The sequence below is a fragment of the Cuculus canorus genome, chromosome 24, assembly GCF_017976375.1.
Source record: "Cuculus canorus isolate bCucCan1 chromosome 24, bCucCan1.pri, whole genome shotgun sequence".
NCBI classification, from domain to species: Eukaryota; Metazoa; Chordata; class Aves; order Cuculiformes; family Cuculidae; genus Cuculus; species Cuculus canorus.
Genome location: NC_071424.1, coordinates 5,273,297 through 5,394,218, shown reverse-complemented (window position 1 = coordinate 5,394,218; position 120,922 = coordinate 5,273,297). Strand labels below are relative to the sequence as shown.

The 120,922-nt window shown below is 51.7% G+C and overlaps 5 protein-coding genes across 15 annotated transcripts; all 5 read left to right on the top strand.

Moving 5' to 3' along the window:
- The first annotated feature begins 3,044 nt into the window (after window positions 1-3,044).
- Window positions 3,045-10,146, top strand: SRSF3 (serine and arginine rich splicing factor 3). Its single transcript, XM_054087786.1, has 6 exons — window positions 3,045-3,156; window positions 5,045-5,252; window positions 5,967-6,101; window positions 8,238-8,276; window positions 9,025-9,111; window positions 9,313-10,146. Exons 2-6 carry the CDS (start codon window positions 5,047-5,049, stop codon window positions 9,338-9,340), a joined length of 495 nt encoding a protein of 164 aa, XP_053943761.1. The 5' UTR covers window positions 3,045-3,156; window positions 5,045-5,046; the 3' UTR covers window positions 9,341-10,146.
- A 12,846-nt stretch (window positions 10,147-22,992) lies between these two features.
- CDKN1A (cyclin dependent kinase inhibitor 1A) lies at window positions 22,993-31,323 on the top strand. 3 transcript variants are annotated; one of them, XM_054087947.1, is made up of 3 exons: window positions 22,993-23,129; window positions 29,063-29,473; window positions 30,005-31,323. In XM_054087947.1, the coding sequence occupies exons 2-3, from the start codon at window positions 29,071-29,073 to the stop codon at window positions 30,052-30,054; spliced, it is 453 nt and encodes a 150-aa protein (XP_053943922.1). In that variant the 5' UTR covers window positions 22,993-23,129; window positions 29,063-29,070; the 3' UTR covers window positions 30,055-31,323. The 3 variants fall into 3 exon arrangements, with proteins under 3 accessions (XP_053943922.1, XP_053943921.1, XP_009562616.2); XM_054087946.1 differs by lacking the exon at window positions 22,993-23,129 and adding an exon at window positions 25,067-25,143; XM_009564321.2 differs by lacking the exon at window positions 22,993-23,129 and having other exon boundaries at window positions 26,129-29,473.
- Window positions 31,324-33,881: 2,558 nt separating this feature from the next.
- On the top strand, window positions 33,882-50,923 carry RAB44 (RAB44, member RAS oncogene family). 7 transcript variants are annotated; one of them, XM_054087906.1, is made up of 18 exons: window positions 33,882-34,047; window positions 35,706-35,914; window positions 36,407-36,521; window positions 36,783-36,954; window positions 37,234-37,377; window positions 37,734-37,824; window positions 37,948-38,043; window positions 38,728-38,915; window positions 39,285-39,333; window positions 39,702-39,796; window positions 40,329-40,513; window positions 45,224-45,300; window positions 45,442-45,805; window positions 46,527-46,608; window positions 46,943-47,057; window positions 48,346-48,447; window positions 49,285-49,361; window positions 50,673-50,923. In XM_054087906.1, exons 2-18 carry the CDS (start codon window positions 35,711-35,713, stop codon window positions 50,755-50,757), a joined length of 2,241 nt encoding a protein of 746 aa, XP_053943881.1. In that variant the 5' UTR covers window positions 33,882-34,047; window positions 35,706-35,710; the 3' UTR covers window positions 50,758-50,923. The 7 variants fall into 7 exon arrangements, with proteins under 7 accessions (XP_053943881.1, XP_053943879.1, XP_053943877.1 ...); XM_054087904.1 differs by having other exon boundaries at window positions 40,329-40,711; XM_054087902.1 differs by having other exon boundaries at window positions 40,329-41,446.
- A 7,037-nt stretch (window positions 50,924-57,960) lies between these two features.
- On the top strand, window positions 57,961-85,964 carry C24H6orf89 (chromosome 24 C6orf89 homolog). Of its 3 annotated transcripts, none has more exons than XM_054087939.1 (8): window positions 57,961-58,026; window positions 63,428-63,635; window positions 64,892-65,057; window positions 78,326-78,480; window positions 78,815-78,936; window positions 80,422-80,548; window positions 81,869-81,992; window positions 82,364-85,964. In XM_054087939.1, exons 2-8 carry the CDS (start codon window positions 63,447-63,449, stop codon window positions 82,447-82,449), a joined length of 969 nt encoding a protein of 322 aa, XP_053943914.1. In that variant the 5' UTR covers window positions 57,961-58,026; window positions 63,428-63,446; the 3' UTR covers window positions 82,450-85,964. The 3 variants fall into 3 exon arrangements, with proteins under 3 accessions (XP_053943914.1, XP_053943915.1, XP_053943913.1); XM_054087940.1 differs by lacking the exon at window positions 57,961-58,026 and adding an exon at window positions 60,414-60,432; XM_054087938.1 differs by lacking the exon at window positions 57,961-58,026 and adding an exon at window positions 62,935-63,085.
- A 2,231-nt stretch (window positions 85,965-88,195) lies between these two features.
- Window positions 88,196-94,678, top strand: PI16 (peptidase inhibitor 16). The gene is given in 6 exon segments (XM_054087915.1): window positions 88,196-88,594; window positions 90,969-91,187; window positions 91,812-91,921; window positions 92,962-93,050; window positions 93,516-94,490; window positions 94,493-94,678. Coding segments are annotated over 6 exon segments (1,635 nt in total). The 5' UTR covers window positions 88,196-88,441; the 3' UTR covers window positions 94,582-94,678.
- The last annotated feature ends 26,244 nt before the right edge of the window (window positions 94,679-120,922 follow it).

Here is a 120,922-nt window from a genome sequence, read left to right as displayed (position 1 = left end):
TCCTAGTGTCCTGGCTTTGAGGGACGTGGAACCTCAGTGCCACCCTGAAGGTCCTGGGGCTTCTAGCATAGGAGCAAGGGCTGTGACCAACACCATGCCCACAAGGCTCTGGGAGGGGCACCCCACCAGTGGCAGGAGACCTGGGAAGATGTGGATGAAGGCTGAGGAACTGAGTCTTCAAATGGCATTTTATTGAAGTAAACCGACTTCTTGATAAATAATACCAAAGTGCTTTAGTCCTGGGCATGCTGTGTCCCTGCAGTGGATGCTGAGCGTGTCTCAGTTCAGGTCTCTGATGTATAAATCACAGTCTCTTGTTTTGCTTTCTTAAGGTCTGAGGCACAGCTAAAAGCTTTCACAGTGCATAAATTTATACATTTTAAACACGTAGGAATAAAATACAAGGATTCGTACCTTGTAAACAGAAGAGCAGTCATGGCAGGAATAAGCTTATGCAGGCTGGTTGTAACCTATCTAAAGATCAGCAAAGTGTAAGTCTCTTTCTTCAGAAAATAGCCTTCATTGAGATTAGTCTCCTGGCAGGACATGAAAATGGGTTGAATCCACCAGAAGTTCACAAGCCGCTGGCTGAGGTTTGACTGCAGTCAACTTTCCAACTGAAGGAAATGCTGTACCTGCAGATCAGTCCCTATCAAAAGACCTTTCTGTAGATGGAATCGTGCCAGGAAAGAATTCTTTTTGCTAGTGTTGTCTAGATTTGCTTGAGGAGCAGCTCTAAGAGATCCTATTGCTGATAGTATTGTTCAGTAAATATTGTCTCCCAAAGTATCCCTCATATCTGGCTCACATGGCTGAGGTTTCTTCCAAACCATAATGGCTAGAATATGAGTTGGGGTTGTTCAGCCTGGAGAAGAGAAGGCTCCAAGGAGACCTTATAGCGACGTTCCAGTACCTGAAAAGGGCTACAGGAAAGCTGGGGAGGGGCTGTTCACAAAGGCTTGTGGGGATGGGACGAGGGGGAATGGGTATAAACTGGAGAGGGGCAGATTTAGACTGGACATAAGGAGGAATTTCTTCACCATGAGAGTGGTGAGACACTGAAACAGGTTGCCCAGGGAAGTCGTGGCTGCCCCATCCCTGGAGGTGTTCAAGGCCAGGCTGGATGGGCTTTGGGCAGCCTGATCCAGTGGGAGGTGTCCCTGCCCATGGCAGAGGGGTTGGAACTGGATGATCTTTAAGGTCCCTTCCAACCCAAACCGTTCCATGATTCTATGGTTTTCTTATATGGGATGTAAATCTCAGGAACTTATAAAACACCAGCTTACACCACTTCACTGATGTTGCTGTCATCGTGGATTCTGGTCTGGCCACGTTATAAAACAGATAACTGTGCTCCACTGCAAAGTGCAGGTGTGGGAGCCTTTGAATCCAGTCTTGGCCCACCTGTTTGAAGTAGATCTGCTCGTTTGTAATGTCAGTGTCTCCTTCCTTTTATGAAGATCTGATAAAGTTCTGTAAATCTTGTAAACATTGGACACGAATGGCATTTTCCCACTGCAAGAGAGCTGCAATGCAGCAGGGTTTTTCATATACCACCTTATACACTTGGAACAAGGAAATTGGGGGGGGTCACAAGAGGCAGCTTTCCTGTATGCACCGATGTATACACACGTGGTGAAGCTCAGAGCTGGTTTAGGGTGTCATCTTCTGGAGGACAATCAAAATGCTAACTTCTGAATAACCTAAGTGCTGTGTGGCTGCATTGGGGCATCCCATAAACCAGCTGTGGAGTTAGGCTGGGATTTTGGCAGAACGTAGGCACCTCTGTTCTGACTTCTGCCTTTTGTCACAGTTATATGGGCTATGGAGCACCTCTGCTATGAGAACAGGCTGAGAGAGTTGGGGTGGTTCAGCCTGGAGAACAGAAGGTTCCGAGGAGAGCTTAGAGCAACCTTCCAGTACCTTGAAGGGGCTACAAGAAAGGGGAGGAACGTTTTAAAAGGGCATGGAGTGATAGGAGATGGGGGAATGGCTTTAAATTAGAAGGGGGAAGATTTAGATTAGATGTTAGGAAGAAATTCTTCATGATGAGGGTGGGGAGGCCCTGGCCCGGGTTGCCCAGAGCAGTGGTGGCTGCCCCATCCCTGGAGGGGTTCAAGGCCAGGGTGGATGGGGCTTGGAGCCCCTGATCCAGTGGGAGGTGTCCCTGCCCATGGCAGGGGGTGGAACTGGATGGGCTTTGAGGTCCCTTCCAACCCAAACCAGTCCATGATTCTATGATGCCACGGACACTTTCTTTATAACACAAAAAGCAAACTGAAAAAGGATTATGATCGGATGATTATACAGCTACAAAGATGATCCGAGGGCTGAAGCACCTCCCATACAAGGACAGGCTGAGAGAGTTGGGCTTGTTCAGCCTGGAGAAGGCTCCAAGGAGATCTTTTAGTGACTTTCCAGTACCTGAAGGGGCTACAGGAAAGTTGGGGAGGGACTGTTCACAATAGCTTGTCGTGATAGGAGGAGGGGCAATGGGTATAAACTGGAGAGGGGCAGATTTAGACTGGACATAAGAAAAGAATTTCTTCACTATGAGAGTGGGGAGGCCCTGGCCCAGACTGCCCAGGGAAATGGTAGGTTCCTCATCCCTGGAGAGGTTCCAGGCCAGGTTGGATGGCCCTTGGAGCCCCTGATCCATTGGGAGGTGTCCCTGCCCATGGCAGGGGGTGGGACTGGATGGGCTTTGAGATCCCTTCAGCAAAGCCAAGTGCAAGGTCCTTGTATTTTCCTTGGCTGCATTAAGACTGCGGGTCCTGCGGGTGCCATTTCTAAAGCGCAGCAGAACACCGCCGTGGCGAGGCAGGAACCAGATCGAACACAGCCCTGACAGAGCCGGCCCCGCCGGCCCCGCCGTTCCCGCCATCCGGGGAAGGCAGCAGGAAGCGCGCGCGCGCGCGCCGCTAGCGGGGAAAGAGGCAGGACTAGGCGAGCTGTCAATCATCGGAACAGAGCGTTCTGATTGGCCGCCGCGCAGTGTCACGTGGGCTCCGCTGCCCCTATATAAAGGCGGGCGGGGTAGGCGGCGTCCGCCATTTTGTCCAGTGAGGAAAAGCGGCGACGGAGTCTCTTTGGAGGGTCGGCTCGGCTACGAATTTAGCGCGGGCGCCCTTCGCGCACCCTCCCTTTTTAGCATCGGTGAGGATGTTCACTTCGGAGGGCGCGGGGAGGCGGCGGGAGCCCGGCGGGGCGGGTGGAAGCGGCGGGGCCCGGGGGCGGCGAACAAAGAGCGGCCGCCATTTTGTAGCGCTGAGGCCGCAGAGGCCGAGGGACCCCGTGGGGGGGCACGGGCGGGGACACGAGGGGCCTGAGAAGCCCGCTGGCCGCTGTTTCTTGGCGGGGTGGCGGGGCCCTATCCCCACCCGCCTTAGGGCAGCGCCGGGCACTCGTGCAGAGCCGCTCTCGAGCGTTCCCGAGCGTGCCCGGCCGGAGATGGCGCTGCTTCTCTCCCCTCCCCGAGAACAATGGGCAGCGCGGGGAGAGGCCCCTGCAATCCTTGGGCCTTGCAAGTAACCCAAACTACCTGAAATAGTGAAGAATTTCTTCCTGATGGCTAATCTAAATCTTCGCTTTTCCAGTTCAAAGCCGTTCCCCTGATACAAAAAGCAGTCGCTATTTTGGATAATACTATTTTCACTTAAGCTTAAGTTCATCAGAGTAACTCTTTTTTTTGAAAGTTGGACAGAATGTTCCTCTAATAGCACGTCTTTTTACAGAATATTTTTTTAAATGGTGTTTTTTCTAGACGCTCTGTTAGGCATGATCTTCAGCAAGTATTCTTGACAACTAAAATATTAAAAAGAAACTATTTCATTAGAACAGGAAGAAATATTTTTATAAAACCCAAATAAACAGCATCAGATTTTATCTGACAACATTGTGAGTGAAATAAACAGCTTTCAGGTAGAGAGGAAAGTAGAAAAGCAAAACATTTCAAGGCTAGGTTGGATGGGCCTTGGGCAGCCTGATCTAGTGGGATGTCTCTGCCAGCGGCAGGAGGTTGGAACTAGATGATCTTTGAGGTCCCTTCCAACTCTTAACTGTTCTATGATCCTCTAATCACCTCTGTTAGTAGTCTCTCTCCATCTCAGAAGCAAGGTCAGGCAGCGAGCTGGAGCTAGCTCCAAATTAGGAAGAGATTTGACTGTTGTGAAGTTCGTAATAACATTAAAATTAGTCCTTGGAAGGTGATAGAATACGCATAACGTTATTGGAAAAATTTATACATACGTTTTATGCGTGGGAAATATGTCCTGTCCCCAGCTCTTGTCTACCTGCACACGATTGATGGAGATCACTCCCTCATGTTGCCACGGCCTGATAAAAAGGTGTCTGCTTTCTAAAAACTCGAAAACGAGTCTTGGAAAGTTTATTTTTCGGCATTTTCGATTTCAGCGGGGCGCCAATTTCGGCCGGAGGTGGCGCTGCTTCTCCCCCCGCATCCCGCCCCGAGAACAATGGAGACTGGGGCGCCGAGAAACGCACCCCTTCAAAGCCGTGGGACGTAAAAGTAACCCAAACTCCCTGAAATAGTGAGGAATTTCTTCCTAATGTCTAATCTAAATCTTCCCCCTTACAATTTAAAGCCGTTCCCCCTTGTCCAATCGCTTCTGTTTCTTGCGTGTTTGGTGGAAATAAGAGAAATAATGGGTAGTCATACAATTTAAATTGGAAAGTTTTAACTGGCAAAAGGAAGGACTTGATGTATTTGTTAGGCAGTTTTTACTTGTACGGTGGTATAAAGTCTTTCTTAGTGCAGGAATAGCATTGGGGCAGTTAATTTTCCATTTCAGGCCTAGACTCCCAGGCTAGCAAATTTTAATTGTGATAACAATATAGCAACTAGCTTTTGTGTTGGGTTTTGAACGCTCCCTTGACCTATTCCACACAGGTTGATATTTCTGTCATGCCAGATTGTATCACTGTGGGGGCTTCTGGGAAAACCATCCAACCAAGTACTTCCTTGTAAGTGAATGAACATTTGAAGTGTGGTAAATATACATTAGCTTTTAATTTTTTGTTCTAGCAATGCATCGTGACTCTTGTCCACTGGACTGCAAGGTTTACGTGGGTAACCTTGGAAACAATGGCAACAAAACTGAATTAGAGCGAGCTTTTGGCTACTATGGACCACTGCGCAGCGTGTGGGTGGCAAGGAATCCTCCTGGTTTTGCCTTCGTAGAGTTTGAAGATCCACGAGATGCAGCTGATGCAGTGAGAGAACTAGATGGAAGGTAAAATCATAGAATTGTGGAGTGTTTGGGTTGGAAGGGGATGTAAAGTCCATCCAGTTCAAAGCCCCTGCTGTGGTCAGGAGACACCTCCCACTGGATCAGGGGCTCCAAGGCCCATCCAACATGGCCCTGAACCCCTCCAGGGATGGGGCAGCCACCACTGCTCTGGGCAACCTGGGCCAGGGCCTCCCCACCCTCATTGTGAAGAATTTCTTCCTAATGTCTAATCTAAATCTTCCCCCTTCCAATTTAAAGCCATTCCGCCTTGTCCTATCACTTCTGCTGCCTGAGTGTTTGGTGAAAATAAGAGAAGTTGTGGGTGGCAATACAGTTTAAATTTGGAAGCTTCAACTGGCAAAAGCAAAGACTTGATGTATTTGTTAGGCAATTCTTATTGGTGCAGTGGTATAAGAGTAGTCTTAATAGTGTGGGAATAGCATTGGGTCAGTTAATTTTCAATTTTAGGCTTGGACTCCCAAATTAGACATGATTTGGGTTTCCTGGTGTGTGTTAGTTAAATTCAGTCCAGACCTTCTGCCTGTCATGCTGGAGTCTGATATCCTGACTCTTGATACTGTATACTTTGACTAATGTGTGCGTGGAACACTTTTTCCCTTTGTTTATTCCTTTTTCCTCTCTTTGTTCTGTAGGTTTTCCTCTGTGTGCAGGCTTGTCCCCCTGGACATGTTAACTGGTGTCCGTCTCTTTTCCCAGAACCCTCTGTGGGTGTCGTGTCAGAGTGGAGCTCTCCAATGGTGAGAAACGGAGTCGGAACCGTGGCCCACCTCCGTCCTGGGGCAGGCGTCCTCGAGATGACTATCGCAGGAGAAGTCCTCCTCCTCGTCGCAGGTACCTGAGGTCGAAGTACACTTGTAGAGCTGTTGACACTGTTACCATTTAGCGTCCTAGAAGCAGGCTTTTTAAAAGCATGTTGATGGATAACATTCATCTATCTGACCACAATTTGGAGATGGCAAATGCTAAAAAAGACCCCAAACCCCACAAAACCGAGGTGAAGTTGTGTTGAATGTTGGCTTTTGTCCTTAGGTCACTGTGCAAGTTGGTAGTCAGTGCCCTCTGCCCTGGACTTCCCCTCCTTCCTTCTAAAATCTGCTCATCTTCTAGTCACACTTTCCCTCTCTTCCCCATACTACTTCGACATAGGCTGTTCCTTTCCTTTGTTCCATAATGGCAAAACATGACATACAGCAGCTTAGCATTTCCATACAGATGTGTTTCTCCGCTCTGTTTAAATACTTTCTGAGTAGGCAGTTGTTTAATGATAGATCGAGTAACAGTTGCTCTGAACATCTAGAATCTCTGCACCTTAGTCTTAATTTGGAATTAAGACATCGTGTGACGATCCTGTCACTTGAGATGTGAACCCAGCTCTAAGATGTAGCAGGATTTTTGGTAACTGACTCGTTCTTGCACCCAGACTAGCTAGTCTGGCGGTTTAAGTCTGCAGCGTGGTTTTTGCAGGACTGAATTTACCTGTTGCAGGTGAGTGAAGTCCTCCCAGGTCAGGGGTTCGAGCTTACCCTTTTGCTGTTGAGAAATAACACGTTAGGAGTATTTGTTAGCTAATAGATGGTTGTACTGATGGCTTGTTTTTCATTTTTTTTATGCTTTTTGGTCCATCTATTAATAAAAATGAACCCGTTGCAGAGTCACCATCATGTCTCTTCTCACCACCCTCTGAGTCTGCATTAGCCAGCCAACTAGCCCTTTCAGCGTCATGTGACCAGCGCGCCCCATGCAGCTTGGCTGGTGTCGTTTCACATGACCCAGGCATGGCCACTCGTCAGGTTGCACCGCCCTTTGGTTCCCGAGCATGCTGTTTTCTCTCAGCCTTCTCTCCAACCTTAACCAAATCGGCAGCAGCCACCTCGACCGCCCACACATTCCCGGCCAATCAGCTCAGCTGTTTATTTACCAAATGTCTTCACAACAACTACAGCAGCAGCCTTCGGCTAACAAAAAAGCAGGAAAAATCCACAACACCCCCTTCGCCAACCAACTAAATACAACGCAACATCTGGCAAAACCTTTTCAGCAAATTCTTCTTGGCAGTCAGTCCGGCAGCCTCACCTCACCATTTCTAGCTTGTTGAAACCAAAAACTAGTAAGTTTTTCCTGCTTATACAGTTTACTGCTGGTTAAAATAAGGAGTAAGCGGCTTATAAGTAATTACTTTTCTCAATCAAAGGCTGGCTGTGCATAATTGAGTGGTAACGTACATATGTTGCTTGAGAAAACTTTTAAGGGTGATACGGAAGCTCTTACACTCAATAACGTAGAAAACAGTGTATTTGCATGTGAGATGCCAAACTAAATTGTTAATAAAGCTCTAACAAACTTAGCTTTTCATTGCCAGAAAAATCCTATCACCTTTAAATGGTTTTACTAACAGTTTTCAAAACTTAAAACAATTACTTTTTGGGATGAACTGGGCCGAGCTAAGGTTATTTTTTTTATTTTTTAAGAAAATAGTCTAAACACACTCTGGCATTAAAAATGACAATCACAAGTATTCAGTTCTAATGTAGCACTTAATGGCATTATCAATATTTACACTGAGCGCATTTTCACTTTTTTCCACTTGGTATCTCTTACTCTTGTCATGGACTTTTTTGGCTTGCATGGGTTCCAAAACATTTGGTCTGTGCTATTCTTTTTTTTTTTTTTTTTTGGAACCACTTGTGGGACTTTGGTGTGGTGTTCTGGGCAGTGGATTTAGTTGAAATGGAAAGTGTTGCATTGGACAACTCTGCTATGAAGCATTCTTAGTTAAAGTGAATTCGTGGTTGGAAACGTGCTGTTCACAGAGCTTTGTTTTACTGCCTAATCTTTCCATGCCTTTTACTGGATGATGGATGCCAGTTATTCTTGGCCCAACAGTGAGTTTGACAAGTTGGGAAATGCCTCACCCCATTAATGCTAAAAGAATTGATAAAAAGCCTCACATTCTTTTTCTGGTTCTAGATCACCGCGAAGGAGAAGCTTTTCTCGCAGCCGCAGCAGGTATGCATGGATTAATGACAGCCTGGGCTGCTTTGTTCACGATGGAGTTAAAAAGAAATGAACTATTGGGGCTGTTTGAGTTAATTGACTCCAGGGTATGCATTTTAATTGGGTAAAGGGGAGAAAGGGGGTTGCTTCTGTCATAGTTTTCCTGGAGTGAATATATTTACACAGCTCTTGGAAATTGCAGGGTTGTCAGTTGAAGGTTAATCCAAATGGAAGCAATTACTTTTCCTGTTGAGCTGTCCAAGGCTCCTGCCAGTTTTTCAGCTTGTGTCAGTGTGCTGCTCTCCTCCACGTGCTGAGAGTTGCAAGTACAGATGATGGAACGCAGCGAACATCTGCTGTCGCACACTGCACTGTTAGTTGATGACGCAGTGGTGATGGGCCGCATTGTGTATGGGGCTGTGAAGCTTCCAGAGTTCATAGGTGATTTTTGTGTTCTTGCGGCATAGGGCCCTGCATTCCTGTACGGGGTGCGTGAGTATACGTGCAAATGCTGTGTTAGCAGAGACAGGTTTAAACTGCTGCAAGGGAATGGATGCCCGTTCACAACACAACGTAAGCTGTGTTGTATAGCTCAAGCTGATTATCTTTACCTGAAGGAGGGGCAAATCCCATAATCTTCAGCAGGTTTCCCCTGGTCGAATAGCTAAAAACCTTAGCTTACTATGCAGACAGCTTTGTAACCTAATGAGGTAAGCTTTGCTTTGCTGCTGTAATCATCTTGCATTGTAATCTTTAACAGGTCCCTCTCCAGAGACAGAAGAAGAGAGAGATCACTCTCACGGGATAGGAATCACAAGCCTTCTCGTTCCTTTTCCAGGTCTCGCAGGTAGGATGAGTTTTGAGTAAATCTGTAAATAAAGTCTATGGCAGAGAGTCATCTCTTGTGCCTTACAAGGTTCTTTACCTCAAAGAACCAAATACTCAGTCTTGCTAAATACAGGTCATCTGCTGGTTTGGGCTGGGGGTTTAAGCTAAATCTGCTGCTCTTGGCACCTGGGAACTAACATCTTTTTTTTTTTTTCTTCAGTCGCTCTAGGTCAAATGAGCGGAAATAGTACTGTGAGGAGGAGCTGTGTACAGGAAGTCCTTAGAGCTGAGGACAGGAGGAGTATGTACAGGACATTGTTTTGTTTTGAAACTTCATAAAGCTTGGTGCATTTTTAAAATGTTTTAGCTGTTGAACTCGCTTTGTTCCTTGTATCTTGTAACAGGTTGCAAATGTAAAGATCTGAATCTGTATATGGTTCTAAGCAGATCATGATTTGTAATGTTAATGACTTTACAATGTACCATCACACAGAACTCTGAACAGTAAGCTGTGTGTCTTGCATAGATAGAATGTTTCTGGGTTTGTGCTGGGGTGTGTTTTGCTGGGATTCAGCCTTTGGAAGGAAGCATGCAGTGGAGACGTGCTCATTGCAGAAACATGGCTGTGAGAGGTGTTTGTGCAGAACAGGACATAGATGCTTCTTAGTGCAGTTCTCCAAAATAGTCAAGAACGTGGAGCCAGTGGCATGCAAAGGGGATGACTGAGCTGCTGTTTTATGCAGAGCTCGTTCTGAATTCCATTACTTGGAACTGAGCTGCTTTATGTGAAATAATGTTTAGCCGTAGGGTCAGTTAATTTTGTACCTCATGTGACTAGAGTGCTTCTTCAGGACCTGATTGTTTGCATGACCATCTATTCCAGAGCCTCTGAATAGACCAAATACGGCAGAACTGACACTGGAGTGGGTGGGTTATGTGTGTGATGGTACATTGTAACAGTTCTGAATTAAACATTTCTTTACTGTACAAGACTTTTCATGTCACTTGTAAAATGTCTTTTGTGAGATCCTTGGGATTAAAGTTTTGGTTACAACTTGTTGTTTGGTATTTACCTTGAGTACCTGCTATGTACATTGCTTTGGAGAATGTGTACTTGGGTCTTGTGGTACAACTGTTAACCCTAAAGGCACTGCGGTGTGGGGCATGAGGACACTTGCCACATTCCACTGACACTGGTGAGCGGCTCAAACACTGGGGAGAGTTGCGGGTCACTGCCTGCAACTGCTCCATCAAACCTTGTGAGGGGGAAGGCCTTGCATTCTGTCACTGGTATCTGATACTGGGGTCACAAATGCAGCCTGGGTAAGCTCAGGGAAGCTTGTCTGCTTGCCTAATGGTGAACTCCATCATGCTTGGAAAAATGAGCTGGAGAGTCAAAGGTGCACAGAGTTTTGAATATTGGGTGTGGGTTGGTAGCAACACCTATGGTGTGCTTCATATCTGTTAGTTGCTGATGTGTAACAAACTTTGCATGAAGGTTCCCCTTGGAATGTAAAACCGTGGTGTGGCTCAAATGCATTTTAAGCCCACAAACTGCTAAAGGGTCCTTTTTTCCTCCCCACCCTGTATACCAGAGAAGATGAGAGCTATATCATTTTCAGTTGTGTGTGTGTTCAGATTAAACCCATCGTTCTGAACAACCTCATCGTTTTAGTTTCCTTCACTTGTGGGGACAAGGTGATGGCAAAGCTGTAATGGAAGGAAATTCTACTACTTCCAGGCTGTCTGGAGGTGGGGATGGAGCGGGGAGGGGACGTGTTGCCACCCTGGCTGCTGGGATGTTTTAGCTGATGGATTTTAACTGCTTTTTGTACTATCGAGTAGGAGTTCAACAGCTCTGGCCCGAGGTGTGCCCTGTCGTGTGAGTGTAGCCAGCCTCGTGTCTATGCAGTAGCTGGAAGGCTGCAGATGGTGCAAAAGGCACACGCAGCCCTAAATGATCTTAAACTGGGTGCGTTCTGAGCTTAAAAAGGAACAAAAATGCGTGGTCTCTGCTCCTGATTGGGCTCGGCTTGATGCAGTGGTTGATGGCGCTGCGCAGGGGGTTGCTGCTGGAGCGTGCAGTTGAGCTGGAGCCCTTGGCGCAGAGCTGGCGCTTCGGTCTGCTTTTACGCGTTGAGCTGCTTTCTCTCCCGGGAAAGCCAGGCTGGTGCCGCACTGTCGCAGCTGCCCGGCAGGGGTCAGGGCAGCTCTGTCAGCTGGGTGGGGCTCCTGTCTTCCCGCAATCGGGCTTGGTCTGGAGATGTTTGTACTCAGCTAAGGGCTGAGATCATACCGTGTGCTGCATGCAGCTCTGTTCCTTTTTTTTTTTTCATACGTACTTCTGCCCGGGTTTGATTTGTGGAAGGATTGCAGCCCTGGTTGCCTGGGAGCCAGCCGCTCTGCTGGCACAGTGGTTCTGCTTGTGGTTCCACAGTGGGGATGGAGTAGCAGAGAAGTAGCCCTCAGTAGGGTCACCTGCCAAGGGGAGGGAGATAAATCTGAAGTGCTAGAGGTGGATGCTGCAGGAAAGCAGGTTGTGATTTTTCACATACAGGAGAGTCTGCAGAACTGGGAATATTTCTTAGTGTTAGGGTTCAGACTTCATCTCACTCACCTGCATGAAGAAGTTGGCCCTTAAGCTGGATCAGATCTGCTGCTGCACAGCAGAGTGTGGGCTAAGCAGGTGAGCTTTGATGGGGCATAAAATTAACAACTTGTAGAGAAAGATGGGAAATGTATAAATACTGGCAGTATACAGCCCCTCTCCCAGCTTGCAACTATTTTTAATAACATGTTCTTGGATTTAAGTTTTTCACTTTGCTTCTCTGAGAGGGTGACCAGGCTGGGAGCGCTACTGGCAGGGAGAGCACTGGAACAGAGGAGGAGAGAGGAGTGTTCCTCTCCAGTGTTGCTTGGCAGAAGGAGGAGGCTTGCACTTCTTGGGGGTGGTCCTGCTTTTAAGAGGCTCAAGTGAGGGGCGATATGTTCTGGCGGCTGCTTTGAAAGCTATTCCAAGACCCGATCTTGTACTCATGCTAAGGTGTGCAGCTGCCTCCACCTTTGCCCACCAGAAGCATCCTGAGGTTAACACAGAGTTCCTCAGATGATCATCCCAGAAGCGCATGATATGCTCTCCTTCCCTTCTGTGTGGTTTGGTCTTTTCTCGCACCCTGAAGGGCAGCATTGTGTGCAAATGGTTTTGTGAAGAAAGGGATCCTTTTGTTCTTTTTATGCATGTGCTGTTCTTTGTTGGTGGCAGAGATCATTTTAAGAATGTGCTTTGCTCTCAAAGCAGAAAATGGAGAGGTTAAATACAGTCTTTCTCCCAATGGGACATGTTCCAACGGATTCAGCAAACCAGGGCCTCGCCTGGGTTAACGGTTGCAGCCTTACAGAGCAGTGGGGGCCTACAAAGCCATGCAGGAACCCCTGCACTTCCCCTCTGCAGGGATGTGTTGCTGGAGGGGGCTGTTCTTGTGCTCCTTTCACACCAAGAGCTCAAATGGATTCTTGTTAGAAAATCAGTTGTGTGCTTCGTGCTCTTTCTTCCCATTTCTCTTGCTTTGGAGTCAAAGGAGACAGGTGGGACACTGGGCTTTTCCTGGGGGCAGTGGCATTGCCTCGTAGCGTGGGTTACACTCTGACCTTTGAACGTCTCCCTGCTTCCAAGGGTACCCATCAGCAGAATTCACCTTGCTTCAGATTCCAGTTTGGCTTTATTTTAGTTGTGATCGTATCACTATGAGATGTCACAATGTTTCCTGATATAAAGATCCACAAAGCATCTGACAAACTCCCATTTCTGCTGGTTTTAGTCCTTGTCCCCACGCTCATGTTCAAATCCTACCCTGCAAATCCAATCACCCTCCTGAATTCTCTTGCTCTGGTGCTGATGTAGCTCAGCATCGCTCAGCTAGGAAAAAAAAAACAAACTAGAGCATCAACCCCTTTGGCAAACAGAAGGCCAAAGGGCAGGAGTGCAACTCCCAACAGCTCTGGTTCGACCTTGGATCCTGCACAGCAAGGCGATAGCACAGCACCGAGACCTGCCGTATAGAGGTGGATGTCTGTGTCCCCGGTGCGGAGGCGGCTCTGGTTCAACACTTCAACCTGCTGAGAACAGGGAAAATGCAGCTGGGCTTTGCTTGGCAACCCTCGCAGTCGTTCAGCAAAACTGTTGCTGAAGCCAGAGCTGCATCCCTGCTTGCAGCCCACGCAAGAAGCATTCTGACTTCCTAGAAATACCATCACTATCTTCATTTTCTGTTTCACTTCTGAAGTTGCACTGCCATAATTTCCTTCTGTTGCTGCCCTTCTAACAAACAGGGATGTGGACTAAAATAAACACGAGATCCAGACAAATACAAAATAGCCTGGGCAATGGGAACGCTATGTTCCCAAGTGATTCACTCATCCATTATTTAATAATTTGGGAGCTGGCATAAGTCTTATTTAAACAGATCTTCACATTGATGCGAGTGGTGGTTCTGCTCTGTTCTCAAAGCCATGTCAGCTGTCAGATTTTCTGTACGAAGTCACCCGAGTCAAAAGAGGGAAATGTATGTCCTTTCCAGCAGCCACTGATTTCAGTGGCGTTACCCCACAGCCTCCCCGTGGCACAGCAGGATTCATCCCGCTATGGCCAGAGCTGGCCTGTCCCATCCTTGGCCACTTCTCTGGACAACACGTGGATACACCGGCTGGTTGGGATGGACCCACCAGCAAAGAAGCCCAGCGCCGCAGTGTGAAAGGCCCTTGGCAAACTGCAGCTCTCCGTCGGGAGCCGGTTGGGAGCCACGGTGTCAGGGTGCGGCCGTGGTATCAGGGTGGGGCACCCTGTCACCTGGGGTGTCACTGTGGAGCCAGCTGGAAGATCGCTTCTGCCAGCTGTGAGGACCAGCGTTATCTCCCCCGAGGCTGCTTTCTCCATGAATATTCAGCAATATTCAGCAGCGTCTGTGAGGACGCCCCAACGCTCCGCCCAGCCTTTCCCCCGCCGCTGCCGGTGGAGGGCTCGCTGTTCGTGTTTGCTATACAATGTTTTCAGTCCCTCATTTCTAACTAACACCAACATTATTTGCTGTTACATTAAAATGCGGTCGATCACTGCAGAACACCCACCAGCTGGCCAGGGTGCCGTGCTTCCTGAGGCTGGTGAATGGGATCAATGAGCTTTCCATCCGTTACCATTATAAGCTTTTTGGGAGGAGGTTTCCCCAGCTGGAACGATAGGCTTCAGGTGTGGTGTGCTTTTGCTCCTGCCAGCAGTAATTCTTCTAGCTGTCTGGTTGACATCTGCTCAGGAACTCAAGGCTGCTCGCCAGATTTGGTGACAGGAGGTGGTTTGACAGGGACTGGTGGGATCTTTTCGGGTGTGTTGCATGGGCATTTCCAGGTTTTCAAGTTCCCTGTTTCACAATTTCCCTCTTCATCTCCTTCCTGCTCTCTTTGGGGCACATTCCAGTTGGTCATCTAAAAGCCTAGATTTGTTACAGGAGGATGAGGAGGGCTCTGGTGCAGCATCCCTGCTGGCAGGTGACATTTGCAACCTGTTCCCAGCCTCTGTTGCACAGCAGCTCTGAGATTCAGTGGAATTCCTTTCTCTGGTGCAACCTGGATTCTCACAAGTGAGACAGAGAAACCAGCAAGGGAAGCTGAAACAAAAGAAAAAGGGTTTTCTCTTGGCAGCTGGAACTCCCTGACTGACAGTCCTGGAATCCCCAACGTAAGAAGGATGTGGAAATGTTGGAATGGGTCCAGAGGAGACTACAAGGATGATGTGAGGGCTGGAGCACCTTCCATCTGAGGACAGGCTGAGAGAGTTGGGGTTGTTCAGCCTGGAGAAGAGAAGGCTCCGAGGAGATCTTACAGCGACATTCCAGTACCTGAAGGGGCTACAGGAAAGCTGGAGAGGGGCTGTTCACAAAGGCTGTGGGGATAGGATGAGGGGGAACGGGTATAAACTGGAGAAGGGCAGATTTAGACTGGATGTAAGGAGGAATTTCTTCACCATGAGAGTGGTGAGGCCCTGGAACAGGTTACTCAGGGAAGTTGTGGCTGCCCCATCCCTGGAGGTGTTCAAGGCCAGGTTGGATGGGCCTTGGGCAGCCTGATCCAGTGGGAGGTGTCCCTGCCCATGGCAGGGGGGTTGGAACTGGATGATCTTTAAGGTCCCTTCCAACCCAAACTATTCTATGATTCTATTCTATGATTCTATTGTATGGTTCTATTCTATGATTCTATTCTATGATCCTATGACTCCGATCCCTGTTTGGTGGAGCTGAGCAGAGCTCCACCACAGTGCATGGACTGTGTCCATCCCCATCCCCAGGCGTGGCACCGCTCTGTGTCAGGTGCCAAGGCCATAGGTTCAGTGTGGGACAAGAGCTGCTCCTTCACCCCAGCTCCAGGAAATCCTGCTGTGCGTGGCCAACGAGTAGGAAGGAAAGAGCCATCGACCCTTGCCCTGGCGTCTGGCTGACGGCTGTCCTATCATCCCCGATGGCTTTATTGGAAGTTGTACCTGCCTGTCCCCTCCCAGCACCTCTACTCCACGCAAGACTTTGCACCAGCGTGAGTGGCTGTGCAAGACAGCATCCGTCCATCTGTCTGTGGTTCCTGGTCTGGCTGCTGCCATTTCAAGCAGCCCTTTAGTCATGGTGCCCTGGGGCTGATCTGCCCCTTCCTCTGCCCCACACCCAGCCCCACTCCTCGCCCCCCAGCACAGCAACAAAGTGAATCACACACCCCTGCCCGCCCTCACCCAGGATCCAGGATTCCCAAAACGAGTGCTGTGAGCGGGGAGATCCCGGGTGGTGCTGACACACAGTGAGCCAGCGCCTGGCGGGGATGGGCTGGCACGTGGCTCCCAGAGCCGTGGGTTTGGAGATGGATGTCTCTGCCTCCATGAGTGGGAGCAAAAGGATTTGCCTTACAGACGCCCCATCCTTGGGTCTGGCTGCTCTGGGTGGAGTGCACTCCATGGAATCAGTGGACTATTTTTACAGTACACACAGTGAGCAAGTATTAGTCAACAGCTCTCTGTAATCACCTCCTTCTCACCCGTGGCTATAAAGGGCCGGATTGTACTCCCGGTGGATTTCAAGCAAAGCCACAGCTTGAGGAGCAGCAAATCCCTTGCCAGCAGCTCTGTGCCACACGTGTCACTCGTTGGGAAGATGTTACACCGTTGACAGCTTCCCAGCTACACCAAGTGCTGGAAACCCGCGTGGACAGGAGCAATTCCGCCACACGCTCCTCTCGCTTATTCTCACCCATGCTGTGAATCCGGTCCTGATGGGCCCGGAGCAGCCTTTGTCCCCCCTGTGCCCACTGCCATCCCAACGGGAAGCTTCCCCTGTCCTCACTGAGGTCCCTGAGGGGAAGAACCACCTGCAAAAATAACCCCCTGTGGACAGTTTAGACGGACCTTACACCCTGCAAGGAGCTTTGCAGAAGGCTGGAGCCGTTGTTCCCGGTTCCCAGCGGGTTATCCGTGCCCCCTCCGTGGGTGCCAGCCAGCTGCACGGTCCCGCTTCGCTCTTGGGTCGTAGTCAATGAGGTGAATCAGCGAGCGAAGGGGGCGAGGTTCGAAGCCAGGTACTCCCTGCTGCCCACTCCGGGCTCCGAACAATGAAGTCCTGTGCTGCCAGCAAAACAAAAACCCCACAAAGCTTTCCAAGCTCATGGAAAGTCAGTGAAGCAATTACGTTAATGACTATGAATGGGGCTAAAAACAATCTTGGATGAAAATGAGTGAGGGGCCGAATGAAGTGACCAATTCATAGCCTGCGCTCTCGCATCCAGGAATATTTCCAGTAAGCAAAGGCCTTGTTTTATGGAACCGTCTCATCCCCCATTTGTGCTTAGTGGGACTCTATTTCCACTCTGCTGGGTCCGTGTCTCATCAAAATGCCTTCATAAATGGAGCAAACAAGGGCTGTATATGGCAGGGAAACAGTCAATTAACACGATCTGAGTTCTTTTAGGGGCAGAGTTAATCAAGCATTCAGCGTTTTGTCATTCTTGTCTTTCTTTCCTGGGAAAATCCTATTAGTATAAAATCACTTAATTGGGCACTTCAAAGAGTTGATGGGAAAACAGCCTTCGCTGGGATATAAATGCCATTCAGCTGAACACTGGGCTCATTTAGGCTTTTGCTGGAGCGTGAGTGTTCCATTAAGAGCCTTCACGTTTCCTACTTAAAAGAAAAAAGCTTGTTAGTAGAGATAATAAAAAAAAGGCAAAAAGAAATTCTCGGCGATTCCAATCTTGCAGAGGAGGGAGGGGTTTTACTGACCAAGAGTGTGGGGCTTTGTCTTGGGGCTCCGTCCCCAGCAGAGCCTCTTACACCTCCAGTGAGCGTCCGCCGCCCTCAGCCAAGTGGTTTCACACCTGCCTGCGCTGCTCCTGCCACCAAAGGCTGCTCCAGGAGGAGGAGAGAGTCCCTGTGGTGCTCCTTTGGGAGCTCGGCCACAGCTCTGGCTCTGCCCCGTGGCGCGTAGGATGGTGCCTTTTGCAGGATGAACCCCAAGCCCCGGGTGCTCAGCCCCACTCTCCATGCCAGGATGGGGGTCCTGTGGTTGATCCCCCACTCTCCACTTGTTCCCCTGGGCAGAAATCCAGGTTTTTTCAGAGCCTGCGTTTATCCCACCTTAAAAAATAACCCATTGCCAACTCCATCCCTGAAGATCCAAAGGGTGCCCATCTGCCCGACTCTTTGCTGATTCTACCCCCTACATTGCTTGATCTAACAGGAATATTAAGTTTTCTCCTCCAAAACCCACTTCATATACACCTCCAACCACCAAATTTCCAACCCTCCCTCACTTTTGGGTGAGGATCCACATGGATCTCATCTTCTTTGTGGTTGGTGCTGGAAGATTGATGTCTGGGAAAACGTTTCCTGGTTAATTATATGCTTATATATTAATGACTTCTACTCAGCCCTTCTAAAATCCTTACATGTAGGTGTTCACGTACATTTAAAGCAGTTGTTAGGAGCACAGGTTGGACCTCAGACTGTGATTCCCACCAGATGTGTCAAGAACATAGAATGATCATAGAATCATGGAATGGTTTGGGTTGGAAGGGGCCTCAAAGCCCATACAGTCCCACCCCCTGCCATGGGCAGGGACACCTCCCACTGGATCAGGGGCTCCAAGCCCCATCCAGCCTGGCCTGGAACCCCTCCAGGGATGGGGCAGCCACTGCTGCTCTTGGCAACCTGGGCCAGGGCCTCCCCACCCTCACAGCAAAACATTTCTTCCTAAAATCTCATCTCAGTCTCTCCTCTTTCAGCTCAAAACCATTCCCCTTCAACCTATCCCTGCACTCCCTGATCCAGAGCCCCTCCCCAGCTTTCCTGGAGCCCCTTTCAGCACTGGAAGCTGCTCTAAGGTCTCCCTGCAGCCTTCTCTTCTCCAGGCTGAACAACGCCGACTCTCTCAGCCTGTCAATCCTTCCTCAGCACGTTTGGTTCCTCGCTGTAGGGTCAAGGTTTCCTTACCCGGCTCCACAATTCTGCCATTCCACTTCCTCCACCTTCTCACTCAAGGCTGGGACACCCGCACCCTGGATTCTTCACCCAACTCAAGCCATTCTCCCATTCCATGCTGAAGTTTCCACCCATTTCCCCTTGTCTTTTGTGTGTCCCTGGAGAGGATGAGACTTGGTGTCAGCAGCGATGTGCCTGGGCAAGTTCCCCTGATGAAATCCCGGCCTCGCTGGTGCTGAGGATGGGCTGAGTCACGCACCCAATAATGTATTTGCCGTGAATAATGTATTTGCATTTGTGTCTGCAGTGGCTTCCTCTCCCATCAGCATCTGTAGGACCCACCTGGGAAGATATTCCAGGAAGGAGACACTCCTGAGGGCTCCCTGGATGAGATGGAGACCACTGCTTGGTATCTAAGTGCCTCTGGGCCTGGGAAGATGTTCCTTGGAAGGCTATGGAATGCACATTTATTTAATATATTCCTTTTGCTTACAGGTTTAGGACGGGTTTTTCACATGAACCGTAAGGACGTAACCATAAGTTATGGGTATAAACTGGAGAGGGGCAGATTTAGACTGGACATTAGGAAGAATTTCTTCACCATGAGGGTTGGGAGGCACTGGAACAACCAGGGAAGCTGTGGCTGCCCCATTCCTGGAGATGTTCCAGGCCAGGTTGGACGGGCCTTGGAGCCCCTGAGCCAGTGGGAGGTGTCCCTGCCCATGGCAGGGGGTGGGACTGGATGGGCTTTCAGATCCCTTCCAACCCAAACTATTCTATCATTCTCTCACAGTCACACCCCTCCCAGGAAGGAGTTTGGGTCACCTGGAAAGGTGAGCTCCGATGGGATGACTGAGAACGGTGAGAAGGAAACCCCCCATCTACCCTGGTCCCTGGTCCTGGTCCCCAGCCTCTGACCTCCTCCTCGGTGTCGTTGGGGCTGAGTGTCGTGAGTCACCTTTAGGATTATTTTGTTTCTTCAAGTTCCTGTACCGCCTTGTGCATTAATCACCCTTTTTTTCCCCAGTGCTGCCACTGCAGACCCGACCATGGACTCGCTGACCCATCCCCTGACGCCACTCCTCTCCCTACTTCCCATTTCCAGTAACCCACTTTGCTGAGGTCTCCCCCGATGCCGGAGCAAACTGCCTCCTGGTGTGGGGAGCACAGACAAGAGAAGCAAGAGCTGAGGCTACAACAATCTGCCCTCCCCATCCCGGGGCACACAGAGGACCACAAAATCCCAGGAGGTGTTGGAATGTGTCCAGAGAAGGTTACAAGGATGATGCGAGGACTGGAGCATCTCCTGTATCAGGACAGGCTGAGAGAGTTTGGGTTGTCCAGCCTGGAGAAGAGAAGGCTCTTAGGAGAACTTATAGCGACCTTCCAGTGGCTGAAGAGGCTACAAGAAAGATGGGAAGGGAGTGGTCACAAATGCTTGTGGGGATAGGACAAGGGGGAATGGGTATAAACTGGAGAGGGGCAGATTTAGACTGGACATAAGGAGGAATTTCTTCACTATGAGGGTGGGGAGGCCCTGGAACAGGTTGTCCAGGGAAGTTGTGGCTGCCCCATCCCTGGAGGTGTTCAAGGCCAGGTTGGATGGGCTTTGATCACCCTGATCCAGTGGGAGGTGTCCCTGCCCATGGCAGAGGGGTTGGAACTGGATGGGCTTTAAGGTCCCTTCCAACCCAAACTATTCTATGATTCCATGATTCCATGATTCCACGATTCTATGAATTAGTTTTCCAAGAGAAAATCTACATCTGATTTATTTTCTGGCTGGTTTTGCCCTGGAACTTATCCCCGATGTGTTTGGGGATATTCGCATCAGCCGGGCTGCTCTGTTATCTCCCATCACTCTGCTTTTTCAGTCCCTCAGTCTTGCATCACTGCTGGCTGGGTTCGCTGTGCTTGCACAAGTGAGGCCACTCCTTCCTCTCCACATCAGGCGCTAATTTGAAAAGCTGACGGTTTATGTCATTTCCATTCCCCTTTGCGTATTCAGAGGGCTTTTATGCCTAAGGAAAAAAAAAAAGGCTGATTTAAGCAGAGAGTGCTGGAGGACGTATCAAGAGGGGAGGATGCCTCCAGCGCTGAGGCTGGGGCGGTGGTGGGCTTCCTTGTGCTGATGATCCCTTTGGGCTCCCCTGCAGTGCCGATTGTGTTGGGTTTCCCATGCAGTGCTGATCCCTTTGGGTTTCCCATGTGGTGCTGATCACGTTGGGTTTCTCTGAGGTGCTGAATGTGTTGGGTTTCCCTGCGGTGCCAATCATGTTGGGTTTCCCATGCAGTGCTGATCACTTCAGGCTTCCCTGCAGTGCAAATCGTGTTGTGTTTCTCTACGGTGCTGATCTCTTTGGGTTTCTTTGCGGTGCTGATCCTGTTGGATCAGCAATGCCAATCGTGTTGTGTTTCCCATGCAATCCTGATCCCTTTGGGCTTCCCTGTGATGCTGATCATGTTGGGTTTCCATGTGGTGCTGATCATTTTGGGTTTCCCGGCGGTGCCGATTGTGTTGTATTTCCCATGTGGTCCTGATCCCATTGGGCTTCCCTGCGGTCCTGATCCCTTTGGGTTTCCATGTGGCGCCGACTGTGTTGGGTTTCCCTGCGGTGCTGATCACTTTGGGTTTCTTTGCAGTGTTGATCATGTTGGGTTTCCCATGCAATGCCAATCACTTTGGGTTTCCCATGCAGTGCTGATTGTGTTGGGTTTCTTTACGGTGCTGATCCTGTTGGATCAGCAATGCCAATCGTGTTGTGTTTCCCATGCAATCCTGATCCCTTTGGGCTTCCCTGTGGTCCTCATCCCTTTGGGTTTCCATGTGGTGCCGACTGTGTTGGGTTTCCCTGCGGTGCCGATGACTTTGGGTTTCTTTGCAGTGTTGATCCTGTTGGGTTTCCCTATGGTGCCATCTTCCTTGGATCCAGAGGGAGCAAACCAGCCAATGGGAGCTGGAACAGACCTGGCGCTGGGCAAGGAGAGGATCCACCAGCACCCAGCGACGCACCCAGCCCTCCGCAGTGTGGCTCTGAAAGCTGCTCTGTGCAACCAGGAGCTGAAATCATTCCCATGTGGAAACATCAACAACAGCTTCTCTGCGAGGAACGGCTGTTCCCTCTCCTGTGTGTTATAGACAGACTGAATTTGGGAGCGTTGGAGTCCAAACTGCAGCTTTACCAGGACGGGTTCATAGTGTGTAATAATAATTTAAGGTGCTTTCACATTCCTTGTCGTTCTTTCACCTCCCCACCCCATTTTAGGAAAAAAATCTTCGCTGAAAGGATTCTCGGGCACTGTCAGAGGCTGCCCAGGAGGTGGTGGAGTCCCCATCCCTGGAGGGGTTTGGAAGATGGGTGGATGAGGTGCTCAGGGATCTGGTTTAGTGGTGGACAGGTACAGTTGGGCTCGGCGATGTCAAAGGTCTTTTCCAACCTAGCAATTCTCTGATCCCACCACGCCCATCCAGAGGCAACCGAGGGGACGAGCAGCCACAAACACGACCCCTTGGCCCAGCCCGGGGCCTGGAGGGGCGATCGGCGATGGCAAATGCTGCTGCAGCGCGTGGTGACCTCCAGCCAGACATGCCCGGACATATTCTCCAGATGGAAAACTTCTGGTCCAGCACAATTGTTTTGCCCACCGAGGGTCCTGCTCAGCACCGGAGCACCCACCACCTCCAGAGGCTTTCGAGGGGACCTTTCTTTTCTAAGGGATGGTGATAACTTGGTCTTTATCACTCAGAAGCGCGCTGTTACCTCCTTGTGCCTCATGAGATCATGGAATGGTTTGGGTTGGAAAGGACCTCAACACCCATCCAGTTCCACCCCTGCCATGAGCAGGGACACCTCCCGCTGGATCAGGGGCTCCAAGCCCCATCCAACCTGGCCTTGAACACCTCCAGGGATGGGGCAGCCACAATTTTCTTGGGGACCTGCGCCTCCCCACCCTCACCATGAAGTATTTCTTCCTGATGTCTAATCTAAATCTTCCCCCTTCCAGTTTAAAGCCATTCAAAGCCATCACAGCCCGTTCACACCTGTGCTGTCCAAGCCGTGGTGTCCGAGGGGCCTGGGCAGCTTACACCATGCAGAATACGGCCCCCGTGCTCCAGGATAAGGTGACTTTGTGGGCATCAACTCTTGCTCTATAGGGCAGGGAAGGACCCACCAAGTAGGCAGAGGGGTAGGAGCCTTCCAGCTGTCCACGTCCACCCTGGCAGAAGGCGTCCTGCCTTCAGACCTCTCCTGCCCATGGACTCGGATGCCTTTTCCAGACGATTATCCATATAAATCCTCTCCGTAAGTTCCTGTAGGACATGCACAGACTTGTTCCTCCTTCTTCAGCCCTGCCTGGGTGGCTGCTGGACTCAGACCAGCAGATCTTCCCCCAAACGCTTTTGCCAGGGGTTCAGCAGCAGAGCCAAGCTGGGGAGAAAATCCCACCGGGAGAGGCCGAGGACATCTTGCACAGCCCAGGACGGGGTCAGTGAGTGCCTGAGGACCGCGAGAGCATCATCCTGACCTGGTTCTGAGGTGGGCACCGAGCGGGAGAGAACGTCACCCCTTCCTTAATCCATATCCCCTTTGCCCGCTGGAATCTGAGGTGGGATGTGGAGCCCTCCCCTACTCCTGGTCTCAATGGGGAGAGGGCTGCCCTGTGTCCCCCGAGTGGGGGGTGTCCCTGTACCCCGGGATGGGGAGGTCCCTACACCCCCTGGGAAAGGGATCCCTCTACTCCATGATGGAGAGGTCTCTGCATCCCCTGGAGGGGCGCTGGGGGTGTCCCTGCACCCCTCTTGGGGGAGGTCCCTACACCCCATACAGCCCTCCGGGGGGGGGGATGATCCCTGTATTCCCTTCTGGAGGAGGGGTCTCAGCATCCCCTGAGGAGGTCCGGAGGAGTCCCTGCACCCCTAGGAAGGGGGTCCCATATCCCTGATGGAGGGTCCCTCCCCCCCCAGGGGGGTCCCTGTATCCCTGATGAGGGGGTCCCCATATCCCTGATGGGGGGTCCCTGCACTCGTTGGAAGGGGGTCCCTGTATCCCTGTAATCCTGTATCCCTGATGGGGGAAGGGGGGGTCTCTGCACCCCTAGAAAGGGGTCCGTATCCATGATAGGGGGGTCCCTGCACCCCTAGGAAGGGGGTCCCGTATCCCCAGGGAGAGGGGTTCCTGCACCTCTAGGAAGAAGGGTCCTATATCCCCGATGGGGGAGTCCCTGTCCCCCCGAGGGGGTCTTGTGTCCCTGATGAGGGGGTCTCATATCCCTGATTGGGGGCTCTCTGCACCCATCAGAATGGGGTCCCCATATCCCAGATGGGGGTCCCCCCGCATCCCTAAGAAAGGGTCCCCATATCCCTGATGGGGGGATCCCTGCACCCCTAGGAAGGGGGTCCCCATATCTCTCATGGGGAGGTCCCTGCACTCATTGGAGGGGGGTCCCTGTATCTCTGTAATCCAGTATTCCTGGTGGGGGGGTGTCCCGTATTCCCATTGGGCGGTTCCCTGCATCCCTAAAAATGGGGTCCCTTATCCCTGAGTGGGGAGTACCTGCACCCATCAGAAGGGGGTCCTGTATCCCTGAGGGGGGGTTCCTGTACCCATTGGAAGGGGGTCCTGTATCCCTGAGGGGGGGTTCCTGTACCCATCAGAAGGGGGTCCTCTATCCCTGAGGGGGGGTCCCTGTACCCATCAGAAGGGGGTCCTGTATCCCTGAGGGGGGGTCCCTGTACCCATTGGAAGGGGTTCCCATATCCCTGAGGGGGGGTCCCTGTACCCATCAGAAGGGGGTCCTGTATCCCTCAGGGGGGGTCCCTGTACCCATTGGAAGAGGGTCCTGTATCCCTCAGGGGGGGTTCCCTGTACCCATCGGAAGGGGGTCCTGTATCCCTCAGGGGGGGGTCCCTGTACCCATCAGAAGGGGGTCCTGTATCCCTCAGGGGGGGGTCCCTGTACCCATCAGAAGGGGGTCCTGTATCCCTCAGGGGGGGGTCCCTGTACCCATCGGAAGGGGGTCCTGTATCCCTCAGGGGGGGGTCCCTGTACCCATCAGAAGGGGGTCCTGTATCCCTCAGGGGGGGGGTCCCTGTACCCATCGGAAGGGGGTCCTGTATCCCTCAGGGGGGGATCCCTGTATCCCTGGGAGGGGGTTGTCCCTGTACCCATCAGAAGGGGTTCCCATATCCCTGAGGGGGGGGGGTCCCTGTATCCCTGAGGGGGGGTCCCTGCACCCATTGGAAGGGGTTCCCGTATCCCTGAGGGGGAGTCCCTGGATCCCTAAGGGGGGGTTCCCTGTACCCATCGGGAAGGGGTATCCCTATATCCCTATATCCCTGATGGGGGGGGTCTCTGCACCCCTAGAAAGGAGATTCCATAACCCTGATGCTGGGGGGGGGGGGGGGCGGGGCGGGGCGGGGAGGGAAATCCCGGGCGACGCCGTTTGCGAGGCTCCGCCCCCCCCTCCCCCGGCATAAAACCCGCGGCGAGCGGCGACCGCTACCGTCTGTGCGAGAGCGGAGCGGCGGGCGGGGGCCGAGCGGGGACAGCGGTGCGTGGGGCTCGGGGCTGTGGATGCGGAGCTTTGGGGGGCGGAGAGGGATGAGAGGCTGGAGGGGGGGGGGTGAGAGATTTGGGGGGGTGAGAAATGTGGGGTTGGGGCTTTGGGTGGGGAGGGAGAGGAGGGATGCGGGGATTGGGGTGGGGGAGAGATGAGGGGCTTCAGAGGGGGATAAGGGATGCGGGGCTTTGGGTGGGGGAGCGAGGGGTGGGGGAGTGAGGGATGCGGGGCTTTGGGGGGGCAGTGAGGGATGGGGGAGTGAGGGATGCGGGGCTTTGGGGGGGCGGTTAGGGATGCGGGGCTTTGGGGGGGAGTGAGGGATGCGAGGCTTAGTGGGGGCAGTTAGGGATGCGGGGCTTTCAGGGGGGCAGTGAGGGATGCGGGGCTTTGGGGGAGCAGTGAGGGATGCGGGGCTTTGGGGGGGCAGTGAGGGATGCGAGGCTTTCAGGGGGGCAGTTAGGGATGCGGGGCTTTGGGGGGGCAGTGAGGGATGCGAGGCTTTCAGGGGGGCAGTGAGGGATGCGAGGCTTTCAGGGGGGCAGTGAGGGATGCGGGGCTTTCAGGGGGGCAGTTAGGGATGCGGGGCTTTGGGGGGGCGGTGAGGGATGCGGGGCTTTCGAGGGGGGAGTGAGGGATGCGGGGCTTTCGAGGGGGCAGTTAGGGATGCGGGGCTTTCGAGGGGGCGGTGAGGGATGCGGGGCTTTGGGGGGGCGGTTAGGGATGCAGGGCTTTGGAGGGGAGGTTAGGGATGCGGGGCTCCGGGGTGGGGTGAGCGATGCGGGGCTTTCTGGGGGGGGCAGTGAGGGATGCAGTGTCGGTGCCCAGCTCGGGGCGGGGGGGGGTGTTGTTGCACGCGGTGCCCGGTTCCCACCTCGGGAGGGAGAAGGACTGTGCCGGTTCTCGGGGGGGGGTTGGGGGTATGGGATGCGGTGACCCCTTCTCGGGGTGTGGGGGGGACAGAACAATGCCGTTATCGGTGGGGTTGGAGCTGGGGCAGCCCCGAACCCCCCCCCGGTGCGGGCGGCGCTCGCCCCCCGGTGGCGCTGCGGAGCATCGCGGGGCGCCCGTGGGTGTGATGAGCTGCGCGTTCTCTGCCGCCCGCGCTCCATCCAGCCCGGGAGCGGCTGCTCTCAGCCCCTCCTGCTCCCCGGGCCGCCTCCCAACTGGTGTAACTGGTCTGGGGTGTCGCAGGTGCCTGTGAGGCTGGGGAGGGGCGGGGGTGTGAGTCCCTGGGAGTGTTTTCATCTCCCAGCTCGGTTGGGTGAGGCTTTGATGCACCTGCATCGCCTCTTTGCCCATTTCTTGGGGTTCTCCTGGGTTGGTTGCAAGGAAGGCTTGCAGCTCTTGCTTTGGAGAAGGGGCTCAGAGCAATGCCAACCCCATGGAAGGGGCTCCCTCAGCCCTATTTGAGGCTCTTAACAATTTGCAATGGATTTCAATGCACCCACAGCACCTCTTGGGCATCTCCTGCTGGGTTGTAGGAAGCTTTTTTTCTTTGGAGAGGGTGCCAAGAGCAACACCACCCCCATGGAAGGGGTGACCCAACTCTTGTCCTCCCCTATTTGAAGCTCTGATAATTTGCAATCAATTTTAATGCACTCACAGCACCTCTTTGCCCACCTCTTGGGCTTCTCCTGCTGGGTTGTAGGAAAGGTAGGGTGAAGGGTAGATGAGGTGCTCAGGGACACGGTTTATTGGCAGATAGGAACGGTTGATGATCCAAGAGGTCTTTTCCAGCTTGGCCATTCTATGATCTTGTTTTGGGCAGGCTGCTAAGAGCAACGCCACGGGAAGAGACGGTCACCCAACCCTTGTCCTTCCCTCTTTGGTGGCTCAGGCACTTTGCAATCAGGACTCGGGGTGAAGCCGTTCTCTTGAAGCTCCGGGATGGCACCTGGGCTGTGGTGGTGGCCTGAGGATGAGGTGATGGGCGTCTGGCACAGACGGGGCAAGGCTGGAGGGTGTTGAAATGCATTCCCTGCCCGTTACCTGCCAGGGCTTGTCTGGACATGCTGGGACTTGCACCACGATGAGGTCACGCCGGTTATGTGCTCAGGCGATAGGAAGCTGGAGTTCTATTTTTACTCAGGGATGCTCAGCCTGGCTCGGGACTGGAGCCAGGGGGGAAGCGTTGGAGATGGAGCGTGGACCCCCCCCGACACCTGCCGGCATGTTGGGGTGTGCTGTGCCTGGAGATGTGGCGCGGGTGATCTGCAGAGGTTGAATTGGAGCAGAAGCTTTCCCTGTAGGAGGATGAACACCCCATCCTTGAGGAGCTTTGAGTGGGGGGTGCAAGTCTGGGGGTCTGTTTTGGCCCTGACTTTGGGTGTTGGGGTCCCAGATGAGGTGGCTGAGGAGAAGCTGTTTTGCACACAGGGATTTTACTTCTGTGAAGCTGTTTTTAAAGCAGATTTACAGCTATCCAAGCAGGGACAAACCTTTGCTCTGAGAGCTGCCAAATCCCAGAGCGTTGTTTGCTTTGCTCTGATAATGAGGTTCCTCATAACCGTGGGTGGTGTGAAGGATCCATGACCTCCACAAGAGGTTCCTCGTAACCATGGGTGGTGTGAGAGATCTGTGAGCCCCACATGAGGTTCCTCACAATCATGGGTGGTGTGAGGGATCTGTGAGCCCCACATGAGGTTCCTCACAACCATGGGTGGTGTGAGAGCTCTGTGACCTCCACATGAGGTTCTTCATAATCATGGGTAGTGTGAGGGATCTGTGAGCCCCACATGAGGTTCCTCATAACCATGGGTGGTGTGAGAGATCTGTGAGCTCCACAAGAGGTTCCTCATAACCATGGGTGGTGAGGGATCTGTGAGCCCCACATGAGGTTCTTCATAATTATGGGTGGTGTGAGGGATCTGTGAGCCCCACATGAGGTTCCTCACAACCATGGGTGGTGTGAGAGCTCTGTGACCTCCACATGAGGTTCCTCATAACCATGGGTGGTGTGAGGGATCTGTGAGCCCCACAAGAGGTTCCTCATAACCATGGGTGGTGTGAGGGATCTGTGAGCCCTACATGAGGTTCCTCATAACCATGGGTGGTGTGAGAGCTCTGTGACCTCCACATGAGGTTCCTCATAACCATGGGTGGTGTGAGAGATCTGTTGAGCCCCACATAACCATGGGTGGTGAGAGAGTTCTATGAGCCCCACATGAGGTTCCTCATAACCATGGGTGGTGTGAGGGATCTGTGAGCTCCACACAAGGTTGTTCATAACCACAGGTGGTACGAGGGATCCATGAGCCCCAACAAGTGTTTAAGGTGGAGGACTGGTCAAAAGGGAAGACTTTGCCACTTTACTGCGAAGGCCAAGGCTTTTGGCACCGATTTGCAAACAAACAAACAGGGTCTTGTTTCTGGTTACCCAACAGCTTCTTGCAGATAAGGAGGGTGGGTAACACGGTGGTCAAGCTTGTGGCATGCTTTTGCAGTTGCTTAAAAGGCTTCCTGGCCACTGGACCCAGCTTCTTGAGATGAAGAAACCAGCCAGAAAAACATCCTGTTGCTTCACTTGCCCGTGTGCCAACTTGCCTTATGCCTGTGTGGAAGTAGGAAGGCAGTGGGGTGGTGGCAGTGGGACCTGGTGGCAACATCAAAGCGCTGAATGCTCTGCCCCAGCAGCGTTATAACAGCTGGAGGTGGAATGGGGAACGTCAACGCTTGTACCTTCCCCATCTTCTGCGCTGCACCAGGCTTTTTGACCTCAGTCATGTTCAAGTCTCTGCCCGACACCATGAAAATCCCAAGTGGCTCATCCTGGCCCCTCTCTGGGTTGCCCTGTTGTAAAGCCTAGCTCAGCTTGTCCCACCTTGGCTACCATGTGCTTTGCCTTGGTAGCAAATGTGCTGGCTCTCGGTCTTGCTCAACACCCCAGTAACTTGCTCTGCTTTCCTCCCAGTTGCTACGATGCCCCTGTCTCAGAGCAGGACCGAGCAGATACCGTGCAGCAGCAAGGTGTGCAGGAACCTCTTTGGCCCTGTGGACCACCACCAGCTCCAGAATGACTTTGAAGACCTGTTGAGGCAACAGCTGGAAGAAGCTCAGCAACGCTGGAACTTTGACTTTGAGACAGAGACTCCCTTGGAAGGACACTTCAAGTGGGAAAGGGTCTTCCTGGCTGAGCAGCCACCCCAGGAGGTCCACAGCCTGGTCAAGGCCACCGGCAGCAAGAGCAGGAGCTCCTTGGTTCACAAGGTCTCCCCCAAGGACTGTCCTGGCAGGATTTGCCCTGAGGAATCTCAACAGAGCTCAGAGGTCTACAGGGCTGGTTCCCCGCGGAGCTTGAAACGTGGGCAGACCACCATCAAAGGTGAGTGCTGGAGACTTGGTGTCCCTCCATGTGTGCTTGGTGGCATTGCTGGTGTCACAGCTCTCCTGGTAGGGACAGGTGGAGGGGAACCGGGTGCAAGAGTCCTGCCTGGCTCCTGAGCATGGGGAGGGGACCACCCTCCAGGCATCTCTCTCCTGAAGGAGCAGAGCGTGGCTTCCAAGGGGAAAAGACCACAAACTGGGTGCCTTTTGGTTGCTGGGGGCTGGTCGGGGGCCTCACATGGGGCTTGTGGGTCTTACAGCTGAAGATGCCCAAAAGAGATGCCCAATGGCCTGAGCCTGGCATCTAAGATCAAGGCCTGGGGTGGAAGTGCAAGTGAAATGAAACAGAAGCGATGGTGGAGACCTACAGGCTCTTTTCTCCAGGAATGCGTGGCTTTGGGTGGGTGGCTCTAAAATGAAGTCCGCCTGGACTGGGTTTTTGGGAAGCTTCCCTGGGGATGCCTTCTTCCTGCCCCTCTGCTCCCGACAGGCTGGAGGCACTTTCCAATCCTCCTTTTCTGCCTTCCAGACTTCTACAGCTCCAAGCGGAGGATTGTCCCTGACAAACCCAAGCCGTGACCTGGTGGTGCTCGGCTCCTCTGCCATCAGGGACAGCTGCTGATGTTGACCTGCCCTGGGGTGTCCGTGGCTCTTTTCCCCCTTCCTTGTACTGTGTAAACTGTCTGTATGAAGCAACGTAGAGTCTGTAGTTCCCTATTTATGAGTAGCTCTGAGGTCCTGAGGGACCATCACTGTGTGCAATGTTTAGGAGTAGCTCGTGTTGAGGCTTGTAGCCCCACAGAGGGGTTGCAGGAGGACTGAAGAGGGCCTGATGGGACTAAGGCGTTGCCCTGCCTGCGGAGAAGAGTGCCTTCTGCCTTCTCTTGGTGGGGCCAGGCACCATCCTTGCACAATCCTGCTGTCCATCTGATGGCTGCCCTTTGAAGACACTTGTCCCAGCCACCTGGTGGCACCAGATATCCTTAAAGAATCGCTGGTGTGGATGGTAGAGCTCTGGGACAGCCTGACCCTGAGGTCACACCTGTTGCTGGCACATGGTGGTGGCCTTCTTCTGGTCAGGATGGACCCAGTGGTGGCAAGCCCTTGTCTATGCGTGGAAATGAAGTGACGCAGGGGCTGCTCCTTCCCATGGCTGTTTGGGAGAGGAAATGCTGTTCTCCAGAAAACCCTCCCTTTGGGTGACTCACTGGTGCTGTCACCTACCAGAGATGAGCTGCAGATGGTGACAAACCCACTGGAGGTCCCCAGTGCTGAGGTCACTGTGGGACCAGTGCAGGGTTGGGAGGCTTTGGGGTACCCTGGTGACCCAAATCCCCACTTTCTCACCTTGTTGTTGGCTTGAGTGGTACTGTGTGTCCCCACGTTCCTGCCTTCTTCAATGCTACTGCCTGCTCTGGCCGTGTTGGATTGTCCTAGGAGCAGTCCTGCTCACCAGCAAGGATGATGCTGGAAGATGAAATGGTAGCTTTTTTTTCTTCCGGAGGGGCTGGTGGGGGAGAGGACCCTCTCACCTGGCTCTGCATGGCAACAAGCTCCGATCGCCTTTGGGACCAAGGGATGTCCTGGAGCAAAGGCCACTTTGTTCCAGCGCTGAAGGACAAGTCCCTGGTCTTGAAGGACTCGACACTGTCAGATCTCAGCACTTTGATGGACTTCATCTCCTGCTCTGCTGGATTTGGACTCTAGAAACTGGTGCAAGATGGTCCCGGACAGAAAAGGGATGGGGTCGACTTCCCGCCTTGCACCGCGATGCACTTTGCTGTCGGTGAAGCTGGCAAGCTCCCAGCATTTAATGTTTATTTATATATATCTATAAAAAAAAGAAAATACTATTAAGTCTATGTGAGGGGGGAGGGAAGGGGAAATACCTGTTTGCCTATAAATATTAACTCTGAATAAACACTTGTGTCAAGGAATTGGTGTTTCTGGGTTAATGGATAAAACTGTGCTGGGAGCCGGGGCTGGTTTGGAGGGAGGAGGATGCTCTGCGCTGGTGTTTGGGCGTTCAGGGGTCACTTCAGAGGTGCAGCCTGGAGCTGGGAGCTGCCTTTGGCTTGGTTGGGAGCACAAATCCAGCTGTGCTTCCCACCCGCTGTGGTTGCCACCACCCTGGGTGACTGCTTTGCAGCAGGAACCATCGGAGCAGGGGGATGGGGAGCTGCCCAAGGGCTGAGAGAGGGGACATCACGAGCCCTGTGCTTAACTCCACTCCCTGGACAGCATCTCCTGGGGTTCTTGGTGCACGATTGGTGCTGTTACCATTCCCCTTTTCCCCACTGTGACCCCAGTTCCCTTCTCCCATCCCTCAGTGTGCTGTTGTGGGGTGGGTGGCCGTTAGCCATGGGCAAACTGGTCATGTCTCCCAACGGGTAGGACAAGAGGGAATGGCCTCAAGCTTCATCAGAAGAAGTTTAGATGGGACATCAGGAAAAATTCTTTCACAGAAAAGGTTCTCAAGCACTGGCAGAGGCTGCCCAGGGAGGCAGCGGAGTCCTTATCCCTGGAGGTGTTTAAAAGGTGGGTAGATGAGGTGCTTGGGGACATAGTTTAGTAGTGGACACATATGATTGGAGTTGATGATCTCCAAGGTCTCTTCCAACCTTATGATTCTACGTCCCCACTCCTTCAAGGAGATTCCAGGTGTCCAGGAATCAAGGAGATTCCTGGAAGGTGTTTGAGGCAGGAGGAAACTATCAGAGAAAGAGCAAATGTTATTTTCAGCATCCAAATAACCAGAACATGAGATTATTATAGAATCATAGAATCACCAGGTTGGAAAGGACCCACTGGATCATCGAGTCCAACCATTCCAGAACCGTTATGCAGAACCCACAGGTTATAACATCCGAGCAAAGATAGAACACACCTGCAAAGCCCCTTACAGGGGCTCTTTGGGTCCAGGATTTGGAGAACTTCCCCGCTGTGGTGCTTACATAGAAGGTTTTTTCAAGGCTCCTGCCTGACTGATTAACTCAGCTTCAGAACCGGCACCAAACCCATTGGCTGCCCACGGTCTGGTTTGCAGGAGAGCAGAGGACCCGGGCAGGTTACGTACGAAGATGATCAGATGCAAGGGCTGGAGCACCTCCCGTACGAGGACAGGCTGAGAGAGTTGGGGTTGTTCAGCCTGGAGAAGGCTCCAAGGAGATCTTAGAGCAGCTTCCAGTACCTGAAAGGGCTCCAGGAAAGCTGGGAAGGGACTGTTTACAAAGGCATGGAGTGAAGGAAGAGGGGGAATGGCTTTAAATTGGAGAGGGGAAGGATTTAGACCAGACATAAAGAGAAAATTCTTCACAAGGAGTGTGGGGAGGCCCTGGCCCAGGGTGCCCAGAGCAGTGGTGGCTGCCCCATCCCTGGAGGGGTTCCAGGCCAGGTTGGATGGGGCTTGGAGCCCCTGAGCCAGTGGGAGGTACCCCTGCCCATGGCAGGGGGGTTGGAACTGGATGAGCTTTGAAGACCCATCCAACCCAAACTATTCTATGATTCTATGATTTTTTCCTCCTCTTCAACAGCACAGTGGGAAAAGATCCCAAGCAAAACATTAAAATAATAATAAAGGGAAGCACTAGGTATCATCTTGACATTATAACTAGAATTAACACACATTATCACAGCACGGCTCTGGGCTCAGGCCCCCAGGGAAGGAGCATTGGGGTGGAGGCTGCTGCCCTGCTGGCTTCTCCACATCCGAGCTGGTGAAATCATTGGCAGGGAACCGGCCGTGCAGGTGCCCAGCCCCATCACACCCAGCCAGCCCAGCCCTGCTCCTCTGCTGCCTAACCTAAGGAAGCAGCAGCTTGCTCAGGTGCAACTGCTCCACTTGGACATTTGTAGACCAAGTCAGGGCTCAGCTGTTTCTCCTCTGCTCTCCGAGCAAAGCTGGTGCTGTTACCCCAGCTTGAAGCAACCTCACAGCCAGGCTGGAGTGCTCAGCTTGCAAAAACTACCTTTGCCACCACTTCTCACGAGCCCCGGGGGCTGTTTGCTGCTGCACAGAGAATCGTGGAGTGGTCTGGGTTGGAAGCGACCTTAAAGATCATCCAGTTCCAACCCCCTGCCATGGGCAGGGACACCTCCCACTGGCTCAGGGGCTCCAAGCCCCATCCAACCTGGCCTTGAACACCTCCAGGGATGGGGCAGCCACACCTTCTTCGGGCAACCTGGGCCAGGGCCTCACCACCCTCATGGTGAAGAAATTCTTCCTTGTGTGTAGTGTAAATCTGCCCCTCTCCAGTTTATGCCCGTTCCCCCTCGTCCTGATGATGCTGGTGGTGCCTTTGCTTTGGGACCTGAGGGGGTGGTGGCCCTCCAAACAGGTCCTTCCCACACCTCCCTTGCAATGTGGCAAACAGGAAGCGTGTGAGCACCGGCGGTTGAGTGTAACCCGAAAACGGAAAGCCGCCTTGAGTAAGAGAGAGAAAATGAGAGCTCGGGGCAGGTCGGTGGGCGGCAGCATCACCCTTGGTGCAGGACCAGCATCCCTCCTGGCCCGGGGAGCCTCGCTGCCCTCTGCGCCCTGAAACGGAGCGTACCTCTGGGTACGTGGGGAAGGTAAGCTTTGGGGGTAGCTTGGGCTTCACCTTCTAGTGGGAGGCGTCCCTGCCCATGGCGAGGGGATGGAATTAGACCATCTTTAAGGTCCCTTCCAACTCAAACTATTCCATGATCACCTTAAAACACAGAAAAGTAAGGAAAAGAAAGGAGTTTTCTGGCTGTTGGGTGAGCTGGAGAGGCTTTTTCGCACTGTCGGGGAGGGATGGTGGTCAGAGACCCTCTGCGAGTGGCTGGGGGCAGCGTGAGATGCTTGGGAGGGGAGGCAGCTCACCAGGAGTCGGTGGTGTCATGGGGTCCCTGCTTGGCCAGCACTGGGGGGTACGCAGTTGCCATCCTGGGCCCATTCCTTATTCTGTGTCTCCGTTGCGTGGGGCCTCAGCTCAACCCAGGGACCAGGACAGGTAACTGGGGGCTTCTCAACGTCTTAAACAACCCCACTTGCCCCCCAGAGCTCCTGCTTCTTCTGTCTTAGAAGCTGGGACCACTGTAAAGCTACCCAGGTTCTATTCCTGGCTTGCTGGCTGTCCTGTAGGGCTCCAGAAACTCCTCATGACCCTCTTGTGTCCACATATTGCTACCAGATAGTGCTTGTGCGTTGGGCTTGAAGGACAAGGAGATGTTTTGGGGCCTATTCCCATGCTTCTGGTGCACCACATTTGCAGAATTGCTGTTCACGTTGCGAAAGGGGCAGAGGGATGGAGAAGCCAAAAGGGGGTCCCCGGGGTGGGAGCAGAAAGGCTGAGGCCATCAGACAGCTCAAGCACGGCCCTGGTTCTGCACCACCCGCTCTCTGTGGCCGTGGTTTCCTCCGCTCATTATTTTTTGGCTTTTCCAGACAGAGGACAGCCCCTCAGGGCGATGGTGAGGCGGCTGCTGCTGGTGTCGCCACACGTCCCAGACAGGGAGGGAGGAGCGCGAGGGTCCTGAGCTCCCCACAAACCAGGGCGAGCACGCAGATGTGATGAGAACCTCCTCGAGGTCTCTCACAGCTCTCGCCGGAGGTGACTCATGGCAGTGAGAGCTGGGGGAGGAATTATAAAAGCTGCTGCTGAGCTCTGAGAAAGTAGGTAGGACCATGACGTTTTCTCCCCAGCATCGTCTTGGCTTGTCCTTAGCTGGTGTCACCTCCTGGCTGTGTCACCTCCTGGGTGGCCCTTGAGCCGTACTGGTACCCCATGCATCCTCCATAGGCAGGGAAGAGCATGGGGAGATACGGGATGGGCTGGTGGAAGGAAAAGCGGCTCACCCAGAGGGTGCTCAGCTCACAGCCGGTGGCGACGAGGTCAAGGCTTCGTTTGCGCTGTGCAATCAGAGATAAGCATCTCTCTTCCTATTGCCACACACCGAGGCACTTCACAACAGCCCAAATGAATTTGCAGCTCAGTCCCCCTCCACCATCTCCCACTTCACCAAAGATCTCCAGCAAGGAGAGAGCCAGCTGAGGCTCAACACCTCCGAGTTTCCCCCTTGGCAGGAGCAAAGGATCATCGGGCACCGGCAGAGGCTGCACAGGGAGGAGGTGGCGTCACCATCCCTGGAGGTGTTTAAAAGACGGGTGGACGAGGTGCTCAGGGCCATGGTTTGGTGGCAGATGGGAATGGTTGGACTCAATGATCCAAGAGGTCTTTTCCAACCTGGTGATTCTATGAAACCAGGAGCCATGGCCGAGCACCGGAGAGGCACCAAGGGCCGGCGCATGGGCTCCAGCCGGCGCAGGCAGCTACGTGAGGGCTCCGGAGAGGCACCGACAGCAGCCCCTGGCGAGGAGCCACTGTGGGCATCAGAAACAGTGCAGACAGTGCAGGACTTCTTCAGGGAGCAGGACAAGGACCAGGCAGGGTTTGTCACCCGCTCGGACATGAAGGTAAGATTGGAATGGGTCCAGAGGAGGCCGCGAAGAAGATCTGAGGGCTGAAGCACCTCTGCTGTGAGGACAGGAGGAGAGAGGTGGGGTTGTTCAGCCTGGAGAAGAGAAAGGTCCGAGGAGACCTTAGAGCAGCTTCCAGTATCTGAAGAGGGCCTACAAGAAAGCTGGGGAAGGACTTCTGACAAGGGCCTGGAGTGATAGGATGAGGGGGGAATGGCTTTAAACTGCAAGGGGGGAAATTTAGATAAGACATGGGAGGAAATTCATGATGAAGGTGGGGAGGCCCTGGCCCAGGGTGCCCAGAGCAGTGGTGGCTGCCCCATCCCTGGAGGGGTTCCAGGCCAGGTTGGATGGGGCTTGGAGCCCCTGATCCAGTGGGAGGTGTCCCTGTCCATAGCAGGGGGTGGGACAGGATGGGCTTTGGGGTCCCTTCCAACCCAACCCATTCTATGAGGGGTAGGAATTTCCTCTGATTTTCTTTGTTCTTAGAAATTGCAGGAGGAGAATTTCCCATGCAGCGCGGAGGAGCTGGAGCTCGTCTTTGATGGCCTGGATGCTGCTGGCACTGGGAGATTAAGGACCGAGGAGTTCTCTGCCGGGCTCTGTGAGTGCTGGCACGCAGCCTCCAAGCACCTGGGCTGATGCTGGATGCAGTCCGAGTGCTTTCCTACGGGGAACCTGAAACGTCCCCCTTGCTGGGTGGCCCAGAAACTGTCCCCATGCCCAGCTTCCAGCCCATGGCTCACCTGATGATGGGTCCTATTGCACCAAAGGGTCTTCTCAAAGCCATGGGGTGGGAAGCGTCAGGCCTCGTGCTTTGCCATCATTGTGGCGCTGAGGGTTTGGGTTTTTTTTTTCTTGCCAGGCCAGTTCCTGAGCTCCCAAAAAGCTGCCAGGGATCATCGCTGGCGGAAAACAACATCACGGAGGGTCCACTTGGTCTTCCCCAGCACGATGGTGGAGGGGGCAGACAGCGAGGAGCAGAGACACTTTGCTGCCTTCATGGAGCAGCTGGGCACGGATCACATCTCTGAGGAGTAAGCCACCCTGTTTTAGCACCCATGGGTGTCCTGCAGGACGGGGCAGAGCTGCCCAAGGGGCAGGAAGTCCCCAAGCAGGCAATGGGCTCAGAAAGGGCTTGGAGGTGTCTTTGCCCCAAGTGCATGAGCAGAGGGACAGGACCATGGCCACCCCAATCTGTCCCCCAGGGCCACACCTCTCCAACGATGTGAGATAATGACCCGGAACCCCATAGCAGGATTGGCTTTGGGGGATTTTAGGGAGATGCTCACCACAAAACACCTCTGTCCCTGCAGAAAGGAGATCTGGCAGCTCTGGGTGAAGCTCCGTCAGGAGGAACCCCAGCTCCTGGGCAACCTGGAGGACTTTCTGGCCAAGATGAGGCACCGCATCCAAGAAACCAGGAGCAAGAAGGAGGCTTTGGAGGTGACCCTGAATAAGTGAGTGACGCAAGGGCACAGGAGGAAGGTGGGAGAGGAAGGATGAGGACAGGGATGGGCTTCTCACCCCAGTTGTGGAGACGCATCCGAGGAGGGAGAAACCTGGGTGCTTTCTGCATTTCCATCAGTGTCTGGAGCAGAGGTTTCACTGGGAGCTAAGTTTGTGGTGGGGCTCCCTCTACAGTCACGCGTGGGACATCCGAAGTGCCAGCCTTGGACTGCTGGACGCATCCTTGCTGGCTGAAATCCTCTGGCAGCAGCCTGCAGGGTCTCATGGGTCTCAATTTGGGGTCCCAGGGACCTGCACCCAGTGCAGGAGGATCTGAGCACCCTCACGGCCTTGCTGTCCCCGGCAGGTGTATTGCTGAGCATGACAAGGAGGTGCAGCAGCTCTGTGGGGCTCTGGAACAGCAGATCCGTCAGGAGAAGCAGCGGCTGGAGCAGGAGGTGGGTCACCAGCTGCTCCTCTCCCCTTGCCACCCACCTTTGGATGGACTCCAGCACCCTCATCCCCGTGTGACATCTCCCAGGTGGGTTGAGTGGGTGCTAACATCCTTGTTGCCATCCCAGAGCATGGCCCGGAGCCACCAGCATGGTGTGGAGCTGCAGCGAGCGCTGGATGCCAGCGAAAGGGAGGTGCAACGCTTGGTCACGGTGCAAATGGAGGTGAGATGGCCCCAACCTCTGCTCCCCTGTCTTGCGTATGGGTTTCCTGGGCCGTGCCTGTAGAAACAACACAGTGTTGTACAGCTGATCCCAGTCTGTCCCCACCAGCCCTTGATGCAACCTCTCCTTTGCCATCCATATCCTCATGCTTTCCTCCATCCTCAGTGCATCCAACTTGAGTTCCCTACCCACCACTCTCGAGGGGGGTCAGAAATACAGCAGCTGGTCAGGAGGAGGTGGTAATCCATAATAATCCATAATAATGTTCAGCCTGGAGAAGAGAAGGCTCCGAAGAGACCTTATAGCCACCTTCCAGTACCTGAAGGGGCTACAGGAAAGCTGGAGAGGGGCTGTTCGCAAAGGCTGTGGGGATAGGATGAGGGGGGATGGCTTTAGATTGGAGAGGGGCAGATTTAGACTGGACATTAGGAATCATTTCTTCACGATGAGGGTGGTGAAACACTGGCCCAGGTTGCCCAGGGAAGCTGTGGCTGCCCCATCCCTGGAAGGGTTCAAGGTCAGGTTGGATGGAGCCTTGGGCAGCCTGAGCCAGTGGGAGGTGTCCATGCCCATGGCAGGGGGTGGAACTGGATGATCTTTAAGGTCCTTTCCAACCCAAACTATTCTATGATTTTTACACTGGGGTCCTGGTGGGGTACGAGTGTCCTGGTTGCCGTCCCGCAGCTGGAGACGCGGTGCCGCAGCCTCCGTGGTGTGCAGCAAGCCACCAGCACTGAAAACCGGCAGCTGGAGGAGAACAACCGCGAGCTGGAGAACCGTCTGCAGCACCTCCACCAGCAGCTCCAGCAGACCCGTGGGCACCTGCAGACCGCGAGAGCTGCAGTGGCTTGGGAGCACATGGGAGAACTCAGGTGAGTAGCTGAGTGATGGGCATCTGCACCTGCTTGGTTCTATCTGGGGACTGTGGTGGAAGGGGAATGAGTTTGATGGCTCTCAGCCATCACGGTGCTTGAGTGGTCTCCATGGGGCAGATTAATCATCGTTTGGTGTGAAAAGCACTAGAAAACAAGCCAGGGCTACCAGCACCCGGCACTGATCCTGTCCCTGCAGAGATAGGAATGTCCTTTGCCTGGAAGAACCCAACGAGGACTGATCCAAGGGCTGTGGGTTTTGCTGTCCTGCTCCAGCTGCCTCCAAGGCTGTGGACAACCCTGGGGCAGGGATGGATGTAGTGAAGAGGATGCACTTGCCTTTTTGACCCCTGTGCTCTGTGTTTGCAGGGACAGAGCGGTGGCAGAGCTGCCTGAGGAGGCACCAGTGTCCCCACAGGTACTTCAGCTGGGTGTGTGGGGATGGGACGAGATGTCCAAGCTCCAGAGTCTTGCACTCTTCGTTTCGTGACTGCTGGGGAGCCCCAGAGAGTGGGTTGGGTTGGAAGGGACTTTAAAGACCATCTAATAAAAAGCACAAGGTGCTTCTGCAGTGCCTCCTCTAGAAGCTTTCTCAAACTGGGTTGGCGCAGTGTCCTGCAGGTTCTTGGGAAGAGTTCTGAGTTCTGAGTTCCTCCTCAGTTCTGGTACCCCCCAAGATTTTGGGTGGTTACATCCGGATACTTGTCCAAGGTCAGCATTGTTTCAGGGCGATAGGCTCCTTCACCAAGTGTTTCTCACTTTTTTTTCCCACCCTGTTTACTGCAGATGAGTCCAACGAAGAGTGAAAAGTACCGCTCCGAGATGCGGATCAGGCTGGGGTCCCAGGGCGGCGAGCCCAAAGCCAAGAGCACCCACCAAGTGTAAGGGATCCTCGGCAACAGCTTCTGCTTTAGCTTGTGCCCCTGAGGGACACCACGAGCTGGTGCTGAGCACCCAAGTCCTTCCCCCTCCCCAGGCAAAACATGAGATTTAGTACTTTTAACCCTCCTTTCCCACCCATTCATCTCTCATCCCAGACATCAGATCCCTTTCCCCACCTCTTCACCCCTCATCGCTGCCTCTGCTCAGGCACTTGCTATATCTAATCCAAGGGTTGAGGGTTGTCTTTCCATCTCCGATGATGGGAAGGCAGAGCCTGGGAAGAGGCACGCTCACCTGCTGGGCAGGATACGGCCCTGGCTCCCTGGGGGTTCATCCCCCTTTTTCCCTGTCCCCATCGCTGCTTGTGTGAACCTCCAGTACATCCGGAGGGTGAATAAAATCAGGTCTGGAGAGGGATGGGGGTGAAGTGGTGACCAGAGAGCCCCCTGGTAGTGGTCCAGGTGGGAGGGAGGAAGCTGGAGCCCAGCTTAGGGCACTGGGATGACTCTCCCCGTTTTCTGCCCTTTCCAGGGTTTGGGAAATGCCGCTAGCAGTAAGTAGCCGTTTGGGAGCCGTGCCCAGAGCAAGCTCCACAGAAGACGACCCCTTCCCAGAATTTCTGAAAGAGGAACGCTTTTCCGACCAAAGCACTTTGCTAAGAGAGATGAATGATGCAATAACAGCTCTGAGCAAACAGCTGAAGACCGAGGCACCAGGTGCAGCCCTTGTGCCGGCGGACGCTGCTCCTCACCGCCGCAGTGATGATGATGAGCCCCAAACCGGGCTGGGGGCAGCCACAGCCTTTGGCCCAACTCCTGGGGTCCTGCAAAAGGTCCTTCTTGGCCACATCACTCCTGAGCTGAAAGAAGGACCAGCCAGAGCTCAGCTTGGTGCTCCAGACATGCCGCGGGCTGGTGCGTCTGCAGGAGCTGAGCACCACAGGGGTCAGGAGCCGGGAGCAGAGCAGGGACAGAGCCCAGAGAAGGCATGGAGGATGTTATTCCTGCAAGGCGAGGGCGCTGATGTGGAGGAGCTGGTGTTGAAGGCAGCTGAGCATCCACAAAGAGCACCAGGAGAGAGAGTGGAGGCAGGAGAGGTGATGGAGATGAAGGGAGTAGGATGGATGCAGGAAAGAACGGGATGGGAAAAGGCACGGCTCCTGGGAGGTGTTGAGGAAGTGGCATTAAGCCAAGGAGAAAATTCAGAGGCAGGTTTGGGGTCTCTTGAGGCGAGGGAGGCAGGTCTAGCAGCAGGATGGCATCTGGTCACAGGTGAGCTTGGCCCAGCTGTGGCTCGGGAAGAGCGTGCAAAGCCCCAGAGCACAGGGCTGGGGAAAGAGGCTGATCCACCATCAGAACATTCCAAGAAACTTGAAATGAAGCCTGGAGAGCACCCGGAGCCAGAGCCACCAACCTGGGGGCAGGCGGGAACGGGAGCAGCCCAGGGGGACTGTGCCCTGGCCAAGGTGACAGTGGATCCTGGTCCCGGGACGCCGGAGGAAGAGCACATCGGGGCGGAGGTGCAGCCCTGGGCAGAGACCTTAGATGCCATGGTGCCACCAGCTCAGCACAGAGGGAGCAGCAGAGCTGGGGCCGAGGACGGGAAAGTGGAGGTAACGCAGCCCATGGAGGCAGAGCCGCAGGCGCAGGGTGAGTTTGCGATGGGAGACGCAGAGTGGGGAGGGAGCATTGGTGCGGAGGCGCTGTCTGTGCCACCCACTGATGTGCAGGAAGGTGGAACGGGAACAGAGGAGCAACTGCTGGAGGCCCAGAGCTGCGATGTCAATGTGCGGCTGCTGGCAGAGGTGGAGGCGGCTCTGCAGCCCCCGAGGCAGCCTGGTGGCAGCGGGGCTCCAGGGGTGCAAGCCCTAGAGGAGGATGACAAAGCAGAGTTAGCGCTGGGGGAAGAAAGGGGTGCTGCTGCTGTGCCTGGGGAGGGTCCTTCCCGAGCAGAAACACCTGCGGGGCGGGTGGGTGGGCTGCTCCCAGTTAATGCTCAGGCTCTGGAGTTGGTGGGGACAGAGGAATCTTGGGCACACATGCATCTGTGTGAGCATCCCAGTCCAGACGCCCCTCTAGGAGGGGGGATCCATGCAGCCATACAGCGCGAGGATGGGGGTGAGGATGGGGGACGAAGGCAGGGTGAGCAAGAGCTGCCACGTGAGCCCTTGGTGGATCTGCACGAGGCAGGATTCGGGCAGGGAGACGGGGCTGGAGCTGAGGCTGATAAACGCAGCGCTGGCAGGGGGGACACTGCTCCTCTGCCCGGGGTGTCATTTAGGGGGCAGAGGGCAGGAGTGCAGGAGGATGGAGATGTATGTTATCCAGGGGAAGAGTGGGAGCTGGAACTGGTAGAGGGAGAGGGCATCAACAAGGACAGACTGTTCCTGGTTAAGGCTCAGACCCTGGAACTGGAGAAGGCAGAGGCCGCCTGGGTAGATGCACAGCTGTGTAGGGATCTCAGCCCAGGAACCCCAAGAGGAGAGGAAAGTGGAGCAGAGGAGGCTGAGGAGAGGGCACAAGGGCAGGGTGAGCATGAGCTGCCACGTGAGCTCGATCCACAGGGAGCAGGAGTCGGGCAGGGAGAGGGGGATGCTGCAGGCGTGCAGCCTCAGGATGGAGCTGTAATCCCGGACTCACAGGAGGATCAGAGCTGTGATGCCAACATGCAGCTGCTTGCAGAGACTGTTGAGCTCAAATTGACCCCAGGAGGGAGCACGGAGGAAGATGTACAGCCTTTGAGTGAAGCGGGTTACCTGGATAGAGAACAGAGAAGGACCATGGCTGCAGATGTGCAGCTCCAGGGTCAGACGGATAAAGCAGATTTCATGAAAATGGTGAAGGCAGAGGACCTTCATCATGCAGGCATGCAGCTGCTTGGGGGTCACAGCACAGAAACCCTCCAGGAATGGGGGGACTGTGCAGCCGTATGTCTTGTGGAAGAGTCTGAGGAGGGGGAACAAGTGCAGGGTGAGCGTGAGCCACCACAGGAGCTTGTGCTTCACCCCCATGGAGTGGCCATCAGGCAGGGAGGGGGGACTCCTGAAGATGTGCAGCCCTGGCAGGCCGGAATCCTGGACTCACAGGAGGATCAGAGCACTGATGCCAACATGCAGCTGCTTGCAGAGGCCGTTGAGCTCAAATTAACCTCAGGAAGGAGCACAGAGGAAAATCCGCAGGCTCTGAGCGAGGCTGGCTCCCTGGATACTGAGCAGGGAAGGAGAGTGGCTGCAGAAGTGCAGCTCCAGGATCAGGCTGAGAAACCAGAGTTAATGGATATGGAGACAGAGGATGCCTGGCCAGACACGCAGCTGTGTAGGGATCTCAGCCCAGAAACCCGAAAGGCAGAGGAAATTGGAGCAGCCGTGCAGCTCGCAGAGGAGACTGAGAAGGGGGCACAAGGGCAGGGTGAGCGTGAGCTGCCACAGGAGCTCGATCCACAGGGAGCAGGAGTCGGGCAGGGAGAGGGAGATGGTGCAGACCTGCAGCCTCAGGATGGAGCTGTAATCCCGGACTCACAGGAGGATCAGAGCTGTGATGCCAACATGCAGCTGCTTGCAGAGGCTGTTGAGCTCAAATTGACCCCAGGAGGGAGCACGGAGGAACATCTGCAGCCTTTGAGTGAAGTGGGTTACCTGGGGACAGAGCAGGGAGGGAGCGTGGCTGCAGACGCGCAACCCTTGGAGCGGGTTGATGAACCAGAATTAGTGGAACTGATGGAGGCAGAGGACCTTCAGGCAGACAGGCAGCCGTGTAGGGGTCTCAGCCCAGAAACCCTGCACGGAGGGGTTGGTGGAGCAGCCATCGAGCTCAAGGAGGAGGCTGAGGATGGGGCACAAGGACAGGACAAGCATGGGATGCCACAGGAGCCTGTACTTCATCCCCATGGAATGGCCATCAGGCAGGGAGAGGGAGCTCCTCAAGGTGTGCAGCCATGGGATGATGCTGAGAGCCTGGACACTCTGGAGGACCGGAGCACTGATGCCAATGTGCAGCCACTTGTAGAGGCAAATGACCTCAAAATGACCCAAGGATGGGGGACAGAAGCAGATCTGCAGCCCCTGAGCAAGGCTGGCTCCCTGGACACCGGGCAGGGCGGGAGCATGGCTCCAGATGTGCAGCTCCAGGGTCAGGTTGATAAAGCAGAGCTAGTGGAACTTGTACAGGCAGAGGGCTTCTGTGCCGATACAAAGCTCCATGGGGTTTCCAGCCCAGAAATCCTGCCTGGATGGGGCAACCATGCAGCCGTTCATCACCTGGAAGAGACTGAGGATGGGGCAGAAGGTCAGGGTGAATGGGAGCTGTGGCACCAGCCCGTGCTTGATCTCCAGGGAGCAGGAGTCAGGCAGGGAGAGGGAGGTAGTGCAGATGCGCAACCTCAGGAAGAGGCTGTGATCCTGGACACACCAGTGGACCAGAGCTCTGATGCAGATGTGCAGCCACTTTCAGTGGTGTATGAGCTCCAAACAGCCCCAGGAGAGGGCATGGAGGCAGATGTGGGCACCCTGAGCAAGGCTGGCCCCATGGGTACAGAGCAGGGAGAGATCACCGCTCCGGATGTGCTGCCCCTGCATCAGATCCACGAACCACAGTTAGTGGAGGTGGAGGCTGAGGATTCCTGGGTTTCCACACAGCTGCGGGGGGGTCTCAGCCCAGAAACCCTCCAGGGATTGGAGCGTCCAGCAGCTGCTGAGCTTGTGGAGGAGGCTGAGAATGGGGTAGAAGGGCAGGGTGAGGGTGAGCTGCCACAGGAGCCTGTGCTTGATGCACAGGGAACCAGAGCCGGGCAGGGAGATGGGACTGGTGCAGGTGTGCAGCCTTGGGTGGAGGCTGTAATCCCGGACACGCTGGAGAACCAGAGCTCTGATGCAAATATGCAGCCACTTACAGAGGTGGAGGAGCTCAAACCAACTTTGGGAGGGAGCACAGAAGCAGATCTGTCAAGTCTGGCTGCAGTTGGGATGCAGAAAGGGGAAGAAAGCCAGACTCCCTGTTCAGAGGCAGGGCTGTGCGCGGCTCACACTGCAGATGCATTGGAGGGAGCTGCTGGTGCACCTGTGTCCTCTCCACCTGAGACTGTTTCATATCCCGAGTGTGCTGCTGCTCCTGAGGGTCCCGGGCTGGCCACAAAGCTGGGACCACTCACTGGTCCTGATAGGCAGGTGGAAACCCAGACACTGGAATTACATCAGAGGGAAAGGGCTGCTGCAGAGAGGAGACCCTCGGATGGAGCTCAAGGTCTGGAAGTGGTACAGGGAGAGAGATTGGAGGAAAGGGTGAGGAGTTTCTTGGAAACTCAGGGTCTAGGGCTAAAGCAGGGCCATGATGATATTGCACCTGCGTTGTCCTGCCCAGACTCTGAGATGCCACCAGAAATCAGCACGCTAAAGCTGGAAACGATGATGCAGGAGGATGTTCTCGTTCCAGATGCGTGGCGGCTAGGCTCTTCAGGACAGGCAGCCCACAGCGAGCTTCAGGAGCAGGTCTCGGCAAAGGCAGATAAGGTGAGGCTTGGCATTGCTTCTCAGCAGCCAGAGGAGAAGCCACCACATGTGACGGAAACAGAGCAGGTCACTGTCAGACCTGCTGAGCCTCCAAAACAAGAGGTGCCGCCAACGTCAACCCTTCACACGGTGGTCCAACAGGAGGAAGGTGCTGGGAATGATCAGCTGCGGATGGTCCTTGGAGACAGCTCACTGGGGGATGCAGCAAACAGCAGCACGCAGCCTCAAAGGCAGCTCCTGGGAGGAGAGACAAAAGACCTCAGTGCTGGTCAACAGGAGAAGAAGCAAGAGGTTGGGCAGAAAATGAGCCAGGAAGGCAAGGCCAGCCCAGGGGCTGCGACTGCAGACAGGGCAGGACCTGCCCCAAGGGGTTCTCCTGAAGCCTCCCCAGAACCAGACCACCTCTACAACGTGCTGTTTGTTGGGGACTCCCACGTGGGCAAAACATCATTCCTGTACCGGTTGCATGCTGACACCTTCAACCCGCACCTCACCGCCACAGTAGGTGGGTCTCCTCCAGCTCCTCTCCATCACTGCTCTGCACCCACTTGGGTCACCACTGCAATTCTCCTTCCTCCTCCCTGCGAGCTCCTGGTGATCATTGTACCCACCTTACAGCTCACTCCAAACGTGCTGTACAGCTTGTCGCCAAGGTCCAAATAGGACCACCAACTTCACATACCTGGATGCTCCTGAACAGGCAATGCTGGTCCTCCTCGCCCTCTCAAGGGCATCAGTGCCAATGAATTTCATGCTTTTAAGTCTTCTTGCAGCTCTGTTCTCCCCTCTTAAGCAATCTGGTTTTATGCATTATAAAATTAGAGACCTTGCCAAAATCCATTAAAGATCTAAAAGCCAGAGGTTCACAGGATCATAGACTCGCTAGGTTGGGAAAGACCTTTGAGAGTGTCAAGTCCAACCGTCCCTGTCCACTGCTAAACCAAATCCCTATGCACTTCATCTACTCATCTTTTAAACCCCTCCAGGGATGGGAACTCCACCCCCTCCCTGGGCAGCCCCTGCTAGAGCCTAAGAACCCTTTCGATGAAGAAATTTTCCCTGATGTCCAATCTGAACCTGCCCCGGTGCAACTTGCGGCCATTGAGTTCACTTTGCACCTTGAGCTGCAGCCTCAGACCACACCTGCACCACGTGCCCTCCTTATCCCTCCTCTGTCACAAGGATGAGCTCTACAGTGTCAAAATATCCCTTTTTGTGTCTCCTAGGGCTGGATTATCAAGTGAAAAACCTCATTGTGGACAACAAACGCTTTGCTCTCCGCCTGTGGGACTCAGCTGGTCAAGAAAGGTGAGGTGCCGTGCTGCTGCTGAAGGGGAGGAGACGGTGGGTTTCTGGGTTCTGGTAGGTTAGTGGGAATGGTTTTGGCTTTGCTAAGGAAAAGAGGGGTTGTTTAAGGAGAGACTGTACAGTATGTGATCTGATAAAGAATAAAAATGAAGTAATTGAGATAAAAATAATCACACAGGCTGTTTGTACGGCTTCTGTGATCAGAATAGGAACGAAATCTGGGATTTGCCTTTTTTTTGTAGACATGTAATCCCAGTTTTCCCACCGGGATTTCAGCTCCCTCCTAGGCAAAATCTTCTTAGACTGTACTGGTGACCATTTCAACTGCACGCAGGTACCACAGCATCACCAAGCAGTTCTTCCGGAAGGCAGATGGGGTCGTGCTGATGTACGATATCACGTCAGAGTACTCCTTCTCGGATGTGCGTTACTGGCTGAGCTGCATCCAGGTGGGTGAAGGAGGAAAACCCTCGTTCTGTCCTTGAGGCTTGGGAACTGGCGGTGACTCCCACATCAGTATTTCTTCATCTGATCTCTGCCACTGGTTTGGGATGGACATCTAGGGTTGGCCAAGCACTTTGAGAAAGGGTATTCTACTTTGCTTTCATAGAATCATAAAATCATAGAGTCATTAGGTTGGAAAAGACCTTTGAGATCATCAACTCCAACCATACCTGTCCACTACTAAATCATGTCTCCAAGCACCACATCTACCCATCTTTGAAAGCCCTCCAGGGATGGGGACTCCACCAGCTCCCTGGGCAGCCTTGTTCCAGTGCTTGAGAAGCCTTTCTGTGAAGAAATTTTTCCTAATGTCCAGTCTGAACCTCCCCTGATGCAACTTAAGGCCATTCCCTGTCATCCTATCAGCTATCGCTTGGGAGAAGAGACCAACACCCACCTCTCTACAACCTCCTTTCAGGCAGTTGTAGAGAGCAATAAGGTCTCCCGTCAGCGGCCTCTTCTAAAGCTCCCTCGGCCGCTCCTTGTAAGACTTTGGTTAGAAAAGAATTTTTCTTGGAGGATTTAAATTCAAGTACTGACAATTCTCACACTTTTGCAGTGTTTCCTGGAGTAACGTCTTGGGAGGATCATTATGGCATTTATCAACCTTTTAAAAATTAACAGCTGGCGTAGGGCAATGGAAAAGGTTGAAAGTGAATTTGATAACACTCAAATCAAGAATCACTTTGAGCCCCGGGAAAGAGGAGGTGACTTGTGTCTTATTGAAAACATCAGAGATTTTCTGTACAACATCAGTGTTGAAAAACATGAGAAGCAAATGAGATGTCACCTTGTTCAGTGTCTGTAAATCCCAACCAGAGCTTCTTCTGGAGGGTTCGTGAAGTCGAACACAAGGTGAATGCACTCCAAGTGTGACGGGAGCAGCGCTCTGCCCTGTTAATAGAATCATAGAATAGTTTGGGTTGGAAGGGATCTTAAAGATCATCCAGTTCCACCCCCTGCCATGGGCAGGGACACCTCCCACTGGATCAGGGGCTCCAAGCCCCATCCAACCTGGCCTGGAACCCCTCCAGGGATGGGGCAGCCACCACTTCCCTGGGCAATCCATTCCAGTGCCTCTCCACTCTCATGGGGAAGAGATAACGTCTTGTTATCAGCGCAAATCCTTGGGCGTTCTTCATGGTGCCCCAGGATGTGTGTAGACAGTGTGGCTGGCTATGAGTCGAAGGAGATTCGGAGCCATTCCTGATCTTCCCCTCTTTCATTGCCCAGGAAGGAGCAGAAGATGGAGTCGCCATTCTGCTTCTTGGGAACAAAACCGACTGCGCTGCAGAGAGACGGGTCCCTACGAAGGAGGGGGAACGTTTGGCCAAGGTATGTGCCCGGCCCCACTAAGGCGTGCTGGCCACCCACGTCAGGTGAGGGCAGGGAAGGATGGATGCCACCAGCCTGAGGACCAGGAGAAAGCTGAAACCCCTTCACCTCCCTTTTGTGCATCGGTGGGAGGTAGTGACCTCTGAACCCATCTTTCCCCATTCCTTGCCTTGATTTCCCCTTGCCATTCTAGTTTTGACTCAGCATCATGTCCTGGTAAAACTGTTGATGGATCTGGATCTATAAATCAAAACATTTTTAGTTCTGCTTATCTTTCCTGTAAAGGAATGCACCTTCCCAGCATCGTATAAACAACAAAACCACTAAGCCCCGTGTTTTAAAAAGACTAAAATGCTTGAAGTACAGTTAATATCTTCAAGCATAGATGGATAATACAAATTAAGCAAGAAGAATTTCACCTTTACGGATTTAGTTTCAAAGTTTAGGGCGTTTAGGCCAGTATCCTTTGACCAGTTTTATGAACGGAGGCAACAGGACAAGGATTTTGATGCCTTTTCTCACAAACCAGTCACTGTAGGCACAGAAGGCCCAGGAACATCTCGTTATGTCTCTGTATTCACTCTGCTAACCAGAGGGCATCGCATCTTGTTCTGTCTGCAGTGTCAACCCTTTTCTTGATACTAAATATTGGCATTGTAGCTACCAGAAAAGCTGGATTTCACCCTCACATTCCAGTAAATAAGCTATTGAGTTATTTGTTTCCTTGAGTCCTTCTGTTTCCCCTTGACCGTGACTTGACCCTTGGCTATTTACTCCCATATTAGGCTATTCCAATGCAAGGATATTCCATTTCTATTTGGGCTTTGTGTCTTCCAGGAGCATCAACTCTTGTTCTACGAATGCAGCGCTGCCTCGGGCCACAACGTCTCTGAGTCCATCGTCAGCTTAATCAGGTAAGGCATGTGCTTAGGTTTGGACAGCTGTCCTGCAGTTAATAGATTCTCTCTCTGCTTTTTAAACTCCAAATACTCATATTTGCACCTCCCATCTGAGGACAGGCTGAGAGAGTTGGGGTTGTTCAGCCTGGAGAAGAGAAGGCTCTGAGGAGACCTTACAGTGACCTTCCAGAACCTGAAGGGGCTACAGGAAAGCTGGAGAGGGGCTGTTCATAAAGGCTGTGGGGATAGGACGAGGGGGAATGGGTATAAACTGGAGAGGGGCAGATTTAGACTGGATGTAAGGAAGAATTTCTTCACTACGAGGGTGGGGAGGCCCTGGAACAGGTTGTCCAGGGAAGCTGTGGCTGTCCCATCCCTGGAGGTGTTCAAGGCCAGGTTGGATGGGCTTTGGGCAGCCTGAGCCAGTGGGAGGTGTCCCTGCCCATGGCAGAGGGTGGAACTGGATGATCTTTAAAGTCCCTTTCAACTCGAACTATTCTATGATTCTATATTGCTCTCACCAGAGACTCCGTGTGCCCAAATACCAGGGAAAACTCAGAGCAGCAGCTGGGATGAGCTGGAGACAAGTGCTAGATGTCATCTCCTGAATAGTCAGCATTGCAAGGAGATTAATAAAACCTTTCTCAGGATGCTGCTGATATCTCCCTGGGTTGGCTGAAAGAAATTGTCTGTGATTTGATTTAAGCTGGCATTTTTAGCAGAGCCTGCAATTCTCAAATCATGCTGAGCTGGAAGGTTCCTAACTCCTTTCAGCTCTGCTGAGCTGCCTTTTTGACAATGTTTGTCAAGACAAATAGCTCAGCAATACAAAATATCATAGAATCATAGAATAGTTTGGGTTGGAAGGGACCTTAAAGATCCTCTGGTTCCAACCTTCCCTGCCATGGGCAGGGACACCTCCCACTGGATCAGGGGCTCCAAGAACCATCCAACCTGGCCTTGAACACCTCCAAGGATGGGGCAGCCACAACTTCCCTGGGTAACCTCTTCCAGTGTCTCACCACTCTCATGGTGAAGAAATTCCTCCTTATGTCCAGTCTAAATCTGCCCCTCTCCAGTTTATACCCATTCCCCCTCATCCTATCCCCACAGCCTTTGTGAACAGCCCCTCTCCAGCTTTCCTGTAGCCCTTTCAGGTACTGAAAGGTCACTATAAGGTGTCCTCAGAGCCTTCTCTTCTCCAGGTTAAACAACCCCAACTTTCTCAGCCTGTCCTCATGTGGGAGGTGCTCCAGCACTCGGATCATCTTTGTAGCCCATATATATGGGGGAAATACTCTACTAATTTGCTTCCTTTTCTCACAGGATGCTCAAAGTTCACGAAGATGAATTGAAAAAGAAGGCAGAAGAGGTACCAAAGCCACCCCAGAAGAAAAAAGGCTGCTGTTAGTGATGGGCAGACACCCCCTGCTGTGATCTGGAACTGGAGTGGCAGCCAGGAAAGCATAAAACCAGCCTTCAGACATCATTGCTGCTCCCCATGGGTCTGCCTTGCCTGGTCTTCCTTGGAAGCTGAGAGCAAAAGCCATTGCGGAGGAGTTGGCTGTCACTCATCTCCTTCCTAAAGACTTGTTGGGAGACTTCACCACTTTCTTTTGGAGACAAAGACCAGGCTGAGGAAAGAGGCAGAAAGGAACCCAGCTGAGATGCTGGAACAATACTGGGAGCAGCAGGGAGCAAAATCAAACCTTGGGATACAAGAAATGACTAGCAGGAGTCACCGAGGGGTTGAAACAAGGGAGGTTTGGTGCCGCTGTGCCCTTTGCTCTGGCTTTGCAATCCGATCAGATTTGATCTGCAACAGTGAAACATGCACTATATCCTAAATGCACTTGATAAGCCTCTCCAATACGGCAACGTAAAGCTATTTTTTCTCCTTCCTGGCTCATTGTGCCAGTGAGCAGTGACGGGTCTGGATAGAAAACTGCTAAAAAACTTGGCTCGAAAGATTCCAAAGCCCCAAGTGCACATTTAGGACAGCAGAAGGAGCACTGGGGTGAGGGGATGTGTGAGCAGATAAATGCTTCCAAGAGCTCTTTCCATCGCAGATTCTTGCCCCGTTGAAGCAAATCCGAGGATGCAGTGCGGTGCTTTATAAAGTACTGAATGGTCTCGAAAAGCCAGAGTGAAGAATCTAAAAAAGTACGTATTACAGTTTCAAGGGCTTTTTCTTTTTGCAGCTTGATGCCGAGAACTATTTTTTTTTTGCAGAGAAAGACATGCCGAGTGAATAAATAGCAATACAAGTGTTATATTTTGTTATTTTTCTCTATTAGATGTCTTGCCTCATCCCCAAGCAGTTCAGCAGATGTATTTAAAGAGGGTGCTTCCATGAGATTTGGGGGAAATAATTCTCCTCAGATGGGTTTGCTTTTTGTTGTCGTTATTATTTATATTAGGGCAAAGCACTACAGTCACCAGTTTCTACTTTGCAAAAGTATAGTGACAGCAAGAGTTGGATTTCTAACAACACTATATATTAAAACCCGAAGGTTCTGCATGTTTCTGGCTCAGCTTTACAAGGAAACAAGGCTAAAGGGCTCCTGCTGCCCATATGTATGGATCTATTTTCTCCTACCCTGGTCGGAAAATCCAGCTTTAGAGTCCAGAAGCTGCTTTTAGCAGCTCCTGATGGGCAGCTATGGCCAAGCTCTGAGCCCTTGCAACTTCTCTGTGAATAAAGACCTGAGTAACTGAGACTAATTAACATTTCCACTGATGGAAAAGTTGCAGTTTAAGCTTAGTCTTCATCAGACAATGAGAAATTTCCATGGAAGAGACATACAACGTACAGAGCCAGGCAGGAGCAGACTTTATGGTTCTCCTGCTCACGGAATTACCCTTTCAAACGGGGGCAGCTCTGTGTGATGTCCGAAAGCAAAGGGTGCAAATGATGTCCGTTTGCAGATGGAGATGAAAAGTGACCACTGATGGATCACACTCATGCTCAGAAAACTCAGGGTTTTAAGCTTCATTAGTAAGTTACACTAAAAGTCCTGTAGGAATTTCCGAGGCTTTTAGAGCCATTATCTCCTTGGCACATCCCACCTCAGTGCTCCAGCACCTCTGTGCAACCAAAGCTCCCATCGCCGATGGGTCTTCCCCCAGCCTGTCCTCAGCCACAAGCTGTCCTCCCTCCACTCTATCATTACAAGACTTTCTTTTCTTAATGCAATATATTCATATATTGTAGTTGACAGGAGCCAACGAGCTCACAGCCCAGAAACCAACCGTATCCTGGTTTGCACCCAAAGCAGTGGGACCAGCAGGGAGGGATGGAGGGTATTCTGCTCCTCTGGTCCACTCTCATGAGACCTTACTTGGCATCCTGTGTCCAGCTCTGGAGTCCTCAGCATAGGAAGGACATTGATCTGTAGGAGCGAGTCCAGAGGAGCCCACGGAGATGATCCAAGGACTGGAGCAGCTCCCATCTGAGGACAGGCTGAGAGAGTTGGGTTTGTTCATCCTGAAGAAGAGAAGGCTCCGAGGAGATCTTAGAGCAGCTTCCAGTGCTGAAAGGGGCTGCAGGAAAGCTGGGGACAGACATTTAGCAGGGCCTGTTGTGACAGGACAAGGAGCAATGGTTTTAAACTAAGCAGAGGTAGGTTTAGATTAGATTTTAGGATTAAATTTTCTCCTGTGAGGGTGGTGAGGCACTGGCAGGGGTTGCCCAGGGAGCTAATGGAGGCCCCATCTCTAGAAACATTCAAGGTTAGGTTGGATAAGACTCTGAGCAACCTGGTCTGGTTAAAGATGTCCCTGCCCGTGGCAGGACTGTGCCTGGATTTGGTATTGGGATATCTTGCTATGGTTTATCGTTTGGGATATCTTTGCTATTTCTGCTTTTTTCTTTTATCTTAAAATAATATAAATCAAAACACGCTTTGCAAGTCCGGCCCTTTAAAAGAGAAACACCATTTCAGCCTGATCAACCCCGAAAGGTTCTTTTTACTGGATCCACAATCATTCCCAGCTGTGTGACCCCGCACAGAGCTGCCCGGCCTCACCCAGGCTGGAGCCATCCATCAGATCAGCTTTTTCCTTCAACTAAATTTGCAGCAATTACGTGTGGATGATGTTGCTCTGCCTGACGGCAGCAGGATTGTGCAGGGACACGTTCTTATTTGCTTGGAAAAAAAGAAGTGTTGATGTCCCCAAGGCTAAATCCTCCCATTAGATGGCAGCAAATGCAGCAATACCTTCAAACTGGGCAATATTTGTGCTGCAAAGAAAGATCAGGGAGCTTGGACGGGGCCCAGAAGAGGGATCTGCAGAAGAAAAGGCTTCACAGAGCAGAAAAGGAATGTCTCAGTCCACTGGACATCGGGACTAGAAAAAGGATTGAGTTCATGCCCAAAGGTGTTGCATAAAATGAGTGCTACTCCACTCCAAACCTCCTCTCCAAACATGGGAATGAATATTTCATTGCCAGGTTGAGAGAAACACCACACTGGAAAACATGATCAGCACATTGCATTTCAAAGTATCTTTCACCTTTGATAATTCATGATCTCAGCAAACCTTCCCACTCCAGAATCACAGAATCATTGAATGCTAGAATTGTTTGGGCTGGAAGGGACCTCAAAGCTCATCCAGTCCCACCCTCTGCCATGGGCAGGGACACCTCCCACTGGATCAGGGGCTCCAAGCCCCATCCAACCTGGCCTGGAACCCCTCCAGGGATGGGGCAGCCACAGCTCCCCTGGGAAACGCGTTACAGGGCCTCCCCACCCTCATGGTGAAGAAATTATTCTCAATGTCTAATCTAAATGTTTAATTAAGCTGCAGAATTCATCGCTGCAGGAAGTTGTTGAAGCCAAGAACTTAAACAAGGCTGAAAAGGAATGGGGGAGAGACCAAAAATGCTTGTCATAGCCATAACCAATGGCTGACTCTGAAAATGCATTTAATTGCAATTAAGGACTGAAGCCCATGTCTGAGAGCTGCATAAAGCTGAGCCCCGTTGCTCCCGTTTTCTTTTCACGCCAGGGGTGGCAGTAGGCAGCTCCACTTGCGCTGTCTCCCAGTCTTTTCCTTCTGGAAGGCCACAATTTTTAGGGGGTTCACAGAATCGTTGAGGTCGTATCTTGTGCGTGCTGTGTGATAGCACTCAAGATGACCTTCCCCAGCACTGAGGTTCCCTGGATCCTCTCTCTGGCCCTTCTTGTACATGGGCCACTCTGTCATATCTCAAATGACTTCCCCAAGTCAATCATAGAATAATAGAATCACCAGGTTGGAAAGGACCCACTGGATCATCGAGTCCAACCATTCCTAACACTCCCTAAACCATGTCCCTCAGCACTTCATCCACCCGTTCCTTAAACACCTCCAGGGAAGGTGACTCGACCCCCTCCCTGGGCAGCTGTTCCAGTGCCCGAGGACTCTTTCCGTGAAGAATTTTTTCTGATATCCAATCTGAACCTCCCCTGACGGAGCTTCAGGCCATTCCCCCTTGTCCTGTCCCCTGTCACTGGGGAGAAGAGCCCAGCTCCCTCCTCTCCACAACCTCCTTTCAGGCAGTTGTAGAGAGCAATAAGGTCTCCCCTCAGCCTCCTCTTCTCAAGGCTCTCTCAGCCGCTCCTCGTAACCCTTGTTCTCCAGCCCCTCACCAGCTTCGTTGCTCTTCTCTGGACACGCTCCAGAGCCTCAACATCCTTCTTGTGGTGAGGGGCCCAGAACTGAACACAGTACTCAAGGTGCGGTCTCACCAGTGCCGAGTACAGAGGGAGAATCCCCTCCCTGGCCCTGCTGGTCACACCGTTTCTGATACAAACCAAGATGCCATTGGCCTTCTTGGCCACCTGGGCCACCGCTGGCTCATGTTCAGTCCCTGTCAACCATTACCCCCAGGTCCTTCTCTTCCGTGCAGCTCTCCAGCCACTCTTCCCCCAGTCTGTAGCACTGCATAGGGTTGTTGTGCCCCAAGTGCAGGACCCGGCATTTGGCCTTGTTAAACCTCATCCCATTGGTCTCGGCCCAGCAGTCCAGCCTGTTCAGATCCCTTTGGAGCCTCCCTACCCTCCAGCAGATCCACACTTCCTCCCAGCTTAGTGTCATCTGCAAACTTGCTAAGGGTGCACTCAATGCCTTCATCCAGGTCATTGATAAAGACATTGAACAGGGCTGGACCAGCACTGAGCCCTGAGGAACTCCACTTGTGACTGACCTCCAGCTGGAGTTAACTCCATTGACCACCACTCTCTGGGCCATCCAACCAGTTTTTCACCCAGGAGAGTGTGCGCCCATCCATCAGAGGCTGACAGTTTCTGAAGCAGAATGCTGTGAGAAACTCTGTCAAAGGCTTTACCTATTCAAAGGAGCAAACAAAAAGGACTTCCGCTTAAGCCAACTCTTAATTACTGTAGCTTCGATCTGCAGGAGAGCGCAGGCGGCTGCAGATGTCACCCTTCTCCTGGCAGAGGCAGAAGTTCAAGAAACACTCAGGCTAAAACAAGTTTTCATAAACACTGCCTGCCTGTTCTTTTGGCTTCCATCGCTGCTCAGCCTAAGAAGCCAGAAACACTTGGTTTGCAGAGATACAATACTAACTTCATAAGTAAAAAAAAAAAGAGATAACATCGGATACATCCAATTTAACAGTAACACGGTACTGGTATAAGATTCCCTCCTGGAGTTCTAACTGGAGTGACTGCGTGGGGCAGTCACCACATCAGAAGGACGGGATGTCATGCAGAGAGACCTGGACAGACAGTGAGACCCTCATGAGGTTCAACAAGGCCAACTGTAAGGTCCTACACGTGGGTTGGGGCAATCCGTGATTCCAGTGCAGGAAGGGGGATGATGTGATTGAGAGCAGCCCTAAGGAGGACTTGAGGTGTTGGGGGATGAGAAGCTCGATAGGAGCCGGCAACGTGAGCTCACAGCCCAGAAACCAACCATGTCCTGGGCTGCATCCAAAGCAGCGTGGCCAGCAGGGAGGGAGGGGATTCTGCCCCTCTGTTCCTCTCTTGGGAGACCTCACCTGGAGTGTTGTGTCCACTTCTGGAATCACCAACATAAGAAGGAGATGGAAGTGTTGGAACTGGTCCAGAGGAGGCTTCTGATTGGTGCTGTGAGGTGGAATTGGGGGGGATAGAGGGCTGCCTTCTGGATGCTGGTGGGGGTCTTGGGGACATTGGGGGTGCTTTGGGCTTTTGTGGGTGCTGTAAGGCTACAGGGGGGCTGCGTTGCAGATGCTGGTGGGGTCTCAGAGACAACATGGGGCTGCGTTCTGGATGCTGTTGGGGTCTCGGGAACCCCAGGAAGGCTGCAGGCGAGGTCCCCCCAGCCCTGGTGTCCCCCCCATCCCCCAGTGTCCCCTCCATCTCCCAGTGCCCTCCCTGCCCCTGGTGTCCCCTCCACTGTCATCCTTCCCCCATCCTCAGTGTCCCCTCACCCTCTATGGCCCCCTCATCCCCCAGTGTCCCCCGCAGTGTCCTCCCTCCACCCCCAGTGTCACCCCCCATTCCCAGGTGTCGCCCCCCTATCCCCCATCCCCCCGTACATCCCCCATCCCGTGTACCCCCCATCCCCCATGTCCTTCCATCCCTCCTTGTCCCCCCATCCTCGCTGTGTGTCCCCCATGCCCCGTGTCCTCCCATCCCTCCTTCTCCCCCATCCTTCCTTGTCCTCCCCATCCCTCCTTGTCCCCCCCACCCCCGGTATTCCCCCATCCTTGCTGTCCCCCCATCCCTCCTTGTCCCCATCCCCACTTTTCCCCCTCATCCCCCGTGTCCCCCCATCCTTGCTGTCCCCCCATCCCTCGCCCTCTCCATCCCTCCTTGTCCCCCTCATCCCCTATATCCCCCATCCCTCCTTGTCCCTCCCATGCCCGTGTCCCATCCCCCATGTACCCCCCATCCCTCCTTGTCCCCCATCCCCCTTCTCCCCCCATCCCCCATGTCCTCCCATCCCTCCTTGTCCCCCATCCCTCATGTCCCCCCATCCCCCCGTGTCCCCCCATCCCTCCTTGTCCTCTCCATCCCTCCTCGTCTCCCCCATTCCTTCTTGTCTCCCACATCCCCCTCCTCCCCCATCCTTCCTTGTCCCCCATCCCTCCTTCTCCCCTATTCCTCCTCATCTCCCACATCCCTCCTTGTCCCCCCATCCCCCTGTGTCGATCCATCCCCCTTCTACCCCCATCCCTCCATGTCCCCCCATCCCTCCCTGTCCCCTCATGCCCCGTGTCCCCCATTCCTCCTTGTCCCCCCAATCCCTCCTTGTCTCCCCCATCCCCCCGTGTCCCCCCAATCCCTCCTTGTTCCCCCATCCCCCATTCTCCCCCCGTGTCCCCCCATCCCCCACGTACCCCCCATCCCTCCTTGTCCCCTCCATCCCCCGTGCCCCCCCCCATCCCCTGGTGTGTCCCCCATCCCTCCTTGTCCCCCCCATTCTTCATGTCCCCCCCATCCCTCGGTGTCCCCCCATCCCCCTGTCCTCTCCCCATCCCCCTGTGTCCTCCCATCCCCACTATCCCCCCCATCCCCCGTGTCCCCCCATGCCTCGTGTCCCCCCACCCCTCCGCTGCCCCCCCCTCCCCCCGGTGTCCCCCCCCCCCCATCCCGGTGTCCCCGCTCGGTGGCGGAAGAGGAAGCGGCGGGCCCGGGCGGTGCCGCCTCCATCGCGGGCGGAGCCGCAGCCGGGGCGGCGGAGCGGGGTGAGCCCGGGGGGGGGACCCGGGGAGGGGGCCCGGGGGGGCGCCGCCGCCCGCTGACCTGTGGGGATGGGGCGTTAATGGCCGAAGGGCTGAGCTGGGGCTTCTCTGCCTCGGGGGGGAATAAAGGCGATGCCCGGGGTGGGGGGCAGCGGGAGGGGATGGGGGTTCGAAGGGGTCCAGGGGGGGTCTGAAGGTGTTCGTGGGCTCCGGTAGGTGATGAGAGGGAGGTTTTAGCTTTGCCAGGGGCGTCTGAGGGTGCTGAGGGCTTCGAGCAGGTCCTGGAGGGGTCTCAAGGTGTTCATGGGCTCTGGTGGGTGATGAGAAGGAGGTTTAAGTGTTGCCAAGGGGGTCTGAGGGTGCTGAGGGCTTCAGGCAGGTCCTGGGGTGTTCCCAAGGTGAGGTTTTAGCGTTGCCAGAGGGGTCTGAGGGTGCTGAGGGCTTCAGGCAGGTCCTGGGGTGTTCCCAAGGTGAGGTTTTAGTGTTGCCAGAGGGGTCTGAGGGTGCTGAGGGCTTCAAGCAGATGCTGGAGGGGTCTCAAGGTGTTCATGGGCTCAGGTGGGTGATGAGAAGGAGGTTTTAGTGTTCTCAGGGGGGTCTGAGGGCTTTGAGCAGGTCCTGGGGGGGTCTCAAGGTGAAGTTTTAGCGTTGCCAGGGGGATCTGAGGGTGCTGAGGGCTTCAAGCAGGTCCTGGGGCGGGGTCTCGAGGTGTTCATGGTCTCATGTGGGTGATGAAAGGGAGGTTTTAGCGTTCCCAGGGAGTTCTGAGGGTGCTGAGGGCTTCAAGCAGGTCCTGGAGGGGTCTCAAGGTGTTCATGGGCTCTGGTGGGTGATGAAAAGGAGGTTTTAGCGTTGCCAGAGGGGTCTGAGGGTGCTGAGGGCTTCAAGCAGGTCCTGGGGGGGGGTCCCAAGGTGAGGTTTTAGCGTTGCCAGGGGGATCTGAGGGTGCTGAGGGCTTCAAGCAGGTTCTGGAGGGGTCTCAAGGTGTTCATGGGCTCAGGTGGGTGATGCAGGGGGAAGGTGATGGGAGTTCGAATGGGTCTTGGGGGAGTTTGAAGGTATTCATGGGCAATGGGAGGGTTTAGGCAGGTGCTGGAGGGGTGTCAAGGTGTTCGTGGGCTCAGGTGGGTGATAGAAGGTATATCTTATCATTCCCAGAGGTTCTGAGGGTGCTGGGGGATCAGGTGGTTGTTGGGGGCTCTGTGAGTAATAGGAGGGTTTAGGCAGGTGTTTGAGGGGGGGGGGTTGTCTCAAGGTGTTCATGGGCTCAGGTAGGTGATAGAAAGGAGGTCTTATCATTTCCAGGGGTTCTGAGGGTGCTGAGGGCTTCAGGTAGGTCCTGGAGGGGTCTGAATGTGTTCATGGGTGCTGGGAGGGAGGTTTTAACGTTTCCAGGGTGTTCTGAGGGTGCTGGAGGTTCAGGTGTTTCTTGGGGGCTCTGTGAGTAATGAGGTGTTTAGGCAGGGGCTTTGGAGCGTCTCAAGGTGTTCATGGGCTCAGGTGGGTGGTGGAAGGAATGTCTTGTCATTCCCAGGAGTTCTGAAGGTGCTGGGGGGTCTAGTGGTGCTGGGGGTTAAGTTGATTTTTTGGGGCTGTGTGGGTAATAGGGGGGTTTAGGCAGGTGCTGGGGTGGGGGTCTGAAGGTGTTCATGGGCTCAGGTGGGTGATGAGAGGGAGGTTTTAGCGTTCCCAGGGGGGTCTGAGGGTGCTGAGGGCTTTGAGCAGGTCCTGGAGGGGTCTCAAGGTGTTCATGGGCTCCAGTGGGTGATGAGATGGAGGTTTTAGTGTTCCCAGGGGGCTCTGAGGATGCTGAGGGCTTCAAGCAGGTCCGGGGGGTCCCCCAAGGTGAGTTTTAGCATTCCCAGGGGAGTCTGAGGGTGCTGAGGGCTTCAGGCAGGTCCTGGGGGGGGTCTCAAGGTGTTCATGGGCTCAGGTGGGTGCTGGGATGGAGGTTTTAGCATTCCCAGGGGGGTTCTGAGGGTGCTGAGGGCTCCAAGCAGGTCCTGAAGGGGGCTGAAAGTGTTCATGGGCTCAGGTGGTTGTCTGGGGGAGAGTTCTTAGAGGTCCTGGGGGCATCCGAGGGCATCGGAGGGCAGACCCCTGAGCAGGGGAGGCAGCTCTATTGGTGCTAGAGCAGAGAGTGTAGGTTTGTTTATATCTCTGTGTCGGGTACCAGCAAGGTGAGCAAGCTTTCCCTTCGACAGAATCCTCTAAGAGTGATTCTCTCTCAATGTTGACCCCTAAGCAGGGTATGGGCAGCGCAGTCAGGGTTAGAGCAGAGAGCGTAGGTTTATTTCTATCTCTGTGTCAGGTTCACTAGCGAGGCAAACAAGCCTTTAAAGAGTCTTCTGACAGCGCTTCTCTCTAAACACTGAGCTTTCGGAGTCCCACCACTCGGACATGCCTCAGGTTTGTGGGTAGGACTGGATGCTTGGCTGGAAAACCGGCAAGCCGGGATCTATTGCTGTCTAGATTTGCGGAGAGGATTGTTCAGTCCTCCTTGGGCAGTGGAATCATCAAAAATAGCACTTAACATCTGGGTTTCCTCGTCACAAAGCTGATCTCTGAGGGGCTGCTGTGACTCCTTCACTCCTTCCCGCCTGTTGTGATTGCTTTATTGGTTGTATTGTGATAGGAAGGGAAATAATGTTGTTATTTGGGTTTTATTTAAGGCCTCATCTGTTCTCAAAGCAATATGGGAGCCTGCTGCCTTGTTTCCCAGCTGAGGACATGGGTTACTGTTGAGTTTGTCAGCGAGCAGCGTCGGTTCGGTTTTGGTGTCGGTGACTCTCAGGGGTTGTCAACAAAGGCGTTTGCTAAGGGTTTGAATACAGATCTCCAGAACTGAGATCTTTAAAGGTCCCTTCCAACCCATTCTATGTTTCTATGATTTTATCATAGTGAGATACTTCTGCTCTTTGGAAAGGGGGAAACTGCTGTGTTTGACAGCATTTCTATAAGGGTAATTGTTTCAAGTGGTTCCAGGCAGATCCTGTGAACAGGGGAAGCTCTCTGAATCTGCTGGAATTGAGCTTGGGAGAGCTTTACAGGTGAAAGCTTTGGCATACAGGGCCAGGGGAGGCTACATAACCTTTCAGACTATTTAGCCCACCAGTTGCAGCGTTGAGGCAACTAAAGTAATCATAAAAGCTGGGAGGAAAAAAGGCATTTGATATCCTGCAGATGTGCTGGCTCTTGCTCATTATATGAATCAGGGTATTACATAAATGAAAGAGTTAGTAAAGCAGTTTATTTTTTTTTTTATAGAGCCAAGTGTGTGCCAGGTGTTTTACAGACAAGAAGAAAAGGTCCCTGCCTTGGAGAGCTTAGGATCTGTAATGAGATATTATTGATTAAACCTGCTTTGGGGCAGCTTTGCGAGCCCATGGGGCTGCTCAGGTGGTAAGATCTGGGACAAATATTTGCATGGAACACAAGGAATGGCTGTAGAACAGGGCCAGGAGCTAATTAACCTGGCAATGTAGTGCAGCGTGTTCTCATCGCGTGCTTGGGGTTAGGTTTTAATTTGGTATTTTACTCTTCTGATGTTTCTAAGGCTGTGGCTAGATATTTGACACTAATATTAATGTAACATCTGACATGAACTGCTTGAGTTGGATGCTTAGGCAGCTGCTGACCAAACAAATAGGAGTTACTTTTCAGCCAGATCATTTTCCTGATCTGATTCACCATGTGACCGCATAAACAAATGTGCAAGAGCAGAACAGGGAGCTGAGCCTGGGGGTAGAGGAGCGACTGCTGAAGCTGGTAGTCCTGTTGAAAAGTGTTTTTTTACTGAAACTACACCTTGCGCTGCAGAAAAGAGATATTAAAAATGCCACTTCTTGAGTTCTAGCTGCTTGTAGAAGCCCATAGTTTAGGGGGAGAGTTGTCTGCCAGTTCTTTAAAAGCAAATAATAATTTAAAGTTTGGTTGCCTAAGAAGAGAATGTTATTTCTCGATCCATGCTTACGTATAGAGCTGATCTGTCCAGTGGGAGCAGCCAGAACAAGTTATGCCGTGCTTGTCAGCTTGTTATTGAGTGAGCAAAACAGAGTTGTGCTTTTAAAAGGCAGGCTGTGCTCTAGGTGTGTGCAGAGAGGACCTGTGTGAAGTTCTACAAATCTTGCAGTGCAGCAACAGACTTTGCAGAGCGAGGTGGGTGAAGCAGCATGCAGGATCCAGGAGCTGGTTCCTGCTCTCAGACAGAACCTGGAGCTAAAGGGCACAGGGGTCCGATTCCCATTGCCACTTGTTTTCACGTGACGGTCCTCTGTCTGTGCTTTCCAGGGCAATGCATTGCTAAACTCTGTCTCTCCAGAAAGACTTTCAGTTGTTGCACTTTGATCTAGGTTAGCATTTTCTCAGCTCGGAAACAAAGCAAGACCTCACAGATGCTTCCTTTCCCCAAACAGTGTTTTTCCAAGCCTACAACAGCTCTCTGACAATGGGATTCTCAAGTTGGCAGCTATTCGCTTGTCCAGCAATTTCTTTGCATCTTTTCTTCAGCCCATCTGCCGCTCTTGAGTATCGCGAGGCTCTGCCTTTGTGGCAGGCAGGGGGAGTGGGAGAGGAACACATTTCTTTTTTTGGCATCTTAACGTTGATCGCTTCTAGGTGTGTTCTTACAAGCTTCCTTGTTGAAATTTCACGGTGGGAAATAATTTGCTGTCAAATGCCATTTTGTCTCTGTCTGGCGTTCACAATGCAATTCTTGCTGCGGTATTTAGTTCTGCGGCATTTCTGCCTGCGAATGACCTGCAGGCAAACTTTCCAAGGAACACAGGAGCTTTTGTTGCCCGCAGAGCATGCTGCTATCACGTTACTATTACTCAATTATCAGTTGGCCTGGACATTGGGTTGCGAAAATTTAAACAAATTGTAAGCTGTTGAACTTTGCCCCACGCATGCTGCTTATTGCTCTGTCCTGTTCTCGTTGCTGACAGGGGATTTGATGAAAACAAATCTACCCTGAAATAAGTGACTGAAATTATAGCGCAGGAGAGCTCAGCTTGGCTGCCGTGTGTGATGATCAGCTTTGTATTGCTGACTCTGGTACTGGGTGAGCAATCACTTTATGGGACGGATTCATTTGGAATAGATGAATAAATGGAGTTTCATTGATTGCTGGGAAGCTTTGTTCATTTACACAAGCTGCGAATCTCGGCTGGTTCTTCTCTTGTCAGGAATTTCATGGCTTCTTTCAGTCCCCAGGAGATATTGAACCCGCAGAGACTGTTAGGACGCAGGGAAGTGTTGAGACTTCGGCTGCAAACAGGTTTGCTTAGGGAAGCCTTCCTCCTTGTGTAGACATCGTGGTGCTCCCGTGATCTCTCTGCAGGCGCTGGTGTTGAGCTGTGTGGCTGGAGTGTGTTTTCTGTTAACGTACTGAATCTCTCCACAGGGATTTTTCATCAGAGGCCATGGAGCTTTCGGCCAATGAGCTCAGCATTTATGACAAGCTGTCGGAGACGATTGATCTGGTGAGGCAGACTGGCCACCAGTGTGGAATGTCGGAAAAAGCCATTGAGAAATTCATCAAGCAGCTCTTGGAAAGAAATGAACCCCAAAGAGAACCTCCGCGGTACCCTATCTTAGTAGCTCTCTACAAGGTAAGATGTCTTTTGTGTGTGCATGGACCGTCTGAGGGTCAGAAGTTCTCCTTTTGCACCTGAGCCTTTTATTTCCCATTGCATTTTCTTGATGAATTTTTCTGAGTCCTTTATTTAGAAAGCTGTGAAACGTAGCTTCCTTCGTCACACGCACTGGTTTGAAAACAGAAAACAACTGACCAAGATTTGAAATTGCTCCTGTATGTTGAAAGTTTAACATGTCAGCACCTTTTTTTCCTTAAATTAGTAAAAAGTGAGGCTTTTGGATTGATTCTCTAGGCAAAGATTCCCAGTGTCAGCAGTCTCAGTGGAAACGTGAAGAAGGAAGGAGATCCTTGAAGTTTAGAGATGAATAATGAGGTGTTCCACGTTCTGTTTCTGACACTGTCACGAGCTTCTACCTGTGTTTATTCTCCATCTAGTCTATAAAGTAAACCTCTTGCCATGATGCTTGATACAAAAAAATGAGAGCCTTAACTAAATAACACTGTAAAACGCTTTGCAAAGCAACTGAAAGGATGCTGTTGTTAGGTAGGTTTGAAATGTTTGGTACAGGGATGAAAGCCTTCCCACTGGCATAATATTCAGTAATATTTTGGGATTATCTTTACAAAATCATCACAGTGGTTTCTATTTAGAAAGAAATCCAAGCTTTCTTCCTCTTGTTCTATAAAAAACTGTAAGATGAGGCAGCAGAACAGGAATCTAGAAGTTTGAACTTTCAGCTTCTGTTTTTGCTTTTGCTGTTGATTCACTTTGACTTTGGCCGGGGAGAGAAACGCGTCACGTCGTCTCTTTAAGGCTTATTTGGGATTCTGCTCTGGAGGAGGGAGCTGGTGCCAACTCTGCCAGAGTGTTTCGAGGCTTGACGGATGTTTGCAAAAAGCCTTGAAAACCTTGTGTAAGAGGTATGGCAGAAGCACAAGCTTTTGTTTGGTTAGGTAGGAGGAATCGGAAGTAGGTGATCCTCATTGCTCTGCTGCTGGATTATTTGCGGTGCTAAGGTATAAAGACAGAGTTGTGTGGCTTGGGTTTGAAGGCTGCTTAATTTGTCCTTGGATAGCCCTAACAATCAAACTGAGTAAGAATTCCCTGTACGTAAATAGCATCGCAATTAAACACGGAGCCACAGCAAGAGTGTTCTTCTTGCAGCACCCAGACACAGCCCTTTGATACCGGCCAGAAGGTGTGTCCTGTTCTGGAGACATATCGGCTCCCTGCAGTATAATTAATTATGTCTCTGTTGTCTGTCACAGGGTCTGCTGACACTGGGACTGGTCTTGCTGACTGTTTACTTCGTGATCCAGCCGTACAGCCCACTGCCGCCTGAAGCTCCGCTCTCCAGAGCCCATGCCTGGGGCTCCCTCATCGGTCACATCCGCCTTCTCTCTCTGCCTATTGCCAAGAAGTACATGCTGGAGAGTAAGGAAATGCTTTCTCTGCCTAGCAAGAAATACCAATTTAAATACCAGCCATGCGAATCATTTGAGTGTCTTGCTGGGCACTGAATAACAATTGTGTTACTGACATGGCACCATGGTTTTCTCTTTTTCCTACCACTGTACTTAAAAGTAGCATCCCAAATTCTAAGTAGGGCACTTTTCCTTCCATTCACTGAGGCTGAAGCACATTTTATCTCTAACGTCATCGTTTTGTTCTCACACATTTTCTATTCCTTGCTTTTAACACCTTGGGTTTTCTCTTCCACAAGAGTTCCCTTTCCTCTCAGAGTCTCTGCAGTTCTGAGGATCACACTGAGATAGCTGTGCTGGGTAAATGTCACCTTTTTTATCTTTTCTGAGCAAGCAGGCAAAACCAGTTTGTCAACCGAATCTTTATCTGTGAGTAAAGTGTAGAAACCTCAATATGTGACCCTACTTAAGGAAAACTACTTTTTACCAACTGGAGTACTGGGAAAGGACTGTGGACTTGAGAGCTAGGGTGTTTATAGCAGTTAACGTAACACTAAGGGCAACTTATGTGCGTGAGGAAGCTAGATAAGTGGCTCCCAAATGAGGTGGTCCCATCACAGGAGGGGAACGTAATAGATTTTCCGAGACTGGCATAATAGAAATGGAAAAGTTTGAACATTTCTCCTTCCCAGTTAATCATTTCCACTGATGTAGACTGGCAAATGGGTGTAAGCATGGCCTCTGCCTCTTTGATAAAACACAAAGACTGTCAGGAATGATAAAGCTATGAATTATTTTGGACACGGATGTGGCACAATGTTGATCGTCTGTTCGTTCACCGTAAAAACAAACTCCCGTATCCATGCCCTCGACGGGTTTATATTTAGCTTCAGCAGTTCATTGTCTCGAGGTTGTCTGTTCTGGCTCTGACCTCCCTGCCGTAGCTAAAAAGGGTGCCCTGAAATGCCAGCGCCGTTCTGCGTGTTCTCTGTGTGTCTCCCTCTCTTCCGCTGACACATGGGATTGCTGTTGATTGGGTTGGTAGGGGTGGGACGGGGTATCCCCCATTGTTCCTCTCCTTCCTTAAACACTGGAATCCCTCCCAGAGAGGAAAAAACAAAGGCGAGAAGATGGCTTTGATAGCCGCTTGGCAACAGTAGCCTGCTTATCTACCGTTGACGTGGGTTTGTGTGCACCCCTTTGCTTCTGTATGGATATGGAAACCAACGAGAACTTTAATACTCATATCTGTTCAATGAAATTCTGTTCAGAAAGTTGAAAGGTTCTTCCTTCAGATGCTGCAGGACCCCTTGGACAGGGAGAGCAAGGTTCCTAGGGAGAGGAGAAGCTTTGCAGGACAGAGGCTGCCTGAAATCATGAGTGTCTTGCTCTGAAGATAAGAGAAGGGGTGAGTCTGGGCTACTGATGAAGGGGGAGGAGATAGGGAACATCCAAAGGAGCAAGGGAAAGGGGACGGGAAGGGTGGATGGAGAGGAAGGACGTGAGGTTGTTGTTTCAATGCGTATAAAACCTCTCATGCCTCCATAAGTCTCGGAAATGTTCTGAAGCGATGAGCAATAGGGTGGGCAGCAAGCCAGCTCTGGTAAAAGGGTGGTAAGGAGGGAATGCGGCAGTTCCTGTGCTGTTTTTCCAACAGTATTAGGCTGTGGTGCAACCAAAGCGAGTCCCAGTTAACAGAGGTGCTGTGGATGGTTGGGGTAACTTTGATCTTGCTGCAGCAAAAGGAACTGGACTGGGCCCTGGGTATTTGAATGTGAGAGTGCAGCATCCAGCCTGAACCTTGGCTGAATTCCTTTGGGAATCCCTCGTGTCCTGGCGTCCTGGCAGGCAGCTGTGGCCCCTGGGACTGTCCAAGCAGCGCTGGTGTCACCTTCACGGCTTGCTGCTGACTGGACTGCGGTAAAGCCATCCAGCAGGGATCTGAAGAGGGAGTTTGGTGTGTTCTCCCAAGCTCTCTTTCAGCCCTGCCTTGTGCATGATGTAAAGTTTTGCCCTTAATTTTGGACTTATGGTCTGCTGAAGAGAAGGGGTAAAGATACAAGAAAGTTGGGCAGGGGCTGTTTATCACAGAGTGCAGGGATAGGACAAGGGGGAACGGTTTTTATATTTCAGAGGAAATTGAGATGAGATCTTAGGAAGAAACGTTTTCCTCTGAGGGTGGGGAGGCCCTGGCCCAGGTTGCTCAGAGAAGCAGTGACTGCCCCACCCCTGGAGGTGTTCAAGGCCAGCTTGGATGGGGCTTGGAGCAATCAGATCCGGTGCGAGGTGTCCCTGCCCATGACAGAAGGTGGAACTGGCTGGGCTTTGAGGTCCCTTCCCACCCAAACCATTCTGTTGTTCTATGATACAAATTGCTGTCCTGTTTGCTGATGTGAGCGCAAGGCTGGGATATCCTACAAGCAACTTCTCTGGTGCGTGCTGGCATAGAAGAAGCCTCATCCATGGAGACTGAGCAGCAGAGAAAAACCCTAACCAAGGGATTCAATGTACAGACTCCTTTTCCCTCTGCAGATCCTGGTAGATGAAAATTTTGAGGGGGCTGAGGATGAAACTTGGAGCTCTCTGTGCTCAGGCACCGGTTCAAACCCAGCTCGGGCTGTTCTTGTTGAAAGCCACCTGTTAGCAGTTTGGAGGCTGCCTTGGCCCACCGGCCGTGCTGGCAGCCTTCCCTCATCCACGCCGCCAAACTTGGTGCAGACAGAGCCCGGCCGTGGTGAGTGTGGGTGCATGGGTGGTCTGGTTTGCTTCCTCTGAGCCTGAAACCGCCTGGGCAGGCGGGAGCAGCCTGCCCGCGTGAGGATGCGGTCTGAGGCTATGCTCTTCCTCCTGAGCCTGCTTAGGGAGTTGTGGGCTTGAGGCAGTTTTCGTGTCTCCGGGATTGGAGGTTGGAGCCCAGTCTCCTGGTGGATGTGGGCTGAGCAGCCAGGTTTGTGTTGTAGAACAAGGGGAGCTCGGGTGCTTGGTTTCTGCTGAAAGCCAGAGCCCCATATTAGAGTGGTGGTGAGGTTTGGGGAGGAGCAGGAGTGCAGGATACTGCTCCCTCTGATTCAGTGTGACCTGCCTTCACCCTCACCTTCCTCTTTGTCCATTCTACCCCAAGAGCCGTGCCATAGATGACAAGGGCTGCCTGTCTGTTGATGGCTGTGGGTGGACTTTGGAGCGGCCGAGGTGAGGAACAGTGTCCGCAAAGCTCTCTTGCGTTAAGTTTGTAGGATGAGGTCCAAAGTAAATTTCCTTTTCCCCTGTCTCTCTGCTCTGTTGTTTGCCGGCTTTCTCCCCCAGATCAATTCCCATATTAAAACTGATGTTCCCACTCTTTGTTTCTTCAAAGCTGATTCTTAGACCCTTAGGTTTGGCATCTGTGCCTCTTTTTCAGCTGTTTTCCCAGGGCTAGGAACCAGGGTCTCTTCAGTTGGGGAAAAGCTCTGTGGAAATGTGGTTTGCATTTGCTCTTCCTGAGCTTGTGTTTATGCAGAGCTTGTGAAAGCCCCAGTGCTGGGTCACGCTGCTTGCTCCGGGCTGGGGGAAACGCCTCTCACCACCACGGCGTGCAGCTCTTGGCCAGGCAGATCAGCGCTTGCTGTAGCCCCAGGGAGGCAGTGGGTTTGCAGTTCTCCAGGCTTTACCTGCCGTGAGGAACACAGTGGATTTTGGGTGGGCATGTGGGTTAACTTGAGGGTTTGTAGCGTGGTTTGAAGGAGAAAGTAAGTCCTGCGTAACACGGATCGGTTTATCCTCTCTGACATAGACTGGGATGGACAAGTCCTCAGCAGAGTGAGTCGGTCAGTGCTGAACCGGCGCTTATCCAACAACGTGACAGTTTGCACCTTGTATTGATAAACAGGCATTTTTAATGACCTCAAAGAACTTTACTTCTAATAACGAGGCCCGGTCCTGACTGCCTGCACCCTACACAGTTGAAAATCGACTCATTCAGTACCTACTCGGCACCTAAAATCAGTCACAAGCCCACACGTAGCTCGGAAGAGGGATCCTGTGCAACTTACTCCCAGCTTGGAGAATATTCCTTGTGTTAAATAATCCTTTTTGCCTAGACTAGTAGGGCTGAAATCATGATTGTGGGGTTTATACATAATCTACTTTAGAGAAAGGAACCAGGAGCTTGGTTTAGGGAGCACCTGTCCCTGCCAGGTGCCAGAGCTGTTTGTTGGGACGGGTCACAGCAGGCTGGGTTAGTGGGAGAAGAGCGCAGCCTCTGGTTCTTGGATGGCCACCTTCAACTGAGCTGGAGCCTTGCCTTGGCACCTGGCCAGGGCCTGGCTTCTTCTACTCTTAACCCTTCACAGGCAGCCCACGATGGGCCAGCCGCATTTCTCTGCGTTCCTCACACTCCTCTCTTCCTCTCTTATTGTAGCCCTGAAGTGTGTTTTTATCCTTGGTGCAGCTCTGCGCAGAAGAGGAGCGTCCAGTGCACCTGCCTTACGCTAGGGTGGACTTTTTGCTTCTTGAGTACAACGTGAGCTGAGCACCTAAGTATTCAGGAGCCTTTCTCCATGGGTTTTGCAGCCCTGACCTGCTGGGTTTTTAACAACCTTCCAGTACCTGAAGGGGGCCACAAGAAAGCTGGGGAGAGACTGTTTCCAAGGGCATGTAGTGATAGGTCGAGAGGGAATGGCTTTAAATTGGACAGGGGCAGATTTAGGCTTGATATATGGAGGAATTTCTTCACTATGAGAGTGGTGAGGCCCTAGATCATGTTGCCCAGGGAAGTTGTGGCTGCCCCATCCCTGGAGGTGTTCAAGGCCAGGTTGGATGGGCCTTGGGCAGCCTGAGCCAGTGGGAGGTGTCCCTGCCCATGGCAGGGGGTTGGAACTGGATGATCTTTAAGGTCCCTTCCAACCTAAACCATCCTATGATGCAGGAGCCCAAGGAACACGGGCCTGCTCTGAGTGGAAAGCTTGCACAACAAGGCTGCTTGGGAGATAAAGCAGGATCTGATTTCTAACTTCTTGCTGCCTTCAGCGTGGCTTTCTCCTCTTGATCACAAAAGATCTCACTTTTTTTTACCCCTTAAGCAAAGTCAAACTAGTTTGCTCTTGTGTTTATGATATTGTCACGCAATCTCTCCAGAGACTGGAACGTTCTGAGGTAGATGTGAGCATGATGTGGGTTGCGGCACTGTGCCGGGCTCCTTCCTCTCGCCACGCAGCCGCCGGTTTATCTGATCTTTTTTGTGTGTGTATATAAACAACCTCTTTATAATATAACCTGAGAGTGACCAACAGACACGTGCATGGGCTCATTCAAAGGCAGAAAAAAAGGCTGACTGTGCAGTGCAAGGTGGTGCCAAGCTGGTTTCATGTACTACTTTGGCCTCTGCTCAGCCAGTGGACTGTTTATTTGGTTTTGCTGACAGTAAATTAAATCCCAATTGTTGTGGTAATCCAGAACATGAAAATCTCTTCCTTTTGCTTATATGTTTTGATGCCTCCAGAATTTCTTATTTCCTCATTTGCAGAGCAAATGAATTCTTGCTTTGGGTTTGCTCCCCTGAAAGAGTGTGGTTGTGCCCTTTGTGGCCTGTGCAGAGGCATTTAGCAGCCTAGCAGAACACTGCCGGCCCTGGGGACACAGGCACGTCAAACCTTTTACAGGCTGAAGCCACTGTCGGGCAAGTGGCAGCAACTGGGAGGGATTTGTTTTGAAAGTACTTTGTTCCTGCAAACCAGAGCACCACAAGTTGCCTTCTAGGACAAATAACCAGAGGTGCAGGCTGGGGTGGACTATCATAGAATGGTTTGAGCTGGAAGGGACCTCAAAGCCCACCTAGTTCCACTCCCTGCCATGGGCAGGGACACCTCCCACTGGATCAGGGGCTCCAAGACCCATCCAACCTGGCCTGGAACCCCTCCAGGGATGGGGCAGCCACCACTGCTCTGGGCAACCACGGCCTCCTCACCCTCACAGGAAAACATTTCTTCCCAAGATCTCATCTCAATCTCCCCTCTTGCAGCTGAAAATCATCCCCAACTCATCCTATCCCTGCACTCCTTGATCCAGCGCCCCTCCCCAGCTTTCCTGGAGCCCCTTTCAGCACTGGAAGCTGCTCTAAGGTCACCCCAGAGCCTTCTTTTCTCCAGGCTGAACACCCCCAACTCTCTCAGCCTGTCCTCATACAGGAGGTTCTCCAGCCCTCAGATCATCTCCATGGCCTCCTCTGGACTCGCTCCAACAGGTCCATGTCCTTCCTGTGCTGAGGGCTTCAGAATTGAACACAGGGCTGCAGGACTTTGAAGCCTTTCTTGACAGTGTGGTCCCTGCCTTCAGTTTCCCAGATTATAGGTGCACATTTCTCCTGGAAATAATGCTCTTTTACCCCAGCGGACTGTGAGTTCCTCTTGGGGCAGGCTGAGCAGACTTGATTTCACAATGTCTCGTTGGATCAAAATCATTGTTGTGCTTTGCTAGAGATTGACTAATCCTTTTTCGGTCGTTTGACCAGCCGTTACCCATTAGCGAAATGAATGAGTAGTTCTTAGAGCTGTTGACTTCTTACCCAGAACAAAAATAAGTGTTTCTTGATGGTTTTATTTGTAGCTGCTATTTTGTTGCTCGCTGTTCCTCAAAATGCTATGAACCAAACTGGGAGGTATTTTCTTCTCCTGGAATCGTACGTTCAGTATACTTGGAGCTACAAAAAAGTTTAGTGTAAGGAAGAGGTGAGGATCTTGTGCTGAACAGGGACCCTCTTCGTAGTACGTATTTAAACCCCCACTATGATGCCTTCCTCAATCAGGGCTTCCACACTGCAATTAATAAACACTCCTTATGATTCCTCTCTGACTTGAAAAACCATCCGTTTAGCCTGACTTTGATGTGACTTTATAAATGCTGAAATTAATTTTTATCCTGGTGAAAAATTTCAGCAAGGTTGGAGCTTGGGAAACGCTGCTTTTGCAACACAACGCTCTGAATGTCTCCTCTGAACTGTGCCCCACAGAGCTCTGAATTTCTGTGTAAAGTAAGAATGGTTTTACTCGTGTCATAGGCAGTGATTATGAATTGACATCTGTAAATTGCTTTGAGTTTTTAAATCTGGTTTTATCTTTCTGTAAGGGCTGGGAAAGGGGGCATGGTGACAAGCACATAGTCCATCCTGCTGCAGTGACATAGTACAAGTAAGATGCTATTGACTTGAGGAGGCTGGTACCTATCACTCTGCCGTGGTCCCAGCGCGACAAGGCGTGTCTCGGGAGCAAGAACAGCCTGGCCTGTGTGTTCTTTGGCTGTCAAAGCAATAACAGGACGTTATGAGCTGCAATTTTACTTTGAATTTAAGGGCTAGACCTCGCAAATCCCTGTCCTTAAAATAATAGGAAACAGCGCTGTAAAATCCAGCATCTGGAAACTTGGTATTTCCAACTGGAGGGAGAACTGTAGCCCTTCTGTGGTGGTAGTAGTTGGACTTCAGAGCATTGAGGATCTCATGGCCCCTTCATCCCTGGGAATCTTACAGGTGGGATGGACTGCCTCTTAAGAAACTCAGCCCTGTGTCAGCCATAAGAACGAGCTTGTAGTGGGCTTTTGCTGTGAAAATGAACAGAGGAGGTGAATATCGCATAGGGGGGTTGCAAGGGGTCCCTTTGGCCGAGGGGAAGGTATGGTTGCGGACAGCAGATGGGAGGCTGAGGTCTCAGTCTTTTCCTTTGAAGGGTCTCTTCAGATCCACCTTGAAAAACTCCCCAGCTTTTACAAATGTGCAGCTGTGGGGAGACCTTGTAAAAGTGGAGATCAGCAGCTTCTCGGTGTAGCACACAGGAACAAGGCTGAAGCTGTCAGTGCAGTGCCATAAATGAGTCACTGCCTTGGGCCTGGGTGAGTCCACCCTCATCCCAAGCTGACGTTTGAATTGGCCAGCGCAGAGTTGGTCATGCTGTTTGAGAGCCCTGAGGTTTACCTGCTCAACCTGAAAGTATTTGTATAGTTCTTGATGGTGTGTTGGGTCCTGTGAGGGACAGTCCAAAAATGTTGTGGGTGTTCATAGAATCATAGAATCACCAGGTTGGAAAAAACGTCTTGGATCATTGAGTCCAACTGTTCCTCTCTGCCACTAAACCATGTCCCTGAGCACCTCGTCTACCCGACTTTTAAACACCTCCTGGGATGGGGACTCCACCCCCTCCCTGGGCAGCCTCTGACAGTGCCGAATGACACTTTCTGTGAAAAATTTCTTTCTGATATCCAGTCTGACCCTCCTCCGGCACAGCTTGAGGCCATTCCCCCTTGTCCTGTCCCCTGTCACTGGGGAGAAGAGCCCAGCTCCCTCCTCTCTCCAACCTCCTTTCCGGTAGTTGTAGAGAGCAATAAGGTCTCCCCTCAGCCTCCTCTTCTCCAGGCTAAACAACCCCAGGTCCCTCAGCTGCTCCTCATCAGTCTTGTTCTCCAGTCCCTTCTGCAGCTTTGTTGCTCTTCTCTGGACACACTCCAGAGCCTCAACATCCTTCTTGGAGTGAGGGGCCCGGAACTGAACACAGGATTCCAGGTGTGGTCTCCCCACAGTGCTGAGTCCAGGGGCAGAATCCGCGCCCTGGCCCTGCTGGCTACGCCGGGTCTGACACAAGCCAGGATGCCATTGGCCTTCTTGGCCACCTGGGCACACCGCTGGCTCATGTTCAGTTGCTGTCAATCAACACCTCCAGGTCCTTCTCCTCCGTGCAGCTCTCCAGCCACTCTTCCCCTAGTCTGTAAAATGTGTTCATGAGCATTTGCAGTTAGGTTTGTGCAAGGGGCCTATGAAAGGACAGAGCGATGTCTAGTGAATATTGAGTGCGCAGGACAGTCTTTCTGGAGAGCCCCGAGTTCATCCAAGGCTTGCCAAAGCTCCTTGACCACTCCTAGCACTGCTCCCTAGTGAGGTGTGTGGTGGGACTGGGCAATAGTGACATCCTCAGGAAAGAGGGCTTGGGCATTTGGAACCAACTTTTGCTGATTGCTAATGCTTGGTGCATGAGACAGTCATCTGGGGAGCTTGCGTCTAGTTATCATGGGTGACAGCAGCAACAAATTGTAAGGACACAAGTCCTGGAGGGGACTGTGAAGTCTTGGAGGTGTCTCTCTTCCCCGGGACCAGACTTTTCTGGGCAGACCTGGCTGTCGCTTGCCTCCTAGAGACTTATTCAACCTTGCAGTGCTCGGTACTGGGGAGGAAACCAGCTTGGTGCAACTCTACATGCAGGAGATTTTACGTTTTCAACACTTCATTAGGGTCGGGAGCAGCCCTTGGCTCTTTGTCTTGCTAGAGCAAAAGGTCCCCCTGCTGCAGGGCTTCCCTTCGAACCTGCTGCAGGAGCAGACTGATATTTCGCTCTCCATATGGTCCCTAAAGAGACTGGAGCTGTTGCTGAGATCCTGCTCTCAGATCTATGTGGGCAAGTTTCCATACGTTTTATTGCTTCGCTGCAATGGGCAGAAGCAGAGCCAGGTCTTCTCAGTAACCTCTGATCGTCCCCACCCAGCATCTCTGGGGCTGTGCACACACACCCCTCCGTAGTGCTGGGGACGGCCAAAAAATTTGGGAGATCCTCTGGGAAAATGGCCAAGGAGGGCGGAGTGCTCATCTTAAATTGATGATAAGTTGAAAATTATTTTTCTGCATAGTGGAACGTACAGTCATAAACTCCTAGCATTAATCATAGATGTGGTTTAAGGAGAATTGTTCTCTCTTTGTACTGCATTAGCAGCTGGAAGTCCCCAGCCCTGGAGTTATCCTGACCCAGAGGTGGAGACAGCTCTTGTTCAGGAGAGCTAATAAAGCATAAAAGCAAATGTTAGCTGGATGTGACTGATGGGCAACTGAGGTTCTGCTTAATCATAGAATCATAGAATAGTTAGTGTTGGAAGGGACCTTAAAGATCATCCAGTTCCAAACCCCTGCCATGGGCAGGGACACCTCCCACTGGCTCAGGGGCTCCAAGGCCCATCCAACCTGGCCTGGAACACCTCCAGGGATGGGGCAGCCACAGCTTCCCTGGGCAACCTGGGCCAGGGCCTCACCACCCTCATGGTGAAGAAATTCCTCCTTATGTCTAGTGTAAATCTGCCCCTCTCCAGTTTATACCCGTTCCCCCACGTCCTGTCACCCCAAGCCTTTATGAACAGCTCCTCTCCGGCTTTCTTGAAGGCCACTTTCAGGTACTGGCAGTTCACTCTAAAATCTCCTCTGAGCCTTCTCTCCTCCAGGCTGAACAAGTCCAACTCTCTCAGCCTGTCCTCCTATGGAAGGTGCTCCAGCCCTCTGATCGTTGTTGTAGCCTCCTCTGGACCCGTTCCAACAGCTCCATAACCTTCTTACGTTGAGGTTTCCAGAACTGGACACAACACTCCAGATGAGGTCTCACAAGAGAGGAATAGGGGGGTAGAAATACTTCCCTCGCCCCGCTGGCCACGCTGCTTTGGATGCAGCTCAGGATACAGTTAATGAACTGGAGGCTGCTCCTCAGAGAGTGGTGAGAAGGCACAAGTGCAGAGGAGAGGTTGGTTGGGACTGGCCCGCTCTTCTGTGGTGTAATGGATGGTTGTACGTGTCAGCACTACAGCTGCTTTCCTGCGCTCAGATCCGCAGGGATAGCTGCACACGCCCAGCACTTTAACGTCTGGCTGTGAGTGGATGGGACCATCGTGTGACGGTTGCGCTGGGATGAGGAGTGCATCTTTCTTTTCGATCTCCGAGCAGACTGTGTGTGCGCGCAGACAGCGTGCTTGACTTAAACCAAAATAATCCCCCAGGGTGTCTGGGCAGGGTGATAATGTAAAAGGAATGCAGGGAGGGTAATCGAAGAGAGAATAAGCATCCTCGGTAAAACTCCCGCTGTGATCCCCAGTGTGCCGTTGCATGCCCTCTCCGCTGCTCGAGATCTCTTCTTCCTCCCTCCCTGGGAAGGGCAGGCGCTGCTCGCTGCCCGTACTTGTCATGCCAGTCACACGTGTGCTGGTGCACAGCCTAACACCCTCAACAATAAATCTGAAAGATTAATTACCCCCCAAAAAAAAAAAAAAAAAGCCTCACAACCACACTTGCAGCATTTCAAATGCCTCTCAACCGCTTGCGTTATTCATGGCGAAAAGAAATAAACCCCTGAATCCCGCAATTGAGAATGCAAATAGCCCAGCCCAGCTCAAAGAAGGACTCAAGCTCTGTACTGTCAAGCTGATTAGCATCTGGTTAAGGGGGGCACTGCCCTGGGCCCAGAGAGAAAATTTGGGGACCTCTGTGCTTAACTCTTTGGGATGAGGTTTCTAAGTTTTGGCCCAGAAAGAAATTATAACATTGCTGCTCCCTGCATGATGAGAGACAGCACGATAGGTTTTCTTCTTCTCTTCATGGTGACTGCCCTTCCTCTGGTGAGATCTGTCAGCCTTTTGTTTTCTGTCACTGACCAGCTGGTTTTTGTGAGTTGAGGGGTTTTTTTGTTGTTGTTGTAAACCTGGAGCTTTCTACAGGCAGCGAAACAAAGATTTTCTTTTTTCTCTCTTGTGAGCAGGGAGGGAAAGTGCGTTGGAGCAGTTTCTCATGGGAGCAGGACTTCTGCTTGCAATAAGGATTTTACACTTTGTTTTGCCTTTCTACCCCTTTCCCTGAAAGCGGCGTAGATGCGTCTTCCAGAAAGACTAGGAATTATATCCTGGTCCCTTTCAGTTCATATCCCAGCAGTAGGGGGGGAAGTGCAGCATTTGAGAGTTAACTGGAGAAACTTAAAGAGGAAAAAGGCAAAATTAATCCCAATCTGCTCCTAGATGTTATGTCCCAATGAACCCAAATCCTCTATAACGTTCCTGTCTGTCTGTTGCAGATGTCGGAGGGAAAAATAGAGCAAGAGCTTTCCTACTAAGTGCTGTTCATCAGTCATGATCCGTGTGCAGGAGGGTGTGCATGGTTGGAAATGGTGATGGCAGTTGCAGGCAGCCTACGCGTGGCTTTTTTTCCCCCTGAAAAACTGCTCTGCATCCTTGTTTCCTAACTTTATTTTTCGGACAGACTTCACTCTCTCTTCTTTCTCCTCTTTCCCATCCACTCCATCTCCCGACTGGGTGACCCACAGCAATGTCCAGGAGACAGGCGCTGGTTTGACACGTGCTGACACCAAACAGGACGGGTGGGTCTGTCCTGGGATCAGATCTCTGGGCATTTTGTGTAAGGTGTGTTCCAGGCCGTGGGTTTTTCCTAACCTACCCCAACAGATCAGGTGTTTGAGTGTGTTTGCTGCTATTACCCGAGTTCAACAGCTCCTCGTTGCATTAAAGCTGCAGAACCAGCGCTGTCACCGCCACTGTGTCCTTTTAGTGTGGCAGCTGCTGCTGCAGATCCTTTAGCTTAGAAATACGTGGGGTATTTAGCACTATCAGCTCTTGTCCTGTTCATTCAGTGCTGCAACAGATCTTTTCTGTTAATACTTACTTTTTTGTGCTGGAAGGGCTGTTAAGTTGGAGAAGGGAAGCAGGATATAGGCATCAAGTAATGCTTTGCTGTAAAAACTGAGTTTTTGAAGATGTAAACATGCAGTGTTCATTTTAGATCAGTTCAGCCGGTCGTGGTGTAACTAGAATTTAAAATGGATGCAGCTGTGGTCCAGGGCTTCCTCGTGCTGGGACTTCCCTCATTTCATCTTCAAGTCAATGTACAGGATGAAACGGCAGCAGCGTGGCTTGGTGAAATCCCATGTTTCCCAGCACCTTCTGCACATCAGAGACTGCGCAAACTTTGCCTGGGACAGAGTATTTCTTAATTAACACAGAGATAAAGGGTAAGGAAGTCATTTCAGGGATATCTTAGCAGGACTCACAGCACCAGTGTTAACCATATTAGAGTTTCTCTTTTCAACCTGCGTGTTTTTTGTCATCTTCTGTGTGTCTCCTTGATAACGTGTGGATTGCTCTTTCGCTTGCGGACTTGTTTCAGTTAATCGCACTGTATAATAGTGATTGTTGTCCTTCTGTTGATACGAAAGGGTAGCTCAGCCTGTGTGCTTCATACACACAGAGAAGTGGAATTTCCATAAAGCTCTCCCATTTCTCACAACCCTGAGCCATGTCACCAAATTCTTCAGCCTGTGCTGGAAACGTCCTGTGATGAGTTCTCTGCCCTTGAGAAAGCTGCTCTTTTTCAGTATCTTACAGTGGTTGGAAGCTATAAGAAATCTCAGCGTTTCATGCTAGGGATAATGAGTTTGTCATCCAATCTGTCTCCTTTCCATTTCATTTTCGGTCCTATTAAACACATTTCTGTTGTTTCTTCCCAAGAATGCCAGGACTGGTGGGCAGCAGGTTGCAGACAGAACGCTTCTACACTTCCCACAAACTGCACAGTCTGTTCTGCTGTGAAAAGCCTTCCGATAGTGACAGACTTCAGAGAACTATCAGAAAAGCTCCAGAGGTCTCAGCCTTTTCTAGTCAAGGTAACACATGGATTTCTGAGGCTGGATGATGAGTCCAAACTTTTGAATTGCACCAGCCAAAGACCTTGCTCAGTTTTTTTAACCACAAACCGCTGATTGAGGTAGAACATGCATCTAAGATGCCATTTAGCCCCAGTTTAAAGATTTCAGGGACTGAGGAGCTCACTGTGTCCTTAGCAAGTCGTTCCTCTGACTGACTATCATTATGGTTGGAAACTTAGCAATCTAGGTGGCTACTACTGTTGCATGTTCTTTGGAAGGGTGGAAATAGGAGAGGGGGAAAACCCTGACCCCCCAGTTGCACAGCTTTGATCTTTGTTTTGTGTCGTTTAAGACAGGGCAGCATCTCTCCTATGAAGAACTGAAGCATTTTCAGTCCCAGGATCCAGATCTAGCAGAGGTTATAATAGAAGAAAACTCAGCTGAAGTGTGGAGCTGCCCGTTTTTCTTCCCCTGGTGAGTCACAGACAAAACATGGTAGGTGTATACAGCCCTTCATCGGGGTGCCCAGGCGTTTTGCTGATTTGAATTACCGGGAGCTTACAAATAGCCCTTTAAATGGAGGGAAGGGGAACAGGAGTGGATTACAGGCTTCTCTTTGCCTGCTGGCACTGATTTAATCCAAGCAGGAGACTTCTACACTAAAAATGAGGCGTTGTGGCTGTTGCTCCTCTTACAAGACAAAAATACCCCAGTGATTGCTCAGTCTTGTTCTTCAGGCTATACATCAGTCCTCTGCGCTATGGTCTGATCACCTGAGGAGACCTATTTACAATTGTAATCACCTCTGTCTGTTCGGTGGAAATCCTCCACCGTTCGTGTGGACTGAGAAGAGGTGCCATGACTTTTGCAAAACGCTGAGAGTTAACGAAACACTAAGGGATCCTGCAATTTGTCTGGTCTCATGCAGGAAGAGTGGCCTACGCTAATCCTGGCCCTTTGTCGGCTGTGCTAAAGCCTTTAGCGTGGCTACAAGACATTGGAACCATTCAGAGGTCTCTAAGGCTGCAGAGCAGCCCAGTGTGTTGGCCAAGTCTTTTCGCGTGGGAGTAACGTGGGAAGGTGCCACCTGGCATGGGACAGGTTCCCTGGCACCTTTGTGTGAGCGAAGAAGCAGTGTCCAGGCAACTTGGAGAAGGGCATGGTTGAATCTGTGCTTTGGCTGATGCTTAGGTGGGCTCTTATTCAATAGCTATAAATTGGAGAGGGGCACATTTAGACATAAGGAGGAATTTCTTCACCATGAGAGTGATGAGGCCTTGTAACAGGTTGTCCAGAGCAGTGGTGGCTGCCCCATCCCTGGAGGTGTTCAAGGCCAGGTTGGATGGACCTTGAAGCAACCAGATCCAGTGGGAGGTGTCCCTGCCCATGGCAGGGGATGGAACTGGGTGATCTTTAAGGTCCCTCCCAACCCAAACTATTCTATGATTCTTGACCGCAACACTGGTAGAGAGGTGACCAGGGTACGAAAGTATTAATCATGTCACGCTCCTAGACAGAGATGTAAAAATAAGCCCCACCCTGCGTTTTCCAGTTTAATTCCCTGGCCTAGAGAATAGACTTGGATTCCCCCTGCCTTGCCATGTGGTTTCAGTTATTGCAGACAATACCATCTCTCTGCATCTTTTGTAATTAACGGAGATGATCAATGACTCAGATCGTTTTGACGGAAGAAGGGGGGAAAATTAAGTTTAGACACCCACAACGACCTGTTTGTTCCCTGTTTACATGGTCCTGCTGCAGGTGCTACGAGGAAGATATGAAGGAGCAGAGGTTTAGAAGCTGGGAGATCAAATTTTGCTGCTAGGGGCTCGTCTATCGGCAGCCTGTTTATCAGGCATGCATGTTTGTGAAGAATGTTGATCTTGGAATTCATTTAAAATACAAGCATGTTAGCATTGTGTGATGTCTTTTTAATGTGAGTTGTGTTGTTTCGTTTAGGAACAAATCTGTGAATAAAACTCGGATTCTGCAGGAATTCTTCCCGGCTTTCTCTTTGCTATCCTTCCCCAAGACAGTGTCTTTGGAGAGCTGCTTCCTCATCCGCCATCCACATTTGGGGAATAAGGTGAGAAAGTCATCCTAGACACATTACCTCCTTGTCTGTGAGGTGTCCACCAGAAGCTCCACATCTTGGGGGAGTTTGCAGGACTTCTCCAGCTGATTCCATCCTGACAGAAGGGTTTAGGGTTGTATCAGACCCGTGTAACGTGACATCTCAAGGTTGCTGTACCGCCCAGCAGCTGTGTCAAGCTCTGTGCAGGCGATGCCGTAACCCTGTCCCTCGGCAGGTAGAGATGTCGTGTGGTGTCTCAGCTGCTTTCACATTTATGCCCTGGCCGTGCTCTTGGGTGAGGGGATGGTCTTTTTGTTGCACAACTGAGCAAAATTCATTTAGGAGTCACCTTTTAGGAGCTGTTCCTGGCAGTGTTACCCCTTCTGAGATCCCTGCCAGGGGAATGTTGCACTGAAGACAGTGACAATTCAGGCTCCTACCCTGATCTCCTCCTCTGTTTTCATGCGGGCTTTGTGGGTGTGGAGGGCCCGCGTTGTCTTGAACAGAAGAAGGGAAGGGCTGGTGAATGAGGAGCTCAATGTGAGCCACCAATGTGCGCTCACAGCCCAGAAAGCCAACTGTGTCCTGAGCTGCATCTAAAGCAGTGGGACCAGCAGGGAGGGGGGGGATTCTGCCCCTCTGCTCCAGTCTGGGGAGACCCCACCTGGAGTCTTGTGTCCAGCTCTGGAGTCCTCAGCACAGGAAGAACATGGAGCTGTTGGAGCGAGTCCAGAGGAGGCCACAGAGATGATCCGAGGGCTGGAGCAGCTCCTGTACAAGGCCAGACTGAGAGACCTGGGGTTTGTTCAGCCTGGAGAAGACAAGGCTGCAGGGAGACCTTAGAGGAGCTTCCAGGGCTGAAAGGGGCCCCAGGAAAGTTGGGGAGGGGCTCTTGGTCAGAGAATGCAGGGGGAGGACAAAGGGGAATGGTTTTGAGCTGCAAGAGGGGAGATTGTGATGAGATCTTAGGAAGAAATGTTTTGCTGTGAGGGTGGGGAGGCCCTGGCTCAGGTTGCCCAGAGCAGTGGTGGCTGCCCCATCCCTGGAGGGTTTCAAGGCCAGGTTGGATGGGGCTTGAAGAAACCTGATCCAGTGGGAGGTGTCCGTGCCCGTGGCAGGGGGTGGAACTGGATGGGCTTTGAGGTCCCTTCCAACCCAAACTATTCCATGCGGTTGACCTCAGCTGTGATCTATGGGTAACTGAGGCGAGCAGCCAACCTGAGGTTTGCGCTGTGACACCTTGCTGCAGGCTGGTGACTTGCTCCTTGTTTGATCGGGCAAACCCAAGAAAAGCTAGCAAGGCTTTTGAAATATATTCTCTTCTCGTCCTAGAGCTACAGTTTGCACAGCCTCTTTGCTGTTGGAAGTGGACAGCTCACCCTAACTGTTGTACCTCTGGACAAGTGCAAAGGACACTGTGAGATGTTCAAGGTGGAACTCGAAGCTGGAGATTTAGGTGAGTACCGATGCTGTAGCATGCGGGGTCTGGGAGATCCCTTGGAGTCAGGAGACTGCTTCCAGCTGGATTTAATCTGCCTGACAGTTGAGATGGTGGTGTGTGCTATTACCTCCTCCAGACTGGTGTGTGCCTGCTTGTAGCAGAGGAGAGATCATTCGGGCATGGGAGTTTGTGTCCTGGAAAACAAAACAGTAGGGTATCATGAGATGCTCAGTGTGAAAACCGCGCAATATAGGCTACACAAGACACAATGCTCCTCAGCGTGTCATTGAGGGCACTGTCTTTCCAAAGAGCTTCGCTTCATGGGAGGTGTGAGCAGTCATTAAACATGGTTTCATCTAATATTACCTCTATTGCATCTTCTGAAGGTTATGCCAGTGCAGATTACTGGACGATGAGCTTCGTGGCCAAAGGGACAGAGCCAGCGGTTGTTTGTGACGGAGCTGCCAGCTAAGGACAGTGGGGTGGGAAAACAGCTGTTTCCAGGACAAGAAGACTTTCAGCTTTGAAGCCAAGGTGTCTCGAAAGTGATAGAGCTGGGGCAACTGGGGCCGGCAGCTGTGCCACCCTGCATGTTTACAGTGTTTAAAAATGACTGTTTTCTGACCCTTGAGGTAATTCTTTGCCTTTCCTCAAATGTATTTTGGGAGAAGCGCAAGCTATTTATGACCTTCCCTGTCCCCTCAGGTAAGCCCCAGGTTTTGCAGCAAAGGATTTTTTTCTTTCCAGGAGCAACAGAGGGATTTCTCAGGATGAGATTCACTTTGTGTCCTTTGTGGATTATAGCACTTGTGAAACGCCCTGGGGGGGGGGGTTGGGAGTGGAGGGGTGCTGTGGCATTTCTGTGTACATTCCTCCTGAGGAGGAGGCGTTGAGCCTGTCTTGTCAGGCCAGTTCTATAAAGGGAATGAATTGGTGATGTGTCCCACTCCACCCCATCTCTCCATCACGTACATAGCCGTGTGCCTCGTAGCGTGCCTCGCAAAGCTGATCGCAGCTCCGCGCTCCAGGGCTGAGATGAGCCTTGCAGCCTCAGGGCAGAGACTCTTACCCACTGCGTCCATCTTGTACCAAAACAATCTATTCGGGCCTCTTCTTTGTCTCTTGTGATCACTCTTCTGCCGTTCTCTATTAGCAGGTTGTGAGTCAAATCTTAACTGTGCTTTTTTTATTTCCTCCACCTCCTTTACTACAAAAACACCGGTGTGAGTTTTAATGGTGATGGTGCTGAGAGTACAGGAGTTCTGGCTGGAGATGGAGCTGCGCGCAGAGCTCTGCCCAGGTTTCACCTGATTGTGCACCTGAGACACCAGAGCTGCACAACTGTTTTCTTAAACTCCTTTCTTTGAGAGGTGCTGCCCTGCGTTTCCTGCCCGGGTACCTTTGGGAGCACCTGAAAGCTTCCTCATCCCTGGCATTTTTTTGCATCAACTCCTTCCAGATCTGGAACTCTGTCTTCGGGATGAATGTTGGTTTTTCCTGGGTCCTATCCAAGCTGCCTTCGCATGCTTCCTGTTGCTTGAGCACTGCTTTATCCAATGCCCTGAGAGAGGCTCAGTTTCAGTGTTTGCAGGCTGCGGATGCTGCGGTCCCTTCCAAGTCTGATCCTTTGGGTCTGATCCTGCTGTTGAAGATCATTTACAGATGTGTTAGGCTGAACTCATGGGCCAGGGCTGTGGTTCAGGACGTACTCTCACAGTTGTTAATATGGAATTGGGAGGGGGTTTGTTTGAAAGTTGACTCTGTTCTCAGGAGTGAGAACCTTTTCCTCTCTAAATAGTTGTGGTTCGTGTAAAATGACAGTTTGGAAGAATGTCTATCTAGCCTTTGTTTTTGAGCAAGACCAGGGGAAGGGGAGCAGATATCTTACTAATCTTATTAGGGTCTGACAAAAGCTGTCAAGTGGGGTGACCACATCTGGCTCCCATACAAGGATAAGGCGGAGGACAGTTCCTGCTCCACAGAATATAGTCTGAGGCCTTGACCCTACGAACATTTCTATGCATAACCCTTGTTTTTCTCCTGTAAATGAAATAAGAACAATCCCAGCGTCATTCTATGTGCGTGGCCCTCGACACTGCACAAACACACACCAGATCCAGGAAAACTGTGGGGAAGAGCCTGACTTTCTCAGGACAGAAAAGGACTCGCTTAATTTGTAGCAAAGTATTAAAGGGAATTGGATTAACAGGACTTCTGTTAGTATTGTTAATGCCTGGGGTGTCTTTTACGCTTATGACGCTACATGCAATCTTGTTCATGCCAAGACACACACACACTACCCCGCTCTTTCCTCTTAGTTCATGGAAATTTGGGAGTTTGGTGATGGCAGAATTAGGGCCTTGTTAGTGACTGTTGCTGTTTACGCTTTGGCAGCCTCTAAAGTCAAAGCTGACGAGGTTACTTCACCTCTTACTGGTTTTGCACCTGATCTGTTTCTGTAAAGCATTTGGTCAGAGAAGCACAGGGAGAGAACCTTCTGGACCCATCATCGCTGGGGTTGCGGGTGGTTCAGTGATGCTGATTTTTCTAAGTGTCCTTGAATGTAACTTGTAAAAGAGCTGCGGAGACAATTCTCGAGCGTCTGTGAAATGCTTTTATTTTGTGAGCTGTGCCGAAGCCATTGGGGCTGTCTGGCTCCCTTGGGAAGAGGCAGAGAAAATGGATCTGTTTACAGTTCCTGTTTAGATTGGGGGGAGGAAAGGAGAAGCTCGGAGGCAGGTTTGTGCCTGTTTAGCAAAAGCGCTCTCACGCTTTGCTTCTCCATTCTGCAAAGGCTTGCAGCTGGTTGCACAGAAGATGGTGAATCTGGACTGTTTGCAGATCAGCTTTCCAAGTGCACTTTATAGTCTCTGCATAAGTTTCCAGATCTGTGTCTAGGCGATACATTGCATATGTCCCAACCTCGCTCCCTTTGGAGTTTACATCATTTGTTTTTAAACTTCCAGTATATTTTCTCTTCCTCATCCAAAAGCTGTAAGGAATTAGCTGCTAAACTAAAACAGGAGGGCAATTCTCCTGCTGATAAAGAGCCAATTTTGGCCCTCACTGCTGTTGAGTGCAGATCCCCAGTCTGTAGCACGGCTTCTAGAGCAGCTCCTGTCTTCAGCTGCCAGAGAAGCAGTGCTAACACCTTCTGCATCTCAGCACAGGAAAGGAGCTGGGATGGAAAACTCAGAGGTGAAGCCAAAGTGGCAAAATTAGGATGGCCAAGAGGAGGTGTTGACACTTTGGCCAAATGGCTGCAAGCAAACCCTGGTGATCTTCCTCATCGGGAGCTCCAGCTTCGCAGAGCCTTTGCAAGGGCTGCAGGAGGTTGTGACTTCCCTAGAGAGCCTGGCAGCTCCCAGTTATCTGCTGAGGCTGAACTGGGGGGAACGGGGCTGTTTTCTCAGCAAGGGAGGAGGCATTGTGGTGACAGACCTGATAGGATGAGTTGCAGAGGGTGTGTATCCTATCGTGGTCTCCCTCCCCTCTAGCTTGACTTTGGCACTTGTGCGTATCTAAGCATACGCACTGGCTTGGACAATCCCCCGCCGCCCCACCTTGGCCGGCTCGGAGGAGCTTCGAGTCATTTTGTGTGCTTCCAAGCTCTTTCCCTGTGAGCTGAGAGGCGGACTCCGACTCGCCCGACATCCCAGAGGCTGCAAAGCTGCTCTGCAGTCACAACAGTACATTGGTACTGCCTGAAAGCCCAGCGGGCAGAGGCGCAAAGGGGTCGTTTCTCTCCTTATCAGGCCAGAACGATGGGCTGTCACCTATCAGCCGGGCGGGGGGATTGTGGTTTAACGCTGGTTTCCAAAAGCAGAGGTCATTGACCGTTGCTCTCAGTCAGTCCTGAACTCAGGGTAACTGTAAGGAGGAGAAAGGAGCTTTGTTCCTTACTTCAGTACCAGGAAATCAGCATCCCCCGCGGGAGCTAAGCTGCTGGTTTGTATTAATTCCTTTTCTCTTTTTCCTCCCCACTGGCATCGCCACTGGCATCCCCACACCCAGTTCCCCCGAGGCAGCTCCGCAGATTCCAGCCTCAAACTCCCTTTGCAACAACACCCTGGGGAGCTTCCTTGGGACGGGTTTCCCGGGTGCCTCAGGCCTTTAGCTTCTCCCATCAGTCCTCTTGCTGTCATGGTCTGGCAGAGAAGCTGGATTTACTGGATCAAAGCACCTCCCTTGTCTCGTGGCTGCCCTCCCAGCTTTCTAGCAGCAAGTCCCGCTTGCAGCACGAGAACACCCCGAGCGAGGGGAGGTGGGGAGCACGAGAGCATCTCGGTCGTAGCGACGCAAGCTCTACAAACCCCAGCATCTCGACAAGGTGATCCTCCTGCCTTTAAACCCCCATATTCACATTAGGGAGCGGAGTTGGTAGATCCACCCAACCCCAGGTCCACATTTAGCCTTGTGGTCTCTAAGAAGCGAACGCTTTCTGGGCTGAGGCCCTTGCGGTGGGTACACAAAGAGCTTTGACTTCCTCCAAACCAAACTATCTCCTCTTTGGAAATTTTGTATGTTGAGCTATACGTTCTCCTCTTCAGGAAACTCCTTGTCAAGGATAGATTTACTGTCCTGCTGAGTTAAACCAGGGAGATGCTGGACTTCCCCTTTGCTTTGGAGATTCAAACGAAGGACAGGTGATTTATTTTTAGCGTTATCTCTTTGTCTACGGGAGGGGAGGCTTGTTCTAAAGGCTCAGGGGTGCTAGGGGGTAAAGCTATATATGCATAAAGACTGTTTCAATGCTGAACACTAAATTCAATGGTGGATAAAAAAAAGAATGTAAATATGCACTTAATGCAGAATTTTATGGATGGTCATAATTTAATATATTGCGAACTTTGTAAATACTTGGGAAAAGCCTGTAAAGTGTGTAAATAAATGAGATTTGTATGTAAGGAGAATAAAAATGTTTTTACTTTTTGAAATTAAATGCAAGTGTTAATGCACCTTTTCCCCTTTCTTGATTTATTTGGGCTATTGAGAACTGGCAGATCCTGGACCTAATGAAGGAGAAGGTAATTATATAACTATAGAATCATTAAGGTTGGAAAATACCTCTAAACCCACTCAATCCAACCGTCAGCCCAACCCCACCGTGCTGGCTAAACCATGTCCCCAGGTGCCACGGCCACACGCTTTTTGAAGTCCTCCAGGGATGGAGACTCCCCCACCGCCCCGGGCAGCCTCTGCCAGGGCTTCACCGCTCTGTCAGTAAAGAAATTTTTCCTAACATCGAGTCTAAATCTGCCCTGGTGCAACTTGAGGCCATTTCCTCCCTTCCCATCCTTTGGCACTTGGGAGAGGAGCGCAGCACTTCGCTGAGCAGCCTGTTCCAACGCGTGACCAAAGCGGAGGTCGAGAGACTTAGTGGGGCAGGAGGAGGGCTGTTGTGGCAAGAGAGGGGATCAGCGTGGTCCAAAGCCAAAGGGGAAATGGCAAAGCATTGGCTGGAGGTTGGGGAAGAGAGATGAGGCGGCAGAGCTGCCAGCCTGTTATTCATTTGGCTCTGCTAGCCAGAGGTGGCCACCTGCTGAGCCTTTCTAGTAGCCTGCACTCCCCAAAGGCAGCAGCACCTGGAGCAGAGCTGGGGCGGTTGTACAATCGCAGATGGGGATGAAGAGGCTGCCGGGTCTGTGCCAGAGCAGCCTCTGTGCTGGGGCAACTGAGACCCCTGATGTCGAGCTCTCCAAGCGAGAGCTGGAGCACAGCCTGGCCCTGCAGCCATTCCAGCGCTTCCAGGCAGCCCCGAAGGCAATTACAGACCCTCGCCTCCCCTTTCTGGGGCACTTTCAGCTCTACATCCCATTCTTCCTCTCCTGCTCACCCTTCTCCTGGGGGTGCAGGGCAGAGGCATTGAGCCCCTGCTTACCCCTCCTCATCCCAGGGGTTGGGGGAGCCTCGGGCTGCTCCTCGGCTGCTTTTCCCCCCAACACAGCCGTTCCTCCGACTCCCGACTGGGGAGTTCCTACGCTGCAAATTGTTCTCAGCGGTTGCATTGTGTTGCCTTCATTTCTGGATGCAGCTGCGTTCCAGGGACAGGGGAGGACCCTTCTATAAAACAGGGCTTTGCCGGTTGCTTAGGGATTATTATTATTATAGTTTAGAAGAAAAGGGATGAGGGGTAGAGGAGAGGACCCATAACTGAGGGCTGAGGTTTGGAGCGGCAGAGAAGTGGATGAAAATTGCCAATCCAGGGATTACGAGTCAGGCACAGGGTCTGTCTCGGGGAGTGGACCTTGCACGCTCATTGGCACCAGCCGTGCTGCTGCTTCTCCATCAAGGCCGATATCTGAGATGGGTGTGTACCTCGTGGCTCCGAAACTCTGCTCTAATAAAGAAATACATTTCCTCCCCAATCTTCGAGCTGTTGGGTGTTCCTTTTTGCCTTTGGGAGGTGCTTTAAATCTGACTGCCAGAGCCGTGGGCTACTAAGAGCAGAAGCTGGCTGCGCGATGCTGAGCTCAGGTCTCCCTCCTGCTCTCCTGTTGCTCACAGCGCTGGAGCTGAGTTGGTCCCTCAGCGATGAGGAGAAGAAGATCATCTTGGATGGGCACAATAAATACCGCTCCCAGGTCTCTCCTCCTGCCATGGATATGCTGAAGATGGTAAGTGGCTTTGTGGCAGGGGAATGTCAGAGGGTGGTTGTGTGGTGCAAGCCTCGGTCTTAACGCTAAGCAGGATCGGTGTTTTCTTTACGGGAGGCAGAGCGGTTCGTCTACCAGGTGACAGCCTGGTAGGGATGGAGGTTCTCTGAATTGCTCCTAAAGAGATGTTTCCTTTCACCTATTGACTTGTCTGTGATTGTTTGTGGAAGTTCCCAAGTGGGATCTGGATGCTGTGATGCTCCGTAGAGAGCAGAGCAGCTCACCCCCACTGGAGGTCCTGGTGATGGAGAGGAAAGGCAGGTGAAACGTTGCCATAGGCAATTGGAGGGGAATCCTGCTTCCTTGGGGCGTTGTATTTGCCTTTGCAGGTAAAAGGACTTTTACTTATCAGAGGGAATATCAACTTCAAACACGACCACCAGGGCATTTAGATGTTTAGGCTTTTCATCGTGGTCTTAATCCCCACCACAATTTAGCCACGGTCAGCTTGGAGGTGAGAGATCCCCCATTTCTCTTGGGGAAACTGAGTCAGGTGTCCACCACCACACGTGGCTGCAGTGGCTGCAAAAAACGAACTCTTGAGCTGGTGCTGCTTTTTGACTTGTTCAGACCCTTGATGTGATTACATTTTGGCTGTCCCCTTTGATCTTGCACCACATGTGATTTTCCTCTGCTTCCAACACGGGAGGAGGAGGAGGAAGGCAACTGTTTCTCACAGACAGTTGGAGCCCTTTGCTCTTTTGGTCACTTGGAGGAGAACTCTCTGCCTGTCCCTAAAGCTTCCCAGGCTGAATTAAACCTCTGCGGGCTGGAAAATAGTGAGTAAATGAAGCAAAAAGCTGTGTGGAGGTGTAGGGGTGTGACCGGTGCCTCCAGATTCGAAAGGGAACAGAACCCTGATTCCGTGGACGTTCACCAAAGCAAAGCATGGAGAATACGCAGAATGAGGGCTTTGGAGCCAAAATCTTGGAGAAATACTTGAGGAAAACAATTTCTTAAGGTCCTTAAGTCAGTGGTGATTCTGAAGCAGTGACTGCAGCTCGCGGCTGAAGCTTTGGTCGCAGGCGGCGTGCTGCGAGATGCTCCCGTCTGTCGCTTTGCGTCTGCTCAAACACAAGACCCTCTCCCAGCCTGGAGACAGAAGCTGGATTTTGGGAAGCGCTGCGAGTGTTTAGCTCCCAGCAGCCCTGCACGATTTCTTGGTAGAGGTTTTCCATGAGAAACCTGACCTCACCTCCCTCCAGGGACGTTTGCTTGGGCTGCCTTTGCCTCCGAGCTCACCTGCCGCTGTGGCACCGAGCCCGGCTGAGGTCACCCCACGCTTCTGTTTGGGACACGGAGACGGTTGCTGTGGAAATCATTGGGCAATGGGGAGGATCCGTCACCTAAAGCTACTTTTCCTTTTTAACGAGGCAAATCCTGCAGGTGCGACTCCCTGTTTATGGAGCCCAGCTCCGTGCCAGAGGGGGAGAGGGGTGTGCGCCAAACTGGGTTTGCAGCCACCGCGCTCAGCTTGGCCACGGTGGGAGATCAACCGATGTTTCGTGTCCCCATCCGGATGTTTTGGTGTTCCTTTCCCCCCACAGGGCCCATCCACACCCCCTCAGCACCCCGATGGTGACGTGTCCCACGCCGGGGCCGTGTTCTGCCCCTCTTTGGAACCGGCCCTTGGCTCCATCCGCGAAGGTCCCCCTTAGGACCTGCGATTTGCCGGGCTGTCTTCCAGCTCACTGCGGAGCTGCCGTCTCCATCAAATGGTGCAAAACCGGTCCAAACAGCTGTGGTGTGGGGTTCGCTGTGCCTCCTGACAAGAAAATTTCTCCTGCGTATCACACGGGAGGGGAACCGCGGGCTGGTGGCTCAGCTGGTGGTGGGGCCACTGCTGCTCCAGAGGAGGCTCCTGGCAGGCAGCTGCTCCTCGGATCCAGGCAACCTGATGTTTCCCAGGAGCGTGTGCTCCCAGGCTCTGTGCAGTTGCTAGGAGAGATATGTCCTGCTCTCCTCCCATTCCCACCCTGGTCAAAGAGGGATGTCCCCAAGCCCTCTCCTGTGGGACTCAGGGTGAGTCTCCTTCCTCCATCAGATTTCACAATGTCTCCGTGCTGAAGCTGAGGGTGCTCCGCGATGATGTTAGATACACTTTGGGCAAGGCTGCCAGAGTCGTGCTGCTGCACTGACCTTCTCGTTGACCTCTACGTGAAGGTTTGGTTCCTGCTGGGACTGACTGTGGAGCTCCCCTCCTTCGAGGACTCTGAATTTTATTCATGGATGGGGATATTGTGGTCAGAGAGGTCAGGGGTCCTTGGTACGTGTCCTCGTGTGCGTCGGAGAGCCCCGTGTCCTTGTCTGTACGGTGACACCAAGCTCCTTTCAGAGCTGGGACACAGAGCTGGAGGCCTTCGCTCAAGCCTACGCAGAGAAGTGCATCTGGGACCACAACAAGGAGAGGGGACGACGCGGGGAAAACCTCTTTGCTATGGCCCCGACCCTGGACCTGGAATTTGCCGTGGAAGACTGGAATGGGGAGGAGAAATACTACAACCTGACAACTTCCACGTGTGTCCCCGGGCAGATGTGTGGCCACTACACCCAGGTACCAAGGTGGTGGGGCAGAGCGATGGGGTTGTCAGGAAAGGAGATCTATCAGAGCCATAGGTCCTCCCAGAGTCTTTGCAAAGGGATGAAGAAACATGTAGGGATCAGAATGATACAGGGGGTCCTGGGCATGGTGCCAGTCATGACCAGACTTCTTGGAGAAGACCTCTTTTAAGCAAGGTCTGCAACACTTTATGGCAGAGCTGGATGCCAGCTTGGCTTAGGCAGAGATATGAAGTCTCGGTGATTCTTCACAGCTTGGTGGGAGTGAGGAGGAACAGTGACAGTGGTAGTAAACATGAGGATGGATGGATGGATGGATGGATGGACGGATGGATGGATGGATGGAAGGATGGTTCCAATATGAAATCAGAGATGGTGATGCTCTACCTGAGTAGTCTATATGGTAGCAAACCACTTGGATACGTGGGCTGCAGTCCTGGGTTGGGAAGGTGGTCCGGGCAGGAGCAAGGGGCAGGATCCTGACTGCTAAAACCACGTTGGGATGTGGGATCTGGAGCACACACTGAGGAGGAGCAGCCTTCGAGGCCAGGCAACAGGTTGCTAACAGGGTGTCCACCTTCCCCCAGTCACCTCAGCTTCCCCCCTGGTCTTGCCTTAGGTTGTCTGGGCAAGCACACATCAGATCGGCTGTGGGGCGAAGTTTTGTGAGAAGATCGACGGAATCGAAACAGAGGGCATGTACCTGCTTGTTTGCAACTATTATCCCCCGTAAGTGTCACGTCTCGTGTGGGTTGGTGCACCTTGATGGGATTCCTGTGCTGGAAATGTCCTTCCTTCAGTCCTAAGAGCAGAGCAGGATTTGGCCTTGTTCAGAAATGAAAGGCTATAAAGTGGAGAGGGGTAGATTTAGACTGGACGTAAGGAGGAAATGCTTCACGATGAGGGTGGGGAGGCACTGGAAGAGGTTGCCCAGGGAAGTTGTGGCTTCCCCATTCCTGGAGGGGTTCAGGGCCAGGTTGGATGGGCCTTGGAGCCCCTGAGCCAGCGGGAGGTGTCCCTGCCCATGGCAGGGGTGGGTTGGAATTAGATGATCTTTAAGGTCCCTTCCAGCTCAAACCATTCTATGATTCTATGAAAAGCAACTCCAAGAATGGCCTCTGTTATCTTGGGTTGGCCACAAAGGAAGGAAGGGTTGTCTGGTGATCTTTGCCCATGATTGTGGCTCCTGAGATCTGGTCCAGCTCCCGGCACAGACCTGAGGAGAGAGCTCCCCTGAGAGCTGCCCAAGGCCGATGCCGCAGTAGCTGAGGGTACAAACAGCAGCTCCCTGCTCTCTGCCTTGCTCTTCCCTGCCGTCGCCTGGGGTGGAGAAACCTGCTTGCACCAGGGTTGGACACGGGAGGAGGGGTGAGCGGCCACTTGTGAAGCCCTGGGACTCACCTTGGGGACCACTTGATTGAAGCTGGTGAGACCAACAGGCACAGTCACCTGCAGCCGACGACCTTCTTAGGGGTCTTGAGTAGAAAGGAGACAAAATCATCTGTCCAAATGCCCATTGACCACTCTATTCTAAGTGGTGGTGAAGGATCTGGCCCATGGAGCTGTCTCCGTGGGTTTTAGGAGCCCTGGGGCCAGGCTCTTGAGAGTTGAGGCACCAACAGTCTGTGGCAGGAGACCAAGACCTGCTTTTGACATTAATCCTGAGTTTTGCATGGCTGGGATGTTCCCACGGAATCAGGACCCCTCTTTGGGGTGGGTGCTTCCCCCTCTCCTCATGCTTGCTTTTTCTTGGTGTCTTCTGCTCCCAGGGGCAACATGAAAGGCCGAAAGCCGTACAAGGAAGGACCTTCATGTTCACAGTGTCCTGAGGGTAGAGTCTGTGTCAACTCTTTGTGCGGTGAGTGAAGCAAAGCGTCGCGTGTCCCTTGACAGAACGTTGGGACTCAGACCCCTGGGTTAGGGTCCAAGCTCTGAACTTCCCTGGAGGTCTCAGGAAGCCCTGGACAAGCCGTTCCAGGGCTGGATCATGAGACACCAGGTGTGATGGCAGCCCCTAAGATGGATCAGCTGCCTCAGCATGAGAAGGATCGGACAAGGACCTCGCATCCTCTCAGCCACAATTTTTTCCCTGTGAGGATGACCCTTGAGGGGCCGGAGGTTGGTTGAGGGCGATGAGATGTCTCCAGTTTGGGAACACCAGAGCATGGGATGTCCTAGAGTGATCTGAGAGGGATCAGCTGCTGCTTCACCCCACTGCTGGTTCCTGCTGGCCCTGCTCGGTGCAGGGGTTCCGTTGAGGTACCCAAAGGGACCCCTCAGCTGACCCCAGCCCTAACCCGTGGCACTTTTCATCTCTTACCAGAACCCACTGTAGAGGAGACCACTCCAGCCTCTGTGACAACAAAGGCAAGCCCTTCCACCCCAGCCACAGCCACGCCAAAACCCACAGCCAAACCAGAGCCCACAACACCAGTGCCCACCACGGCCAAACCAGAACCCTCAACACCAGTGCCCACCACGGCCAAACCAGAGCCCTCAACACCAGTGCCCACCACGGCCAAACCAGAACCCACAACACCAGTGCCCACCACGGCCAGACCAGAGCCCTCAACACCAGTGCCCACCACGGCCAGACCAGAGCCCTCAACACCAGTGCCCACCACGGCCAGACCAGAGCCCTCAACACCAGTGCCCACCACGGCCAGACCAGAGCCCTCAACACCAGTGCCCACCACGGCCAGACCAGAGCCCTCAACACCAGTGCCCACCACGGCCAAACCAGAGCCCTCAACACCAGTGCCCACCACGGCCAAACCAGAGCCCACAACACCAGTGCCCACCACGGCCAAACCAGAGCCCTCAACACCAGTGCCCACCACGGCCAAACCAGAGCCCTCAACACCAGTGCCCACCACGGCCAAACCAGAGCCCACAACACCAGTGCCCACCACGGCCAAACCAGAGCCCTCAACACCAGTGCCCACCACGGCCAAACCAGAGCCCTCAACACCAGTGCCCACCACGGCCAAGCCAAGACTTCCAGCCACACCCAAACCACCCGCAACAACCACACTCCCAGCCACAACCAAGCCAAAAGCCACAACCACACTCCCAACCACAACCACGGCCGAGCCAAAATCCATAACCATGCTCCCAACTGCAGCCAAGCCACCACCCACGGCCGTGTTCCCAACCACAGCCAAACCCAAACCTGCAACATTAGCACCCATTACAACACCAGCCAAGACAAAACCTGTCACCACGCTCCCAACAAGAACTCCAACCAAGCCAAAACCCACAACACCAGTAGCCAGCACCACCATGGCCAAGCCAAAACCCACCATGCCAGCACTCACCACCACTACTGCCAAGCCAAAGCCCACCATGCCACCCACCACACCAAAACCAAACACAACCGCTACCACTAAGCCAACACCCACCACACCAAAACCCACCACAACCACCACCACGGCCAAGCCAACACCCACCACGCCAAAACCCACCACAATGGCCAAGCCAACACCCACCACACCAAAACCCACCACAACCACCACCATGGCCAAGACAACACCTACCACAACAAAACCGACCACAACGACCACCACGGCCAAGCCAACACCTACCACAACAAAACCCACCACAATGACCACCACAGCCAAGCCAACACCCACCACAACGACCACCACGGCCAAGCCAACACCTACCACAACAAAACCCACCACAATGACCACCACCGCCAAGCCAACACCCACCACAACGACCACCATGGCCAAGCCAACACCTACCACACCAAAACCCACCACAACCACCACCATGGCCAAACCAACACCTACCACAACAAAACCCACCACAACCACCACCATGACGGCCAAGCCAACACCCACCACACCAAAACCCACCACTGTCACCACTATGGCCAAGCCAACACCTGCTACTACAACACCAGCAAAGCCAAAACTCACCACCACAACACCAGCCCCTGTCACGACAGCAAAGACCCAACCAAAGCCTGCCACAACCACTAAGCCAGAACCTACTGAAAGAGAAAGAACCAATCCTACTGAGGCAACTGGCCTAATGGTTTCTTTTGAGCCCATGTTAGACCTGGATTATAAAGGATCTGCAGAAGCAGAGGTAGACACTGGAGAGCCCATTAGCCCCTCACCTACAGAGGATCCAACCTTGTTAGAAAGCATGGGCACAGCCTTTAGCCCCAAATCAGTCCCAGAAACAAATAAAGAGGATGGGAAAGAGGCATCAGCCTCTTCCAGTCCCCCTCCATCCCTCAGCCACGTTGCTCCAGATATCAAGTTAGTTTTCAATAAAGCTGAGCTCATAACCCCCTCAAAGTCAGGGGTCTTCAGCCCCGAAGAACCCACCTTCTTGCGCTTAACATCATCTGCCAAAGAAAAAAAAGGGCAGAGCCCCGCTTTCCAGACCTCCCTCTCAGGTAAGGTAATCATGGAGTCTGTCCTGGCATGGACACTCAGTGATCCCCAAGCAGCATGGAGAGCGCTTGGGAGGAACCAGTATCGGACTGGTCCTTTGGATCCTCTTCTTGTATGTGACGCCAACGTTTTTCCTCACTCTTTCCCCTAACACTGAAAGCGGCTGGTTGGACGACTGCTTTGTGAAGCATGGTTTTGTTGATAGCTTGCTCCTCACTAACCCACCAGCTGTGTCACACCTTCTTTGGATCCGTGCACCGTTGCCCCACAGTGTCTTGGCGCACATCACCAATGAACTTGCATGACTGGGAGTTCCTTTTTTTGTCCAGATCTTCCCCTCCAACTCCATGTTTTCATCTCTTCTGCCAGCAGGTGCCCTGGATGCTGAAGAACTGGAGACAAACTCAGACCAGACCAGCATGCATCAGCCCACAGCTGGAGCCCCTGGTACCTGCTTGGGGCTTTCGTTCTTCCTCCTACCCAGTATCATTCTGGTGGGCTTTCTGCTTTGAGTTGCCTTTCTCAGCTGTCCCTGCACCAAGGCTTTCTTCAGCATTGGTTGCTCCACAACCCTGGTAGGCTTGGGACACACCACGGACAATTTCGGTTGACACGCTCTCTTCTTACGCTGCCTTATCTGCTCCAGCCCTGATGAGCCAAGGGCAGCTGGCAGTCCCGTGGGAACTTGATACCCTCCCTGAGAAGATCCAAGGGCAGGAGGGTGTCTACCATAATGCTGGTGACCTTGGACGCTTCTCCTTTCTTCCCAGCCAGCCTGGACTTTTGGTCTGTTTCCAAACTGGAAGTGATGAGCTCTCCCACCCACCAGTGTGGCTGGCAGGCCCTGCCACACCGTGTCCCCAGGGAAAGCAGAATGACTTGGAAACCTGAGTGGCAGTGAGACATGGTCGTTGGTTTGGGTGTTTTTCTGTAAATTAGACACGCTGGTTGGGTTTGATGTTTGTCAGGATGAGTTTCCAACAAAAACGCTCTTTTCCCCTCCTGTTGTGTCTGTCTGTCTCAGGTTTGGAGAAGTTTCATCTCTTCCCTTCTCATCCAATACCAGAATGGGGTTTTTCCTTTCACCATAAGAGAGGATTTCCATTTCCTCCTGATTCTGGTAGAGCTATGGCCAGTACTACCCCTACGTACGCCCTTTTCCTCCTCACACTTCTACAGCCCTGACCTCCTTCCTCTCTTCTGCTCTCTACTGCATGTACCCATCCCACAGTTAGACCACTGCCAGAACTTTATTTTACGCCTGTGCCTTCACTTGTGTGCGTGCACAGAAGAAAAACCTTCAGCGCTAAAGAGGAGTTGCCGAGTCCTCCATAGAGCTTTCCTCTGCATGGCTCCTTCCTTCTTTGCATAACTTAAGTGTATTTGAATTTAGATACGGATCCCGGTTCACATATATTTTGTGCGTGGTGGAACGTGGTCCAGGAGAAACAAGTCATGACGTGTGCAGGTGAAATTTGAGCTCGAGAGAGCCAAGTGAATGATGTTAGAGGTTACCAGTGGTTCCAGGACTTGTTGAAGGACCACTTTCCTTGTCTGGGATGCTGTGTTTTATTCCCCCGTGTCTCTGCTCCCTTCACCTGAGGATTCCCAGTGCATTAAACACGTGATAAGCTTTGAAGACCTATGGAAGGGACTAGGAGATACAACCCCTTCTCTGGTCGTTGTATCCTTTGAGTTCTTAAAGACAATGAGGTGGAGAATGACTTGAAGACCATTATTGGCATCCTCCCCCATGATGCTGTGTCCTGTGCATCCTCAGAGCGTGCACTGAATAAATCCTGTTGTGAAATTCTCTTGTGGGGCGTGCAGTGTCTCGCTGGAGAACCTGGAGGCTGTGGGCTTGCTTGTTAGAACTCTAAAAGGCTCTTGGTTGCGTGCCAAGGTAGAATCGCTGAAAGACAAAGCAGTTCCTGAGGGCGCTGAAGGGCCTTTTGGCTTTCCAAAAGCATCTCCGCGCGGGTTTTTGCAAGGTTGCAACTTAACGTTTTTAAGCCTGTGTGAAAGCAGCTGAGAGAGGAGATGGAGGATGATGGAGGATGAATATTCCCTAAGCGCCCAGCTGAGCGCAAAGCAAAACTGTGTCCCCACCAGGAGTTTTTGGGCAAGGAAAGCAAGAAGAAGAGAGCTCAGAGCATAAAGAGACCAAAACTGAGCCTGGAGAGCTTCTGGTTCTCTGTTTCAAGAGGTCTAATAGCCAGCCCCTTCCTGCCCCTAAACTCATGCTTTTTCATCTTTGCAGCAAAGAAAGAAGTTCAATGCAAGTGTGCGTGTCCAGATCCTGTTTTTCTGCAGCATTTTCCCTGCAGAAGTCCCCCAGCAGCGAGCAGCCCGTGGGGAAAGGGCTTTGTGAGGCATAACCTCGCAGGGTAGGAGCGATGCTGCGGTGAGACCTTTGCTTTTCCCCATCCTTCTGCCCCTGCTTTGCCCGGCAAGGCTCCTTGCAGCTCTGTGTTTCCTTTCTCCTTGAAATCCTGTGGCTGGAGGCCAGCAGCACCAACTCTTTTGCAGGAAACCAGCTGCCAGCGGGGTTTTTTTAGGTCACGGTCAGTGCTGGCCCAGCTAAAGGGTGACCGGCAGATGGCAGTGGGTGAGACACTGCAGAGAACTGGGCAGCTCTGAACTCACTACGCAGAACCCTACAGAGAGTTTCATGCTTTATTTAATCCCGAGCATCAGATGTAGTTAAGAAACAGATTAAAAATAACCTCCTGCCCAGGTGCCGTGGCTGCTGCGCTCTCTCGTTTCAGGCTGAGCTCCTGCTGCTGAGCTGCTTTCGGGGGGAAAAAAAAAGCCTTGGAATATAGAGAGATGATGGAAACAGAGCCAGAGCAGCTGCTGTTCTGCTGTTGTAAGGGGCGAGGGTTCAGGCAGGGATGGAGCTGGGAGAGCCTTTCAGGACCGTGACCGTTTTTCCATCTGAGTGAAGGAGAACATAGCAATAATTCCCTAGAAACACTAATAAAAGACAAAATAAATAAAATCTTTCTTCTTCCAGCAAAATCAGGGCGTTTGGTCAACCCTTGATTTTTTGCAGTGCTGGAGATGGAAGCACTGGTGCTGCTGATCACCACCATTAGCAGAAACCTGTCGAAATAAGTCCAGAATTTAAATATATCATAATTTTGAGGCTAGTGATCGTTGCAAAAAAAATGTTAAGTTTTGTTTCCTTAAGGTTTTGACTTGTGGAGTCATGCAGTTGTGCAAGGACCTATTTATAGAGATCCTTATAACCGAAAATTCAAAACCAGAAGGAAAACCCCTTTTCCTTTTCCCCGTGCACCTCAGGACTGCGAGGCTGAGCCCTGCCAGCACAGGCACGTGCAGTGGTTTGGTTTAATCCTAAACTAGGAGGGTTTAGGGAAGGAGAGAAGGTGATCGCATTGCAGGAGCAGGCGTGGTACGTAGGGGAGGGCACAAAACATTCAAAGCAGACTCGTGTGGCTTTTCCACTCCATTTCTGGGGTTGGCATAAAAGGATGCTCTGATGTCAGGGTGTCTCCAAGGGGGGAAAAAGCAGCCAAGACCCTAACAACAAAAAAACCCCACAATGTCACTAGGTCCTAACTGCCCCATGGCCATATGCGGTGGGAGGAGGAGGCATTTAACCATCACCTGCAGTCAGTTAAAAGCACAAAACTGCATCAACCCCACCTGCTTGGTTCTCATCTCTGGGACCCGTTTCTCAGCAGAGAGAAGGACGTGCCTGCTGCAGGCTGAGCGTGAGGACGTTGCTTGGTTTCAGCTCCTGAAGCTCCTCTGAATGCAGTGAGTCAGAAGGATTGGAGCAAGCGTGTTCACCATCCCTGGGCGATTTGCAGCTGGGGCTGTGATGCTGGTAGGTCCACTCAGCTGCTCAGTATCCCCCATATTGGGGGACCCACCTTTTTCCTCTTGCTTCTTGGCTGCTTTTTGCTAAAAGAAGGCACCTGCCCCTCATTGCCACAGTGGCCAGCGATGGCGTGGCTGCCACACTGAGATGTGCCTGCGCATCCTGGCCAGCGAGCTAGCTGGATGTCCCCAATATCCATCTTTACAAACTTGGACAGCCTGCTGACCTTCTTGCTGGGCAGAGTTTGCCTTCTTCCATACTCCAGGACGCATTAGAGAAAGCAAATATTGTCTCAGCTGCCTTCTGAGCCTCAGCTGTGTTTGATCAGAGACAAGAGGATGGGTTAGTAGTGCCTGGAAGTCTAGGACTGGGGCAATGGGTATAAACTGGAGAGGGGCAGGGTTAGGCTGGACATAAGGAAGAATTTATTCACCATGAGAGCGGAGAGGCACTGGCCCAGGTTGCCCAGGGAAGCTGTGGCTGCCCCATCCCTGGAGGGGTTCCAGGCCAGGTTGGATGGGCTTTGGGCAGCCTGAGCCAGTGGGAGGTGTCCCTGCCCATGGCAGAGGGGTTGGAACTAGATGACCATGAAGGTCCCTTCCAACCCAAACTATTCTATGATTCTATGACTGTCCAAGGCAGAGAGAAGCCCAGCCTGCAGCCCTTGAGCTGACTGAGGGTGAGGGAACAGCTTAGGGTTTCATAGCAAGACTCAGGCTGGCCCAGGAAAGCACCCACTGACAGCCAAAATGAATAGTCTCGGCTGCTCGGCCAACCTGATCTGCTCCATATCCTCATTGTGTCCTGGCTGTGTCTTCCCTGTCATGCTCAGGATTTTCATCAGAGCACTTGGTCAGTGACACACAGGAATGCTGGTCACCCCTCTAAAGCTCCCAATTCACCAGCCAAGGTCACTTCAAGACAGTAAAAAGACAATTTTTCAAAAGTCAAAACAAGTTTATTCTCACAAGAGAGTATCTCCAGCAATGTTTTATTGATGGCTTCCAGCTCACACAGTTTCACTGCTTGAGTTTCTCTGCATTAACATCAATGCAACGGAGGGGGAACTGAACTGAATCCATTGGGACACACAGGATTAGTTCTTTTCTAGGGAATACCGGTTAAATACGAAGTGGCTATGCCGCCCTCTTCCCATGCTCGTGGTGCTATTTTGGTACCTTCCAAACAATTTGCGTGTAGGAGCCCTGCCTCTTTGCAAGCAGCTAGAAGATAATAATGCATCTAGGAGGACCAAGCTGTATTTTTGCACAGCAAGACGCCAGGACTGCTGAAGAGCCAGATTTATGGAGCGAGGACTGCATTCCTTCGCTGTGAGATGCTGTGGCATCCCCACCCACCAGCTGTTGCCCAGCCTGAGGAAGTCACATCCCAGCCTTGTTGCAGCAACGCCCCATCCGAAGAAGCAGAGGAGCCTTAAACAAGTTACTTCGTTCTGGGGAGTCCTATGGCCCAAGCAGTGAGGTCTGGGTCCCCACCTGAGTTTATTCAGGGTGAAATTTGAGGGCTACAGTTCCTTTTTGCAATACATCTGAGAAGGTGTCCTCTGCTTGCCCTCACTCCCCAACGTCTCAGATCTCACGCGTTTCCCTGACAGTGAGATGGAAGTGATAATGGCCTGAGATGTCGTTCACTCTTGAAGAGCTGATGCAGCCCTGATTGTGTTACAGCTCCACTCATAGTCTTGATCCTACTTACTTTGGAATACGGCAGAGGGGTAGTCCCTTCTGCTCCCAAGAAAGAGAAGAAATAATGTTTCCCTGCCCCTTGTCAAGTGCCAGAGCTTCTCATGCGTCTACAGTGCTGCCTACCTGGGAGAACCCAGAAGGATGAGGACTTGTCCCTTTGGCTCACATCTCTTACACCCTGTCCTAGAGAGGAGACAGGGTAGTCTGAATTGTTATTCTACATAATAATTGCTTATTCTACATAAATCCACAGGAGCCCTAATCTCCTCACCAGGGTTTGCATATAAGTGAGTTATGTTCACATGGATTATCAAATTAGAAAGAACCACCCTCTATACCATGGGAGAGGTGGGAACTTGTCCAAAATGGAATGCACTTCCTGAGCAGGGGCTAACCACCCAAATCTGATCAGCTCCCAGGGCTTTGAGTCCACAGGCAAAACTTCCTCTTGGATGTAGTTCTTAACCCAAACTCCAGAACTGGGTGCGAGTAACTTAGATCACAACCTCAGATCTGTCCTCTTTGCACTAAAATACCCACTCTTCTCCAGACTTAGAAACGTGGTTTAGTGGTGGAGTTGGCAGCACGAGGTTTGCGGTCAGGCTTGATGATCTTAAAGGTCTTTTCCAATCTAAAGGATTCTGTCACTTGAGGATAGACAGAAAAAAACCCACACTTAAACTCTTTACAACTTGAGCCCATCTCCTGCAAAGAAAAAAACCATAGAACAGAATACCAGGAGCTGACGCACCAATTTATTTCATTGTTTCTCTTGCACCCAGTAAACAGAGAGAGAGATTTTCTGTAAGTGGCTCCGTGCTCGTGTGAGGCACGGAGTAGTCCCTGGAAGAAGGCAGTCCTGGATGCTGTAAGGGAAGGCCCACTGAGTTGTTCAACAATGCTCTGCCGTGTTTTGGGATCCTGAACAGAAAGGTGGGATGCTGCAGGAGCTCTGTGGCTGAGCCAGTTCTCCTGTGGTTTTGCCGCTCTTTAAGGAAGGCAATAGACTGTATAGTTATCACCTGAAATGGGATAAAATCCCTCCCACCAAACTATACAACCTACTACCTCACCTCCACAGAGCAGTACAGAGGTCTCGCCTGGTTGACGGCCGTATCACCAGCTTTGCATTGCTTGCCCCACCTGCCTCCATGCTTGGAGAAGAAGTAGGTGATGAGAACTGAGGACCTGACTGTCTCCTTAGGAAAGACAGTAGATTGTATAGTTAGCTCAAAGGGAGGATCAGACTCCACAACTATTCAATCTACTACCTCAGCCTCAAGGACAGCTTGAGACCACGGCAGTCTAAGGCAATGAGATGGTCCTTATTCAGGCATCATCAGCTGCTCTGTGGCTCCTGTGAAGAGAAATGCATGAGAATTTATCAGACTTCATGATGTTAGGGAAAGGGGTCTCATACCCCACCTTGTCCTGGAGCTCCTTTGCTTTCACTTGGACTATACTTTATCCTTGACAGTCACGTTGGCTGCAAACTTTATGTACCCAAGGGGAGCAGCAGCCCTCTCCTTTGAACCCAGGGCCAGACATGCAGATAGCACAGCTTTCCTGAAACTACAATAATGCCAATAAGGTTGACCTCAACTCTTGAGCACACAGCATATGTAGAACAAACCTGCCAGCCCAGATAAGAGAGTCCATCAATTTAGCTGCCTTGCACTCTAGGGAATCGAGCAGATTAGAAATAACTGAGTACAAGGAAGCTTTTAAGCTGCAAATGTAATGGTATCGAGTACATCAAGGCAGATCTCATTTCCTAAACAAATGAGAGCAACATGCAGGCTCGGTGTCCCTTTAATGCTATAGCACATCCCGGCAATATTAGCATGGATCTGAGACAGACCGGCTTCCCCCCAAGCCCTTGGCTCACCTTCTGAGACTTTTTCATTCTCTGTACACCCAAATACAGATGCAAGGTATTAAGTTGGTAGTTTGAAAGAAACGTGTGAGGCTCTTTTGCAATGGGAAAGAATTCCCCTGGAAGATTAAAGCATAGTCGTAACGAAAAGGGAACCACCAGTAGCTCAGGAGGAGCATGTGCAGCACACCAGAGACTCAAAGGGGGTCTTCCCATGACAGGTCAGCCAAAGAGGTCCCTCACCTTCCCAACCATCTGTGGAGTGTTGTGGTGGGCGCGACAGGGGCTAAAGCAAAAGTCCCCAAAGGGACAAAGGCTGCCTAATGCTCTGGGCTTCCACATCTGACAGGCAACAGCCTAAATAACTGGGATTCCCAAAGGTTTGGTGAACTACTGCAGCTGGGATCCTTGAGGTGGGATTTTAGGATATATCTTTGCAGAGAAGCTTGGAAAGTGCCCCTGTTCCTTTGCAGAGCTGTCCAGAAGTCCTTCTCACTGGCGTTCAACACAGTCCAGGTAATATTCTTTATTTCCCTTGACCAGTGCCAAGCCACCTGGCTCAGGACTCTCCCAGTGTGACAGGGTATAAACAACATTAAAAAAATCAGTTTGCAGGACTGATTCCTATAATGTTTAATTACCCAGTCCATCCACAGTGCCGAGTAGCTTGCATCCCAAACAACCTTCCGATGGGAAATATTCTTCTTCCTGGTTTATTGGCATAGCAAGTGATGCACAGAGGTTGCACATCTCTCCTTAGCATCTCACCAGCCAGAGCTTCACTGAGGGCTCAAAGGTCCACCCAGTCTGTCACAGGCCACTCTGCCTCCTCAGAGAGAGATGTATTTGTTTAGAATAAAGGATTTCAGCTTCCCAAAAATTAAGCTAGTGCCACAGGCATCAACCAGAAGGGATCGTGGTAGCAAGTGAGGTGGTGGTTGCTGCAGGCGTAGAGGACTATGGAGGTGCGTGTCCCGGATGGTCACATGGAGTGATGCATATAGCGGAGGATGCTCATATTCTCCAAAGAGATTCTTGGCAACTGACCTGGAGGAACAATTTTTCCTGATGCCCAGTCTAGTGGCTTATATTATTTTAAGCATATAAGCAAGATATATAGTCCAAGTATTTAAAAGTTCACTCTTGATACCATTGCAGAGAAAAGGCGTTTGGGCCAAACTCAAACTGTGGGTGGGAAATTGCACTAAATAACTTCTAGTTCACATAGATCTAATTATGCGTGGAGAGCAAATAAAAAAATCCCTTCTGACTTCTAGAAGTAATCCTGAAAACAGGAGGTTTAATTATAATAATTGTCTTAATGAGTATAGGTTTTGGGAATATCCAGCTGCTGACTCTGCAATCCTGTTCTTGCCAGGATCTGCGAAGAAAGGAGTCAAACAGGAGGATTTAGAAACACTCTGCCTGGTAAGGATTACTATGGCCACCCTTTACCGTCAGTATCACTGTCACACTAGTTTGTGCCAGGTGCTCTACAAACGTCAGAAAAGACCCTGTCCTGCATGGCTCAGGGTTGAACCCACCAAGACGAAAGATGGGGAAAGAAAGAGATGCAGAGAGGTCACCAAATTTGCCAAAGTTCATGCAGTACATCCATAGCCACGTTGGGAAGTCCCACTCTTCACCTGAGCCAGCCTAACCGGGTTAGGACAAGATGATATCCACCTCTCCCTCTTTGACAAAGAGGGGAAAAGTGATGTTGTGTTGCGATATCTGCGGGAGAACCATAGATCCTGCGAGAGAGACCATCACACACAGAGTGGATAACAGCTCAAAGTAAAGCCCCGCTGGGGTTTCACGAAGAGGCATTATGAATTAATCATATATCTGTGCAGCCACAAGATCTGTGCAAATTCTATATCTACTGAGTTTCTTGCCAAAAATCCCCTGGCAATCACCAAAGTGAGCTGCATTCCAGCTCTGCCCTGCTTTCCAGACACAAAGCTTTCCATTCTACGTATCGCTGCTGCAGGATCAGGTTTACAAGCACCTGAATGTGATGGAGCTATGAAAATTCTGGATAAAACAGCCAACAGGGTCTGTAGGAGTCAAGAGCTTATACACCAAAGTCTCCCACTGCCTTCTAAGTCATTTAAGCTCAGTTTTGGAAGGTTTCTGGATACTTGACTGGTAAAAATGGGACCTCTTTGGGAAAGACGTTTCCTTTTGAGATTCATATGAGTCCTTCAAAACTAGATTGTTGTGAACGAGCTCCATCAGTCTCTGCAAGAGGCTGTAGGAAGGTCCCCATGCACAGTCCTGCTGTCTAGCGGTGCTTGAAAGGCTGAGAGAAATTGGCTGATACAGCATTAATATGTTTCTTCACAGGAAGATCCTCCAGGCTGGCAAAAAGTCTGGCATTTCCAGTCCAGCATTCAGATGCATTTTTTGGAAGGAGTGATCTACAACTGTTCTTCAGTTCAGGGCTGGAACACCTCCCATCCGAGGACAGGCTGAGAGAGTTGGGGTTGTTCAGTCTGGAGAAGAGAAGGCTCCAAGGAGATCTTGTAGTGACCTTCTGGTACCTGAAGGGGCTACAGGAAAGCTGGAGAGGGGCTGTTCACAAAGCCTTGTGGGGATAGGATGAGGGGCAATGGGTATAAACTGGAGAGGAGCGAATTTAGACTGGACATAAGGAAGAATTTCTTCACAATGAGAGTGGTGAGACACTGGAAGAGGTTGTCCAGGAAAGTTGTGGCTGCCGCATCCTGGAGGTGTTCAAGGCCAGGTTGGATGGGCCTTGGGCAGCCTGATCCAGTGGGAGGTGTCCCTGCCCATGGCAGTGGTTGGAAATAGATGATCTTTAAGGTCCCTTCCAACCCAAACTATTCTATGATTCGATTCTATGACTCTATGATTCAATTCTATGATTCTGTGATTCAGTTAGGAGGCTCAGGGCAGTTCATGATGACCACGATGCCGTGAAAAGCCAGACTCAATAATCAATGCCAATTTGATTACTAAGCCGATCAGATGCCCAGCAGACAACCCAAGCTGATGCCCCCCAAATTTCAAAGGCCCTACAGACCAAAGATGCTCTTAGAGGCCAAGTCTCTGCCTTTAAAACAGAGAAGCACGGAGCCCGCCTCGGAGAGTGGCTGGAAAGGCTTCTGAGCTTTGAGAAGCCGATCTGGTTTATTAAGGAGCACTGAAAGGACTGGAGGAGGGGGGAGGAGGAAACCATAAAACAACAAAGTCGCTCCTTTAAACGCAGACATTGCTTTCAGCCTTTGTATAGCCAGTCCCACGCGTCTGTGCCAAAACGTGCTGGGGGACAAGCAGGGCTTCTCAGTGGGAAATCAAGGCCCTGCATCCCAGAGAGGGTTTTGAGTCTTGTGAAGGGCAGGGGCAGGATTGGCCCTGACCAACACAAAGGCTGCTTTGGCACAAAATGGCTGACCGGCAGCCATTTTGTTTCCTTAGCTTTGCCCATGGGGATGCTGATGGTGGCTTCACGTACTCGTCGCGTGGCTGGGGTGGAGAAAAACAGCAAAAGGACCGAAAACATAAGAAAACCCACAAAATAAACAAAACCCATAAGAGATGGGGAAGGTTTTCGGTAGGTCCCTAGTGCCGTTGAGGCGTGCCATCCATGCACTGCGCCGTTCAGAGCCACGCGACTCTACCAGCCGGCAGCCGCTCGCCGAAAACACAGCGGACGGCCCCAAAAAAACATCTTGAACACACCCTGTGCCGCTGGAAAGCAAAAAAATTCCATTTGCCAAGCTAGCCACAAAGACAAGTAGCTGTTAACATCTCAAACTCCAGCAGAACCTGTCGGAAAAGCAAGGAGAACCATCCTCCTGGAGACCCAATTCCTGATCCAATAGTAAAATGTCGTACTTTGAAAGAGTTAATCAAAATTGCCGGGGACAGGGAAAGGGAAATTGAAGCAAAAATATTTATAAATCATTCCTGCAACAGCCCGAATCTCTCAGCACTGATTTTCCTCCATGCTTTTTTAATGACGTAGATAGCATTTCAAATCGACGTTGTCGTAGCGTTTATTGTTAAACGATTAGCAGGTACCTTAATAAATAGCTGCTCATCTGCTACGGGTTGTCTCGTGTCCTGTCAGTTGTTTATAAACATCTGGATTCCTGAATCTGGAATTGTTATCTCTATCACCGGCATCTGTAACCTGCTCGTTACGTGATTTATCTTTTATTAACACTTCATAAATCTTGTTAAAGGTGGCCATAAAGGTAAAGCTTTTTCTAAATGTTTACGTATTTTCCTTGTAAATTAGCATATAATTTACACTCTCCCAAAGGAAAATAAAAATCCCTGATTTTTTTGTCGTGAAACAGGCACTATTGATATTTCATGGAGTTCTTTCTCAAAAATACTAAAAATCGAGAGATATAAGAGAAAAAAAATATCTTTCTTGTTTATTTTTACCTGCTCCATACTCAATTCTGTAGGTTAACTTGAAAATCCAAAGAGAGAACACCCATCCCTATAATACTTTATAAAATTCTTCCGATAATACTGTTTTCCTTCTTGATGTTCGGCTCAAAAGGTGTGCAGGTGATGTCCAACCTTAATGTAGATTTGGACCACCAAAACATTTCTTTTGCAATGCAAACCGCCCGCTCAGCACCCACACACACAGCCCCGGCTCCGGGACCACCTTCGTCAGTGCAATTCTCTACATTGTCCATTTGTAAGCAATCTAGCCAGATATTGAGGCAAATACCTTTCCGGGCAAGAAAAGCGAATTCACCTCTTTCTGTTCTCCTTCTCAGCTCCATTTGAAAGTGTCTGCTTCTCTCCAGATGTCCAGGCAGCCCCTCAAGGAAAGGCAGGACGATCACCCCAACACCGATGCCTTATCCAAGCCCAATCCCCCCATGCCACCGGACAGAGATCTGTTCCTCCGAGCATCCGTGAACAGAGACGTGGCTACTAACTCCAAGACATCCCGGCTACTGAAGGAAAGGCAGAATCACTCAAAAAAAAAAAAAAAAAAGAAAGGAAAAAAAAAAAGGTGCTTTTATTTGGCGCATATTCTGGTATTTTTGCCATGATTCTGCGCAAAATTGTACGGTAATGCCACCAAGTTCCCTTAAACTTTCAAGGCATGTTTTCTGTTGATGGCGTCTCTGTTGTGTATGGCACCTTAACGTGTGTGGGATACACACTCTGGTGCAGTAAACAGCTTCTTATCGCAGTACGGCTCCATCCTCATGAGAAAAGCGAGGGCTTCAGAAGCCAAAACCAGCTATCTCTTTGAATATTTAAATTAAGATTTTTGTATTCCCAAGACGAAAACTTTCAAGGCAAGAAGGCAATAAACAACAAAAATTCCCTAAAAAATAATCCTCCGGGTCACGTCAGGTAAATCCAGGCAGTGCCAGATCAGTGGAAAGGTCAGATCTCATCTTCAGCAAAAACAAGAGGACACACAACAGGTTAAAATGCTACTGTCCAGCAATGACCGGCTCTAATCATACCAAGCTGATGTGTAAAACCATCCGCTCGTCCAAAAACAAATTAGACAACAGTGCTCTCTGGTACTTTATAAACGCAGAAGAAAGGAGGGCTGTTTTATTGAATATAGCCAACAAACCTTTCTGTTCGGCTATACCGAGCAGCCCCGCCACTCCGCGTGCCCCGAGTACCCTTACGCTATTAATACAAAAGCTCAGTTTGGCAATTCCAGGCATTTTCAGCGCTCAACATTCGCCAAAACTACCCACTCTCTGACTTTGGTCTCGTTCCAAAAGGTCCTTTTATTTTTTTTTTTCCTTTTTTTTTTTCTCTCTCTCTCTCTCGCTCCAGCCGGTGCCACGTAGAGACGGGAGAGTTGGGCTCGAACATGGTCGCAGCCTCCAAAAAAGAGCCAAGTCCCAGCGTTTCCAGACGGAAAACAAAATGGCCATGCATCAGCCATTTTGTTTGCTGCGGGATGGGAGGGAGAAGGGAAGGATTGTGGGGGGAGAGGGAGGGAGAAGGGAGGGCGTCGATTCGGCAGGAACCCAAAAGCTCCACAGCGATGCCCGGGCACGTCCTCCCTTCCTCCCACCAGGGCTCCAGCAAGACCGATGCGGAGAGACGGACGCGGGGTTGGGTTTTGCAGCCCTTCCAGGCTGGTTGGGCTGGAGTTGGCCGGCCTGATGGGGGGTCACGCTTCCTTCTCTGGACCTGGCTGGCACCTCCGTGATGCACCTGCCCGGGCAGGCTCCTGCCCGGTCACTGCCGGCGCTCGGGCTCTGCGAGAGCTCCTGATGCAAGCCAGGCAGGAGAGCGGAAACCAACCCCGTAACGTCAAACTTCTGAACTTCCCTGGGCAGGAAACGGTGTAAATAACACCCACGGGGAGGGGGAGAGGAACCTGGAGCAGGCAAGGAAGCCTTGGGCACAGTGGCTAGGCAGCAGTATGTCCTCTACAACCTTTATCCCAACGGCACCTGCAGCAAGGAGGCCCAGGGAGGAGCAATTGGAGGTTTTCTTGCTCACTCCCATCTACTGCAGAAATGGAACCTCGTGGCCGAGGCTTGTGAAGGGTCCAGGCTGGCCGGCAACAAAGCCTTTTAGGCTCTCGAGCAGGGCGACAATGTGGGCAGCTGCTGGTACCTGCGCATAGCGCAGCGTGCTGGTCTGTCCCCGTCCCTCCGAGCACAGGAGGAGGCTGTGCAAGCGGCGGAGGAGAGGGCTGAGCCAAGGGAGGGACCCGTCAGGCCAGACAACACCAGCTCAACCAGCCTGGGATGGCCGGAAAAGCCCACCCCTCATTTATCTATCTGCATCAGTCCTGCTGTGGGGCTGGATGGGGGCACTCAGCCCCAGCTGGAGGAAGGGAGGACGTGCCCAGGAACCACTGCAAAGCTTTTGGGTTCTCTACAGTAATGCCTTGTGCCTGCAAAGGACCTCACGAGCTCCATGACTTTTATCTGTCTTTCTGCCCTTCTCCAATCCAAGACCACAAATGGCCATCCAGACAGCAACACCTGCATCTTGAGGGACCAGATAAGCATGGAGTGAAACCTCCTCAACCCTTTTGTCCCTAAAGCACAGAGCAGAGCTCCCAGTTAGCAACCTTACCAAAGAAGCCAACAAACCGCAGAGCCAACAAACTTCAAAGCCCAGTCTCCACCACAGAAGTTAAGTCCCTTCAAGTCCTGACCAAAACCAGACAAGAACCTCATGACCTTATGTGACAGTACTCAGCATGGGAAGACCCTTTGGAGCACACAAAGCAGACACTCCTCATGCTTTCTGCTTCGGTGGGTGAGACAAGCAGCGAGAATATGGACTATTCCCAGGTTTTAGGATGGGTAAGAGTTGCTAGTGACATCCCTGTCCGCTAAGGATGTAAGGACATGCCAAAACCTAGCAGGGTTTTGAAGCTCTTACATATCTTGTAAGAAAATCCTAGAAAGAAGGATGTTAATTGGACAAGGCACTTTGTGGCATATTCATGTGGGATAAATTTAAGCACTGGAGGCTGGACCTGCTAAGCTTTATCTAGTCAGTGGGGAAGACAATTTCTCTGCAAGGTAATTCAGAGCAGAAACATGATGCTAACATCTTCAATTATCCTGTGAAAAACGTTAAAATCTTAAGATTTTTTTCAATAACCCCTATTCTTCACTGTCTGATCTTCACCAGCTTTCTGTAAAGTAACCTAAGATGAAATTTTCCGGGTGAAAATTGTTATGCTTAGTAATTGTTATTGCTTAGTAATTTGCTGTGATTGGTTCATCTTATTAAAATGTCCCAGAAAAAAAGAAAAAGACAAAGGAAGACCTGTAGCAAACTTCATTAGGTGCCTCCTAACTTCTCACATGGACTTGGTGAGGAGCCGTACAACCTCAGAGGTAGGTTTGTCCACTTAAGCTTTAAGTCTGGGAATTTTGAAGGTATTTGAGGGATCTAAGTCCTGTTTCTTTTAACAGGATTTGGGAAGGCAAGGCTCACTTTAAAACCCTAGCCTTTGTACTGAAAAAAGCACTTCGTAATGCATTTCTTGTGCAATAGTTTTGCCTTTTCTAATAACAAGGCTTCTAGATCAGCAAGACAGCACCTTCTTGGTCAGACCTGAGCTGGGGCAGTAGGGAATTAGGGATGTGCATAGGGCTGGGATCACTGAAGACATTAATAGCCCACACAAAATTGCACGTAGGCTCTCAGCACCAGTCACTTATTCAATATATCGCAATCAAATGCCGTGAGGGGTGCACGGGAATAAGAATTTACAGTAAACAAGAGGGTGTGTGCACTTGGGAGGCTTATTAATATAGAAAAGAGGGTATCTCGCAGCCTAAGCAAAGAAGGAGATCACAGATGCACAGGTTTTGTGGACTTGGGTTACTGAGAGAGCTGCGATGGTTTGTGTTAGGAGAGGGAGGTGTGAATACGATCAAAATGCTGGAGCTTTGCAAAGGACAAGGGAGGAGTTGCTGAGCAAGGGGATATTTTTGTAGCCTCCAATCTGGGCTGCAGTGGATTTAGTAAACTGCTGGTAGATTAAGAGGTGGTCAGGAAAGAAGTCCTTTCTACAGGCCAGGCCGCTCGCTCTTGGTGCTTTCTGCTGCTGTGACCTCACCGGAGCTCTCATTCAAGGCATCCCCTTGACATAGCAGTTCAAGCTTCCAGAGTTGCAAAGGGCTTACTGCCTGGGCAAAACCTGGTTGAAAACCAGGAGCAAAGGACTGGTAAGGCCCGTGGGCCCATACTGAAGCCCCGGGAGACTCTCTTCCTTGGGGAAATAGACATTGAGTGCAGGACTTGGTGCCCGTTCTTCCACACACATAGACTTGCTGCCAACGACTGCCATTTGATGGGATGTGGAGCAGAGTGCTGTCCGACTTCAAACCAGAGCAGAGTGGGAGAACAAGACTCCCGTCTCAGTTTGTGATCAGGACTCATGAGAAAGGGTCTGTGATGCTGCCGTGGGTCTTGCACACCAAAGAACTCTGTCCTTGTGCTTAGCTTTGGGTTTTTTTCCTACAATATTTTAAAGCTGTGGAAATCAGCTACTCATCATCATGTGTTCAAGCCTGTGGACTTCCTCAGCACCAAAGCTTCCCCTTTGGCTGTTTACTGGAGGCTCTTCATCCTTATTCTTCTGGACTATTCACATTGCAGCAAGCCCACACAAACACAGCCCCACTGCCATTTCTTGCATGCTCTACCCTTCCTGCACTGGCCATTTTCCTTCTGGTTCATGAAATTTAGAGTAGACGAAAATGTGAGCAAGAAGCAAAGCATTTTTTATTCATTTTCTGATGAGAAAAACTTCCCTTGGGAAGGAGGAGACATGCTACAAGCTTTTTTTTTTTTATCTTAGTTGCTGTGAGGATGTGGGTGAACCACATCGCCTTATCTGGGTTGGATGGATTCTTTTCTTCTCCAGGTTTTCCAGTGGTACCTTTCCTCACTGGGCCTGAGCACTCTCTTGGGAGTCTTTAGAACTCCTCCATTTCCGTCCCGGGGGGACTATGTATGTAAGGATGCAACAGCAACAACAAAATCATTTGGGAAAGGAAAGAAGCAGACTTAACACATCTGTGTTGCTGAGTTCCTGCATCCAGTCCTAGTGAGTCCCTTTGCCTCTGTTTCCTCCTTTGGGAGATAGACACTCCCTACCTGGGATGCTGAGAAGGTTAGTTAATTAATTAATGTACTAATTAACTGAATGTGCTTTCAATAGTGGAATTGCTTGAAGCAGTAGATCTCATGAAGGTCTAAGTCTAAGACTGGGTTTAACAAGGGTGGACTCCCAGTCCTTATAAGCTGGGACACCTTGCCCTCAGCCAGAGAGGAAAGAACTGAACTTGGCTGCATCATTCACACTTTTGCCACAGCTCATCTGATGCCCAAGTGGCCGGAGTCCATCCAAGCGCATTCCTGTCTGCTTTTCCCACCAAGGATGAAGGTACAGCTGGCTTTCTTCTCTTAAACACAGCACTGCAGCTTCAGACTGAGGAAACGGAGAAATCCAAGAGGCTGTAACCCAGTTCTGAAAGGTTCCAGTAGAGATGTAACCACTGGAGATGACGGAGGCTGTTTGCCTTACTTGGGCATGGATACAGCAACCCATCTAGACCCTGCACTTCATCAAGGTGCCAAAAGTCACCCCTGAAGAGTGAGGCTGTCCCTAAGCCATCCTGTGTGAGCTAGGTGGGAGAAAAATCGTGACAGCTTGATTACTCAAGGAACTGAGGTCTAGTTTGGTTTCCAAATGTGAGACTAAATTCTCATTCCTCATCAGCACTGCAAGCTCTGAAACTCTTCAGGTTAGCTGGGTTCCTCCCCAGCTGGAAAAGAAAATGCAAGGCAACGTCACAGCTATTTCTTCTGTGTCAAATTTGTACGATGCAAAGGCTTGATGTTAAGAAGCTGAAAGTCATAATAAGGCAAGAACCTACAGTCTAAAACATTTGTCTCTCTCTCTAGTCCAGTCTGAGGCGTGTGCTGTATTGGACTCAAGGGCTGAGTTTTCAGAGCTGTATTTTCAGAAATGAACTGCTGCTGAAAGCAGAGCCCCTAAAATAACCAAGATTAGCAAATGTTCCCACCTCCAGCAGTCTGACAATGACACCAACCACCAGATTTTCATCACCCTTTTGGCTGAGCCCTCCTGGAGCTGTGGACATATTTTCTACATTTTCTCTTTACAAAATACCCTTTTTCCAACACAGAGACTATACAGGTTCCTAATTGCAGCCAAGTTTGACCACAGATACCATAAGACCAATCCATCTCTCTCCTCTGTCTTTGTTGAGGCAAAAAAGCCATAGAGAAATAATATCAATCTGTCTTTGCTAATTGATGGTGTTGCGTTGGCTTTGACTCATCAGTTGATTGGCCACCCTCTACTGTCATTTCCTAAAACCAGTATTTTTCTGTTTGTTTATCTTCCCTGGCCTTGTTTGCACAGAGCCACCACCCAAAAACTTCTTCCTGTCCAGGGAATAGGATTTATTGCCTGTGTTTCAGCAGCAGCAGAACACAGAGCAATGTAGGACCTATGCAAACAAGAACCGCTGTTTTCTTTTGCTTTCCATTTATTCCTTAGTGGTAAATTAGTGCATTCCAAACCAAACAAAAATTAGAAGGTTTAGGACCCAAAGAGCAATATAATAGAGGCTGAAGACAGGTTGCAGTTAGAAGTTAAGCAACAAGTGCCCCTTGAAAGCAAATGAAATGTTTAATCTGTGATGCATAGCTCGAATTGTTTCTGACTGGCAGCGGTGTTTTGGCACTGTGTGGGAATGGCAGAGGCTCAGCTCTCTGGACATCACACACAGGAGAGATCTGGGCTGAGCCTGGAAGCTGGGACCAGCTTTATCTTCCCTCCAGACACTCCACCAACCAAATGTGACACAAGCAAGAGCTAATTTAAGTGCAAGCTCACACATTTTGAGTTTGTGGGGCTCCAGGGTTGGCAATTGTAACCCTTAGATTTTGTCTTGTTTGACCAAGTTTGACCTTTCAAAGGACACTAAAGAACCACACATTATGCAAAAGCCTTGATCCTAGCACCAGCTTCTCCTCTGACTTGGCTCCAGACCAAGCCTATGTGTTGGCCTGGCATTTGCAAGCCAGTGAAGGGCTGCCACGTGCCTTTTCGCACCGTTGGACAAGACTGCCAAGGAAAAGAAGGTGGAACGAATCCTCAGGATCCTGCATCAGCACTTATCAACTTTAACCAGCATTCCCACGGAGTAAGGCTGAAAGCCCAGTCCCTTCCACGACCACGTGGGGACTGTATAACCCGTACTCAGGATTACACGTGATGAACAAGACTTTAGAAGCCTGGCAGCCGAACATAATCCACCTTTACCTGCTCGCAGTATAGTTGAGCTTAGCTGAGCAGGCAGTGTCTGGAAAGCTGAGCTTCTCAGCACATTACAAAGATCACTTTGAACTGTCATCCAAAGCCCTTTGGAGAAGATGCCTGCCCTTCCCTCCAAAGAAGAGGCTTTTCCTGGGCTTGGTCATGCTGTTTGCAGCAATTGTAGCGGGTTTGTTGGCTGCAGCTCTCCCGGGGCTCCCTCTGGCCTGACCCACGCTGCGGAGTCCGGAGGGTGGAGGGAGCAGACACCCTCCTGGCATCCACAGCTCAGAGCAAGCCTTGTTCTCAGCCTTCCTGGAGTGGCCATGGCAGACATGGTTAAAAACAGTGCCCGGGAGGCATCTGCCTGTAACAGGGCATGCGCTGTCGATGCACGAGGATGAGCAGATGGGTTGATTACACAGGGAGAAATGGACACTAATCGTATCCAGATTCACCAGCTGCAGGATTTCCTCCTGAGCCCTAAAGGACAGGAAGCCCATACCTGCTTCGTTATCCTGTCTCTGTTCATTAGCCCCTTCCCCCGCCCTGGGAACCACATTTCAGCTAATCCCCCCCAAGCAGGGGAGGGCCCAGACTGCAAAACTGAGATCCAGATGGGAACTCCCACAGTGCTCCAGCATGGCTGCACTCAGCCCCAGGTCAGAGGCATATCCTGGTTGGCAGCTCCAGCACAGCCAGGCTTGACCATCTTTCCCTACTTTGGGAGCTCATTGATGGACTCTTCTTTTGCCACTGCCTCTATGAGTAGCTGGAAAGATTTCAGGACTAACGGGAGCAAGTAGTGCAACAAAGACTGCATTAGGCATCGTCACATTGTGTGACATCACATCTCTGCTGAGTTGCAGCCGCTTCAGGGATGGAGTCCGCTGTGCGCACACGGCTGATGGAGCCAGGGAGTGAAGGAGCTTTTGGAGATTTAAAACAGCAGACGTGTTTCCCAGCAGGCTCTAGGATGACTGGGAGGTGATGTTGGAGACCTTATCTGTATTCTTATTTCTAGGAGACTGAAACACACCGAGTGGTTGGGTTTCACTGCCTACTTGACTTCTGTGCAGAACCAGCTTGGACAAGAATCATAGAATCATAGAATCACAGAATCACCAGGTTGGAAAGGACCCACTGGATCATCGAGTCCAACCATTCCTAACAATCCCCTAAACCACGTCCCTAAGCACTTCATCCACCCGTTCCTTAAACACCTCCAGGGAAGGTGACTCGACCCCCTCCCTGGGCAGCTGTTCCAGTGCCCGATGACTCTTTCTATGAAGAATTTTTTTCTGATATCCAACCTCACCCTCCCCTGGTGGAGCTTCAGGCCATTCCCCCTTGTCCTGTCCTCTGTCACTGGGGAGAAGAGCCCAGCTCCCTCCTCTCCACAACCTCCTTTCAGGTAGTTGTAGAGAGCAATAAGGTCTCCCCTCAGCCTCCTCTTCTCCAAGGCAGTAAAACCTTCCTAGACCTCTTTATCTGTGTCTCTCTGCATTCATTCCACCTCTCTTCAGCCGCAGTGATGTGTTCCCAAGGCAGTACATCTAAAGCAATAATCCCAGGCATCCTTCCTTTGGGGCTACTCATCTCCCAGGGCCTCAGCCCAATCCTTCTCCCACAAACAGGAGCCCTGGGAGCAGATGCGCAGAAATCCAAGCCGGTGATCACGATGGTATCAGCACCTACCCTGACTTTTGGTGGAGCCTCCACAGGCGTGCAGCCAGGCTAAAAAAATGTTATAACCCAAGGCATTGCTTTGAGTAGGGCTTTTTGGTACCCTCACTCCTTGCATGCCCAGTGCCTCCATTCCCAGCCCTCAGGCTTCTGTTGTCAGACTCTCTGGAAGCGAATTAGCCTGTTTGCATCCTGCTGCCTGCTCACAAACCATCCTGGCTCCACATGCCAGGATGCCAAGTGCTACTCCTGTGACCTCCATTCCCTTCAGCAGAGCTGGTGCCCAGCACTGAGCAAGCCAAGACTGAAGGAGAACCACTCCTTGAATTCTTGGTGTTACTCCCAGAACCGCTCTGCCCGGCTGAAGCTTCTTCAAGTGCCCACACCTGGCACTGAAATGTCAGCACAGCCATCTCGAGAGTTCCAACCAGACCCTGAAGATCCTGACTGAACAGCCAAGCAAGCCAAAGGTGACCATAGCTGCCCTGCAGGACCCTCAAGCTGGGAAGAGGAGGATGCACAATGCTTGTAATGGTCTTGCAGGTGAGGAGAAGCCTCCTGCCTGATCCTGCATGAGCCGGGGCTGCCCTGGGATGCACGGCCATCTCCCTTGGGCTAATCCTTGTTCCCCAAATCCAGCAGGACAGTGACACTGATGTGCTGGCAGCAGTCACGGGAGAGAACGGTGTTTTTTGGAATGAGTGGGAGAGGTGCTTGCAAACGTGCTGCCCCACAACGTGGCTGTGGACCTTCCAAAACTACGGGGCATTACACACAGGGTGATATTTTGTTGTCATCCCGATAAAGCAACACCTCTTAGCCCCCAGAGACCCCACTTCATACAGCAAGTTGTTGGTGCCCCTCGTTGGGCTGCTTCTTCTCTTCCATTTTCTGTGGCCAGAACTATCTGGTGAGCGAGACCCCAGCATGCCAAACCCAGTGTGTGTTAGCCCTGCATATCTCCCGGGCTTTCCGAATGCAAATCCAGACAGCACAGCTCAGTGCCCATGAGCAACCCTACAATAACAACCCAGCTGCCTCGCTTTGTCCTCCCAGACCTCACCTTGCGCGGCAGCTGAGTAACATCAAAGATAAGCAGTAGCCATGAGCAACTCTACAATAACAAACCAGAACTGCCGGGGAAAAAAAAACGCGGAGGGAAATTAGGGAATGAAAGAGGTGGAAGAGAGAGAGAAAAAGAGAGAAAAGAACGCAGGAAGGAAAATAAACAACATTGATTCTTCTAAGAACTGGCTGTGGGGTGGCGTGGAGCGTGAATCAGACCCGGGGACCTGTGGATGCTGTGTGGTCCCCATGGTGCGTGAAGCTGCTAGCAGTAGCTCTCGCTTGGATGTGTTTCTACAAGGATCCTGTTAAACGTGCCCTAGAATCCACTAGAATGAGCTGGCAATTAGTGGAAAGGCTGAGGGCTGAGCCTGCGAAGGCCTTTTACCTCCTCTTCCCCCGTGAGAAGTCATCACGGGAGAGGTGAAGCTGATTACGGGGATGGTTCAGCATGGGGTAAGCTGGTCTCTGCGGGCTTGGCTTGTGGTTACACGGAGCGCAGCGCTCACTGCGACTGTAAATCAGGCAATTTTCACCAATGCAGGTTTTGCTCCAAGGTTTTTTTTTTTACTTTAAAAAAAAAAAAAAGGGAAAAAAAAAAAAAAAAAAAGGAAAAAGAGAAAAGGAAATCACAATCCAAATTCTGCCTTGGCCAAAGCCGGCCCTTTTAAGGAAAGGAAATTTCCCAGAGCCACACTTGAGAAACCTGGAGGCCCAATCCTGCTGTCAGGAATTTCAGTGAAAATCCAGAGTGGCTCTGCTGACTGCTGGAGGGGGGTTAGTAGCAGAATGAGGGTCCAGAGAAAAGCTCCTGGAGACGGAGCAGAGCTCACACCCGAGCAGAGCTCACATCCGAGCAGCCTGAGAGCAAGCTCTGGATTCAAAGGCAATAAACAGGAGAAATCTCCAGCTCCCAACTTCAAGAATTCATCCTTTTTGCTGAGCCATGTTTTGGAAGCATGAGCCCTATTTTCCTGCGAGCTGTGTGGAATAAAACAGCTGTGTCCCTTGGCTGGATGGCTCTTCCAGGGTTTCCAGATGTTTTGCTTAGGACACGTCAAAAGTGTCCTGCTGGAGTTCAGGCTTTCTCTCCTTGCAGGCTGCCCACTGGAGCTTCAGTGGGATTTTTTTATATCCAACCTCCACCAGCTTTTCCCAGGGAAGCGTTAGGGATTGGGAACAAATTGGGAAAGATCTAGTTTCACCCCAACCTCTGTTTATATAAATTATCTGCCAGGAGAAAGCTGGAATGATGAACAAAACACTTGTGCTGCCTTCTCACCGGTATTAAGGGCCTGGATGTAAACCGGTGTGTATCCACGCTCCGCTGAAGAGGGCATCTCAACACATTTTGGGGGTCAGACCCCACGAGCCACCGCCACCAGCACGCCACGGGAGTTCCAGCTCCCAAACTAACCGTGGGGTATTGGGAAAACCCACCTGCGGCTGTGCCGCGGCGTACAAGGGAGCAGCAAGATTCAGAGCCAGTCCCTGGCATCCCGGCCCCCAAACCTGAGTGCACACGGCCATACAGCTCGCTACGAGGCCAGGAAGATGTGAGACATCCAGAAGAACATCTCAGGGAAGCAAGGGACAGGCAGTTTTGGGGATGTCCTCGGAGAACGGCTGAGAGGGCCACCACGGGCCGGGGTGTTTGGGTGCTTTGTGGCCAGTTCGAAGGCTTTACTGCAGGGCCATGTGTCACACACTGAAAAGGGTGGGTATTTTCGAAGAGGAGAGGAGGAGGAGGGAAGCCAGGCAGCGGGGAAAGAGGAGGAAAAATTTGGTGAAGGAGGAGGGGCAGCTTTCATGGCTCCCGAGTGCCTGAGAAGAGCGCGGCAGCCAGGGAGGAGGACCCTGCTCTGCAAACAAGCTGCTTTTGTTGTGTCCCAAAGGGGCCTAAATTAAGTTTGACAGAAACAGGGCAGATTCACATGCGTCGGGGCCGAACCCCGGGGCTCGGTTACAGCCGGGCAGACCTGGAGAGCTTCGGCGCGGCAGTGCCAAATCTCGCCCTGGTGCGTGGGGAGAGGCGCGAACCTCCACAAGGCGGGAGGCACTGGGCAGCCACCCATCGTCCCAATGCCTTCGCAAAGCGCCTTCCTTCCAGGAGCGCCCGGCTCAGCCCATCTCCGAGGCTTAAAGGCTGCCATCGCTCCAGGAAAAGCAGCTGCCAGCCATGGCCAGAGAGCTCCTTGGGCCACCTTCGCCCGCTGGCTCCAGCGGAGCCTCCATCCCCTTTGGCAGGCATCTCCCCGGCCTTGCCACCCGCCCTGGCGCGCTGTGCCAGCGTGAAAAACAAGCCAGCTTCTAAACAGTTAACGCTGACAAACCCAGACTGCTTGAGTTCCCTCCTTCCCCGAATCGCTCCTGGTGTAATTCACCCCCCCTAAAAATGAAATAAAATTATCCTCCTCCTCCTCTGACCTCGCCTGGGTGTCCTCCCTCCCTTCCTCTCGTCTTCCTTCTCTCTCCTTCCACCCTTCCCGTGCCCCCACCCTGCGCTGGCACGGCCAGCCGGGAGCACGCGTGCCCGCCGCTCGGCTCGGCGCTGGAGCTCCCACCACGTTAGCTGTGGCTGCCATGTTGTATTGCAAATCCGACATGATTCGACATATTTTTTTTCCCCCCTCCGTGATGCCCGGTGAGGAACTAAAGAAGCACCAGCACAACACGCACCCAGTCCCGGGTGGCTCCCGGGGGTGTCCCGGGTGGCTCCATGAGGGCAGGGAGAGAAACCACCTTCCAGTTGCTCCAAACATTGCACATACGGACCTGCCTATACATCCCTCTCTATAGGAGACCGATTATAGTCAGATGTTTTAGCACCAAGGGCTGGAGGACTCGATGGGAAGGGGTTTTGGGGAGAAGGCAGGTTACAGCAACGACAAAGTGACTGGAGGAGCAAACGTTATTTCAAATCAAAGGCAAAATAACCCAACCGCACCAACGAAAAAAAAAAAGAATAAAAGGAAAAAGACCAAAATTAAGAGTGAGGTTCGATTTCGTACCAAGGCAGCAAGAGAGACGCACCGTGGAAGAGAGTGGTTTTGTTGTTGAGTAGTGGCTGGATTTAGCTCCGCTTATCCGGACAGTCATCAGGGAAGGATCCTTTTCCGAGAAAGGCCAGTTTGAGTGAGACAGCTTTTTTTTTTTCCCTTCTCTCGCTCTCTCTCTCCCCTTTCCTTCTCCTCGCAGCTCAACGCCAAGAAATGGGCGGTGCCTGGATGCCAGGCTCCATCCGAACGAGACACCCAAGGCCAACGGAGGCTGGCACAAAGGCGAGCTGGCAGGAATTCCTGCACTCGGAGCCGCGCGCCCGTGGGACGAGC

Excerpts from the sequence above, each read along its gene's own strand:
- SRSF3 (XM_054087786.1), top strand. The coding sequence starts at position 5,047 with ATGCATCGTGACTCTTGTCCACTGGACTGCAAGGTTTACGTGGGTAAC. Across the intron at positions 5,253-5,966 it reads GTGAGAGAACTAGATGGAAG|AACCCTCTGTGGGTGTCGTG; the intron begins GTAAAATCATAG and ends CTCTTTTCCCAG. Across the intron at positions 9,112-9,312 it reads TCCTTTTCCAGGTCTCGCAG|TCGCTCTAGGTCAAATGAGC; the intron begins GTAGGATGAGTT and ends TTTTTTCTTCAG.
- CDKN1A (XM_009564321.2), top strand. The coding sequence starts at position 29,005 with ATGTGCTGGCTCTCGGTCTTGCTCAACACCCCAGTAACTTGCTCTGCT. Across the intron at positions 29,474-30,004 it reads TGGGCAGACCACCATCAAAG|ACTTCTACAGCTCCAAGCGG; the intron begins GTGAGTGCTGGA and ends TCTGCCTTCCAG.
- RAB44 (XM_054087901.1), top strand. The coding sequence starts at position 35,711 with ATGGCCGAGCACCGGAGAGGCACCAAGGGCCGGCGCATGGGCTCCAGC. Across the intron at positions 35,915-36,406 it reads TCACCCGCTCGGACATGAAG|AAATTGCAGGAGGAGAATTT; the intron begins GTAAGATTGGAA and ends CTTTGTTCTTAG. Across the intron at positions 46,609-46,942 it reads GACTCAGCTGGTCAAGAAAG|GTACCACAGCATCACCAAGC; the intron begins GTGAGGTGCCGT and ends AACTGCACGCAG.
- C24H6orf89 (XM_054087939.1), top strand. The coding sequence starts at position 63,447 with ATGGAGCTTTCGGCCAATGAGCTCAGCATTTATGACAAGCTGTCGGAG. Across the intron at positions 78,481-78,814 it reads CTCAGCCTTTTCTAGTCAAG|ACAGGGCAGCATCTCTCCTA; the intron begins GTAACACATGGA and ends GTGTCGTTTAAG. Across the intron at positions 78,937-80,421 it reads TGCCCGTTTTTCTTCCCCTG|GAACAAATCTGTGAATAAAA; the intron begins GTGAGTCACAGA and ends TGTTTCGTTTAG.